This window comes from Carassius auratus, chromosome 12 (assembly GCF_003368295.1).
Source record: "Carassius auratus strain Wakin chromosome 12, ASM336829v1, whole genome shotgun sequence".
Taxonomy (NCBI): domain Eukaryota; kingdom Metazoa; phylum Chordata; class Actinopteri; order Cypriniformes; family Cyprinidae; genus Carassius; species Carassius auratus.
Genome location: NC_039254.1, coordinates 1,292,196 through 1,429,043, shown reverse-complemented (window position 1 = coordinate 1,429,043; position 136,848 = coordinate 1,292,196). Strand labels below are relative to the sequence as shown.

The 136,848-nt window shown below is 35.6% G+C and overlaps 2 protein-coding genes across 6 annotated transcripts; one reads left to right on the top strand and one right to left on the bottom strand.

The window, feature by feature from the left end:
- Positions 1-19,921: 19,921 nt before the first annotated feature.
- LOC113111403 (clarin-3-like) lies at positions 19,922-24,972 on the bottom strand. Its single transcript, XM_026276067.1, has 3 exons — positions 23,110-24,972; positions 21,892-22,077; positions 19,922-20,664 (listed from the first exon to the last, which is right to left on the bottom strand). Exons 1-3 carry the CDS (start codon positions 23,342-23,344, stop codon positions 20,393-20,395), a joined length of 693 nt encoding a protein of 230 aa, XP_026131852.1. The 5' UTR covers positions 23,345-24,972; the 3' UTR covers positions 19,922-20,392.
- Positions 24,973-25,192: 220 nt separating this feature from the next.
- On the top strand, positions 25,193-98,298 carry LOC113111386 (receptor-type tyrosine-protein phosphatase epsilon-like). 5 transcript variants are annotated; one of them, XM_026276040.1, is made up of 21 exons: positions 25,193-25,480; positions 68,859-69,065; positions 79,389-79,469; positions 80,699-80,795; positions 81,151-81,224; positions 83,969-84,105; positions 85,912-86,002; positions 87,232-87,308; positions 87,502-87,538; positions 87,645-87,742; positions 90,078-90,197; positions 90,372-90,535; positions 92,864-92,999; positions 93,120-93,269; positions 93,351-93,444; positions 93,671-93,747; positions 94,703-94,837; positions 94,953-95,078; positions 95,209-95,360; positions 96,812-96,947; positions 97,763-98,298. In XM_026276040.1, the coding sequence occupies exons 3-21, from the start codon at positions 79,394-79,396 to the stop codon at positions 97,835-97,837; spliced, it is 2,052 nt and encodes a 683-aa protein (XP_026131825.1). In that variant the 5' UTR covers positions 25,193-25,480; positions 68,859-69,065; positions 79,389-79,393; the 3' UTR covers positions 97,838-98,298. The 5 variants fall into 5 exon arrangements, with proteins under 5 accessions (XP_026131825.1, XP_026131828.1, XP_026131827.1 ...); XM_026276042.1 differs by lacking the exon at positions 25,193-25,480 and adding an exon at positions 28,982-29,115; XM_026276041.1 differs by lacking the exon at positions 25,193-25,480 and adding an exon at positions 51,621-51,751.
- Positions 98,299-136,848: the final 38,550 nt, after the last annotated feature.

Here is a 136,848-nt window from a genome sequence, read left to right as displayed (position 1 = left end):
GATATGTAATAATTGATAGCCTGATTGCACTGCAAGTCGCTTTGGATAAAAGCGTCTGCTAAATGCATACATTTAATTTTAATTTAATGGTCATGAAGATATTAAGAATGAACCAAAGTGTAGTTTTTGGTCATTTTACTGGTCATGTTCAGTTAAACCAGTATTTTTGACCTCATACATTTTTCCTCTTTTCCCCTCTCTCTAGGAACTGCTTGCACAAACAATGTTAGAGAGAATCCACACACGGCTCCAGCATATTGTCTGTCAGCAACCCCTTGATCTGGATTACCTTGAATTTGTGTGTTTTCAGGAGGCTGTTCTTTTTAGTACTGCCTCTAACCAGGTTCTCATCCCAAAAGGCATTTTAGATGCACTCACAGAGCTGCACAAGTTGGTTAAAGGCGCGGTCACACTAGACTTTAAACGTGCAAAATTATTTCGGACACCGCTGCGAATATGGGCGGGAGCAATAAAACGGTCTTTCCTCAATTATCAAAACATGGATTAATATGTGCTTGTACTGTGTCTTTTGCGACGGCGTCGAAAGCGTCTTATTATATTGTACTCTCTGTATCTCTCTCTATATAAATATATACACCCCAAGCAATAAAAATTATAAAACATCCACATTCAAATGTATCATCTGTTCCGGTTGACACTACAAACCATGCAGATACTTTATTTTATTTTTTATAATCTTTTAAATCTGTATTATATAAAATAGGACGCTGCGCTACAGCTAAAGTTATATAGCGCTTCCTTCATTTTTGAATTTCTGTACAGAGAGGTCACGCAGTGACGTAACGATCTTCTACTGGTCCCACATCTTCACGTGATGCGAATTCGCAGGTCAGAGTTAACCAAACTTGAACTTTGGAACTCAGCGAAATGCGAAATTTTTCGCATGAGCTAACGTTTCCGGTCTGACGCATTCGCATGCGTATGAATGGAAGTCAATGGAGAGAAAAGTGCAGTGTGACCGCCCCATAAGAAAGAGAAAACCAGGTCCCCATAGTAAAAAAAAAAAAAGAGAAAGATTGTATTTTTTTTTTTTTTTTTTGGTTGTTCCAACCCCCCAGATGTTTTAAGATTGTATTCACACTACAATAAAAAAATAATAGAATCTACATGTGTTTGGTTTGAACATTCATTACGAAATTAAGAGAGCTGAAAGTCTTTAAAGTCCGCTGCTAGCACTGCTTGAGGAAAGCTATTCTTCCTGCTGCCGCTGGCAGTCCTAACACGGGGCATGTCTGCTGGTCTGATTTGATTAAACAGAGAAAAATCAAACATTAGACCACCTCACTGATTCAGAAATATTTATTTGTGTTACTGTAACATCTTACAAACCAGTTATTAGCAGGGGCACTGTTCTGTAAATAAGTGTTCTTTTTGTATTTGTGCTGCATTATCATTGAATCAGGTCCTTTGCTAAGTACATTTTACTGTAAGCTTAGTAAGTGCTGGACATACTCCACAGTAAGTAGGTAGATGTCTGAGCCATGTGATTGGGAGTGTCCCAGGGGATTTATGGCTGCCCTTAGTGGTGCCATTTGTTCATCACTCAGTACATCGTCCATGTCAGGAACAGTGACACCATGGTGTGGCTCATCAGGCAGTCCACTGTCCTCCCAGTCCAAATGTGGTAGGTACAATACCTGCAAAGACATGTAAAGTGTTTATATATGGCAGTGGTTCTCAAACATTTTTGAATCAAGGACCCGGACCACATTTGATAACATTTTGTAACAAACTCCAGAAATACACAATATTAATTCTGAGACTGAATAACATTACTTTCTTTGTCAATGTATGTTCAATGTATGTTCATTGACAAAGAACCCCCCGAACCTTCCTCAAGGACCAGTGCCAAACCCATTGCCGAGTTTATTCTTACTGATTGAATATACTTTAATTAAAATAAAATCTTTGCACATACTTCATACATATAGTTTTTTTTAGCAAGGGTTAAGGGTTATTAACAAGCAGGTTATGTCCTAATTTTCAGCTTTAAAAAAATGCAGCACCCATGTATGCTGACAGCCTGCTGGTATGATATGGATGCAGAAAATGAGTTTATAATAGGGGTGTAACGGTTCACAAAATTCACGGTTCGGTTCGATACGATACACTGATGTCACGGTTCGGTTCGGTTCGGTACGTTTTAGATACAGCAAAATGCAAAAACATCTCAACTTTTCAGAATGCCGCAAGCGCACCGCGGGTCATGTGACAAGAACTAACCAATCAGCTTCATCCTTTCCCATAACAACGTTGAAAACTCAGCCAAGATGAAGGAACAGCTGATTATAGTTGTATATGGATTGCAATTTTGAAATAAATTTAGTAGCAGAGCTACTGCAAGCGATTTTTAGAGCTGCAAATCCATTTATCCTTCGCTGAAATTTCCGCGTCTCATGGAGAGAGCACGTCATTGTTGCTTAGCAAAGACAGACGCCTCAGGAGAAAGACGCGCTTAGCGTTTTCCACGCGTTTTTAGGAGCGATATGTGAACGGACCCTAAGGCGCTCGCTCACTCAGCACGCGCTGAAGGCTCATTGCAAAATGTCTAATGCATTTAACAGACCAGAAATATAAGATCCTAAAATATAAGATCCCATAGTTTGTTGCGTGCATGTTTCTCCTTTTTTTCGTCTTTTCCCAGATACTGACACAATAAGGTGATGGCGGCGTAAATGAGTTGACATGTTTCAAGTATTCACGCTGGTGTTTTTTTTTTTTTTTTAAAGCAATGAAGCAACCGCGCGAACTTACCACAGTGTGGATTTCAGAAAGTGTGCAAAGACTTCACGTGCACACTTACCATAACATGGATTTACAAATAATGTTCTAAGGAGGGGCTCTCATGTCACTCTGATCGAGCAGCTCATAGATGGAATCATGCATCTCAAACAATATGTTTGAGAGTCATCTTCTTTTTCTAGTCTGTTAAACGCATTGGCCATTTTGCAACGAGCCTTCAGCGCGTACTGAGTGAGCGAGCGCCTGACTGAGTCATAACATAACATAAACATAAGTTGGTGTTTTTTTCTTCTTCGGGAGTGTCAGGGGCGTTGCCTGTTACGTCGTTTGGGTTATTGGGCTACCTTGTTGAACGCATATCATTATATTTCTCTTTTTTTTCCAAATATAATTAATTAGTCCAACGAACCGTTCGGTATGCATAATGCGTACCGCGTACCGAACCGAAAGCGTCGTACCGAACGGTTCAATACGAATACGCGTATCGTTACACCCCTAGTTTATAATACCCTCAGTACCAGGGGTTTAGCTATTTACCCAAATCTAGGGCCTTGTAGAATCTCAATAGACATGCAGTACAAACTTTGGTTCAGTTATACTAAAAACATGTTTGTCTTCCGTCCTGCAAAGTTTGGTAAGGCTATGAATAACACTTTAAGATATTAATGCCCAAACATGGTTGTCTGATAGTGTTTTTGATGCTATAAAAATGACAATCTCAAGGACTGACAAGAAATATGAATATTTTTACAGGCCTTGGTTTTGGGACCCAAATATAATATAGAAAAACTCTTCATCTGAGATGTTGCTGCAACCACTTTCCTGGATTCTGACTGATTTGACATGGAATAAAGCCTCTATATTCTATTAGACACTAGCAGGAGAAGACCAGGGTTGATTTGGAGGTCTAAACACACCCTTGCCATGAAAAACAGACTCTTGATATGGACGCGGAACGGACTATTTTCTTTAGTGGAAGCAATACAATCGTTTTTAAAATCAATACATTTTGTCAAATTATTTATTTATTTTGTAGGTAGCAATGTAATAAGTGGGATCGTGTATAGCGAGGCGGTTGTTATAGCGAATAACAACCCCTTCAGGCTGATTTTTCACCAGCAATGACTGGAAACTCACCTGCTGGCCGCTCATCGTGTTCAAAACGTCCCTCCCTCACGCTAGCGTTTCTTCTTCTCTAGTGTTTCCATGTCGGTGGCGGCGCCAAGCAAGTCGCTAAGAGCGCCACCTGCTGTTGTGGAGTGCGAATTACATGACGGTTTACTAGCATGTGTGTGGATCTGAAGGCATTTGCGTGCGGATCAGCAAGGCGGAAAATTTGTCCCAAAAGTCACGTGACAGTTGTGAAGTGACATTCAGCCAAGTATGGTGACCCATACTCAGAATTTGTGCTCTGCATTTAACCCATCCGAAATGCACACACACAGAGCAGTGAACACACAAACACACACACTGTGAGCACACACCCGGAGCAGTGGGCAGCCATTTATGCTGCGGCGCCCGGGAGCAGTTGGGGGTTCGATGTCTTGCTCAAGGGCACCTAAGTCATGGTATTGAAGGTGGAGAGAGAACTGTACATGCACTAACCCCACCCACAATTCCGTCCGGCCCGAGACTAGAACTCACAACCCTTCGATTGGGAGTCCAACCCTCTAACCATTAGGCCACAACTTCCCCCCAGTTTTTCGTACTTGTAGGATTTTGTTTTGTACTTGAAGGATTTTGTTTTGTATTTGAAGGATTTTGTTTTGTGCTTGAAAGATTTAAGTTTGTACTTGGAAGATATTTTTGTCATTGAAGACATACGTTTCTTTGTATATGTAAAACGTACTGTATTTGTTTGATAGCTACGTTTTTTATTTGCAGAACAAAATGCATTAGTTTGTGAGTGATGTTTTGTATTTGCAAACCACACTGAGTTTGTTTGTGAATCGTTGGGTGTGAGTAAAACACATTTTGTGTGTGTGTGAGGTTTTGGCATAAATCTCACTCCATACATATTTCCTATATACTGTATTTTATTAATAATATAATGATTATATAATATTACTGTAACGCTAAGTTGGAGTTTGTCCATATACAACAGGAATAGATTTGCATGGATTTGACTCATTTTGGGACAGACTCTGCGTCTCTGGTGTTCGTGGGACAGTTGTGTTCATGTCAACAGCAGCAGAAGTGTGACTGTGATTAGCAAGCTCTTTCTGGAGTGTGCAATGCACTGTTGTTTAGCCACATTAGCTTTATCTAATGCCATCAAAAGGCACATTATCTTCATGTTGTCATTGTAGCGGAGTGAAGTACATGTAGATCAGAAAGCTTCATTGACTGAAGTGGATCTGCTTCACTTACTCCAGCAAACCATGAAACGTTGGGTTGTTGGATTATGTCAATTTATAAGTTAACCTGGTGGGTTATTTTACATTACGATGCAAGTTTTAATGTTTTAATATACATGGAGAAACATGAAAGATACTAGTGTTATACATGAGAGCATCAGTCAGCTGCCGTTTCATTAGGTGTAATTGCTCAGCGATCGCTCTGTTTATTAAAGGTGACTGCCATTCGCCGCTGCAGTCAGCAATATGTGACGGAGATGATTGCTGTGTGTGTGTTCGGGAACATGCAGCCCTCCAGCGCAGGTCTAATAAAAGAGTTGAAGAGATTGAGCCATTACCATGTCAGGCCTCCTCCTATTACGACCCATTAAAAGAGCTCAACCCCTGATTCAGAGCCATTATATTTATTGAATTTAGAAGCTGACTGATGTTGCGTTGGCCGAAAAGCTTCATACCATGAACACTTGCCCTGGCTGTGTATAATATTATCCAGGGATTTCAGCTGTTAGACTTGTTTTAAATTCACACAGGCCTCAATCTCTCTGAATCTGTCGAAGCACAGCTTTCTCAACAGCGGGTATTCAATAAACAAAACGATATGTCACAATGTTACATAACTGCAAAGTTGTCAGAATTACAGTAACGCAATTCTTCTCCGAGCTTTATGCATGCTTTGATAAAATAAAAAAAAATCGAGTAAAAAATAAATATGTGTGTGTGTGTGTGTGTGTGTGTTTCTACTGGAACCAGACACTTAAGATTTTTTTGACATTCAGTAAAAGTATAAAACATAGCTAAGATCATTTTCAAAGAATGTTGTGAGAAATATTTGAGATCATAGTGAGATTTCTTGACCTTTTAGTGGAGTCTTTTGGAATTTTTAGAAAATCTGAGAAAATTTGAGACATCGTTGAAATTTGTGTGAGATTACTTCGATTCTTAAATCTCCATTTGCACTTGATTTAATCTCAAGGAGATCTCATTTCAGATTTTTTTTTTCTATTGGAACTTAAAAAAATTTGAACAAACAAATGAATGTGTGCTTTACTTTCAGCTCAGAAACAATCAATCATGCATAAAGACTGCGAAAGGTGTAGTGTTTATTTTTCTCAAAAGTAGGAGGGAACCCCTAAAATAAAGCGCTGATTGTGCTTAGGTTACATCTACTCATAGTGGGACTCTTCTTTGTTGTTTTCGGACACTTTGCCAGGTTTACGCCTGCCGTGGTGCACAGAGCCCGGTGAGAGGTAAAGTAACCCGCTCACAAGACAATTCTTCATTTACCCCGACGCCTTTGCACAGAGCAGATCAAATAACTAGAAATTTGAGGGACAAAGCCATCGATAAGCTGAACCAAAGCAGAAGGGCCATTTAGCTGCTTGAGCGAGAGATGCCAGAGAAACCTGAAGCTGAGGTGCAGGACGCGTGTGAATCCTGACTGACAGCACACTCATGTTTAGGATCGGGGAAGCTTCAGTCACTGCTGAAACAAAGCTGCTTTATCAGAGAAGAACAGACACTGAAGAACATCTCAGAATTAGGACCAATGGCAGTGTTTTCCTTGTTTCTCCTGTTCATTCAGTGGGGTCCAAACATCAGAGATGGAGATGCCTCTGCTGACGTTGTTTTTGATGTAGTTTAATGTGGTCTTTAATTTGAAGTTATGTTAACAACAAAAAAAGTTGAGTAAAAAGTCGGGTTAGGATTAGTAATTTTTTTCATTCAAATGTACTCAAATTTGCTTATTGACATTGTAAAGGATCTTATATTTTTCTTATATATATATATATATATATATATATATATATATATATATATATATATATATATATATATATATATATATATATATATTTAAATGTAAATGTTTTTATTATAATATACATAGAATAAATATTGATTTATTATTTATATTATAATAATTTATTAAATAAATGAGAGCTTTATTAATATCCAGGTTTACATTTTTAATTATTTAATTATTTGGCATTTAATATTTATAATTATAAAGAGAGAGTTTAAGTGATAATAATATTTTAATAATATATAAGCAATATATATATATACTGTATTTTTTTATTTCTTTTTATTTTTTTTGCACCTGGGAATTAATAAAGTACAAAGTTCAGTTTTTACATCCCACTGAATTATTTATTATTTACATTATAACCTCAAATTATTATATTTATAACTTTGTAATTGTAAAAAAATATATAATAAATTATTATTTTATGTTTGTTTACATTTTGTAGATATTTTAGTTTTTTTTTTGTTTGTTTTTTTAATGATTTGCCCAGGTTGATTCATTGAGATTTGATTATTCATGAAGCTGATACAGTATATGTAAGAGAGACTGGTATTGTCTGCATACCTCAAGTTAATATGTAACCACTTTCGCAATACAAAAAGTGCCATATTTTTCATATTTATCCTCTTGAATTGATTTGGTAATGAAACGTGTCTATGTATGACTATGAGATTTGTGTTTGACAAATTTGTAGTTTGCTAAATCCTCTAATGTGAAATCTAGGTCTCGAGTCTAAAATTTGTTTCAGTAGGCCATACTGACACCCTGTAGAATCTACGGGAGAATGGAATCATTTCTAGAAAGCGCGGATGAAAATATTTAGTTCTTCTGAGTTGGATGTGGCTTGACAGCTGGAGCTGGTTCCCCGCAGCCGAGGATCCGTCAGTCTAACAGGATTAACCATTACAAGAACTAATGTTTGGAGTCACCTACTGAACTCACTTCATCTCAGCACTGAGAGACTCTCATCAAGCACAACAAATAAACATGCACAAGTCATATCTCCTGTGCACTGACAATATTACTTATTGTTGCTGCAGGCTGTAATCAAAATGTCCCATCCAAATATATATAAGTGCTATAACAAGTATATATTAAATAATATAATAAATAAATAGAAAACAGATATAATAGAAAAAGAATAGAGCAAGCTTGTGAATGAAAATGAAAAATGAAAAGAAAATTTAATACAAAAAGATTAGAAAGGTAGTTTGTATTTGTTTTTTATTTTTAATTTTTTTAATTTTTTTATAAAGATGGAAGAGATGGGTTTTAAGCCGATTCTTGAAGATGGCTAAGGACTCATCTGCTCGGACTGAGTTGGGGAGGTCAACATTTAATATAAAAGTCTAATTTATTTGTTGATTTTTACAATTTCAGATCTGGCAGGTGGTACAAGATTAAAATCCAGTTGAAACGTTGCAAAGGAAAGGAAAGTTGGAGTTGAGTTCTGGTGTTCGTCTGTCGAGATAAATCACCTGTAGGCTGTGAGAGATGATCGTTCCCATAGCTCTCCAGTTTTACAGTGTTTTGATTTTTTGCAGCCCTATACTGTAACAGTCATGCTGCATCACACACGCTGTGACCTGGAGCTCAGCAGGGCCCTCTGCTGGCCTTTTACACCACTGCTTCAACCAAAGCATGAGATGCAATGGTTCTTTAGTTCAGAGGTGCCTTATTATTATCATTTTAGATTTCTCTATTTTTATTACAGTTGGTGTAAATGCTAAACCACTGAAATTGAGAGGCTCACCATCTTCTCATGCCACAGCTGCCCGTCTCTCAGGAAAACATGAATGAACAGTGTTTACATCCTCAGGCATGACATTCTTATGTCTTACACTCCTTTTCATTATTTTCCTCTTCATTGTCTAGTCTTCTTATTTATTAGCATTCATTTTTTTTCATAAAAAAGAACAATATAGAGACAAAGCTATGCACTAGTAACTAAAATAATCAATAATCATAATTAAAAATCATCATGACATATGTTTCGTTGCATATGTTGTCATTTACTGATTAGGGGTTAAAAGGACTTTATAGGGTAAATTCTGGTAAATGGGGGCAGCATTTTGACAGTTATCTCATGTTAAGAAATGCCCAGTGAACCTTAATTCACCCTGTTCTGTTGTTAGATGCAAATTTTAAACAAAGATGAGGGAAGAATTTGCATCACTGTTTGTCTTGAATTACCACTCAATCATCACATTTTCATTTTCATATCATTTTTTTATAACTTGGTTGGTTTTGTAATTTTGCATATCCTTTGAATGACTGATTCCCATGCAGTTCAGAAATAATAAAATTAAATAAATAACGAAAATGATTCATTTAATAAACAAGGTATCACGTTAATTTCATAATGGACTCTTAAATAAAGAATCTCTGTGGTTCCATTAAAAACTTTTGACATTAATGGAACTGCACTAAAAATTCTTTATAGTGGAAAAAAAGTTTTTCATCTTAACTTATAACATGTCCTTTTAAGAACCAATGGCTGAAAGGATCTTTGGAGAACCCAAAATGATAGCTACTTCTTTGGCATCACTTAAAAAAAAAAATATATATATATTTTAATAGTGTGTAGTTCAATATAAAAATGTTAAATTAGAGTCTATCGGACATAAAAGAAAAAAAAACTTCATATAAAAAAATAAATAAAATGCAGTTGGTATCTCGTGTGATTAATCTCAGTTGGAGTGACTGACATGTTTGCAGTGAGCACCAGTGGCCCCTATAGAGCTCCGAGGGCCCGTGAGAGGCAGGAATGTCTCTGTATCCCTCCGTCGCTGCTGCAGCTCAGGTTACAGCGTTCATAGATCACACTGACACCGCAGGATGGATCCGCTGTACGCCGGTCACAGTTTACACCCACATCTCTGTGACGGACACATGGTGAAGATGCAGCATCTGCCTGGGCTATCTAAACACACGCAGCACATATCCATTCGTCCCAGCACCTGCCGTTTATTTGATGAGGAGCTTTCTGGTGTTTAATGTGAGATGAGCCCGTGTTCTCTTGAGAAACTTTTTCAGTTACACACAGTGGCGCTTGGTTTTATTTGATAAGATGAATTTACTAGATCAGAGCAGTGACAATCCTCTTGCTCAGTGATCTTGGTTATGCATTTTGATTTCTCCATAAGTATTTAAAGGAGTTCTTCAGATCAGCATCATAAATTCATTAGCAATTCATAAGCAAGCATTAATAATAATTTTAGAATTTCTATACATGCACATATTTTAATATGTAATATTATATGATAAAGCTATATAATTACATTTGCATGCATGCATGTGTGTGTGTGTGTGTGTGTGTATACATATATATATAATTCTAATTACATTTACATAGAGAAAGAAAAGAGAGATCTTCAGACTCATCTAGCAACTCAAGAACCTATTTTTTTTAAAAAAAAGTGTAAGAGTAATTTTTAATCTAACAGAAAATGATGTTATTAAACAGTTGACAGATCCTGAAGATGGATTGCTGTCCTTCCAGATGGGGGTCAGATCTGAAGAAATGGATCCTCAGGTGAGCTGTGGGTCCCTCTCCCCTCTCGCTGCTCCTCATGAGGGTCTTTTACCGGGCGCAGTCGAGTAGAGAGGAATGCTGAGGAAGTGAGTGTGCTCCAGGCGAATATCTGAGCATGAGCCTGAGAGACAGACAGATAGAAGGATAGAGGGATGACAAAAGACAAGAGCTGAGAGTGGCCCCGGGGCCGAGGCGACACGCCCACTTGTTGACTGCAGTCCTGCGTTAAGTGCATGGTGAATGGACGCTTACAATGGCCAGGGCAAGACGATCCGCTCTGTCTGCCTTTAGCAGCGCTCTCTGATCGCCTCTTCCTCTCGGTGTTGACACCGATCAGCGGGTGATAGATCGACACAAACCATGAGAAACTATCTGCTGCTCATTCTTACCATCTGCCTTAAATTCTTCCTCAAAACCTTCCAGCGGTGTTTTATCCTGGTGTATGTCCATGGATTTGTGCTCATGGCGTTGTGCTGCTGAGGTCTTGAGGTTAACTGCTTCACGCTAAAACAAACTGTCCGATCATCAGTCATCAGACTTCTGACAGCCTGACATTTTAATCAAAGAAAATTCACCCAGGAGACCTAATAGACATCTCAGTTATGTTTTATTGGAGTATCAGAGAAATTGATTGAAAAAATTTACAAAAACTGTCACCGGGGTGGTACCTTTTCAAAACACTGTACCCGGTTTGTACTTTTAAGGTAGTAATATGTACCCTTTAGAGGTTAATAAGGTACAAAGGTGCATCTTTTGAAAAGGTACCGTTCCAGTGACAGTTTTTCTACCTTTTCTTCTGACAGGAAAATGAAAATAAAACAAATATGGCCATTGTTGATTATAGACATTTAAAATTAGAAATGATTCAATTCATATTAAGATCTCTGACTTTTAATTTCACACTTTAGTATATTAAGAAAATCAGAGGGCAGTAGTCGGTATATATAAATATATATGTATATGTAATGTAAAAAGTGTTGATCTGTAAGATTCTTTTTCTTTTTGAAAGGAATTAATACTTTTATTCAGAAAAGATGCAAATATGTAACAGTAAATACATTTTTTATGATAATAAATAATTTCTCAAAGAACAAAATCTAACCTTTTTAGAAATTGATAATAATAATACATTTTACAGACACCAATCAGCATATAAGAATGATTTCTTAATGTGTACTTCTTTCAAAAACATTAAAAAATATATATTTAGTACAATATACAATGCAAATATATTTCAATGATATTAACATTTAAGAACAGAGAATAAAAAAGGATACAATATTTGAGCTCAAACTGATTGAATCAGTTTGATTGTGTAAATTGAATTTTGATTGCAGATTTCCTTATCAGAACACAGTTTGAGACATTATTTATATTTATTATATATATTTATATAAAATATATTTGTATTTTCTCCAGTCTTTGAGCAGGAGACTGCAGAGTTACAGTATCACTCGTCACATCATCTTTCCCAGGGTGCAATTTAGCCACAAAAGCCATTCAGAGCTTCCTCTGTTGACTAAGACACCTTTCTCAGCCACGGACATGATACAAACCTGCAATTATCCACAGACAACACGACAAATTACAGTGCCATCCAAAAACCACCTCACGAGGAACCTGATCCGGCTTTCCTCAGAAACCTCTGAACCTCTGTGTCCTGAGACGTCAATGCGTGAGGTCTGGCCAGATCAGCAGTGCTTTTTTATATGAAATTAAACTTTTTGTTTAACTATTTTTATAAAACATCTTGGAAGAAACCACCTGAAACATACTAGTAGCCAATGCAAAATTCATATGAAATTTGAACTTCCAGGAAGGTTCAATAAGTTGAAGTGAGATTAATGTTTACTGAATAGTAATTCCAGGAAGTTCAACAGCGGTATTTCATTCCGGAAAGCATCAGCACATTGCTCAGATGCTTCAAATTTAACTATATTGATTGCATAAAATATAACTTGCATATGACTTTTAATATGGTATATTTCATGATCATTGAAAATTCCTTTGCAATTTTAAGAGGACACGTAAGAAAACTGTGCTTATATTTACATTTGTACAATGCATAATTGTTTTTTCGTTCTGCATGGTCCCAAAAATGTATTAAATACAATTAATAATAAATGAACAAATAATAATACAAACTCAATAGTATATTAAATATACAGTACAAATATGTAAAATCTAAAATAAATATTCAATTACATTTTATTTGTGTAGCGCTTTTTATGAAACAAATCATTGTTTCTATAATATTTAGTGGTAGCGTACCAGTATAAATATAATTTAACACATTAAATATGACATATAAAAAGAAATAAATTTAAAATAAATGAAATAAATCATCAATATAATGTCAATTTACGATATTGAATATAAGTAGTTTTATTCAGTTGTTTATAATTATAGATAGATAGATAGATAGATAGATAGATAGATAGATAGATAGATAGATAGATAGATACATACATAGATAGATAGATAGATAGATAGATAGATAGATAGATAGATAGATAGATAGATAGATAGATAGATAGATAGATAGATAGATACATAGATAGATAGATAGATAGATAGATAGATAGATAGATATATAGATAGATAGATAGATAGATAGATAGATATATAGATAGATACATAGATAGATAGATAGATAGATAGATAGATACATAGATACATAGATACATAGATAGATAGATAGATAGATAGATAGATAGATAGATAGATAGATAGATAGATAGATAGATAGATAGATGGATATATATATATATATATATATATATATATATATATATATATTATAAACATATGTTATAAACATATGTTATAAACATCTTAAAATGAATTGAATAATTTCTAATAAATTTTTTGTAAGATAAACGTTCAAATTAATTTTAAATGTCTATAATCAACAATGGCCATATTTGCTTTATTTTTACTGTTCCTGTCAGAAGAAAAGGTATATATATAAATATGTGTGTGTGTGTGTTTACTTGTATCTAAAATCATTACTGAAGAGCTCTTTTGACCCAAGCTCTTTCAGGATGGAGAACACATCTTTTATTGATAATCCATCTGCTGCGAGTGAACCCTGAGAGCTGTCACAGTCCGTCAAGCCTGACATCACATTGAGATGTCAAACAGTGCTGATATGTTTTATGGATTTTATGGACCGGAGATGTAGCATGACGAACCGGAGCGTTCGGTGCACCAACAGTATTTCACCAACCTGACACCTGTGCTGAGTGTGAAGAGATGCCTGCTGCTGGAACTGTTGAAATGCATTTGAAATGGACCCCATGATATCGCTCTGATACTGTCGATGGGATCCACTCACCGTTTGAGATCTGGGAGAGAGAGAGCGAGAGTTCATGTGTGGAGGAGAGAAGAGAATCACCCTCTCAGTTCCTGTGATCTCTGAAAGAGCGTCTCGCTCCAGTGACGACCTCGGCTTTCATCTCAAACGCCAGACCATCACCTACGGCTTCGGTTACCTCTCAATGACAGCCGCAAATGAGTGAAGATGTGCTGCTCCACATACAACGATGGGTTTTGAGTGGGAATTGAGGGTAGTTTTCACAGTAAGCTGGAGGATCAATGTCAGTTTAAGTGTGAATATAATGTCTGAAAACGCAGCAGTTTAACTGTTGAAACCAAAGAAAACATTACATTCACACAAATAATTGGAATGCTAAAAAAAAAACTTTAATTTTTAAAAGAATATGAACAATTGAGTTAGCTTTTTTACAAATTTTACTAGAATTTGAATCAAAATCAAATGTTATTATAAAGAAAAGTCACTTACACAGACAGATAGATAGATAGAAGACAGATAGATTGATTTATTGATTTTAAACAGGCCAATTATATGTAATATATATATATATGTATAAATATATATATGCACACACAAATATAATAATATCAGCTATACTTTGTTTACTTGTGTCTAAAAACACTGTCCTTGTGCCAGGTATATGAAAGGGCCCATTAATTGCAAGATTTAACATTAGAATTCTGCAACAAATATATATATATATATATATATATATTTTCTCTCACTTTTTCCCCTGCAATTGTGAGCTAACATCTACAATTCTGAGAATTTGAATTTCTGAGAATTCCGAATTGTGAGGAAACTTTTTTTCTATCATTCGATCAGAGAATTCTTAGAATTGTAACATGTAAACTCAGAATTCTGAGAAATAAATCTCATAATTCTAACTTTTTTCTCAGAATTCAGAATGTATATATAAACGCTCTCTCTCTCTCTCTCTCTATCTACTGGTTGCATTGTTATGTGGTTACTAAGATGTTACTAGTATATAAGGCATTTCTGTCTGAAGCACAAACATTGCAGCACATACTCCAAATGTTACGTTATGATAGGGACTGTCCTACAGTATGGGAAATATTAAGCCCATACATTATTTACCCAGCCATTTTTTTAATGAATGTGATTTTACAAAACTGGGTCTTGTGTAGAGAAACAGAAGTGAAGTCTTCTCACATAATTGCCTGTGCTTATCCTCTTGACAGTTTTATCACTGTCTTGTTAGTGTTCATTTGTAGACCCAGCCTCTCATTAGCTGTCCCTCAGGCTGTGTGCAAATACAATATAAACCGTAAGAACTGCACCACTGGGTAGCAGTATAATATCCTCCTTCATGGAATTTTTTTGACTTGTGTAGTTTATATCCATCAAATGGTCAGTAAAGAGTTCAGCTCAGAGAAAGTGTCCTGGACTCTTCATCACTCACAGCAAGCATCAGTGTGGCCTGCCGAAGGGGACAACAGCTCTTAACTGGGACAGATTAACCTGTGATTGCACCAGTCAACCTGTGGCTCTGACATATTGTGCCTCGTGACGCTGATCTGGGGTCAGATGTGCACTTAATCATAGTGAATTGTAAGATAATCGCTGGGGAAGATAAGCTGAGATGTGCAGTGGAGATTGGTGAATAGGTGGAGTTTGACAAGTTAACTTCCAGCTCCTCAAGTCGTAAGCTCTTTTTCAGGTCTTCAGTGTGAGAAAAGGGGTTTGTTTCAAACCATAGTGAGCGGCCTACCTAGGGAGCATAAAGGCATTTTATGTGTATTCACAGTGTTGGTGCCATATGTTGTTTCATATCTATTTTTCACTGAAAAGACAATGTCAGGATGAATTGCAAAAAATATATATATATTTTTTAAGATTAGGAATAATTTTAGATTAGGATTTTTTCTTTACATTTAATTTTAAATAATTCACTGGTGCATTTTACACAAGTACATTTGAAACATATTTTGCCATTCGAAAGTTTTTCTTTTTTTCCCCAGATTAAATATAATAATAATAATCATAATAATAATAATAATAATAATAATAATAATAATAATTATTATTATTATTATTATAATTATTATAATAATTGTATTATTATATTTAGTTTCCAAAATAATAATAATACAAATTATATTATAATAATAAATATATAATTAATATTATAATTGTCATGTTCCTAAGCTAATGACACAATGCTTTTTAATTTATAATACTTATGTAATATATATATATATATATATATATATATATATATATATATATATATATATATATATAATATATATATATATATATATATATATATATATATATATATATATATATATATATATATATATATATATATATATATATATATATATATTACATAAGTATTATAAATTAAAAAGCATTGTGTCATTAGCTTAGGAACATGACAATTCTATTGACAAATCAATTGTGATCTAGTCCCTGAAGTGCCATTTTAATTAGGATGTTGCCTCAAGAGACAGTTGCCTGTGTAGACAGTAGAGAGCTGAATAGGAACACAGCCACTCTCTCTGTTCAGGTGTGTGAGAGAGAAAGAGCAGGGTAAAGGGGAGAGATAGCTCGAGGTGTGATCTTATCTGATGTTAGCTGAAGAATGACACCATAATGGAACAGCAAGGGTGTAATTATTCTCTTCTCCTCTTCTCTCCTCGCTCCCTCCTTCTCTCCACCCCTTCATGCTCTGCCCTCTCTGACAATTGAAGATTAATGGCAGAGATAAGCGCTGGTTCCTGCCTGTCTCCACCGCATCCAGTCGCAGGCCCGCTTGGTGAATGGGAATCCCTGTTTCAGATCACTTCTCACTCTCATGGTGTAAATCTTGCTCAGGAGTAAAGTTTAGTATGCTGGATTATGAATGTGTATATGATTGCCAAAAAATTCATATGGATTTGTCATCAGCATGTTCTTGTCATTATATTTTATGTTCAGAGGAACAGAACCCCTTAGCTAAGGTTTGAGCATCATAAATATAAATTAAGCCTAAACATTGGGTATTTATTTATTTATTTGCATTTTCATGCTTTTTTATGTTATTATTTGTTTATAATTTTTTTTTAGTTTTTATTTATTTATTTAAAAATAAAGTAAGTAAAGAAATAAAATAAAAAATAAATTAAGTATTTGACATTATATATGAACACATTGCAAATAATTAATAAAAATAAATAAAAATAAACATATCTGCTAGGCGCACTGGTTTGACCTCAACACATTGCAAAAACTTCTTTGAAATATTTAAAAATGCTAAAATAATAAATCTGATGTTGAAAATGAAGACCAAATTATTAGTACAATTATTTTGTCACTTAATGTTTGTGTAGCACTATGTTAATGCAATTCTATATGCCTGTTACTTTGAGACGCCTAGCCAAATTAAGGGACAAATGACTTTGCATCTAAAAATCACCAAAACACCATCCGATTAAATAACACAGAGCAAAAATTAAGTTGGTGCAGAGAAAAGGTCCTGCAGCATTTGAGTGCACTTAAATTTGAACTTTTATATTTAATGCAATAATGTTTTGGCATTTTAAGCATTCAGCAAAGGGCCACGTTATGTGTGATTTTGTGGTGTTATATAGTTTAATATAGTTGGTTAAAGTATGTGTTTGTGTGTATATACCCTGCAGACACAGGTGTGTGTTTGTGTGGTGGGTGTGTGTCTGTGTGTGTGTGTGTGTGCGCGTGTGTGTATCACCTCTGTGATACAGGTTTAGGGGGGAATTGTGTTTCAGCATTACAGAGGGTCTTTCCTTAATCCATTCACACCCTCCGAGTGACCCGAACTCAGGAGTCTGTCCGCTGACCAAGACTCAGAGAGAGCAAGAGAAAGGCCTGGAATAAAGGAGAAGAGATTATCCTCCATTCCTGATGTAATTCACTCTGTGTTTCCATACCAAACGCCTGAGAGATTCCCACTGAAGTCCAGCATTTGAGAAACGTCACACGTGACCGTCCACATAATCCCCACAAAGAGGGTAAACTGACACCCATCATGATCCATATCATTTGAATATTTCATTTGATTTACTTTGATACATTGAAAAGCCAAATATCAGACTAGAAAATTACTGAGCTTTTAATTTACTGATACTGTAACATTTATTTATAAATAGAATAATAGTCCTTTCAAAACCTACTGTATATTTTCCCTTCAGTTTTTTTAATATATATTTGTGGGAACACTGATGTTTATAAAATGATAAAATATCCAGTTAAATATCTTGTCATTATTATAACACAATTTAAACAGTAACCTACTAACTTTATTTTCAGCAAAAATTTTAAATTATTTGAACGTCAATTTGTAATATTCTAAGAATGTTCAATGTCATGTTTAGAATATTTAAAGTTTAAAATAAGTTTTTTTAGAATGTTAATCAAGATCAAAGACATTCAGAGAATGTTGATCTCAGTTTACTTCCAACGCTATGAGAAAGTATAGCAAATATGAATAAAGTTATCAGGACCTTCCATAAAAATCACATTTATATAACTTTTGAAAATGTTAAAGCTGATGAACATCCATCCCTGATGGACATCATTAAATCTGTAGCTCTTCGTTTACAGCACAAAATAGACATACAAACATAAAAATAATTATAGTTTTACTACAAAACCTACAGATGGTAACATCTCAAGTCATAAATATTTAACATTACTAAATCAACCTAAATACTGTAATTCATACAAACAAATTTTATTTTTATGCTATAAATCAGGTAAAAAATCTCTTTATATAGGCAACAATTGCAGGTTACTTATTTTTAACAGAGCAGGAAAAGTACAGTGCATATCAATTTGTTGCATTCATCACAGTTTATATTTGAATATGTTATATTAGGATCAGTTATTACATGTTTTTGAGCCATTACTTCGGTCATGGAGTCTCTCAGAGGTTCAGGGTTAGGAATAGAGCTGGTGTTGATGGTGGTGACAGCCGATAGCTTCGTATTAAAAGCTTTCTTTGAGATCATTTATGTCAAACCTGGAGCAGGTGAGTGCGTGTTGAATCAGGTTGAGTTCAGAGCGAGGCGTCAGCTTAAATTTCTGTTGATTTGGAGGAGGAGCGTATAGTCAGAATTTCCCTTCATATGAAATACACTTCATATCTGAGAATCAATAGCTGTACATGGGCGTATGATCGTTTATGCATATTTAGTTTATGTTCATTCATTTGGAAGAGGTGATTAATTCAATTGAGAAAATTGAATTTACATAGTGAGATTACATGCATATTTTTATTCTGTTTGTTTGAGTGTCCGTTTTATTTAATTATAATAATCCTGCATTAGATTGAAGGCAACCTTATACCTCACTGTGACTCTGAGTGAATATTGTGTCACACGGAGACTCCCTGAGTACATTGAAAATACAGTCTTTCAACATGAAGACTTTTCCTTTTTCTGAAGTCATGAGTTTGCTCCTTCGAGGATGACAGTAGAGAGCAGGATAAACACAGTCCTGCTGCCCCCTGCTGGAAGAATCCCCGATCACACTCCTGCACATCTTATCAGTGTGTATAATAGCAATATTCACAAGGTCCAAGGGCCAAAGGTTCATCTAATGCAGTGATTCTGGAAAATGACGTCATACGGTGACTCACCATGACCTGACAGTTCTATAATAGGATATAATCTCTATAATATCATAATCCGTCAGTGTGATTTATAGTGAGCAATTCAAAATGTTTTTTTTTCTTTTTAAGGTTAATATATATATATATATATATATATATATATATATATATATATATATATATATATATATATATATATATATATATATATATATATATACTGAACACAAAATCATCACTCTAAAAAGATTTATTATTGTAGTAAATAATTGCATCATTATTTACATGGGCCTAATATTTGAGGAATGTATGTATTGACAGTTTATGATAAAAAAAAAACAGCTAATGAGATTTCACTGGTGGTGATTTTTTTTCCTCCTCATATATAACATTTGATGCATAAGCAGATAAATAGTATAAGAGCTAAATACTTCACATCTCTGCAATAAAATATGCAAGCAAAAAAAAAAAAAAGTATTAAATTGGCTTAAAGTCTAGAGTAACTGAAAGAAGAAAATGTAAAAATAATTTTTTAACCAATAAAACGTCATCCACATGATTTTTAGGTTCTTAGAAGGAAAGCTAGAAAAAAATAAAAGACATTTATGAAATGTTTTTAAAAGCATTTTGATGTTGTTGTTCTTAAACATAAGTGCAATAAAATATTTTTAGTGGCCCATAAATATATTTGAACACTTGAAACATGCATTAGATAAAATATCAAAACAAATGGCATTCATTTTAAAGAAACAGCACAAGCAAAACATCTGAGACACTCTTATCTAATGCAATGACTTTTTTAAGATTAAAATACCCTTTAAGCCTTTGTATGAATAGCCTATGAGTCAATACAATTTTGCGGCAAACATAATTCAGCTAAGTTTAGTTTTTTCAATGCACTTCATAGTTAATGTGGCAGTTTCTAACTAATGGACTCAGTTCAGCTCCAGTCTGAAAATCATCGCCTGTTAAACAGATTTTTTGCTGTGTTTTCTCTTTAGTACATCATGATCTCTTTGGGTGCATCCTCAGTTGGTTTCTCCTGCTCTTTGCGGCGAGTGTACGCAGCGTGGACGTACAGATAGACCACGAGGATGGCCAGCGAGTTGAGGCCGATGTACGGTATCAGGAGGAAGAACCCTGCCTTTAGCGTAATTTTTGGATTCTTCAACTGCACGTTGATTTCATCTGCTTTCACCAGTGTCTGGAACATCTCGCCCAGGAAGATGTTCGACACGTATAGAATCAGTGCCAGGGTGGCCACGCTTACTGGACAAGAGATAAGACACATTAGTAAACTTTCCCACGCACAGAGTCAACAGAGTAGACGTGTGATGGACTGAATTCAGGGGATCAACTTGAACATGAGCGAAATCTGAACGGGGAACGCTTTCACTCTCATGAGAAACTTACAATCATATTGAAGCCTGTTTCTGCCAGGAGATAAAAACCTCTTTATCCTACAATTATTACTTTTTTTCTTGCAGTTTTGAGAAAAAAAGAAATATATATTTTCCTCAGAAATTTAAGATATTAATTCAGGATTGTTAGATATAAACTTGAAATTGAAAAGTCATCAGAATTCTGATCTTACAATTCTGAATTTATATCTCACCATCCTGACTTTTTTTTCTCGTAAATCTGAAGAATATATATATATATATATATATATATATATATATATATATATATATATATATATATATATATATATATATATATATATATATATACATAAATACATATATTTGCTGTCAGAATTGTAAGATATAAAGTTAGAATTACTAGATATATACTATAGAACACTAAAATATAAATTTGGAATTTTTATCTCACAATTCTGACTTTTCTCTTGACAATTCTCAGAATTGAAAGATACAGTATAAAGTCAATATTGTGAGATATAATCATGAGATAATAATAGACTTGTTTTTTTCAGTTTTGAGAAAAAAAGTCAAAATGCTCAGAATTGTGATTCAGAATTTATAATATGTGGATAAAGGTTAATTTGCAAAGTTTATATATCATAATTATGACTTATTTTTAGTATTGCACTTTATATAATTTTACATTTTAATCGCATAATTGTGAGTTTATGTATTGAAGTAAATTAAAGAGTTCTATAAAGAAACTATTCAGAGAAAAAAAAATATCTCACAGAATTGCGAGATATAGAAAGTAAATTTATGTCTTGAATTTTGAATTCACATTTGGAGAAATTTGGAGTTACCCTTTTTTTTTTTTTTTTTTTTTTTTTTCGTGATAGCAACAGGATTCTGTTTAATACTATTGGAATGACTGGATTCTGAACGTGAAATTTAGCTGACTAACTGTGAATGTGACCAAAAATTTACTCAAATGACTTGGAATGTCTTTTAAAATCATTTAAAAAGTTCTAACCTTTAAAAAGAGTGAAGAATTAAAATGAAGAGGTCAAATGCAAGCCAAATAGTGTTTGAGATTCAGATGTCTTGGTGTGAGGGAGTGTTTGCTCACCGCTGAGTCCACTGCATGTGTACAGTCCTATCGGTCCCATGTATGTCTGATATGGGTTACTGAAGCTGTTGTACAGTGTGACCAGAATACTGCCTGCAGACCCGAAAAGAGCCAGAGCCAACAGGATGACAACCAGAGCGTGCAGGATGATCGGAGCGCCTGCTACTTTCGCCAGACGGGCGAACACTGAGAGCCAGAGAGAAGGAGAAAATACACTATATCATGAGTTTAATCTCGTGAAACAGTGAGTTTTTACATGAAAGATGTGGTTTGATATAAAACGACATAACCTTTGATGTATTCCAGATATAAAACAAGTCATGTGGTTTTTATGAAACGGCGGTTCAAATTCCTGCAGATTCCAAAGGTCATCTTAGTTCTAGCTTTTTATTTATTATTTATTGTGCTTATTGGTATTAATATCACAAACAGTTGCTCAAAACTGTATTTGGACACATTTAAAATATAAGAATGTGTTTAGATATCAAAATATCAAAACAGATGGTATCTGCACTCAGATGCTGCCTTTTTTCATGATCCTTTTTGCTCAATGTCTGATAATTCAGCTGGAGTTCTGGTCATTTTTTTGTGGATGCATTAAGTCAGTTCACACAGATGTAGAGATTCACTTTCACCTCACATTTCCCAACCACAATGTGGCACAATACTGTTTGTAGTCAATTTGAACACTCTCAGAAAAAAAGGTACAAAAGCTGTCACAGATGCAGTGCTCTTTCAAAAGGTACATTTTCAGTAATGGTACAGTACATATACATGTACTGTATGTACCTAAAAGATTAATTTTAGCACTTAAAGTATACATATTAGTAGCTTAATGTGACATATTTCTACTTTTGGAAGAGGCATCATCCCAGTGACAGCTTTTGTACCTTTTTTTTTTTTATCCCGAGAGTGAACAGTATAGGATATAATTTGCTTTTTATAAGTTTTTGCATAATTTGATTAATTAAAATAAATGCTAATTGTTCGATATTTTGTATCTAATGTTAAGTTGTTCATACATTTTTGGGTCGACTAAATTTTTTTAGATAATTCAGCTTATTTATTTAATTAATTGTTATTTTATTTTATTTATTTAAATGATCCGATTTATTTTTAACATGTTTTAAAAGACAATAAAATACACAAACATATATAATGAAAAAATTGCATGATCTAGCATGTAGAAAATGAGTTGAAGTCTCATTTGAAGCTCACCGATCACTTGTTTTCCAGCTGAGTCAATCCTGGGACATCTGATTTTGGTTTCTGTGCCATTGAAAAGGCCAGTTTCGAGAGTGGAGGTTCCATTGAACTCTGTAGTTCCGGGCGGACCGCAGTCCAAGACGGCATCGGCCCAATCTGTCGACATCCCGAAAGCCAATAAAGCCACTCCAGCTGCACATAAACCAGCACTTGACAAGAAATGCGCTAGTTTCTCCGAAGACGGCATGGTTTCAGTGTAACTTCAGTGTCTGAAGTTTATCAGTTTGTCAAGCAGACCTGTATTCCCGTTGCTTTGTGGCTGGAAAATGGGAGATCTTGAGAGGAGGTGAGGTGTTGGTGGCTGCTGGGGTCATAAATGGTGCTGTATAGGTTGTACTTTGTCTCTGATCTAAAACCAGTACCTGCTGTTTCCCTGCAGTGGCAAAAGGTTTGGTCTTGGGTGAGGAAACAGATCTCAGATAAGCTCCTGATGAAACTCATCCCCAGGAGGGCAATAAAGTCATAAAGTAATCGTCTGTACAGTCACGGAGAGCAGCTCGTGTTGTCATGACATTTATATTGGAGCTCACAACATCATAAAGAGAGTGACGTGTGTTAGCTCAGAAAGAGAAGCTCAAGAAAAATCATCTTCTGAGGGGACAGAAGTCCTGCTTTACTGGTGAGGTGTAACCAGGGTCGGCGTTATAGGAGACGTTTCCCAGATCCTTCTAATTTTATTACTGGGCACGTGAATGATGGCCTTGGGCACAACATTTATTATACTTACAGTAATAAATTATATGACAATGTCAGTAAAATTCATAAATCTAAGATATTCTTCATTGCTTTTAATAAATACACCTTTTACATTTATTTCAAAATGTATTTAAAGATGATTTAGTAAGCTGTTAGTTAGTAGTAATGAAAATAAGTTTAAAAAGAATGCAAATGAAAAGGAAAAAATGCTGATTAAACAAAAATTTGTTGCATATTGCTCATTAGATAACTTTTAACATGTTAAAGAATGTTTATATTGGACATCAGAATCTCATCATAGGGCAGAAAGCATGTTTATATCACATAAATGTTGTGTATTTCCTGAATGCTATATTTATTTTTAGTGTGATGCTTTACAAGATCCAAAGTCCATTTACTGTGATACGGTATCACCGTGGTTATCACAACACACCCACGAATAAAAATGCTTACAAACGGAGATAATACGACCAGAGAGTGGATTACAGATACATAGCCTACCAGAACAATACAAAACTTTAAAGTAAAAATATTTTACAATTATTTAAAAATATATATTTCTACCAGCAGATGGCGTCTCTTCTATTTCATTCAATCTGAGAGAACAGCATTGTGATGTTACTGTTGTATAATGATGTGTAGACTAAAAATGAATCAGAGATTAGATTAGTCATTAAACTCATTTGAATCTTTAATCATTTTATTCTTTTTACTTAACTATTTCTACTTGGGCTACAATTTTACCTAAATATTTTTCAGAATTTTCAGTTTATAAAGATGATTTAATTGCGTTTAATACATTTTCAGGAAGTTATTTTTTATTTATTTTTATTAACTGCTGTGCTGAACAGTTGCTGTAAAACTAATACAAACTGAAAATGGGTTGAAGACACAGTTGAAGACACGCAGTCACGTGGTATGTGGTATTTCTCTTTGCGCTGACCAGGATGCACCAATCACAGGCGTTTGTGATGACTGGCTATTTTCACTTTATTATCAAATCCCTCAAAGCAATAGAAACAAAACAGCGACAGAACTAGACACAAACGAGCATGAATTCGTATCAAATTTAAAAGCTAGATGCAGAGCTAAAACGTGAATCCGACAGAATTAATACTGTAGCTAAAAACAGGGGATTCAGCAGACACAGGGAGAACTAAAAGAGAATCAGGGGTAAACGCTGAAAAAAAAAAAAAAAATATATATATATATACATATAAAGACCTAGAGACAGACATAACTATATATATATATTTTTTTTTTTTGTACTTATTTTTTTTTTTTACATGATTTCAAGGAAGTAATCCAGCATTTTGGGCCACTGCGCGCCCCCTGGAGGACGAACATAAGAAACATCATAAGGTTAAGCCGTGCTTTGGACACACAGTTCGTATAATTTCAGAAATGGTCGCCAGGCGGCTCTGAGCTCACGGAAAACGCCGGAGAAGCGGGCGAGCCCCTGACAGAGGAGTAAATCTGCAGATCAACACCAATCCTCCCGTTTCCTTCTCCTCCTCCAGCAGCAGTGGTCAGCTTTCAGCAGCCGCCCGGCGCGCTCTGCGCTCCCGACCTCCGGATCATAACCACCCGTGCGCTTCAAAAATCTGCGTTCGTGTTGGAGTTTACGGTAAGAGAATGATGTGGCTGTTTAATCTGAATCCAAACTGCAGTATTCAATGTGGCACATGTGTAAGAATGTTGTGTTTTTCAGTGCGCCGAGCGCGTAACGGAGCTGTGCGCTCCGGTGCGTTTGATACACCCATATACTCGCATGCAACCAACACTTGAGACTGGTTTATTTTCCCTGACGTGTTCTGATCCGCTTTATAGAAGCGTTTGCATGTAACGTTAACACACCTTGGATATCAGGTTTTGATGGAGCGCGTTGGCTGTGTTGGTATCTGTAGGTTAAGTGGGTTAGTGGAACGAACTGTAGCCATGGAAGGAGACGGGAGTTTGGGGAAAGGCTCATTGGGACTCGCTGTTCACTCTCATCCCTAAAGATATGCAAAGTGAACACGCGGAGTAGAGGAATGTCAGGAGCGTAGGTGTCTTTCACAGAAGAGACAGAATAAGAACCCGAGCTAGAACCAAGGTTAGACAGTAGCAGAACCCAGAACCCGTGGATCTCTGCAGCAGTGCGACTACGTCTGTTTTACAACTCTCTCGTTGTTGACGTTGAGATATGCACGGAGTTCATGTTTTCAATAAGTTGAGGGATTCACTGAGTCATTGAAAAACATACTGTCTGCTCTTTTAATGAATCACTTTAATTCATAATCAGTCTGTTAACTGCAACCATGTTAGTCATAAATGTGTGCATGCTTTCAATCAGGTTTTACATGAAGTTGTGTACTTGTGCATATAACACAGCCAAATATGCTGAATTGACAAAAATATTACCTGATTTGAAGATGCTGAGTTTAAAAATAGCAATATAAAACTTTATAACAAGAACAAGATTTTTTTTTCTTTTTCTGATTATATGTCAGTTTTAATGTACTTCTCAAAATAACGAAAACAGTCAAGTGTTAGAAAGGAAATAATTTATTTAGTATCATGCATGTGAAAACCGGCTGAGAATTAATCAACTAGTAGTAATCTGGCTCAGAGCATGCTACAAAGTGCATCATGTTTTATGAAAAAGTGGGATGTGCACTATTTTTGGATTCAGCATCTCGGAATTAGTAGGAAACATGTATTGGATTTTATTCAGCAAATATAATGCAATAGAAAACTGAATGTCAATCCTACTGGCAATTGTAGAATATTTTCCTTCATGAAAGCAATCATCTGATGATAAACGCATTTATTTACATTTAAGGATATGCATTTATAGATGCTTTTAAAGAGCAACGTATAACAGAGCCAACATTTGTTTGAAGTAAACCATGGCAGGTTTATTAGAAAACATTGGTTTAAGGTTATTCGACTCAAACCAACAGGGTCTGCTATGTAGAGTATTTTAAGGCAGCTTTTCTCTTTGAGAATTTGAAAGTACAACAGAGGTTTATGTGAAAGCATTTTTCAGAATCAAATCCCAGAATCATTGTATTTATTTATTTATTAATTTTCAGGGGAAGTGTGTGTTTGATTTAATAATGCTGGTGCATTGCCTGCTGTGTTGTGTGTTCTCTCCGGTGTTATTGTGTTTTACATTCTCTTTGAAGCAGCTGTAGTTTTTTGCTTGTGGGTAACAGTGGGAGCTAATTGGTCCATAGCCGTTGCAGTTTAGAGGGTGAAGCTGATTATTTATGTGGTGCTTGTTAGATCTGTCAGGGTCAGAAGAAAGGCCTGGTGCTTTGTGGAAAGTGTGCCAAGCAAAACGATCAGGAAGCCGAGAAAAAAGGCTCATTAGCAGGATTGAAGTTTGTTTGCCTCTGTAATCAAGTGAATTAAGCTGTCTAAATGAAGTAAACGGGAATCACGTTCTCCAGCAGGAGTTATGGCAGCTGCGTTTATGAAATACAGTGGGTATGTTCACTTTTCTTTGAAATTCAAGTGTAAAAGCGTGCCATTTCTTAAAGCATATGAGCAGCTATCTGAAATGCGTCCTGTGTCCTGACGCTCAGGAGAGAGCAGATGGAAGATCCAGGACGTTGTTTGGGCATGCATTCATTTACTGGAACTCTCGGCTATTCTCAAACGCAGGAAAGTAAAGACAGACAGACTTCCTGTGAGGAAAACCAGAATCTCTCCAATACTCTCTCTTTCCTCCCCTCTCTCTCTCTCTCTCTCTCATATGATCCCATCGTTTGGCTTAATTTATGTAAAATGATGCAAATTTCTGTTTCTGCCGCAGCAGTTCCTTGCAGAGCTGGAAAGTATTGACAGGATTTACAAGCATTTTTAACAACATTTTACTGTAGTTTAAGGTTTTAAGCCATTTAACCAAAAGCATTTTCTCTTTACAACCAAGTAAGTTATTGGGTTGCCACAATAGGTGAATAGATTACCCACAAGCCTCTGCTCTTGAGAAATTAGTTCTGTTAAAAGATTAATCCCGCATTCAATTGCATCCAAAATAAAAGTTTTTGTTTACATAATATATTTATTATGTATACACACACACATGCATGTATATATTTCAGAAAAATATGTTAAATATATTTATTTATAATATACATTTGATATTATATACATGTAAATATGTGCAAAATATATAGGTACTGTATATGTGTGCATATATATACGAAAATAAATATACACTGTACACTCATGTAAACAAAAACTTTTTTTGGATGCGATGAATTGTTTGACAGCACTAATTTATATATGTTTGAGCCAAGCATGGGGACTTTTTTTTTAAATTAATTGTTGTTTTGGTTTTGACTGTTCAGGTATATTACTATCATATAGGCTATTAGTATCACATACCTACAATGAGAAACTGAAACTTATATACCTGACGTATGATTATATAATAATAATAATAATAATAGTAATAATAATAATAATAATAATAATAATAATAATGAGGATATCATAAATCCAATATTTATTTTTCACTGTGATTATATTTTGTTTTATTTATAATACTTCCATGATTAATATAAATGATTTATTTATAGTAAATATTTATACATAAATGATTCGAGTAAATTCAAGATTTACTAATTATTATTCATACCAATTTGCAACTTTACAATGGTGTTATTTTAGTATTATATATATATATATATATATATATATATATATATATATATATATATATATATATATATATATATATATATAATATTATTTATTGATTTTTTAAATTAACTTTTATTTTTATAATTTTAATTGTAGTTTTAATTCAGGTTTTAGTGATTTTGTCATGTGGTGTTTTCATCACCATCATTATTTTTTATTATTTAACCTGAACCACAAACAATAGTAATATGACAACTAGTAACTGTGAAATGACAGTGGAGGATGAAGCACAAGAACAGTGATGCACACATCTGTGATGCACACATCTGGTGGCTGTGTGGAAGAGCTTGAGGAAGTGGTTAGAGTTGTAATGGCTTTATGGAGGAGGGTGAGGACTGTGTGTTTGACAGGGTGTGGCAGCATCTCGGCCACATTTAACACGTGCTCGTCTCTGAGATACCTCTTACTCAGCTGTGCAGACACCACCTCACACATCTACCTGCTGCTCGCTTGTGTTTCTCCATGCACGCGTCCCTCACACTGAGGCCTGCCGCGACACGCATGCTTCCCTGATGAACCTGAGGACACACACAGATTCTTGGAATATTTAAGTTGAATCATCGAGAGGTTAGTGGGTGACTATGTAAACTATGTAAATCTGTGTGCGGTTGTTTGTCTTTTGTACTGTTATGATGGGACGCTGCAACCTGAAGTCTGTCTGAAGTCTTTAATAATAACAGGAGCTTGGCTGTGAACACAAGTGGGATGTTTATCAGAGGCTAGGTTTATTGCCCAGAGGTTGCTTTCTCTGTTGAATATAATACATACTAAATAACCATGAAGTATTGATTCATCTCAGTTGATTATTATCTGATTTTGCATGGAATTTGATGAATGAGAAACCTAAAGATTCAATATAATGTTCAAAATGTTTGAATAACTATTATAATATTTAATCAAAATTCTATGCAAATAAGACCATTTTCGAAATATATTTGGCATATAAGTTTAGATATATAAAATTAACGTTTAGATCATTTCATTGTAAAAAAAAAAAGTCTGTGATCTTTGACTTGCACATTGATATTTTGCCTTTGTTTTCTGAGACAGATGTTTGAGACATTTCTGATCTCTTATTATCCTGTCTGGGAAATGCATGAGATTATAGTTGTCTTTTTCTTGATTTGCTATCCTTCATTATGAAGTCTCTCTTATGGCTGTGAAGACCAGCATTGTTTCCGAGTTGGACAGGAAGAGACGTGAGCGATTCTCTTGGGTTGTGTCTGATCATGATGGAATGGACAGGAAGGAGATCTGGATTGAATTTGAGCTGTCAGGGAAAGAGCCAATGATGTCATATCATTACTAGCTGCCCAGAAATATGAGGGGCAATAAGCATTTCCCAGCACATATCTTCACCCATTTACTGTTTTGTACTCCATTACCTTGTGCACCCCCCAGCTAAAAAAGCTTGAGTTAATTCATGGCTTTAACAGTTGAGCACAAACTAAAAATGTTTACAAATCACAAATCTTACAGCATTAAATTATTCATTTTAAGGTAGGACTGCACAATTAATTGAATTTCTAATCGTAATATCAGTGTCAATTATGCCACAATTACATAATCGTTCAAAGCGGCAATTGATCGTTCAAAGTCTACTTATGTTTTTCTGTTATTCCGATTAAGTTGAGTTTTTTTCTTTCTGCATGTTTACTTAAATGGGGTTTTCCATTATTTTAATTTTGGTATAACATTTAGTATAACGTGTTTTTAGCTCGTTTTATTAATATATAAAAATAGGGCATGCGGTTGCATCAAACAATGGTATAAACATCATTCAATGTAAATTGCAATAATTGCATAATTAATAATCGTAAACAGAATTTCAAGGGAATAATGGACAAGTATGATTTTTGTCATGATCGTGCAGCCCTATTTTAAAGAGTAATTTAAATAAATTATTTGTATTACAATTTTTTTTGTTAAGTTATTGAATTAAGTAATTATTCTCAATGGTGAAAATAGTTATCCTGCTTATTATTTTTGGGGAAACAGAATGATATGTGATATTCCAATAAATGCAAAGTTCAAAAGAACTGCATTAACTTGAAATAGAAATCTTCTGTAACATTATAAATATATTCACTGTCACTTTTTACTGTTTTATTGCATCCTTGATTAAAAAAAATAAAAAATAAAACACACACATTTTGACTTTCCTTACAAATATGTCCTTGGTTTGCCCCAAACATTTGTTTAAATTCTATGGCAAGATTTGCTCCATGTTTGTACCATTGCATGGCATACAGCATCACTGATATCTTGATGAATCCAAGCATTATCTCAGGCCTGGGACATGTAACGTGTGTTTGTGAGTAGACAGAGTCTTAATGTTAAAATTAAGCCATGATGAAATCTCTCTCTGAAGCCAAAGACAGAGACAGAGCTGCAGGCTAGTTCACCTTTGAAATGTGATCACAGGATGATCTCACAGCTTTGAAGAAGCTTCTGCTTCATTCGTTTGTGTCTGGCTCTACATATTTGCCCCAGTTCCTCTGTGAGAAGTATTTGGACGAAGAACCGTGTGTGTGTGTGTGTGTGCTTGTTCAGGGCGGAGTGCACTATGACATCTTCTCTCTGGTTATGTTTTTACATCCTGAGAACTGAAAGCCAATGTCACACACCCCTCCTAGTGAGAGTGTTGGCGCCCACCACAGTTCACACCAGCTCGTATGCACACACACACAGACAGACCATCAAGCTTCAAGTCTGTGTGAATATCCATGAGATTCCAGAGCAATAACACAATCTGGAGATGTTTAAACAGATTTTAAAGGAATGGTTTTGCTGCGAGTGAAAATTTGCATCTTTTACTCGCCTACATATCATTCCTAAGCCATGTTGCTTTTTTTGTTTTTCAGTGGAACGCAAATGGATCTGTTTTGAAGAATGTCCAAATTCTTTTCCACATAGCAGACACAGGCCAGGGACCGTTGAACTCTTAAAAAAGCACCATAAGATTATAATTAAAGTAGTCTGCATGACTTACATAATAGCTTTGTTTGCAAAACAGATACAAATGTGTGTTTTGTTCACTGGAAGTTATGATGCCCACCACAGCGCTTCAATCTTCTGCGTGTTCAGATTTAGTGCTCCAGGCATGACACATTTTAACATTTTTCTTTAAGAACTGCATCAGTCATACAGATTTGGAATGAGATGAGGGTGTGCAAGTTATCATTTTTGGATAAAACAAATGAATAAATGAATATTTGGTTTTATAATCTGAATAAATGAGCCACACATGAAGCTTATGTAAAATTTGCTACTCAAGAAACGTTTCTAATTATAATGTGTTGAGAGGAAGTTCAAAAGAACATAATAAACGTCTTAGCGCTCACTTTCCAAGTTGAAATCATCCTTGCTGAATAATAATAATAAGAAATAAAATACTCACCCCAAAGCCTAAAACCTATTAACTGACATAAATATGAGTTTATGAGCATTTACCATAATAATTATTCTGGCACGAAGAGTCTTTAAAAATATATCTTCACTTTTACATTTACATCTCTTTTAAATCCACTAGAAAAGCTTTCTTTGAAGGTGATCCGTTTCGAGGCAGTGCTTTTGATTTGCTGCTGTCAGTAAAGTCTGGATTAATCCGCTCGTACTGATATTGTAAGAGAAATCACCCGCCCCCTGTGCCTCCAAGCCATAAAGAGACAGTTCAGTTCTGCTAAACATAAAGATTTGATGTCTTATTATAAATCATTCACATGTGGAATATTTCTGTGCCATACTTTGATGCGATTTCATTGCACTTTAACATCTAGCCTCGTGCACTAATGCAGCATGTGCTGCTTAAATTAGAGCATTCTTTGTCTTTTTGCAGATTAGTCATGTACATCAAGGTGGAGAGCCACAGACAACGAGATGTTCAAAGTAAAGGCAGCTCTCCTGAGCGGTTTAATCCCAGCCTTCTGGGACTGAAATGATGGAACAAGCTTTTCTGCCCTCAGAGGCAGCAGGTTAGATGCACCGCTGCGGCTCTATGTCTTATCGCATGAGCGCTGAGCTTCTAAAGCACTGTAGTTTTCAGAGCAATACAAAGTGGTTTTGTTCTAGAGCATTGAGGGATGCACTCAACAAGGTCTTCACAGAGACTCCCGTTTTTGCATCTGACTGCATGTTCTGACTGTGTTCATTCAGATGTAGAAGGAGGGAGATCGAGAGCCGTGCATCCTAAATACTTGCAGATCAGCGCTGTTGCCCTGAGGCGGTTTTAATGTGATGCATTACACTGACTGTGTTCATATCTACTCTAATAACTCCTAGTTCAAAGAACAACTCTTCCAGTGTTTTGGCCTGTCAAAACCACTAAGAGTCAAAGCCCTCCTTACTGACCTCAAGGCAAGTAAAAGCGTCTCACTTTTAACTCCTTTTTGAAGTCAACATATATCAGAATCGACCATGTTGTTTTCTTTTCTAAATAAGTGTTTCTGGTCTGTTTGAGCATGGTTTTGTCCATGCATGTTTTCTCTAAAAAAGTAGTTTGACAAGTAATCCACACCACTCCAGTCCATCGATTAACATCTCGGGAAGACAAACACGGTATCTTTGTAACTTCCAACAACTTGAGTCCTGTATCTATAAATCGTCTAATCTGAATCAGGAGAGAAATATGCACAGATCAAGCACCACTGCAAGCCAAAAGAGTCTGAAATGTTCTAAACAAAATATGTGGGTGGATTTTGATGTGAGAGACAACAGGGGACTGACTTTTGTTGTTGTTGTTGTTGTTTTTTTTTTGCTGGAGTATAAAGTTAAACTGCTTTGATGAATTTCTTTCTTACAAACATGCAAGCTTTTCACTTTACAAGATGTTAACTGATGGACTGGAGTGGTGTGGATCACTTGTGGATTATTGTGATGTTTTTATCAGCTGTTTGGATTCTCATTCTGACGGCACCCATTCACTGCAGAGGATCATTTGGTGAGTAAGTGATATAATGCTACATTTCTCCAAACAAACTCCTCTACAGTTCGGATGTCATGAGGGTGCATACACTTTCAACAGATTTCCATTTTTTTGTGATAACTAATGACAGAAAGAGAAACATTGTCAACACACGCTCATGGCATTTCTTAACTATTTTTTACATTTTGAAAACTTGGTTGCTTATTCATATGAATTGGTGCAATCCATTTGTACGTTTTTGTGTAATATGCTTACACCCCACTGACATAATGTTAAGGGGTGGATCTTCACGCCAAATGCTTTTTCTAAAAATGATACATTTCCATATAGTAATGTTTTCTCATGAGCTCAGGTTGGATGTAACCCCCACTTTCAGTGCATAACTTGGCGATCTAATGGATAAATCTAGTCCTTCTCTTCATTTTGTTCTTGTTATATTCATTTTTAAGTGGAAAATAATTGTTATGAAAGTGAAATGGGTTGTGCATGCAATTTTTCATGTTTACTTCATGCACTTATATTCAGTAATACTATACAGTATTATATATTACCACATTACTATATTCTCAATAGAATGTCTTGGTGTTCACAAATATAGACACACCTACAAGACTAATGTTCTAAGACATAATGGATTGGCACTGACCTGAACAGCTTGCTTTCTCTGTCTGTCTGTGAAGTCAAGCTGTGTGTGCAGTCTGGCTTGCAATTTCAGCCTTTAAATGCTCACTCATTTACATAGTTGTATGATATTAACTACTCTGTGTGCCTGTGTCCTCCCTGAAGTGCTGTTTGTCTTCTCTATTGTGCTACGTATTATCATAATGGTTTCAGGCTTAGAAAACAACTTGTAAAACAGCAATTTGTTGAATTGGGCCGTTAAATTGTGATCAGAGCATTATGTTAATCAGTTTAGGTTGCGCAGAATAGTTTTGTAATTATTTTGGATGTAGTTATTGGCTTGTGTGTTTCTAGGTTCATGATACTGACATGATAACTGATTGTGCAGAGTGTATTCATGCCAATATGTTTGCCTGACAGGTGAAAAAATGGATGAAATATTTTTTCTAGACATATTTATAGTGATATCTAGTGACACACAGCATCTTAGAAATGGCCTTGAATCCACAAGACCTGCTTAGCTTTCTAACCATTTCCAAAACTCAGATGATTTACAGTGCCTTGAATAGCAGAAATCACCAGTGCACTTACATTTGGGTACTGATAAATAGCTTTTGTTTGCATTTATACCCTTAGAGATCAGGCTTCCTAAGAAGAGCCTCAAAAGAGGTCAAAATTTGTTGTGTATGTGTAAAATATATAGCATGATAACCAAAGACAATGAATGGTGCAATAAAGCACAAATCCCAAAGGCCCCAGGCTCAGTTCTTCTGATTATCTTAACACTTTTTATGCATGATGTTAGTCTCAGATAAGCGAATTGCTAAAACAAGCCCATCCTTCAGCTCCCCGTCCTGCAGGAGCCTCAGTGTGCCATGGGGAAATATAATCATAATACTGATAATGTATTCAGTCTGTCTGTAGGCTGGGAGACGAGGTCCAGTCATCTGAAAGAATGCTTTTCAGTCTAAATGAACTAGCATTTGTTCTAGACGTCTTCACTAAGGCCCCAGTACACAAGCATAAATGGAAACACTACCATTTAGAAGTTTGGGCTGGGTAAGAGTTTTAGTGTTTTATAAAGAAGTCTCTTATGTGCACTAAGAATCAATTGTTTGAACAAATTCGTCCAAAGGAAAAGTCAGTCTTAAGTGTCACATGATCCTACAGAAATCATTCTAAAATGTTTTTTTTTTTTTTTTTCATTCTGGATTCTTTGATGAATAAAACATTCTTTATTTGAAATAAAAACCCTCTGTTCTGAATAAAAATATTCATTTATTTTAAAACCTTACTGACCCCAATATGTATATCTGTAAATTTGCTTCCATATTTACATCTAACCTAACATAAAACATTGACAGCAGTTACTGAAACTGTAGCTAGTAAGTTTCTGAGCGTTGGTAGCCGTATCCTTCTGTTGCTCTGCTGATATCTGTGCACATCTAACTTTAAACATTTGTACAGTAAACATGAGTAAACCGTAAATTTCTGATGGAAAGTTTGGATGATTAATAATCTATCACTAGTGATGATCTTCAGTAGCTGGATTTACATCGCCATATTTTTATGCAACTTATAGGGTATTACATTAAAAATGAATGGATGCAGAATACTTTTCTAAAATACACATTATTGCACCAGTTTCCCTTGAAGCGACGACTTTGTGTTCTCTAACACACAAATGTTTTTTTTCTTTTTTTCTTCTAATTGCTACCACAATGCGTTCTAAGCCACTTTTTTCCCACTTCATGCATTCCTTGGGAATTGAACCCAGGATGTCGGTGCTGCTAACACCACACTTTACTACTACATTTATTTATTTATTGCATTTGGCATACACTTTTATCCAAAACTTCTTACATTGTATTAAAGGTATGTATTTTATTAGTTCAGGCATTCCCTGGGAATTGAACCCATGACCTTGTCATCCTTATCAACATGCTATAGCTGTTTGAGCTGCATTTTTCAGATATTCTCATACCTGGTAAATGCAGTGAAATCAGCTTTATTAAACTAATTCCAGACCATCTGAAAGAGTTCAGTCGTTCCTGAAGAGCATCTGACTCAAGCGTGTTAAACATGATCCTGTTGAAGTTGAGTCTAGATTCAGTGTGGGTCTAGACACAACACTGAGCTAGTCAGCAGTTTCATGTACCACCGCTGTCTGCCCCGACCACAGCTCTCAGGAGGGAGTGCAAGCTTTTAGGTCCATGAAACCACCACATTGTACAGATGTGGCTTAGCAGGGGGTCTTAGTCACATAGTCTTATGGGAAGAAGTTTATTATTGTCCTATTCCTGCTGTTTTCCTTGAGTCATTGTGTGGTTGTTCTGCTATCAATACAGGGGCTTTTCTGTTGTTTTTGGCAGGATCTGTTGTTAAACTTGACCCATGCCTGTCATATCCTGAAGCAAACTTCCTGGGAAAACTGTAGGGTGTGTTTCCTTGGGCCCACCGTTACTTTTAAAACGGCATGGTGCGTAATTCTCAGCTCACAATGAGCCAAACTAAATGAGCCCACACAAGCAGAGCTCTTGCTTGTTGTTCCTCGACTCAAGTGTTGAACTGGTTAAAGTGTTCATTTCAGCACAATCTTGTTCCCCAGCGATCCTCTGCGAGATGAAACGCCGGGACCCAGGGGTGTGGCTGGCAGATATTATTCCCATAGGATGAAGAGGAATTTTTAGACTGACTTTCATTTGCATGGGCGCAATACATCATTGTGTGTTGAAGACTCAGCCTAGGGTTTCAAGGTATAGGCCGACTAAGACACAAGTATAAACTTATTTCTGTCATTCTTATGGTCTTGGCTGCCATGGAAAGATGTGTTTTGAGTTTTTCACTGAGTTATCTAAGCTGAATTTAATTGAAACCTCATATCTGACAGAATAATTTAAATACCATCTGAATGAAGAGTAGGAATTAGTGCATAAATAAATAAAATGCAATTATAAAGACATTTCCCTGCTCCAAAAATTCAGGTTTTAATGGAACTTTTTTGAAATGTTGTAGACTTATGTATTAATTTCATAACATGTGAGTGTCACTTCTGTTTAGTTTGATGTATTGCACTTTTATAAAGGCTTTGTGCGGCTAAAACCAAAGTTGAATAAGTGACCAAACAACTAAAAACGGGCTGTTTTAATAACTAAAAAATGACTTTTTGCTTTCATGTTCTCACAAGACAAGACACGGTTGCTTGCTTTTGTTCAAACTTTGGTGATTCTGCTCCATTGTTGTTTTATCCGCAGCCATGCAGACAAGTTTGGTCAAGAAGTGGTTTATGAAGCAGGTATCATTCTGTTTTTTAAGCCCTTTTTGCGATCTTTCCTCTGTGCACCAGTGAGCCATACAAGTGTAAGATCAGCGATCCATTTAACTAGACTTTGCTCAGCCCCCTACATTATCACAAGTCAAAAGTTTTGTGCAGGAAGTTTCTAAAGTGTAATCGCTTTAGCAAGTTTCACAGAATCAGACAACGGCCTCTATAGATTTTTATCATGCCACACATCTTTTTGCGCTGAAAGTGAGAAGAATCGTGACATTGAAGACTGGGGAAATGGCAGACGAAAATTCAGCTTTGCATCACAAGAATAAATTATATTAAAACAGAAGTCCATTATTTTAAATTGCTATAATATTTCACAATATTGCTGTTTTTTTTTTTGTAATTGTTTTATTAAATAAAGACAGCTTTGATATGCATAAGAAGCTTCTTTAAAAACACATTAAGAATCCTTATCCCAAAGTTTTGAATAGTGTTTTTTTCATACAGTGTAGTGTATTATATAATAATAATAATAGTGTATATCTGACTGCGGTCCATTGCTATCACTTCCAAATGTCCAACCTTATAATAAACGCATATAAAACATACCGAATGATCAGAGAGTATGTTGATTTGATGATTCCATGGGAAGCTTTTGGTCTGGATAATTGATCTGTCATTAGAAGGTGATGAACTGTACTTGAGTGGGTCTTTTAACACCTCAGCGAAAGCATTGACCTAATGATGCATTTCATCACCTTGTCTTTCCGTCTCCTGCACTGTGAAATCAAATTAGGTTTGAAGGTGACTTTTGACCTTGATTTGCATTATTTTTCATTACGTTTCCAATATTTCTGATCCAGGTTGTGATGGATTCTTCTTTAAAAATGTTAATTTAATGATGATGTGGGAATTTTTTTTTAATGTTAAATAAGTTTTCCTATTTTAACCCTTGGAGTCGATTAACGCGTATACGCGGTAATTTCACTGGTTTATCTGAAAGTTCTGACTTTTTTCACATTTCTTTGTTTATATTTTAAAATTCAGATTATTCAATTATTATTATTATTATTATTATTATTATTACAGCATGAAAAAAGTCAGAATTTTTAAATGAAAATTATATAAACCTCCCAGAGGCAAAAAGCTGGATTTGCGAGATGTAAATTCAGAATTTCTGAAATATATACATTTATGTTAATATATAATTTTATGTTCTTCCTCACAATTCTGTGACAAACTCAGAATTGTAAGAAAATGTGTATATATATACTGTGTGTAATCTGATATCCCACATGCATATATTATATATATATATATATATATATATATATATATATATATATATATATATATATAGTAAATTCAAAATGATTTGGAAAAAAATCGTAATAGTTGCAAATTCAGAATTGCAAGATGTACAGGGAGTTGAGATTAATTATACTGTACATACAGTTTCTAAAGGAAAAAAATAATAATTGTGAAATGTAATCTCACAAATATATATATAAACTGCAATTCTGAGGGGAAGAAAATCAGAATCGCAAGAGACAAGCTCAGAACTATGACATTTAAATATACAATTATTTATAGTTTGCAATAGGGCTGCACGATATTGGGAAAAAATGACATTGCGATATTTTATTTTCTGCGATATAGATCGCTCGTGTTGTTTGAAGACGATCTCTCTCTCTCTCTCTCTCTCTCTCTCCCTCTGTCTCTCTCTCTCTCTCACGCGCTCTCTCTCTATCTCACTCTCTCTCTCTCTCTTTCTGCCCTGTCAAAACTTTCACTCTATGATATTCAAGCTGTGCAATTAATCCGCGAATCACATTCGTCAAGGGCCGGGGAGCAGCTGGCCTGTACAGTTAATGAATAACAGAACAACTACGACAACCTACATCGCACATCCTGCGATGTGACTATCGTGGATTCGTACATCGCGATATCGATGCTTAAACGACACATCGTGCAGCCCTAGTTTGCAATGCAGAACAATTATTGGTAAGGGAAAAATCACAATAAATTTTTTTTTATTCCATGACAGCAACAATAGCTTTCATAAAAAGTGCATACATCACTTTAAAAAAAAAAATGTATGTGTCCTTTTATATTTTATTTATAGTGTAATCAATATTCAAGAAATCCGAACAAACCATTCCCCAATCAATGCTGTATCAGCGAACGGCTGTGAAACTATATGTGGCTGGATGATTATCAACATTTATCGACTCAGAAGTTGATCCTTCGGCAGCGGAAGTGATATAGTATCTGTGTTTTATTCCATTGACCCTGTAGATCTGAAATCTATCACACACTCTAGATAGAGAGACGATTTTCCTGCTTCTCCTCTGTGAAGAATTCAGTTACAGCAACATTCAACTTCTGACCTTTTGAAGCTTGATGGTTTGAAATGATTTTGTGTCATTTTGGCACAGGCCGCTAGATCAGTCGGCCCTGGGGAGCCATGAAGGGCCCCGTCTTAAACATATACACACACATAATAACAGCTCTGCAGTGTGTGTCACTATTTGTTTACATCCGGACTATGAAGCAGAAAAAGAGTGTGGTCCAAAAAGGGTGTATCCATGCTTACTATCACATTACATCAGAGTCTGTTTCTCATAATGAACGGCCTAAAGGGCAAGAACTCCGATAAGAGCGCCATCCGCCTCCTGCCTGGGTCACTGGAAGATAACTGCTCTCAAACGTGATTGCTTGCTGTGTTATTTTGTGCAACATGTCTGTATTTCATACTGCAGGAGTCCCGTCAAGCCCCTTCCTTGGTTAATGACTTACAGATATTACAGTTAACTTGACTGTTGTGTGCTAAATGGATTGCTTTTAACAGATCTTACATTTTATTTTTAAGACTCTGATGTAAAACCACATATAAACTTCGTTTATAAATTAATCATGACATTACTTTATTTGAATGGCGAAACAAATTTTATGTTTGTAGGGTACAGTGGAATTGATTGCAAAAAGATTTGGTGCATGACTATAAAAATGTGTTTGCTCTGTTTTGAAACCTATAGCTTACATAGGGAGCTGAAGATTTTCCTGCTTCTGCTCTTAGAAGAATTCACGAAAAGCAACATTCAACTTGCTAGGGTCAATGCTGTAAAGACACATTTGGACACATTTTTGTAGATTCAATGCCGTAATTATTTAAAAATACGATTAAAAAATCGATTTATTTAAATAAAGTGATGGATTGACGGACGGATGGATGCTTTTGGAGTTATTGTGTTTGTCTTCAGGTCAGTGTAGTAAGAGGCAAATTGCTTCACTTCCTTTGTTGACATTTCTAGTTTTACAAAACAAGGAGAAACAGATTAAAGCAAGGTTTGGATTGAGAAAAGACTCCTAGTAGTAAGAAAAAAACATTTGGATTTGCCTTTTGTAGTGCATTATATACTTGTGGGAACTGAGGAAATGCATAAGAACTAAAACTCTATTACTACAATTTATCTGAACTGAGTTGCTCTATTCTGATTAACAAATAATGATCCATTGGCAGAGAGGAGAAGTTATGGTTATGAAATCAGTGTTGAGTTAATTGCATCTTGTGTTTCAGGGTGTAAGAACAGAAAGGCGGTGTGTCCTATATAATGATCTGTTTCCCGCTCTGAGATTAATGCTGGGAGGAGAAAATGCAATTAAAATTCCCTACTAATGAAACCTGTTCTTGCAGCATTCAACGGATCTTAATTGGCTGTGCTCATGCAGTGCTGATAAGAAAGGTAGATTTTTCTCTCTCAAAATTAGCTTGAAATGAAGGCTGCACATGTTATGGTTGTTAGATGATTCAGTGGATGGACAAGCAGAGAGACAGAATGATAAACGGGAATATACAGGAATATAGCAATAGGAAAAAAGTCAAAGTGCTTACATTAAAATAACATTTGTTTTTGTTTCTGAATGGGATATTGCTTGTATTTACATTATTCTGTCTCAGAGGAATATTTCTGATGATGCAACACATACTGTAATGGTTTAGTCAGCCGTAATAAGACTGAAGCTGTGGTTTGTAAGGAAGAGAAATAGCATTAGACTGACTTTACCTGCTCCAAGCCCAGACGATGTGAGGTGTGTCACTGATTTACAGTTATGCAGTTAGGATTTATTGCTATATAATTTTCCTTTTAAACATTGTATTCATTTCTAGCTCTGAACCAGACATTATTGTTCTCTTTATTCTAGCTAAGCTATTACTTTACAGAAGAAACCCTTACAATTTCTTAATTAATTTTATTTAATTTAATTTTGTTTTGTTTTGTTTATTTTGTTTTGAGAGGCTTATTAAAAATGTGTACACTTTGTTTGTAAAACTATGCTTGTGAAATAATCAGCATTAATTCAGTTTATTATTGTTTTATTATATATCTTATCTAAATGAGAATTTATTTGTTCACTCTGTAGCATAAGGAGACTATTTTATTTTATGTCAGTAATATTTGTAAAAAAAAAAAAAAGAATAATAAAAAGAAGAAAAGTAATATGTGTATAAAGACCATTGGAATATAAATTCAAATTGCTACACTTCCTTTGTTAACATTTTCAGCCAACAGAGCATCTCCTGATTGGCTAATTGCTGATGTCATAATCTGCAGAATTGCATGTGATTTGCTGTGATTGGATGGATAAATGAGGTCTCTGTTTTGCGTCCGCGTCGCCTCTAATCTCTGTTGACCCTGTCAGGAATGAGAGCTCTATTGTTTCTGTCTGCTCCAGTCAGTACAAAGCAACAAAAATCATCATTGTTTTTGCCACTTTCCCGTAGCTGTTGTCAGAGCCGGCTCAGGATTTCCATAATCCCACTGCTGAATTAATGAATGCCTAATCCACTTCTGACCCTCACAGAAGAGCAAAGCAGACCACTGCATTTTTCTTATCATGCTTGATGTAGGAGAGCCGACAGTTCATTGGGAGTCAGTGACTGGGAATATAATGTGGTCTGACTTCTTCCATCAGGATTCAGGCTTCCAGTCTTTCTTTTCAGTTTCTGTGATGTTTATCCGTAAGTTCCACATGTATCAGAAACGTCTCTGTTTGCAGTTAGAGCACAGCTGTTGTCTGGGGCAACAAGGGTGAGACTGAAGTGTAGGGGTGTTGCACATTTTCATAGAATGATAAACCCTGATCTCTCTCGCTCTCTCACCCAAACACACACCCAAACAACACACACACACACACACACAGAGATAAAGATGCACAGTGGCATGTAGGCCTGCTTTTTATGTACCAGCACTAAATGTACAGTATATGGCCTACATTATATTTTCATGTTGTTTGTCATAGCTGTTTAATATGCATATGATAAGGTGGATTTATAAAATATAATAAACCCTCAGACTCGCTTGAGAACCTGCTCAAGAAATCACAATTAAATCAGCCGAATACGTTGAGCATATAACAAACATGCAGACGAGCTGGTGAAGAATGCAATCACCTCATGTTTCGATTCACTGCGTGCATTTGCATTGCAGTGACTGCTTCACTGCACACGGGCCAGATCTCACACCGCCGAAGCGTTTCTGCAGAGGAGCTGAATGGTGCTTTATCAACAACATCAGATAAAGTTCTTGGAAGGAAGTGTATTTCCAGGATGAAGGAAATATGAGCAAAACAAAAACAATCTAGTCAACTGAAGAAAAACAGTCACCCACTTTAAGGAATAGTTCACCAAAAAGTTTATCATTTATTCTCCCTCAGGCCAACCGAGATGGTAATGAGTTTGTTTAATCATCAGAACAAATTTGGAGAAATGTAGCTTTTTGTCACTTGCTCACCAACGAATACTCTGCAGTGAATGGGTCCAAATAGCTGATAAAAACATCATAATAATCCACAGCACTCCAGTCCATCAGTTAACATCTTGTAAAGAAAAATGTGTTTGTAGAAAAAAAAAAAAAAAAAAAAAAAAAAAAAATTAATTAAGGTGTTAACATTAAACTGTTGCTTCCAGCTAAATATCAATATGTCCTCCGTTAGTAATATTGCTTTCTCCAGTGAAAAAGTCATCTCATCTGATTCAGGAGAGAAATATGCACAGATCAAGCACTGTTTACAAGTCAAAACAGCTCTAAACAAATATATGGGTGGATTTTGATGTGAGAGGACAACAGAGGATCTACTTTTTCACCGGAGGGGAAGCAATATTATGGATTATGGATTTATATTTTGGCCAGAAGTAATGGTTTAATGTAAAAACACCTGAATTATGTTTAAAATAAAGCATCAAACACACAGTTTTTCACTTTAGAAGATGTTACTTGATGCACTGGAGTGGATTACTTGATGATTATTGTGAAGGCTATTATTATTATTTTTTTTTTTATCAGCTGTTTGGACTCTCATTCTGACGGCACCCATTCACTGCAGAGAATATTTCAAGTAATGAAATGCTACATTTCTCCAAATGTTGAGAAGAATGATAAAACAAGCAAAAAAATAAATAAATAAAACCCCTTAGACTTGCTTCAAGCACTGACATTGTTATAAATAAGATATTAGAGGGCAGTAATTTTGCAGCATTGCGGGATGACTTTGTGTTGCTGTGCTGCGAGTGACCGCGACTGGGTCTGGACCCGTGTCAGGAAGAGCACACAGGTCTGTTCCCAGACCTGCCAACCAGCTGACCACGAGATTACCTCTGAATAATCATAGACCCCAGAACAGACGAGGTGATAAAGAATATGTGGGTAAATCATTAGCTAAACCCGGGAGGTTGTTGATCTCAATGTGAGCACTTGTCATATTAATATTTGTATTTGTAAGTTGGAATTTACACTCACAGCTCGATGTGAAAAGCTGAATCTTTCTATTTGCACACACAGACAATAATCAAAACACCTTTGTTTTGAATTGGAAGTTGCACATTAATTGCTAAAAATGTGTAAAATTACATTCACACAAAGAAAATGACAGACACAAATGTTTACAATATATTTACTTTTGCACAATGTTAACTTGGCACTGGATCTGGCAGTACAAGTTCAAATCCTAGCACTCTAACATTTGCTCCTGTTGCAAACTATTTTCGCTGAATATCCTTAGCTTTGAAAGGATTTTAAGAAATTCGGGTATTATATGGTAGACAAATAATGCAATGTCTTTCATGTTTATATCCCACTGCATATCGCTGTACCAGAGTTGCAACATAACTCTTGTTGTTTTTATTATTTTTATGTTTTGAAAAATAATTTTAAATTCTTTATTGGGTTAAATTCCTAATTTGCTTGTCAGTAATGAACCTTTTTAAATGCAACATAAAAAAAAAAACATCTTATAAAAATCGAGTGTTTGATAATGTCTAAATGTACATTTAAAAGCAAAACCTAAAAAAATAAGCAGTTATGACTAGCAACTAGTTTTGAGCAACTAGAGCTAAATACATGTATTTATTAAACATGCATAAGGTTATCTAGTGGTTAAACAATGGCATTACAAATGAATATTATCTTCCTGGCCACCAAATGCCTCTAATTTGCCTCTTTGCACTGGAATTTAAAAACAGCGTAGTTATCCATGCACAATCCATGCTAATACTTATTAAAAGTAGTTTGCAGTGTTTTACAAATAACTGATACATATGCATAAAATACAAATTTCTTTCTTGGCAAGTCGCAATGGCTGCCGCTGTTCGTTGGTCAGCCATCGACCAATAAAATTACTTCATTCGCACTACAGCTCCTCCCCCGGCTGTGTGCTCTCAAATCTGCATATACAAGTGCACAAGTGAGTTTTCCAACAGGAATACCGCAAAAGGAGAATGAAAAGTTGCTAGGATTTGAACTTGTACTGCCAGATCTGAGAGGTTGCAAGTGCCAATTTGACATTGTGCAAAAGTAAATATGTCATAAACGTCTGTTTTTGTCATTTTCTTTATGTGAATGCTATTCTACATATTTGTAACTATTAATCTGCAAGTGTGCAAATTGAAAGATTCAGCTTTTTAATCTGCAACTTAGCATTGTCAGTGTGTGCAAATTGAAAGATTCAGCTTTTCACATCAGAGCTGTGAGTAAAAGTTGCAACTTACAAATACGAATGTTAATATGACAAGTTCTCACATTCAGATCAACAAGCTCTCAAGTTACTGCTACTGCTACTGTTTTACTGTGCTACTGTTTTACATTCATATAGAGAGGTGTGACCGTGCAGAGAGACAGAGAAGTGAAAAGATGCTACCACGCACAGAGAGCTTGTGTGAATGGTTGTGACGGGGCGTGTTTGTAGAGGCATGTGTGCACAGGCATGTTTTGCGTCCTAACGTACACCCCTGAGGGACACCTTTTTAAGAACAAATGCCAAAGGAAAATTTGGGAACTCCTACAATTAAAGCAACAGCTCATTGACAAATGAAACTGGTCATTATTTCCTGATCCTCATGTTTTTACGAATCCTTTTTTTAAATTTTTCTGTTAATATAGTATTTATTAATATTATGAATTCACTAAAAAAAAAAAAAAAAAAAAAAAAAAAAAAAAAAAAAAATATATATATATATATATATATATACACTTTTGTCATTATTTTATTAATTAAAATGATTAAAATATTTGTATTTTTAAATATGATTTTTATTTGATTCTATATATATCTAAAATTGTATTATATATATATATATATATATGTATGTTTGTAATCCTAATGCTTTTTTATTTTTATTAGAATGCTATTTATACATTGCTTCAAAAATATTTTTTATTTCGGTTTTATTGCTTTATCACTTCAACTTATTTATAGCAGTTAGTTGCCAGGGCAACTTTTAGTTTAAAAAGTTTATTTTAAAGTTCAGATTTTATTTAATAAAGTTTTTAACAGGTTTATATTTAATACATATTTAATAGTATTATTTATTCATATTACTTGTTTATAATTATTTAATGCTATCTTATATAGCTTTGTAATAAAAAATGCATTTTTGTAACTTTATTACTTGAGTGTAAATTATTTCACATTTCTTTTTTCATTAGCTTTTAAAATTTAATCATTTACATTTTTATCATCTAATATTTCAATTTCACAATTTTTTTTTGAGACCTGCTTAGAAAAAGCTTTTCAGAAATTAACAAGCAATAATAAAGATGAGAGCAAGTCAGTTGTTTATTTTTCATTATTTGCGCAGAATTATCATTTTGTGAACTATTGCTGAAGTAGAAACTGCTCTCAGTTCTTGTAGCTGATCTTTGTACTTTTGTTGAGCTTCAAGGCTGCATTGTGTCTTGTTTTGGCAGGTCCGATTCACTCCAGCTGCACCGGCAAAGACTGTTTTTAGCAGTTTTAGCAGAAATAAAATGCAGTTTATCTCAGCATCTTCACACGTACAGTATCACACTACTGGTGTGACGGTGTTGTGTATAACTAGTGGAAATATATGCAAAAATATATGTAAAAAACTGATCTTGTTCATCTTCTTGTATTTTTTCATGTACTGTATGTGAACCCCAACGAAACTAAAAACTACTAAAATAATAAACATGAGCATTAAATGTAACTATTCCGATTCAATTCAGTTCTTTTCAGTATTTTTTGCGCTTAAAGCGTTTCCTTGGTTTCTGCTGTAAACAAAGCAGCGCGACACTTATGAACTTATGAAATATGCATTATACAGAAGCCAGATTAAAATAAAAGATACCATCTTAACTTTTCAAAAGACAGTAAGTTCCCCTCAGACATACTTTCATGTAAACTCCATAACTGAATCGCGATTTGTTTGACATCTCAACCGATTTGAATCATCACATATTTGAACCGATTTTCAACCGGCCCACGGTTAATCGTTACATCCCTAATTAAATGTAATGCTGCAGTAAAGGCAATGCATGCAATGCAATTACTTCAGACTGTATATAGATTTTTTAAATTTTTTTTTTTGCATGCTTTACCTTTACTGTAACATTACATTTGATGTTCTTCTGTTTTACAATCCAACATTATGTACTTACTACTTTTGCCAAACTTTTTTTGGTTGAACTATTGAGCAAAACACTATGCATTTACAGTTTGTTCACTCGTTGTAGCTGTGGGTGTTTACACTCTTTGTGTAATAAACATGCCTTGCAGTAAATCATCACAGGGTCCAGTGTCTTTGACTTGTGATTATGTGTAACACACGGCTGCTGGAGATGACACACTCTCATTCAAGGGAGCAGATATTTGGAGCAGGAAACAGTCCCAAGTTTAAAATCTAATCCACTTTTCTTCAGGTTTTGCTGTTTGAATGTTTAATGTCTTGATCATCAGAGAAGCATTTTTCCACTGCAACTAGGTTTATATTCTCTACCGTTTGACCACAAATTCTCACTTGCTCACAGGAAGTGATGTCACAAGGCTTGTTTCCTTCTGTTTTCGAGCTCGGTGCATTCTGAGTCAGCTTTAAACAATGACTCGGTGTGAAAGACTGGGAACGAGAGGAAGTTCCTCCGACCCGCTGATCTGAGGAAAGGCTTTCGCTCTCTCCTGTAATGATCACAGATGAAGGTTGTAGTGATAGAACTGTTCTCTAGTCAGTGAGTGTTGGCTGTTTTTGGACAGACGTTCTGGGCCTGTCTCATTGTCTACATAGACAGCCGCTTCGTAAGGGAGCAGTCATGGAACCACGAGTGAATGATTTGAAACGCTCTACAAGAAGTTAAGACATTAAGACAAAAACACTCAAAGTGGTTGACATTAGCACATGTTGCTAAGCTGTTGTGATACTATGTCATTGTTTTTAATTTTTAGTATTTTTTTTTTTTGAGTGAGGGTCATTTAGAGTCCTATTAAACTCTAGATGGGGAGTTTGCAAAGGTTAAAAATGTTTAAATTATTAATATTATATAAATATGAATATTAAATATGAATTGTTTATTTTATGTGAAAATGAATAAATTAATAACATTCATTTATTTTATGTAAATAAATGTATTTAATACTGTATATAATTAGTATATATATTACAGTTATTTTATTAATAATGTCATGCATACATAATGAACATTGATATGGTACGACAATACTCATTTATGTATTTGTTGTATGTATTTATCAATATGCAATTTATTTACTTTTATTTTTAACTCATTAATTCTGAAAACTTTATAACATTTTTATTTAATCATTTATGCATTTGTTTTACGTTAATTATATTTTTATCTGCACATTTATTTTTATTTATTAAATTACATATTTGATTTATGTATTTAATGAAGCTATTTATTTATTAATTATACGCATGTTGGTTTATGTATTTGTATTAACTCATTTGTAAACCAGTTTAAACATTAATTTATTGTATTTTTGTTATATTTTAAATGAAATATAAATATTATTATTCATATTTCTTTCAGTCATTTTCATTCATCCTTTTCCTTTATGGTAATATCACACATGCAATGATTCTCTATTTTAGCCTAATGTACTTCCTCCTCTTCACACCACACTTCGAAGTGCAAGTGTGCATCTTAAACCTTAACATGCTGTTTAAGTATAGCTCACTAGATTTTAACCTCTGGTGTAAAAACAGCCAACGTTTCTGATGAGGTTTCTGAAAGGCAGCTGTGGGTTCCTGTTTTTATCAAGCGTTGTGTCTTGTTGGACCGATTTTTAGAGCACGTTCCTGTCTACAAACAGTTATTCGTTATCAATATGCTATCTACAGCTTCTGCCATTTATTTGTTTCCCTGCACACTTACTTAAAACAATATCATAAATGCATAAAATGTATAAATGCATAAAATCAGCGGCGGTTTTTAACACTTCTGCAAAACATGCAAAGTTTATTTCTAAATGAAGCATACAGTATGACTCAACATTTGTCAGAGGGACGCTGACTTTGCAGTGTGTGTTTGTAATCAAACAGTCCTGCATGGGAACAGGCTGCACATTAAAGATCAGGCCTTTGAAAGTGTGTCGCGTTTGAGGTGCCTTTGTGTCTCAGCCACCTGTACTCCCTGCTTTCTTTTCAGTCCATCTCTCAGTTTTTTCCTTTCAGAGACTGACTTAGTTTCCTTGATGCTGTTCTTTCTATTCATCATTGTTTTCATGGCTGTCAAAACAAGATCAGATCATCAGACTGTGTGACTCTGACTCTTGAAGAAATGCAGGGATGAGAGAAATAAATGCATATCCTGCTTATGATGGCCATATGCCAGTAATAGTAAGTGGTTTTTGTGAGAGAACAGAAAGTGAAAGATTTATAGATAGACAGAGAGAGAGAGAGAGAGAGAGAGAGACTGTATGTCACAGTCTCTGTTATAATGAGGCGTATTATGTGCTTCACAAAAATCTACTACAGCCAACTAGTCAGTCAGCAATCACATTATTCATTCATTTTCTTTGTTTTTATTTATGTATTATTTTTATGTATTGCATATGTTATGCTATTTTAAGTTTAATTCTATTTGTTTAATTTTTCACATGATCCCATTTAATAGCTTTTTCTGTTCTTGTAATCATGGAAAACCTTGGCATGTCATAAAGTTAATATACATGAATACTTTTAATAATTAATTTTAGTAATTTAAAACAACATAGAGTGAAAATACATTTTTCTATGTATTCTCTAAATTTAATTAAAGATAATTTAATTTATGTTTTAATAACGGTTTGATTTAATTATTATTTTACTTTTTTATGATAATGCAAAATGTAAAAACTTGATATATCAGGAAATTATACAGTTTTGCACATCAATACATTTAATAATTAATTAAATATTTGTTCATTTGTATGCTATTTAAATTATTTTATTTTATTTTATTTTTGGAAGGAATATTCAGACGGAAATATATATTCATTATTGTCTGAGCTCATTTAAAGCTGTTTTATTTTATTTATTTTATTTTATTTTATTTATTTTATTTATTATCACCTGTGCTGTCCTCCATCAGACAGACTGTTTCTGTTTTTGCTCAGCCTGGTTTCCACTTCTCTAAAATCATCCCGCCGAGGTTTAGCTTCCCAGTAACAATCATTATTCAAAATAAAACCTCTCACACTTTTCTTTTTTTTTTTCTCACATCCACCTCCCTTTTTTTTTATCTGTTTGCACTTCTATCATGTAGCAAGGTGAAAACAATCCCCTTAAATGTTTTTTTAGCTTCTGCTAACCACATTAAAGTTCGGTGTAGTTAGTCTTAACACAAGGATATCAGATATTTTACTAATACTGTAAACGTGTGTCACATTTGTCATTACAAACTAATGAAAAAAATGAATTGCTATGTGTTGTAAAAGCTCAGAGAATATGTCACGAAGCGGCAGCACAGTTTGTTACTGTAAAGGCTTGTTACTTGCAATGAGCATTGAAGTATATATTTTGTTTGAATTTCATAGAGTAGGCTTATGTTTCTGACCTGAGTGTTAAATGTATGCAGTGCTTGTGCAAGGACTGTGCCAGCATCATTTGCATGGAGAAGAACCATGTGTTTTTGTTTTGTTTTGCAACTCTAAGATATATTTAAGTAATATCACAAAACCAACCAGTGTCTGCCGTTTTCCTGGATATTAGTGCATGAGCGCAATCACAAATCTGATATACGGCAGTTCAAAAAACATGACGGTAATATCGAGTGAGACACTGTAGATGCAATATTGTCTTTTTTTTGTTGTTGTTGTTGTTGTTGTTTCACCAACTAAAATAGTTCCAAACAAAACAGAGTAGTCCATTTGTGCGTTTCAAAGCAACAGTGTTTTGTGCTTGAATGAATCTGTTTTGGAATGAATCATTTGAGTCAATGATTCAATTATCCATTCATTAAGTCTTTTCTAAATGAATCAGCCATTTCAAATGAATCGTTTCAATGAATGATTCAATGAATCACTCTTTAAGGCAGGGACTTGCTGCCATATATTGGTGGTTTTAGTGTCATATTTATTTATCAATGACACCAGCCAAGCTACCAGCATAAAAAAAACAAAAAAAACATACTAAGCAAAATATTGTTAAACCCTCTGAGGGGGTTTTGGGTCGTTATCAAAAAAATTATAAAAATATCGAGCTGATAATATCATCTCTTCCTCACTTGATAACGGTAGATGCCAGTGAAACCCAGCTAGCAAGTGTGTTTGTGTGTGTGTGTGTGTGTGTGTGTGTGTGTGTGTGTGTGTGGCTGCTGATAAAAGCCTTCAGCCAGAGCATGTTTGACACGACTGCGCAAGGTTGACTGATAAAGAACGGAGAGGAGAGGAGGATATACTGTGAGGAAAACCAGAGCTTTCTGTTCTCAGGTGGTTTTGTGTGTTTTCCTGTTCTGTGGTTTATGACATGCACACCAATGCTGCGCAGCTTCATTTCGGCGACCGTATTAACAGGCTACAGTGTTCACCCGTGTGAGCAGAGCAGAAACAGCTTTCACTAATGGACTGAACTGAAAGTGGACTGAAAATACTGTCTGGTGAGTGAATGTGTGACGCTGTGCAGTTGATTTAAGCTTCAGTGTGGGCTGACGTAAAGTTCATTGTAATTCCTAACTGTTATTAAAGGATTTGCTCAGTGTAGTAATCCAGATATAACTTGATACACACACACACACACACACACACACACACACACACACACACATTAGTACTTTAATATACTACTGTAACTGTTGTATTTATTAATTTTTTTAATGAACTTTTTTGGATTTATATATTTTATAGGCTATTTATACTAATATTTTCATTTGAAGTTTTAGTTATTTTATGTTTTTTTTGTACACACACACACACACACACACACATATATATATATATATATATATATATATTAGGGCTGTCAAATGATTAAAAATTTTAATCAAATTAATCAGAATTTTCAGTGGATTAATCATGATTAATCACTATTTGAAATTACACCTGAATCCTAACCATTGTTTTTTTTTTTTCTGAAATGCGTACCAAAAGATAAATAACAGGACACAGATACATTATATTCATGTATTGATTCATCAATATGTGGTTCTTTTTTTCTGAATTTCAAAAGTTTAACATTTACTTAATCAAATTAACCTGAGCACTATATCAAACCATGCCATTTAACTACAGATAGTGTAAGAGTTTTAGGTGAACCAGTGGTTAAATATAGCCACATATCTATGAAATTATGCATAGAGAAACTCAAAAGAATGAACTCAGAAACACAAACATGCTCCCTCTGCACTCTGGGCACACTTTTGGGAGGTGTTCATTTGCTCTGCCACAATACTTTAGGATCGATATTTTCACGTTCTGAAGGCTTCAAGTGCCAGTAAAACCAAGTAAAAATGCATATGCTTTCCCAAACAGCTGTAATTTTCGCTGCATTGCATGTAGGCGTTCTGCGCATGGGCAGTGTGAAACACAGGACGCTATAACAGGAAGAAGAAGCTCCAGCGTATCAACTACCAAAGTCGTCTCTGTTTATAGAGCTTGGCATGAATGTATTTGAGAGTAACTGGGGTAAAACCTTAAGCTTCTTCTGTGTTTTCGTCGCAGCTGTTTTTTACTATCTTGAGAATTCAGAGATCGACGAGACTTTCCTGACCTAAATAATTTGTCACACTGCACATGCGTGAAATGCGTAAAAAATTTGACGTAATTAACGACAAACAACTAATTAACGTCGTTAACGCGCTATTTTTGACAGCCCTAATATACATATATATTTATATATATATATATATATATATATATATATATATATATATGTGTGTGTGTGTGTGTGTGTGTGTGTGTGACATTTTGGATTTAGTTTTCTGTTTTCATTTTATTTCAGGTTTTCGTAATTTTGTTGTGCATTTTTGTCATTAGTCATTATTAGTTTTTAATATCTAAATTATATCTCAGTTTCAGTTACAGTTATACATGAAGATAGACTAAATGAAAATGCGAAATGTTTGGCTGTTAACTGAAAATAATTTTCAGTTTTTTATATTTAATTTATTTATTCATTTACATTTATTTTATTTCAACTAACAATTTGTTTTGTGGTTTTAATTTGAGTTGACTAATAACCTTGTTTGTGTCTAATTTTCATTTGTCTAATTTCTCTGTCTAATATGTTTTTATTTTGTTTTATTTCAGTGAACAAAGCTATTTGTAATCTTTTGGTTTTAGCTCATAATAGCACTAATATGTTTATATGTTGTTAGTTTATGTATCAGTAATATCATCAGCCGGCTCTGAGCTTGTTTTTTTGTTGTTGTTGTTGATCTGTTGATTTTTCTCACATTGCTGAAGTTGGAGGAAGAAAATAAAAACAGCCAGGGTCAGACTGTTGTTCTTATATTGCGATTTAAACCATGTGTTATTTTCTAATCGTAAAAAAAAAAGGTTCTGGCCAGCTGTTTTCATTTACTCACCAAAGCCAATTTTTATTTACATTTGCTGTTTGGCGAAGGTCCATTTTTGCCTTGTATGTTAATGAGAAGCTGTGTGTGTGTTTGTTTGTGTTCATACCTTCGTAAATGAATCACAGGTGACAGGTGTGTGTGTGTGTGTGTGTGTGTGTGTGTGTGTTAAGGATATCTATTATTAGCGTCACCTAAAATACGAACCTGTGCTCGGCAGAAGGGAAGGCAGGCAGCAGAGCGCAGGTGATTAATGAGAGCCTGTGGTTTTACCTCTCTCACCTCGGTTACACTCTCACACTGCAGCACAGCTACAAGAAATCTTACACACACTTCTCTCCGTTAAAGGGACAGCTCACTCAAAAACGAGAATGGTCATCATTTATTCACCCTCATGTTGTTACCTGTATGACTTTCTTTCAGCCTGATTTGACTTGAGTGAAAGGCAGACCAAGAAATGGTCAGACTAATGTGAATATATTATGCCTGAGGTTCTTTACTATCTTGTAGTGTCTCACTGTTTTTTTATTTATTTATTTTTTATTTAATTTTTAATTTTATTTTACATTTTATTTGAATGGAATGCAGACCAAGAAATGCTCATGACTAATGTTATTCATTATTATATATTCATTTTGCCTAAAGTAGTTCATTATCTCCTAGTGTCTTACTGTTTATTTTATTTTCATTTAGTTTTATTATTTTATTTTATTTGAGTGGAATGCAGACCAAGAAACTCTAATATTATTATGTTTTCACTTTGCCTTTAAAAGTTAATTTAAAAGTTAGTTTTTTACTAACTCATAGTTTCTCACTTTATTTTATTTTATTTTATTTTATGCTCATATTAGATTAAACGAAATAAAATAAAATAAGTGTTAATTAATACTAATTAAGCATGACAAAGGCACATAGCAAAATTAATAATAAAAAATATATATATATATATATATATATATATATATATATATATATATATATATATGATATGAAATTAAATATATACACATTAAATAATATAAAATAGATATTAGATTAATATAATAGTTCATAAATAATTGTAAATTGTGAACATCTCAATTGGTTTAGGCACACCGAGTGTTTTCTACAGAGGGAATAAAGTCATACAGGTTTGGAATGACATGAAACTGAGTAAATGATAACTGAACATCCATATTTTTGGCTAAGCCATTCCTCTAATCAGAAAACATCCTGGCATTCAGCACAGATGTGGGATGCTCTCTCAAAGAGAACTGGCTCTGACTCAGAGATTGAGTCCAGAACCCGACTCGGGCCACACCAGTCCAGGTGCAGTGTCACAATGCAGGCCTTTCTTCCACTGGAGCTGTTTATGTGCAGCACGAGCAGCCAGCATCTGAGAGGAAGAGCGCAGAGGAAGAGACGGATCGCTGCTAAATCAGGGACAGGAAGTGTTCAGGGACTCTGGAGTCCACTGCAGTATTGACCAGCTATAGATGTGTGTCTGAAGAGTTTAGTTCATCAGTGGTTTACTAACACAGAGACTTGTCTTTGACTGCAGCCAAGTGAGGGCACACCTGCCCATGCATGGGTGAAGTCAGACAATATACCAGATATTGTACTGTATTTTGATTTATAAAAAAAATAAATAAAAAAAAAATATTAAAATCTTAAAGGATAAATATATTAAGTGATATTTTAATGTTAAATAATAATTGTATAAAATTATATTTAGATATTTATTAAAATTGCGTACATATTTTATTTTTCATAATATAACTTAATTTATTAAATATACAAATATAATACTTCATATTGTCAGGATTCCACCACCATCATCATCACTCCCTCCACCCACTCGCTCGTCATCCCCTGAATATTAATTGTCATCACCTGCATCTCTTCATCCTCATCACCGTCACCTGCTATCCTTCATCACTGCTCGCCCTTATATACCCACTCTCAACCTTCAGTCTCCGTCTGATCTCGTCATTACATGGCTTACAGACTCTATCTCAACACTCACCTGAGAATCCGCGAATCTTCTGAGAACCCTCAAAGATCGGCCAATCTTCTTCTGCCTTCAGTCCTCCCTCGGTGATTCCACTTCCACTTACTGTGATCAGAGATCGTTCCGTTGTATTGATATTGGTCCATACTCGCTCTCACTCTGATATTCCCGTCTGGTTCGGAGCATTCTGCTAATAAAACTCACATACGGTCCATCCTGTCTGCCTCCTGTCTCGTTTGTGACAGAAGATCAGACCAAAGATGCAGAATCCTACGGAGCCTGGGGGAAATCCATCTCAAGACCCGTTTGCCGAACTAGTGCGAGCAGTGCGCCAGTCAATCTTCTCTTCTTTACCGGACAACCCTTCCGCCATCCCTGAAGCAATCCTTCACTCTGCACGCCAACATCAACTTCCGCAAACACCCGCTACTTCGCCGGCTGCCTCTGCGAGTCCCATGGCCCGACCAGCGCCGTTCAGTGGTGAGGAGGAGGATTGCAGCGGTTTTTTGCTTCAGGTTTCACTATATTTCCAAATGCAAGCGCATCAGTTTACCGATGATTCCGCCCGGGTGGCCTTTATTATTTCTCTACTCTCTGGCAGAGCTCTCCAGTGGGCACAATCTCTTTGGAATTCAGACTCCCCAGTGTTAAAGTCTCTGTCAGGTTTCATGTCTCATTTTAAGGAAGTCTTTGGCCAGGCTGTTTCAGATCTCTCAGTTCACGATCAGCTTTACAATCTCCGTCAAGGAAACTCCTCGGTCAGTACGTATGCCCTCCAGTTTCGCACCCTGGCGGCATCCTGTGGCTGGAACGAGTCGGCCCTGATTACCGCTTTCCGCCACGGCCTGAATCCGAACATCCGTCAGCTATTGGTTGTTTATGATGACTCCATGGGAATTGAGAACCTCATTCAGAAGACCATTCGAGTTTCACAACGATTATCTGCCTGTGACAATCCGTCTACCGCTGTCAGTCCTCCGTCCTCGATTCCCATTGCTTCTCCTCCAGCACCTGAGCCCATGCAAGTGGACTCCACCCATCTCACTCCTTCTGAGCGCCAGCGTCGTATCCAGCTTCACCTCTGTCTGTACTGCGGGAGCGACAATCACCTCATCTGCTCCTGTCCTGTTCGACCTCAACGTTCTGCGGTAAGCTCCATTCAGATCCCTCCTAAAGTGGAATCTTTAAATCGTACCATGGTTCATCTACTAACCCCGCATATCTGTGTCTCAGCGCAAGCCCTTCTCGACTCCGGTTCAGCGGGGAACTTCATTTCAACCCAGCTCCTCCAAAAACTGAACGTCCGCAAGCACCGCAGCCTTCAAGAGCTCAGAGTTCAAACCATCCAAGGAAAGCCGCTGGGTCGAGGTCGAATCAGTCATGTCTCTCCCACATTAACGCTCCGCATGGGCTGTTTACACACAGAAGAGATCTCATTCCTGGTGCTGGAGGAGTCTACTGCTGAGCTCATCCTGGGACGCCCCTGGTTGATCCAACATCAACCCACCATTGACTGGAAATCCGGGGAGGTTCTTCGTTGGGGAGAAAACTGTACACATACCTGTCTAGCTCCAGTCAAGAAGAAAGCCCTATCTTCTCCCTCTTCTTCGTCCTCCGTGCTCAAACCCAAACTCCCAGTCTGTTCGACTTCAGTTGAGAGTCCAGAAGTCCAGCATCAAGTGGAGATTCCTGCTGAGTACAGGGGGTTCCAGGATGTGTTCAGCAAGCAGTTGGCGACCAAGTTACCACCCCATCGGCCATGGGACTGCGCCATCGACCTGCTACCTGGAGCCACTCTACCTAAAGGCCGTATCTACCCTCTCTCCATCCCGGAACAGAAGGCCATGGAGGAGTATGTGAAAGAAGCCCTTCAGCAGCAGTTCATCCGACCATCGGTTTCACCTGCCGCTTCCAGCTTCTTTTTCGTGGCTAAGAAGGATGGAGGCTTGCGACCGTGTATTGATTACCGCCATCTCAACTCCCAAACGGTCAAATTTCGCTACCCCCTTCCTCTGGTCCCAGCAGCCCTGGAACAACTACGTGGGGCCCGTATATTCTCCAAGTTGGATCTGCGCAGTGCATACAACTTGATCCGTATCCGTCGGGGTGACGAGTGGAAGACTGCTTTCGTCACCCCTTCCGGCCACTATGAGTACAGGGTAATGCCGTTCGGCCTATCCAACGCCCCTGCAGTCTTTCAGAATTATATGAATGAAGTGTTCCGAGAGTACCTCAATAGATTTGTTGTAGTCTACTTGGATGATATCCTCATCTATTCATCATCACTTCCTGAACACAGACGCCATGTCACTCTGGTCCTGCAGAAATTGAGAGCCCATCACTTATTCCTGAAATTGGAGAAATGTGAATTTCACACCACGTCGGTACAGTTTTTGGGCTATATCATAAATCAGCATGGTGTGCAAATGGACCAGAGGAAGGTGGATACCATCCGGAACTGGCCGCAGCCCACTACAGTGAAAGAGCTTCAAAGATTCCTCGGATTTGCCAACTTTTACAGGAGATTCATCCATAACTACAGCATTATCAGTGCTCCTCTGACCTCCTCTTTGAAGGGCCAGACCAAGTCTCTATCCTTCTCCCCCGAAGCCATCCAAGCCTTCCAACAATTAAAAGACGCCTTTTCAACCGCTCCCGTCCTCGCCCATCCTGATCCAGATCTGCCATTTGTCGTCGAGGTTGATGCGTCTTCTACTGGAGTAGGAGCAGTCCTCTCCCAGCGGCAGGGTGAACCTTCCAGACTCCATCCATGTGCCTTCTTCTCCAAGAAGCTGTCCCCGGCGGAGCGAAACTATGACATCGGAAATCGGGAACTGCTTGCAATCAAGCTTGCCTTGGAAGAGTGGAGGCATTGGCTGGAGGGAGCCAATCACCAATTTCAAGTAATCACCGATCATCGTAATCTGGAATACCTCAAAGAAGCCAAGCGGCTCAATCCTCGTCAGGCCCGCTGGGCTCTCTTCTTCACCCGTTTTGATTTCGTTGTTACCTACCGACCCGGCTGTAAGAATGGAAAAGCTGACGCTCTCTCTCGCCTCCATCATTCCTCGTCTGAGGAGTACCGCCCTGAACCCATTCTCCCTCCAGCCGTGTTCGCCTGTCCAATCCTCTGGGACATAGACGATCAGATATCCCAGGAAAACCGTCTCCATCCCGCTCCGCCGGGAGGTCCAGAGGGGCTCACCTTTGTACCTCAACAATTCCGCACCGCCCTTCTGGACTCTGCTCATACAGCTCCGGGCTCTGGTCATCCAGGTAGCAGGCGTACCCTCTCGCTCCTCAGTCAACGGTACTGGTGGCCATCTATCTCCCAAGATGTCTCCCGGTTTGTCCAAGGGTGCTCAGTCTGCGCCATCTCTAATACTCCCAGAAAACTCCCGGAGGGTAAACTCGTACCTCTTCCTATACCCCGTCGTCCATGGTCTCATCTAGGTGTAGACTTCATGACTGACCTTCCTAAATCTAACAACTTCACCTGTATTCTAGTAGCAGTGGATCGGTTCTCGAAGGCTTGCAAGCTGATCCCCTTACCTGGACTCCCTACCGCCTTTGAGACCGCGGAGGCTTTGTTCCACCATGTTTTCAGAAATTTTGGAATTCCCGAAGATATAGTATCGGATAGAGGTCCCGCAGTTCATATCTCGGGTATGGCTAGCCTTCTTCCGACTACTTGGGGTAACTGTTAGTCTATCCTCAGGATACCACCCTCAGACGAACGGCCAGACTGAGCGGAAGATCCAGGAGATAGGACGGTACCTCAGGTCATATTGCCACCAGTACCAGGACAGCTGGAGCCGCTACCTCCCCTGGGCTGAATACGCCCAGAATTCTCTCAGGCAATCCACCACCGGGCTCACTCCCTTTCAATGTATCCTGGGTTTTCAACCTCCTCTATTCCCTTGGTCTGGGGAGCCCTCGGAGGTCCCAGCCGTTGACTATTGGTTCCATCAGAGCGAGAGGGTATGGGACTCAGCTCACGTTCACCTCCAACAGGCAGTGCGAAGGCACAAGACCCAAGCCGATCGTCGACGGACAGACCCTCCCCAGTACCAACCGGGTCAGAAGGTGTGGCTTTCTACCCGAGACATCCGCCTTCGCCTGCCCTGCCGTAAGCTGAGTCCCCGATACATCGGACCATTTACCGTGCAGAGGCAGCTGAATGAAGTCACTTACAGGCTCAACCTCCCACCTCATTACAAGTTTTCACCCTCATTTCACGTCTCCTTGTTAAAACCCTTCATTGATCCTGTCACTTCTCCTCCCTCAGATCCAGGACCTAGGGACTTACCTCCTCCTCCCGTTCCAGTAGAAGAGGAGCCTATCTACCGTGTCCGCAGCATCATGGATTCGCGGCGACGAGGCCCCCGGCTGGAATATCTAGTCGACTGGGAGGATTATGGCCCCGAGGAACGCTCATGGGTACCCCGCGAAGACATTCTGGACCCAACCCTCCTCACCCAGTTTCATGCAGACCATCCTGATCGTCCTGCCCCCAGAGGTCGTGGTAGGCCTCGCCGTCGCCAATGCCCCTCTTCTCAAGCGTCAAGAGCCGCCTCGGGAGGAGGGGGTACTGTCAGGATTCCACCACCATCATCATCACTCCCTCCACCCACTCGCTCGTCATCCCCTGAATATTAATTGTCATCACCTGCATCTCTTCATCCTCATCACCGTCACCTGCTATCCTTCATCACTGCTCGCCCTTATATACCCACTCTCAACCTTCAGTCTCCGTCTGATCTCGTCATTACATGGCTTACAGACTCTATCTCAACACTCACCTGAGAATCCGCGAATCTTCTGAGAACCCTCAAAGATCGGCCAATCTTCTTCTGCCTTCAGTCCTCCCTCGGTGATTCCACTTCCACTTACTGTGATCAGAGATCGTTCCGTTGTATTGATATTGGTCCATACTCGCTCTCACTCTGATATTCCCGTCTGGTTCGGAGCATTCTGCTAATAAAACTCACATACGGTCCATCCTGTCTGCCTCCTGTCTCGTTTGTGACACATATGTTTTAAGTCATTCATAAATATTTTTTTAGATATTACTGCATTCTGCATCATAGATGATCATAGAAACAATTGCATTAATATATGTTTTTTTTCTTTAACATGTTTATGAATAGTTGATATTAATAAACTACTAAAATTTATATGAATTCATATAGTACTTAAATATGTTTATATATATATATATATATATATATATATATATATATATACACACACACACACACACACACATTTTTTTCTAGGCTTCAGTTTTATGAAGATATTATTTTATTTTGCTTTATTTAAATATTTATTATTATTAATATCTATATAACAAATACTCAATCTTTAAAAAAAATGTATGTTTTTTCAGTCGTACTTTCATTAAGATATTTCACTGTATTTTGTACTGCATTATATTAATATACATAACAATTAATTGATATATATTACAATGTGATAGGTTGATAGATAAATTATATGTATATTTATGTGCTATTATATGTGTTTCATATATAAATTAATATATAAGTATTCCATAAATGACACACATTTAAACACATTTCATATACATTTCCTCAGTCTTTAATAATGATTGCAGTTATTTCTTGATTGTTTATTTGAGGTTTGAAGGCTCATCTCACATCAGATCCCTGTCTCTTTCCCAGCCGTCCTGATTCTGTGTTGCCAAAAATCGTTTCGCTGTCACATAATATTCACTAATACCCGCATCTGCCTCCTAACGACAGACGCTGAATCACGGCTTTGTGTGTCCTGCTGTCGTCCATCTATGATGCATGATCACAACAACACGCTGCTGTCCAGAGATATGCTTTCATAACCTGATATTCACTGACAGGAAACAGATGCCACTAGTGAAAGAAAATACGGTCAAATGGAAAGAAAACAATGAATGGCGGTGCACAGAGATGGAGAAGATAACTCTATTATTTGTGTGTGTGTGTGTGTGTGTGAGAGAGAGAGAGCTTGTTCATTCTGCTTGCTTTGTGTTGATTTGGTAAGCAGATACGAATGTTATTCAAAGTTGAGGCTGTTAGTATGAATGACTGAAGTTTTGCCCTGGTTTATGACAGTTGAAATCAGGGCGCTGAATCCAGGTCATCTTTAGTTTCTTTGGGTCTGGAAATGACACACGATTAAAAACAATATTTCGAGCCTCCCAACAGGGATCTGATACGCCTCGTGTTGGCAGCTTTCTGTCTGCTGCTTTGAATCGCCACATTTCCCTTCAGTGAAGCTGTTTCATGTGCTGTCCACTACTACTGACAATCAATCTGACTCAACGCTCAGTATTTTTAGGTTTTACAGTAATGCACTGACCAAAGTCTATGGAGGCAAGTACTCGGGAGGCCTTAGAAGCAGAAACACACTTCAGATCTGTTTGAATTTAATTTAATTTAATTTAATTTAATTTAATTTAATTTAATTTAATTTAATTTAATTTAATACTTTTTTAATTATTATGTTTAATAATATTTCATATAATTTCTATTTTCTTAATACATTTTATCTTATTTTGTCTTTTAGTTAACGTATTGTTACCGTATTGTTTTTTGTTGTCTTTTTTAATATTGTAATATTTTCAGTTTATTTTTATTGCTTATATTTGCTTTTTATTTAGTTTTTTTATATATATATATATTATTGTTCATAAAAACACTTAATTTTTTTAAAGCTTGTCAGCTGTATGCCTTCGTTTTAAAGAGAACAGCATCTAAAATAATATCTCTTTGAAATTGAATGCAGAAATTCAGTGCACTTACGTTCATTTTGAGCTGTAAATTCATCCTTTTAATGAGTTTCTACCTTCTGGTCATGCATTTTAACAATGTAATTGCTGTATGATATGCCTGGATTTTTTCGCATTTATCTGTAATGCAAAGTGGAAGTTCAATTAACATTATTATTATGCATTATATTAAACATATATATTGTGAAATGTGTATTTTCATGAAGTAATTGGCTATACTTAGGCCTTTTTTTGTTTTTGTTAGTTACATTTACATTTATTCATTTAGCAGACGCTTTTATCCAAAACGACTTATAAATGAGAACAGTGGAATCAATCAAAAACAGCAAAGAGAGCTGTTAGTTTGTGAGTGTAAACAAGTGAACTTTATTTGTTGGCATAGAGCAAAAGCTAAATTATGTGGTAAATTGTTGCATTTATCATCCATTTAGTTGATTCAATAGTTCTAATAATCAAGTTAATTATTAAAGGAACCGTATGAGTGGGAATAGCCAACCAGTAGATCTTCTGCAGTGAATGGGTGCCGTCAGAATGAGAGTCCAAACAGATGATAAAACCATCATAGTCATCCACACCACTCCAGTCCATCAATTATAAAACATCTTGTGAAGTGAAAAGCTGGATCATTAATACATTTTATACTTCAAACCTTTGCTTCTGAAAAAAAAGAGAAAAAAAAGAGTATATAATCCATAATAACGCTTCATACAGTGAAGAATTTGTCTCATCTAAACCAGGATAGAAATATGCACAGATCAAGCACCGTTTATAAGCCAAAACAGTTCAATAATAGATTACTTGTGGATTATTTTGATGTTTTTATCAGCTGTTGGACTATATCATTCTGACGGCACCCATTCACTGCAGAGGATCCATTGATGAGCAAGTGATGGAATACATTTCTCCAAATCTGATGAAGAAACAAAACCTAATTTACTGTACATCTTGGATGGCCCGAGAGTGAGTAAATTGTCATCTTATTTTATTTTTTGGGTGAACTATTGCTTTTAAGAAAGAAAAAAAAAATAGTTGCATCTCTGAAATACTTGAGTTGATATTGTATATAGGTTTTTCTTGGATATAGTTTTGCACAGGCAAGTTTAGAGTGATTTTATCCTTCCAGTCTTAACATGCAAGGCCTATTTCAAGGGAGAAGAACCTTGAATGGTTTAATTCAAAACCATTATAAAGAGTTTTTAGCTCTTGTGTATGTGGGTGAGTCTCATAAGGAGCGGCTATTGATAAATCCATCGTGAATCACCGTGTCAAACACAAATGTGCGCATTACACGACTCTACTTTCACTCAAAGAGTCTTTGTAGAGTATTTACAGGACCGTTGCTGTAATCCTGGTCAATTCGAACTGTTTTTGGCTCATATATTGCGTGCTAATGGAGGTTTTAAATATAAACCCTGATCTAGTGCTATGTCTACTGGCAGAAAAAACGCTGCCAATTAGTGAGATCTGCTCAAGGACACACACACACACACATCCCGATTCTGAGCTGGTTCGTGTTTTTACCTGCTCTTTCTGAAAAACAGCAGTTGTTGGTCTTTGATTCAGGGATGTTTAGCGTCTCAGGAGAGGTTGAAGGTGATTGGATGAGATAGGACACGTAGAGCACTGTGGGTCTCGGTAGTATTATGCATTCATGAACACTCAAAAAAATGACTCTTTGGCTGAACATGATTCTATCATGGACAGTGGTTCCACATGTTTGTACCATGTTATTTGGACATGAATAAATCAAGTTATAAGGACTTGTCTACCTTTAGTTGAGTTTACTCAGTTTGCTTTAGTTATATCTGAGATATGATAATATATATAATCTGAAATATCTGAGTAGAGATAATATGTTTACATCATGTAGAACCACTGTCCATGCAAGTTTAGCCAAAGTGTTATAAAACATTAGCAAGTAAGATATAACTTTTCTTTACACATGATGATAATTGTTTGCAGTTTAAGGATGTTACTATGTGTACATCATACACTAGCACTCTCATTAAAGTTGCTTTTTTTTAAATTAAGTATTTTAGACGTTCTTTCAACCAGGTCCTCAACCCAACCACAAGCTCCACACTTCACCACAATGGTAACTCGCACAAAATACACCAATATAAAGTCTTTTAAAATGCCCACATAATAGAGCATTATACATGAAAAAGTCTCCTTATTATCACATTTTATTAAAAACTGCATAAAATAACACTTTATTTCAACATTTTCTCTCCCCATATCCAGTCCTGTGCAAAGCATGATGGGAAGTGTAAAACTTATTTTAAGGGACTTGATTGAAACATGTTCTTTCAAAATGAAAACTTTATGTTAAACCAAGGAGAGACAGGTTTAAGTCAGTTTAACATGACACAATCATGTTGAAATGAAAAATAGCCAAAATGGCATTAATTCAACATGAATTGTTCAGGTAAAGTGAACAAAACTAAAAATTCATTTTTTTGAGTGAAGTAGAAATGGAAATGGCCTTTGCACATTTAATAGCACTGTTCAAATCTTTCTGACTGTATAATTTATTAGTAGTGCCTGCTGAGGAAGGAATCACTAGTATTATTGCTCATACTTTGGATTGGGGATTTAAAGAGCCCCTGACCCATAAACTCGGTGCAGCGCACATGAATGATTCTTTATATCATGTGTTTTGTAAAGTTGTGACATGCTGTTGCTGTTCAAAGCTACCAAATTGTATTTTCTAAAATTAATGATAATAATAATTATAAAATTGCACAACCTAAAGGTGTGCTCTATACACTTGTATTATTCTTATTATTTCACTTTTTTATTTAATAGTTCTTTTTTTAATTAAATAAATTCTTTTTTTATTTATTATTTGATTTTTATATTACATTTTATTTAAACTTTTTTATTTGTTATAATAAAAAATGTTTTTTTTTTTTAGTTTGTATACATTTATTTCTGAGGAATATAAACATTTATTTAAATACTTTTTCTTATTTGAAAAAAAAAAAAAACACTTTTGTCACTTGGCTTTTTTTTTTTTTTTTGTAATTATAAAATTTACTGGCAATTTCTGAAAATAGTTTTTTACCAGTTCTCTCTGTGTATTTACTTTATTTGTAAAATGAATGTATTTTTTATGAACGCTGACTATATTCCAATAAATGGACGCGAATGAAGCTGACAACTTGCATCTGCTTCTATACTTAAAAAAAAAATGGTATAGAAACAGTTTTCACTGAGAAATTGTTAGTAAATTTCACAAATAATGATAAAGTACTCTTCAGTTTTATTTACAGCTTGGAAAAATAATACATTTTTATAATTTGTATTAATTTGTATAATTTATTCAGCTCTGTTCATTCAGGATGCTTCTGTGCTGCGCTCAGTTTATTAGATCTATTTTGCTGCCATATCAGAGAACGAAAGGCTTTTATCATGCGATCGAAGCTGAAAACATTTGCGCAGATGCTCAGCGTGAGAGACTCTGACTGTGGAGCATGAGAGGAGATCAGGGATTATTCAATCCTCATCAAGAGCCACATCCAGAGTTCACGGGCAGGCCATCATCCGTCCGAGATCTGCTGCTTTTATCTGCTCTCTAAAGGTTACACAGAAATCTTCCTGCTCACCCGAGATGACACAAACACAGAGAGAGGCTCAGAGACCAACGTTTATTGATGTTAGACCTCATACATTTCCATGGAGAATTGTTGTTAGCATTATATTAGTATTGCCTTTGTTCAATCATGATATGAAAGATGTATTTCTTTTTGCTTAGTGGAAGGATAAACTTGCATGTTACCAAAGCCGGACATTGAGAGAGCTGCATTGATTAAGTTAAAATATTAATATTATTTATTTTATTCTGTATAGGTCTGATATCTTTTTTTTTTAAATGACAGTTAGTCAAAAAACAAATGTTTTCTTTTGTTGCTATATATATAAAAAATCTAGATTATTCCACCAAATGTATATTTCTTAAAATTTAAAACATTGATATCGTGTTGGAAAATGGAATATAAAAATATGCATCTTTTTTGTTATTTTAACCATCTGTCATTTAATCCAAAAAATTAAAATAAAATAAATAAAAAACCTTTTTAAATGGCAACATTTAAATTTAATATTTGTAGTACAGAATAAAACATTTTAAAGTTGGACAATCATTTGTAATATACAACTCCCCCTCCCCCAAAAAACAAAACAAAAGAAATGGTCAAATTTACAGACATTGTAATGAGGTGTGGCCACTTTACCCTCTTTCCTAAAAGCATGGTAACCCGCATGTTAACCCCACTCAGTTTGGGTGCTAGACTTTGGATGCCCACCATAGCACCAGCTTGAAATGCACAAGCGTGTAGATTCTGTACCCTTGCAGCTTTTCCCAGGTAGATAAATTTTACTGTCACCTCTGTCTGTCCTCCTCCTCCTCCTCGTGTCTATCAAGTGTGTTTTCTTTTCTCAGTCTTTATCCAAATCCTCCTCCCACTCCGTTCCATCTCTGGGACTCATCTAAATTCATGCACGGCGTCCCCTGGAGGAGCTGCCGGGATTATAACACACACAGAAGGCATCTCTGCCATGTGTGGCCATGCCGAGAGCTCTTTAAATTTTAAAACGGCTTCTGAATCTGATGGATGGACGGATGGAGATTGTGAAGCGAATGCTGGATGGTGGCTGTTAAATATATTCAGTCTCATTACAAAACGGCAACAGTGAGCTCAATAGAAATGAGGCATGAAGTCGATTTCCTGTGTGATTTGTGTTTGAAGCGGTTGTGTTTAACAGGACTTGGCCATTAAGAGGGAATGTCATTTGTTAATTGAACAAACCTGTAACCCTGTGTACTTCAGCGCATGACTGTCCTGCATTGTTTGTGTTATGGACATGATTTATACCTCGAATCTTGCTTTATTTTGACCTGTCAGACGATAAAATGGACAAAATGTAGACTAACATTGACGCTACAAATGAATAGAAACTTGCTGTTGGATCTTTCTAAATTTGTTTGAACTTCCAAGTTAATGGGATATAATAACAAAATCTGGCGTTTTAGAAAAATACAGCATGACTGCAATCAGATTAGTAAATGACAAAAGTTGTATGTGTCAATAACCGGCCCGCTGAATTTTGTATATATTGTAATTTTCTGATTGATTTATTTGGGAGACCAAGATAGAGCACATTGTAGTAATCAAGCATCGATGTAATAAAGGCATTTATAAGCCTTTCTGCATCTGACAACGATTGAAATGGTCGCAGTCTAGCGACATTTCTAAGATGGAAAAATGCAATCTTTGATACCTTTTGTATATGTGCATCAAACATAAGCTCAGAGTCGTACATAACGCCAAGATTACGCACTTAAAGGGAGGGAGTAACCAAGGGTTTGACAGTTGTCAACTCTGAAATATTAAGTTTGAGTAAAGATGTTGATGTACCGACAAAAAGAAGTTCTGTTTTTTCTTGGTTAAGCTTAAGAAAAGGATCATGCATCCAGGCTTTTATCGCATCGAAGCAGGTGCTAAGGGTGCCAAGAATTGGGATCAGGATGCATGCTGATACAGATCTGCAATGCACAATGAAATTTTTTTTTTTTTTTGTAATTAATTTATTTATTTTTAAATAAATCCTTCATATTGATGCCATAGCTTGTTCAGTAAACTGACACATTAATATGAAGCATTTATTCACAGAGGAATGAATGAATGAATGAATGAATGAATGAATGAATCAATCAATCAATCAATCAATCAATCAATCAATCAATCAATCAATGAAATGTAATTAAGTTTATGATTGAACACTATATTACCATGTGCAGTTCTGTGTTTTTTCCCACTTGCATGTGAGTGGAAATCTGTAAAATTGGATTGGATCTTAAGACTCCGTTCATTGTCCTCATTCTCGTTGTTTGAAGATCATTATTGCATTGCTCTCTGGAATGCTTGATTCTGATTGGTCAGTTGTGCCATTCTGCAGTCAAATATTTGTATATAATAACGCTAAACTATGTAATTGACCATTGTCCCTAGTAACCAATTTCCTTTCTAACTGTGCTAGTTTAATGCTTGTTCTTAACTCACTTTGTAGTCTCTTTCTTAACGGCAAATCTATTCGTTATTGATTGATTGATTGATAGTGCATTTATTTATCTGTGCATTTAGTTATGCATTTATTTAATTTAGGCATTTAATTATGTATTTATGCATTCATTTATTTGTGCATGTAATTATGCATTTATGTATGCATTTAATTATTCTTTTAATTGTGCATTTATTTACTGATGTATTTTATTATGTAGTCATTTAATTAAAGCTTCATATCGGGGCCTGATCGCCCTGTCATGGTTTTTATTTTGTGATAATGGCTGGCTTAAATAATTACCTTAATAAACATCTAACCTATAGCTCTCTGTTTGTCTTGTTCCTCTCCAGATCTCATTGTGCTGCTGCATTGAGCTCCTGGATTTCTTCTGCACCTCTTCATTCTGTGGATCAGATAGATAGATAGATAGATAGATAGAGCAGGAGAGTGTGAGACAGAAGGTGTTTAGGCTGAAGGAGTGATGTGATGGTTGGATTCCTCCTACATTTCACTGGCTACAATGGACCAAATCATACACTGAAACATCACTGCTCAAGGTATGATCAACATTTCCTCAGTCAATGTAGCTGAAAAAAAGTTTTTGATTTTTTTTTTTTTTTTAAGGAGTAATATAGTTTAAATTAAAAAAAAAAAATCCGACCTCCCCCTCAAAAAAGTCAGAAAGGGACAACCAGCGGTTTTTGCTACTGTACCTTTAAGACTTCATCTGTAAATGAGCTTTGTTATGATTGCCTACAGTTTGTGTAGTTGGTGAATAGAGTAGATGTTGATACATAAATGTGATCGATCATATGTTTGATGATTTCTGAGCAAGCTGTTTCTGACAGTTTCTGAATGGAGGGATTTTTGAGTATGTTAAAAGTTCGTCAAACTCTTTAGTTCAAAAGAACAAGGAAAATGCTGTTATGTCCTGCATGGATATAAAAAGTATAATCACCCTCAGGCGATCCAAGATGTAGATTAATTTGAATAAATGTAGCATTGCATCATTTGCTCACCAATTGATCTTCTGCAGTGAATGGGTGCCGTCAGAATGAGAGTCCAAACAGCTGATAAAAACATCCTGATAATTCACAAGTAATCCACTTCACTCCAGTCCATCAGTTAACATCTTGTGAAGTAAAAAGCTGTATTTATTTGAAACAAATGCATCATTAAGGCCTTTTAACTTTTAAACGGATGCTTTTAGCCAAAATCCATAATCCATAATAACGCTTCCTCCAGTGATAAAATCCATCTCCTGTCGTCTCTCACATCAAAATCCACCCACATATTTGTTTAGAACTGTTTTTGAATGTTTTCACTTGTAAACAGTGCTTGATCTGTGCAGATTTCTCTGTTGATTCAGGCGAGATGACTTCTTCACTGGAGAAAGCAATATTTAGAAACTGAAATAATATTTTATCAAGAAGCAATGGTTTGACATTAACATTTCTTACAAACATGCAGCTTTTCAATTCACAAGATGTTAACTGATGGACTGGAGTGATGTGTGGATTATTATGATGTTTTTATCAGCTGTTTGTACTCTCAATCTGACGGCACCCATTCACTGCAGAGGATTTGTTGGTGATCAAGTGATGTGATGCTACATTTCTCCAAATCTGATGAAGAAACAAACTCTTCTACATCTTGGATGACCTGAGGATGAGGACATCATCAGCAAATTTCCATTTTTGGATGAACTATTGCCTTAAATATACTTGCCTCTGAAATGTAAAATGATACACAGACAGACAAATGGTCTAATTTATGTTTTAAGAGCCAATTTCATTCAAACTATCCAGACATCACATTAATTTCACATGTTTCTTTATTGTTCATCATACTGCGTGTGGTTATGAAAGCTGTGTGTTCAGCACAGTCACACTCTCTGATGCTCTCAGCATCTGCAGGAATATTCAAAGGATTTTTCTGGTTCATTTTGTTTTCTCATTGTTCCTCTTTTTCTGCTTCGCTGGCACAGCGTCTCATATCATTAGCGAATGCTCCACAGAGGCCTGAAAGCATGGAGATATTCCAGCGGGTTTCATGCATAAATGTCTGATGATAGACAGTGTGTGTGTGTGTGTGTGTGTGACATCCAGCACCTTTTTAAGCATTGTGTGTGGGTGTATGTATCTTGTCCAAAGGTTAAGAAGTGTGTTTTAAACTCAAGCAGGAAACCTGGCTGCACAGGAAAGGAAATAACTTATCAGCCGGCAGATGGGGGACAGCATGTGCTAACACTGTGCGTGCACACACACACACACACACACACACACACACACACTGTCTCTCGTCCACTCTAGGCATGGGTGATGTTTTTTGGCCTTTACTTATAGACCAGTTCATCTCAAACTATAAGCTCCTCTTACCCCAGACTGATTGGTTTAGAAGAATGTCAGTCTCCATTCAGGACTGTGTGCAGGACATGACAGTCACAGAGCCGTGACATTGACACTCACTGTTAAATCAGATGCCCATTGTGAGAGAAAGAGTGTGGTGTGTGTGTGCTGACATTTTATTAATGAGACATGAAATCCATGCAGGAAACCAGGGGAGGCAATCCTAGCTTTGATTGGTCCTGAGCTGAGACACCGCAGGAAATGAAAAGACTGAAATGATCGCAGAGACATTGAGGGGAGTGAGAGGGAGACGTCTTGTGTGTTTTACCATCATTAAAGATGCTGAAACACCGTCTGCCTGTAACCAACAGCTTAATAGAAAAGTTCAGTCATGTTCCAAACCCATATTACATGCTTCCTTTTGTGGGTTGTTTCATTCAGATATATATCAGATTTTAGAAGTAAAATGGGTTGCAGCTTTAACTTGAATTTAATTTGAGTTAGTTTAGATAATTTACATTTGAAACTTTCAAGTAATAGTTACATTTTAGTTTATTTCAACTTTATTTAATCAGTATAAATGATTTTCAATAGTTTTGGTTTAACCTCACTGTTGCATTAAAATCAAGTCCTTGTTTACATTTGTCATTGTAGTTTCATATCCGGTTTCATTCAGAAATGCGTCAGTTTTAAAAGTAAAAATCGATTGCACCTGCAGCATAATGTTGGCTTTAAACTGTCAAAGATTTGCATTAGTCAGGTTGTTATAGCTGTGTGCAGGTGACGGGTGCACCGGAATGTTTACCTCCTGCTTATGCTCCCTGATTGGTCAGCCTGCAGACTGTGGCCACACCCCTCTGTATGATGCCACTCCTCATGTGACCCTGGAAAAGAGACACACACTCAGCCTGAAGGGCTCAGATCAGTGGCCTCTTGTTGTGAGAAAGGGGGTTTGTTTATGTGTTTGTGTGTGTGAACAGGACAATAGTGCACAGTGTAAATCCAGTGAGGCCCAGATTTTTATAGTTCTTTCTCACAAACCAATCCGAGCGAGAAACAGCCTTATGCAACCTTAATCAACAACATGGCACTGGCAATCTGCTCTCACACGGCACGGCAGGCTGCTAGACTGTCAGGTTGAGAGCTGGGCATCTGGAAAGCATCTCTGAGGAATTCTGCTCACACGCTGTGATGTTGCAGGGTGAAAATGATCTGATTCATCCTGCTGTGTTATGTCAAAATAAAAGCTTTAGCGTGCTCGGAAAAGTAGTTGGGGATTATTCACAGAATAAACGGTTCAGAATAAGAATTATATCAAATATTGAAGGTCAAAAAGCATTTAAAAAGAACATAGCAGAAAGTTGTTGAGAAGTCTTTTCAAGCAATGCAAAGGGTTTGTGGGTGGGTTTTTAAACCTGGTTCATGAATATTAATTAGCTTGCACTGTTGTTGTTCTGTATTCTATGACATTGCCTAATTAATATTCATGAGGGAAACATTCATCTTGGTGCTATTTGCAAATTGATTGTCTGTGTAAATATGCATTGTACATGGTTTAAAGTACCGGTTTAATGACAGTTTTATTTTTGTAGTAGTGTCTAGCGTCTAGCAAACCACTAGCTTGCTTCAAGCAGTTCCTTATTTACTTCTTCTTGCACGTTTTATGGTGTATTGTGTTACTTATTTATGGAACATAATTACCGTTTATCGTCTGCCGCTGGTTCTGTTGACAAGGACCGCTCCCGTAAATGTAAGTGTACGGGCCAACCAAACGAACCAAGAAGAGTTTGGGACAAAAGGAGAGAAAGAGCGATTAATATCCTCGCTTTGATTGCATTTTCTAGTTTGAGAGAGCTTCGTGACAAACTTCAGCTAGAAAGAGATGCAGATCTTGCTTGTGTTCGACAGGTGAGTTGTTTTCTTTGATTAATGTCTTTACAGAAAACGTATGCTATTATATCGATCAACAAGATTAGTATTATGGGGCATACACGCCAAATGCAGGGCATCGCGTCTCTAGACTTGCGCGAGGACGCGTCTTTGCATTGACTTTGTATGTAATCTACTCGCGCAAATTGTAAATGATACAAATAAATGATTTATCTTTCTGTTTGATTGATGGCCGTCAGCGGTTGGGTAGAAGACAACAAATCCCATAATTCCGTGCTCCTTCTTAGCATCATCAAACCACGCGTTTGTTATTGTTTTGGAAGTGCGCCCTCTCGTGGCAGGTCCTACAACCTGTACCTTTAAGTTAACGTTTACAGCATTGGTACATGTAATTTAAGCTTATTTACATTAGTTGTCAAGGCAAGTTGTCAACATTTAAAACAAAACAAAGCAGCAATACAATTTTTATTGATTTATTTGTCATTTATTTTTTTAATTAATGAAACAACATTGGTTTGTATAATGTATAATGATTAATGGAGATTTTGTAAGAAATTGAATAAATAGTAATAAAGTTTAGAAAGTTTATAAATTGTTTAATTGATCTTTTTTAGACTGCTGTGCTTAAAGAGTCTTTCCCAAATGTTTAAATTTTTTATATTGATATATAATTTTTAAGATATAGAAAAACAACAACAATAATAATAATAATAATAATAATCTATATAATAATAATAGACTGTAAATTGTTCATGTTCTGGAACAAGGTGACACTTTTGTCCGACCCACAAAACCAATTTGGCTTCAGCAGTACTTAGATAAAACCAGATTGATTTATTTAGTCAAGATCTGGCAGCCAAACTTATTAGTTGTGTGAAATGTGTCTATGACAGATCCAATATACTTGTTTAAAGCCATAACCCACATTAGCTTATCATTCAATCTGCAGAAGGCTGGAGCAGAATTGATTTGTGTGTCAGTCTCTGCTTCTCCAGGAAAGATTTCAGCAAGCTCCAGACTGAAATGGCCAATTTCTGAACTAAAAATACCCTTTGTAAATGAATTTTGAGGTCAATATGTTCGACTGGGTGATAAAATATAGCTCCAAAACAGTTTTGCTTGCAAAAAAGAGATTAGGTATTTCCTCATTTGTAGAGGTCTAGTGTATTTTTTTCTGATTGCATGTACGTGTGCGGACATGTCACGCAGAGCCCAAGCCCGCAATCTTAGTTTATCAAACCACACTGGTTGTCATGTTTCCATGGGAACCCCCAGGAAGATGATGAGACGGCTGTCTGGCATCATTCTGGCCGCTGCGTCTCTGATGTGACCTCTGGGTCATGGCCTGCATTAATGCAAGGATGCATTGCGCCGAAGGCAGACATGGCGTTATTGGAAGTCTGTTGGACGGTTAGCTTGCCGGTCCAGACTCTTTGAGCGGTTAATGCACTGCTGTTGTTGTTTGGTGGTCGCTGTGGGCTTGTGAAAATGTGATCGGGTGAGTCAACGAGGTCTCTTTCTCTTAAATGGGTCACTGTATTAAACCACATGGTAGATGGATCAGAGAGCATAAAGAACGGCCGAGTAATGAAACGGAAGGATGAGGCGAGATATTAATGAAAACACAGAGAAGGAACAAGCAACTTAAATGTAATCTAGAAGAATCAAATGAAAGGCTCTTGTTCTCTGTTGGTTTAACTCCGGGGGCCGTTTTAATGCGTCCTCCAGGGTTGACTTTGCTTGAGATTTGTCTGAATTAGACGATCAGCTCCCGCCAGGACAAATATCCCTCTTAACTTAGTTTTCTAGAGACCCGTTGGTCTGATTCACAGAGACAGCGGTGTTGTAGAAAGTCCACTGAAGTTCCCAGTCAGTTTAGTAGATGATTTGGCTGATATGTCGGAGTCATATTTAATACAGATAACAAAAGAAATGAGAAAGAAATAATATTTTGGTTGAAGAAACTGTCTGTTTAACTTTACAGTAAGGTTAGTTGTCCTATTATCTTAATTTATACAGATCAAAAGTTGTATGCTAACGTTAGTTATTGCACTGTGAACTAACACAAACATGAAGAATTAACTAAAGTTTTTGTTCATTTGCATTTTTCAATTTAACAGTTTCACCAAAATATTCCTAGAAATGGAATTTCCATTTCCACTCCAAAATGTACTTTATGTGAGAAAATAAAATGAGTTCATTTTAAATTTAACATTATAAGGAATTTCAGACTTCAGCTTTAAATGTGTTTTTTATTTTAGCTCTAGTGTGTGTGTTTATCTGATTTGGTGCACACATGTGCTGGCATGTTGAGGTGCACTGTATGTGGGCATTTTGTGTTTAAATCCAGACGTTTCGCAATCCTTCCCCCGCAATCATTTGTGTCGTATCTCTACTGTAAACAGAAACAGCTAACTGTTATCAAGCTGACTTGCAGTTCAGGAGTGTTTTTCAGCTAGCTGAAGACAGACACGCGTCACCTGATGGTAAGTGTGATTGAGTGTGTCATGGGATGCTAATAGTGTTTATTCTGTAGCAAGCAGCTCCTGGAAACTGTGAAATCACTGTGTAGTCAGCAGTCTGCATGGAGAGAGAGAGAGAGAATGAGAGAGAGAGAGAGAGAGAGAGGGAGAGAGAATGCTATATTTTAAAACATCATTTTAAGACTTGTACTAAAGCTGTGAAATTATTTTTATTTATTATATATTTTTATTTATTATACATTTTGGCTTTATTGTGTTTAAACATTGCTGAAGTAAAAAAAAGCATAAGTTAATAAGAATAAAATACACAGCTATTGGGTAAGAAATATATATATATACATATATATATATATATATATATATATACATATATATATATATATATATATATATATATATATATACATATATATATATATATATATATATATATACATATATATATATATATATATATATATATATATATATACATATATATATATATATATATATATATATATATACATATATATATATATATATATATATATATATATATATATATATATATATATACATACATACATACATACATACATACATATACATACATACATACATACATACATACATACATACATACATACATATATATATATATATATATATATATATATATATATATATATATATATATATATATATATATATATATATATATATATATATATATATATATATATACATATATATATATATATACATATATATATATATATATACATATATATATATATATATATATATATATATATATTATATATATATATACACACACACACACACACACACACACACACACACACACACACACACACATAGGGTCAAATTACGCATATTAAGTAAAAAAAAAGAAAAAGAACAAATATATATATAAAAAATGCTGAACAAATAACAACAAAACAATTTATTATTAGTATTATTATTATTATTTTAAATATAATATTTAATATGATTTTGTGAATAATGTATAATTATAACATCCACACATACATATTTTTAGTAATGTTTAATAATTATTTAATAGCATTTTTTTTTTACTTAGTATGCACTGTTACACCCAGTTTATTTGTGTGTTTCTATTTAAATGCTTATCAACATAATGTTTTGTATTTTTGCTAAATTCAGTTGGAATCGAGTTGTCTCCTGTAAGTTTTCCATTCATTTCCATTTCAGTTTTTAAAGGTTTTGGAGCAGAGAAACACTGAATGTATAATAGATTTAGGTGTGCTGAGAATTTAGTCTGATGCAATCAACTCACACAATAACATATTTGCACACTTCATAAACCAAAATACATATACTTCTGTTCTTGCTTTCTCTGATTGCATAAGGAAATGATGAGGAGCGTTCCTCATTTAAAGAGCGAGCGGTCGCTGGGAGTTTTCGTGTGGGCTGAAAAACCTCACAGCAGAGTGTCATTAATTCATGGTTAGCTGCTTACACTAACACACACACACACACACACACACAACAGAGATAATCTCACTTACCATTAAATACAGCAAGTGCAAGTGTGTTTCCGGCATCACCGCCTCACCCAAGGCTGTCTGCAAATGTCCTGTCTGCTAGCTTTACCTCATGACCTGTTTACAATAATGAGTCTCAGAAGTGCCCGGTCCACTGGGGTCAGAGACAGCAGGCCAGTCCTGAGCACAGCCAGAACAAAAACATTACATGCTCGCTGACGGAGAGATGTGTGGGATGCGGATGAAGGATGGAGACTGTAATTCTAAAGTGTGGCTACAAGGTTTATGCGTTTTACTGATTTGCCCCACTTAATTTAACAGTTCCCCACTGTGTCCCAGCAAAAACATGCCAATGTACAGGTGCATCTGACCCCAGGAGTCTCCACAGGCATTCAGAAAACCCTTTGGACAGAAAGCACATGCTAAATTGCAAGATAGTGTTCATTTATTTGCATGCACTCGGATGCAATCGATGCACGTGTTAAATATATTCCTGCTCACCTGTGCACTTGTTTTCTCAGGCTCTGCCGTCGGCCTCAAACCACGTGATACGGGGAGGGTCATTTCTTCTCATTAAAATCCTGCCATGAGTCTTTGTGCTGCTGCAGGCAGCTCTCAGGTCTTTATTAATTGCTGGGGGATACTGTATCGACTCAAATTCTCTGCCGCTGTCCAGACTCCAGCGTGCTCTGGGATACTATCGACAGAATGCGGCATTTGATCATGCTTTATCTCAGCAGCTAATGCAGAAAGCACTTTATTCACACTCTGCCTGATGAATGATGCAGCCTGAGAGGTTACCAGGCAGACACACTCATAATGCAACGAACGTGGTTGTTTTTTTAGCATCACGGATTTGGGTTAAAATGTATATATATGCATAAAGGAGAGTGTATTTTGGGTGCTGTTGTTCTTAAATTTATAAGAAGCTTTTAGCTTTTTTGCAGTTGTATGATGAACAATTGTTTTTTGTGCTTAGTTTTATGGTCTTGGCTTTTTTAAGTTTAAAAAGTGTTCAAATTGGGGTCAGTAAGATTGTTTTTCATAAAAAGAAAATTATACTTTGTCAGGAAGGTTGCATTCTGTTCCACATAAATACTGTTATTTTAAACTTTCTTTTAATCAAAAGATCCAGAAAAAAAAATATGAACGGCACAACTGCTTTCAACGTTGAAAATAATAAATATTTGTTGAGCAGCAAATCAGCATTTTAAAATGATTTCTGAAGGAACATGTGACACTGGAGACGAGTAAAATTCAGCTTTGTATCACATAAATAAATACAAATTATATATATATATATATATATATATATATATATATATATATATATATATATATATATATATATACACCGTATATTCAAGTAGAGTTATTTTAAATAAAAAAATAATTCACAATATTACAATTTTTATTGTATTTTTGCTCAAATGCAGCGTTGAGAGACTGTTTTAAAAAAATCTTACAGACCTCAAATGATTGTATATTCTTGGAATAACCTGCACTAACAAATTATGCATATTGTTTCACTTTAAAATATGTTAAACTATAGAAATAAAAATGTTTATGGATGTAGTTTCTTGATGACTTCTTATTGAGAACCTACGTAAATAGGTTTAAGTTGTGATTTCATGCTGCAGACACTATATGCAGTTCACATTCAGCTCAAATTTAAAATTGTATGCATACTTATGCAGAAGACCCTGAAATAGTTTTAGATTCAACTTCATTTGACCTACCATATTTATTCCTGATATTTGGGCATGTGTTGGTGTTTGAACACCTACAGGATTCTCTCTAGCGTGGAGTGGTGTGTGCGTTGCAGAAAGTGCGGTCTGTTATTTATGTGTTGTATTGCTTTAGTGAATATGCAGCAGCTCCCACTTGATTTTCTCAATGAAGAGCATCAGCGGCTGTGTGTGGGTGTTTTGTGGAGTATCTTATCTCACTGAAGCAGCGCTGAGACTGAACAAATCCTCGTGGCTTTTCCTGTCCAGTAGCCCACGACATCTGCCCTCCAGATAGAGAAGATACGCTCAGAAGCTTGCTCTGAATATCTGATGCTTTACTATCAAGAATCACTTTCAGTATTAGTTTGGGTTGAAAGCATGATGCAGAATGTTTTTAGGTAATAAAAAGCATGAGATCTTGTCTTGTCCTCTGCTAAATGTATCAGTCACATAATAAATAATCAGCTTTTCCCAAAAAATACCTATTCAGGTTTAATCATGCACGTTATATGTTTGAACACAGATTAATTCAGATGTGAGGATGTTTTATCTCAGTTTAACCCACTTGATACTTTGTGTAACACTTAAAATCCCCAAACTAAATAAGATTAAAGTATACAATCATGTCTAATCTGTGTGAAAGTGAGGTTTATGAGATCTCGCTCTGTTTTCAATATCAGAACAGAGATGCTCTCCGCTTTCAAGCGTTTGGACTGGAACTGTATTTGAAAGGTTTTGGTGACATCTATTGGAGGAGTAATGCAACATTTTTCCATGTTGTAATATTTAAATCGATCCTGATCTGTTGTGTTTTTTTAGTAGAGTGACATGTAGAGTCACATTTAATTAAATAAATGATATTAAATGATGTCAATATGTTTAAATGACATGCTTATATGTTCTCTTCTTCTCTTGCAGACACAATGGTCCTTGTTTTTTTTCTGACAGTAACAACTCTACAACCAAACACATCAATTTCAACAGACGGAAAAAGCAATGGTAAGTGCTCATTATTCATAATAATAGTGTTAATAATATGATGAGCATTGTTGTTTTGTTTTCTAAATCCTTTGTTAAATACAGGGTGACAAATCTGTCATATACGAGAAATAGTTTATTAAGCAATTTAAGAATACTTGATTCTGATTGGTCAGTCATGTCATTTTGCAGTCAAATAGTGCTATATTGTGTTTAAAGTAATTCCAGTTCATTTTTTGATTCATTAATTGATCCATTCATTCATTCATTTCCTCCCTTCCTTTAATTTAATTAATGAATCAGTTAATTAGGGGTTAAATCTCCTACTTGACTATACTCTTTTTTTTTGCTACTGCCAGTTTCCCATTAATTTTGATATTTTGATATAACTTCGCTTGTTTGAAAACCAGCATATGTGAAAAAACAGGTGGTGCCAGATTTCATACTTAAAAACATTTTAAATATATATTTACATTTATGTTACTATTATATATTTGTATCATTATACTATATTATAACATATTTTATTTCTTTTGGCTACAGATCGATATAAAATTTGTTACTTTGACATAAGAAATTTGGTATGATGATTATTTATTCAGACCTTATTTATTATTTTTCAGACCATTGTTTGTTTTCAGAAATAGTCATTTCAAATATATATATATATATAGAGAGAGAGAGAGAGAGAGAGAGAGAGAGAGAGAGAGAGAGAGAGAGAGAGAGACATTTGCCATTTTTCACTTTATTTTTGTCATTTTATTTTAAGTGATTGCGACCTCAAAAAAAAATATATTTCACAATGTAGGCATTACTCACAAACGACTGAAATAGTCATGGAAACTCAGTGGCCAAAACCAACTTTTTGTAGTTGTGTAACTTTTCTCAGCTCAGAGATGATTTTTGCTCATGTCTAGCGTTTCTGCAACACATAAGCATCAGTGTGAGCGTGTGGATTTGTGTTAAATCTGCCGTGGATCACGCAGGCTGTGATTTTGGGCTCCAGTAAAGTGCTGATCTCAGGGTTAAGCGGGTGATTCGTGTCAAACCTGTTGTTAAATGTATGAGCTCAGTCCAAACAGCACCGGGCTCTCTATTAAATCACTAATAATGGCTTGGCATACCTCACTGAGACGCTCAGCGCCGGAGCAGCTAAGTGTGGCCATTCCGGCTCCAGCGGCTCTGTTCGCGGGCCAGTTTCCTGTTCTTTTGTTCACTGTGGGTTTAACTGCCTCTCCTTCTTCCTTTAGACGGCCTGGTGGAGCCCAACGCACTCATCCTGCCCATACTGCTGAGTCTGTCCGTCTTGGTGCTTTTTCTGGGGTTGCTGACCTGGTATTTCCTCAGGTATGACACATACACACACACTCACACACTGTAAAAAAAAAAAAAAAAAAAAAAAAAAAAAACTGTCTGTCAAGCTTACAAGCTCCGCCTCTTTCTGATTAAGGGTGGGTCCAGGAACTGCTGTCACACACAGACACACACACACACACACATATTTATTCACACACGGTGTCACCGAGGTAAACCCTCATATTTTTATATGGTAGAGAGCGTGTCATATATTGTGCGTTTGTGGAGAAACAGCACCTCTGATGAAAAAGAGCTCGAGTTTTCGTTGGTGAGACTGATGTGACGTTAGGATATTGTCTCACATGTTGTCCTCACGTTCAAACCTTATGTTCTTCGTTTCTTTAAGGTTGAAAAACCAGAGGAAAGCTGTCATCACAGCTGTCGACAAGAAAATACCAAATGGCATACTGGAAGAGCAAGGTAATAAGTCGCTTTATCTGCTTTCGAACCAGTTTAGTTCTTTAAGATAAGACAAAAGCAACTTGTGGTTTTGAGAGCTCTGTTGTAAGTAAGAGGTCTTGGCAAGTTTCACTTTATCAAATGCGCTATATTCGGTTTCCTGTCGCCTCAAGATGTTTTGAGAGCAGGACGTGAGCTTTTTTTGTGAACTACATGTGCTATTCTGTATCAAATGACTCTATAAGTACACCAAAAATTCACTTTGGCTGAAGTTTATGGGTCATACTATGGTTTTTATGCGGATTTTATGGTGATTATTATGCTCATCTGCATTCCCAGTGTTTGAATGAATGACCAAACCTTTTTTTTTTTTAAATGGATGGTTGTGTTTGATTTGCAGATGACAGTTTTTATGGTATAATATTTATTTAACCCTTAATCAACCATAAATTACAGTAAATTCAGGTGCAGGCACTTTCTGCCATTGAGATGACTGAGTAAAAATGGCCCACTTATCAAAACAAACAAACAACAAAAGAAGACTAACAATAAGGTTTTGTTTGTTAGCGTAGTTAACTGCATTAATTAACACGAATTACTGCAACAATTATTATTTTCTTTTTTTGTATTTGCTAATGTTACCTATTGGACTTAAGCTAACAATGAACAGTTTTATTTTTATTAACTAGCATCAACAAAGATGAAGAAATACTGCAACAAATGTGTTAGTTAATGCATTTAACTAATGAGACCTTTTTCTAAAGCGTCCCCTTTTAAACTCTACCTTTTGACAAGGCCTTTCTAGTTTAATGATGGGAAGAAAACATCAGTATTACTAATAACTAAACTGATTTGTTTATTCCTTTGTTTCATAGATACAGCGGTGTAAAACATGTTGTAATACTATTTGTGGTTTCATGATCAATATTTCCTCAAAAATATTTAAATCTGACTAAAACCATGTGAAAGAGGAAGAAGGTTCATTTTTAAACAGTTGTTCCTGATTGCTTTTATTAGAGTTTGCTTGTTTGACACAAAAACTGTGGATCATGGTTAGCCAGAAATCAGAGAAGAGCTGTGTTTAAGACTAGAATTGGGTTTGTTAGACCGCAGTGAGATTAAACGGAGAATCTCAGAGTGTTCTCCTGAGAGACGGACCCTCACAATGTCCTTCTAGATGCCCAGATCTCAAATGTTGCTCAGATTGTATGCTTATCTAGAGTCTGGTTGTCGCCGCAGATTGTGTGTCTTGTCGAAGGTCTAGCAGATTTATGTAATGGACTTCCTCTGCACTCTCTCTCCTACTATCCTGACGGAAATCTCTCTCAAGGAATATTTAGTGAGCCGAGATGAAAAACGACACACTATTAACACGCAGGAAACGCTAGAGTTAAATGTTGAACGTCACACCTGTGTAAAGGAAGTGGTTTACCGACGTTCTCCAGCTTTCTTTGCCAACTTTTGTTTGGCTCTTGATTTACAGTTACATTCAAAAAATAAAGTTATGTTGTGAAATATTATTTGTTTTCAATTTGGAATCAGAGATGCAAAGCTGAATTTTCAGCATCATTACAGTCATGCAGTTATTATTATTAATGTTGAAAACGCCTCTTTGGATTTTTGTGGAAACAGGTTTATTTGATTGATTAAATAACAGCATTTATTGGATAGAGAATATTTTTCTAGCATCATGAATGTATTTACTGTCACTTTTGATCAATAAAATGAATCCTTGTTCAATTAAAGTATTCTTTAATAAAGTTAAAGTCTGCAAACATTCTCTTTTTATGCAGGAGAACAAATGGTTTTATTTCTTTAAGTCTAAGCGCTGGTGTAACACTGTGTGTTTGTGTGTGCTGTATGTTGTGTAGAGGAATATATAGATGTGGATAAAGATGAGGATGAGGATGAGGATGAGGATGAGGATGGTCTTGGCTGGCCGTCAGAAGGTCAGGTATATGTGGTTTCTCATGAACAGGCATGAAGTTTATCGTCAAAACTCTGTAATGTCTATCATCTCACCCGCTCTAACCTCTAACCTAATGGTTGTGGGTTTCTCTCGGTGCTATGAGGGTCACTGGTGGTTTTTGATTCATGCATATGCTGCATGAATTAAATATGCCTATAGTACTTTTACAAAGGCATGCGATTCTAAGATAAGATAAAAAGGTGGTCTGCGCATGTTTGTGTATTTACTTGTTTCCTGGGTGACAAAACCATTACTGTATATATGTATATATATATATATATATATATATATATATATATATATATATATATATATATATATTTATATATATATATTTAACAGTCTGCTGTTAGAAATGAGAACAATTTCTAAATTATGCAATTTAACATTCTGAATTTAATTCTAGAGTTTTTTATTTATCATATTGATTGATAAAAGGGATCAAATGTATGTACACACCTCACCTGTACGTGTATAACACACACACACACACACACACACACACACACACTATATGAAATAAGGAAAGGGAATGCGGTGTTCTCAAATAATAATCAGAACATTTCTGCTTAAACAGTGGTTCTACAAAAAAAAAGTCTGTTTCAGATGTAATGCAGTTAGATGTTTATTTTTCACTACTTGTCAATCAAACTGGTAAAATGTGTGAGTGAGTGTGTGTTTGTTTCGCAGCTCAGAGTTGATTGTAGAAACCGTAAAGTAAATATGTATTTCAGCCATGCAATCTCCTGTAAATAAGTGTTTGTTTATAACACTGATGTACTGTATTCTTCCACAGAACAACAGACGGTGGTCTTACTGCCCAGATCCCCTTCCACATGCAAAACATACCTCCCCATTCCTGTAGACCACTTAGAAGAAGAGTATCGGATACGCTCGGCCGATGATGGGAAACTCTTCCGGCAAGAGTACAGTGTAAGTGTGTTTTGAAAGAATACTGATTATGGATAGACATATCAAAAAAAACAAAAAACAAACAAACCGGAAACCAACTTAGAATCAAATATGAAATATGATGTATAGGTATATTAAAAACAGCTAATTTTACAGGGCTGCACCATCAAATCACTTTTAATATATTATTTATTAATAATGATTAATAGAGGAATTGAATTCCAAATGCTTTAAACATATTAGTTTTGCTGTGGTATTGAAAATGGTACAAAATGTAGGCAAAAATAACTGATTTTAATGCAACTTAACAGCATCAGATTAGATTTAATATTGAAATCATTGAAGGCTAAAAACCATAAATTAATTTAAAAAATTTAAAAAACATTTTGGTACACAAATGCATGCAGTTGAGGCAAAAACAGCACATTTGATTGATCTGAATCTCAACAGAATAAATACAAATTAAATAGTTTAAATATGTTATTTAATACTGATGCACTGAAGACTTTGCTATTTTTTTTTATAGTGAAATCACTGGAGTCTAAACGCCAATAATTTAATATTCTGCTTAATATATTTATCTATTATTTGCATGTGTGTAGCATTAGTTTTGCTGTAGTATAAAAATTGATGATCACTTTATTTTGAGGGCCAGTTTTTACTATTATTAACTGTTACTATTGCAAACTCTAAGTTTGTTGCTTATATATATATATATATTTTTTTTTTTGCATGGGGTTAAATTAATGCATATCTAAAGTCTGCTCATGCAGAATAAGTCATGATTACTAATAAACAGCCAGCATGCTTGTAATATGCATGCTTGATAATAGCGATAATAGCTCCTTTAAATAAAGTGTTACCAAATTGATATTAAGAGTCATGAAATTACGCAGCTATTAGCTATCAATTAATAGAGTTTTCAAGAAAACACCAATCACGATGATCATTATTGTAGTTTAGGCTGATTACATCACTCATGTTACTGAAAGTTCAGCACTTTGTCCGTGTTTTTGTGTGTTTTGTGAGAGACTGATATTTTGTTTGCGGCTCGTAAAGAAGCTGATGGTGCATTATGGTGCCATTATTAACTGGCAGAAGCATGCATTCATATGGATCAGCAGATATCCTTCCACATTTGCTGACAGCTCAACTGCTCTCATTTCCCACTTAGAATTACTGGAATTGAGATGTCGAGGAGTCATCAGGCATTGAGTCATTTGAGAAAGCCCCTCGCTCCTGCTTTTAGATGCATGATTCAAGATTCGCTCCTCTCACAGGCCTGTGATTCAGGAACATACTAAATGAACCATGTGCATTTTCTGTCCCATGGAAACTATGTTTATGCTCAACAATCTTAATGACCACTTAAACAATTTAAGTCAGAATTGAAGTGGATCTGCTGGTTAAACAATGGCCTGTACATACAGGAACAAAGCGCCAGTAATATCATCCATTTAGGCTATGATAAAATGACAGGTTTGGTGGGAATTTGAAATAGCATGATCAGGTTTGCTAAAAAACACAGTTCTGTAAGAATTAATGTGCAATAAAATTATGTGAAATCAAATAATGTCTCCACAGCAATGCATTTGTGTTGAGGCGAGGGAGTTCAGTAGAACACATTAAACACAAAATGCTCAGTTTGCAATGAGTTTCAGTTGAATTAAATGGATGAAATGCTTTTTTTTTTTTTTTTTTTTGTAAAGCAGAAAGTGTACAGCATCTGTTATTCCCTAACAGTCTGAAATATTTGACTTGGCATATAAGATTATAGAGGTATGGCATTGGATTAGTGTTAACATGTGTATTCTGTATTGTTGACAGTCATTACCAGGGGGTTCGACACAAGGAACATGTGAACAGGCCAATAAAGAAGAAAACAAGGAGAAGAACAGATATCCCAACATCTTACCTTGTAAGAATCTCTGAGACCATCTCTCTGTCTCTCTTTCATATACTGTGTGTGTGTGTGTATATATATATATATATATATATAAGATTCATTAACATTACAGAAAATTGTGGATTAAAAAAAGGGTAGTGTAATTAAAATTATAATTTTTCTCTTTGTCTTGGATTGTAGACATAGTTATTTTTAACTTTTGTGAGATGTTCAAGGTATATCGGGACACCAAATGATTTTTGCTTAAAAAAATACCCTTCATCTAAATGGCATAACTCTTTTCACATGTGCTATATCAACTCACAAACATGAGAATGAGTCACACCTAGGATGTCCGGGGTCCTTGATAGGAAATAAATGGGTGGGGAAGGTTTATTTCTTTATTTTTTGTCAAATAAAACCACAAAATCACCCACAATGCACAGAAATTAAGTTGCAATAAAAGAATCACACACACCCCAAATAGAGGCAAATAAATGTGTAAAAAAAAACTGTACACCTGTAGAGTAAATAAAAATACATTATGTAAAAAATTTAATTAAAAAAAAAAAAAAAAAAAAAAAACCTCAAACCAACAAATTACAGGATTTTTGTACAAAATCTGAATCAGAAAGCGCTTCACTGTCAAGTGTTTTTACACACACCAGGAATTCGTCTCGAGTGTCAGGAGCTTCCAGCACAGAAAATACACACGTAGTGCAGACATACATATTATTTAAGGCAATAAAACACTAATAATAAAGAGAATAGACAATAAATAATAATTAAAAGAAAATATGGTGAAAAAGAAAATATCAACAGACAGATTAGATTATTTACAGATGAAAAGGTTTTCTAAGTCACATTTTACTGTCTGGCGGACCCCAAACAGCCTCAGTGTTCACCCTTAGGTTCACCCTTGTATATACATACAGTATATGATCTGAATGATTTTGGGATGTGAATGATGCTCTGCTGCTATGCTGTTGTTGCCCACATGTTGATTTGGGTGACATCAGACTGAGTGCTGCCGCCCTCGCTCATCTCACACAACTTCTCCAAATAAAACCTTCATCACTTTCAGTTCCTTAAGCCCACATCCATGGCATTTACATTTTTCCCTTTTATTTTTCATTTTCAAAAGCTTTTGTCATTTAAAACTTTTTCCATGAGGGGCCTGAGAAGGAGCAAAAAAAAAAAAAAAAAAAAAAATTGATTATGTGTAGAAATAAACATGATTTTTGGTCTTTCCTGTTATCCAGATGACCATTCCAGAGTGATTTTAACACAGATGGATGGAGTCCCGTGTTCAGATTATATCAATGCATCATATATCGATGTAAGTGATTTGCAAAACTGTAGAAATGCATCAGTGCACTGTAAAGATTCAATGCATTCATACTGTGTGTACTTGAGCATGTGAATGTAAAACCTTTTTTGTTGTAATGCATTGCATCATTTAGTGAAACAAAATATATGCACCTGTTTGCATTTAAATATAAATTGCACAATCTAGTTCTTCTTGTTCCCAGGGTTATACGGATAAGAATAAGTTCATTGCAGCACAAGGTGAGTGCATTTAAATGTAAAAATAAGATTTTGGTGAGCATTACCATGACGGACAAGAGTTTCAGTAGCTATAATAAGACTCGATGTGATGACCTCGGTGTTTCAGGTCCGAAACAAGACACGACGGCAGACTTCTGGAGAATGATATGGGAACAGAAATCAGCTACTATTGTAATGCTAACTAATCTGAAAGAGAGAAAAGAGGTAAGGGTAATTTTTGGGGGGTTTCTGGTCCGTTTCCTTTTGCCATGACTACTTGAAGTGACTGTCTGCACACTGAGTTTCAATTAACTACGAGTAGAAATAGTATCTTTCATTATCTGTACCTTGTGTGTTTGGTAGTATAGTATTTATTGCTGTTTGTACTTCTCCCTCTTTATGACTGGTTCACAAACGCTTCAAGGGTAAAATAGGTTTCTCACATTTCTTTTTCAGTGCTAAAACAGTCTAATAATGGAAATTCAGAAACAGCAACCAAAAACACCCTCAGATAAAGAAACAGACTCTTCTGAGATTCTTAGTTCATTTTAGTATTCCATATGTTAGTGTTTGACAACCTACAGTAAATATGTTTATTTATTTAATTATTTTACTTGACTCTAGTGTTTTTAAAAGTGTAAATTTTTTCGGCAACCAATGGAAACAGAAAATAAATTTTATTTGTCAATAAAACAGAAAAATCTGTACAACTTTTCATAAAGCCTTTCCAAAACACATCCACGTGTGGAAACTTTGCACGCACATTCATGGCCCAAAATGAGAAATATTCACCAAATTTCAAGAAGAAATACACTGGACCAGTTTGAAAGTTTTATTGACCCAAAACACAACAGGAGGATTAAATAAATCAGATTTCTAAATCTGCATAAAAAAAAAAAAAAAAAAAAAAAAAAAAAAAAAATATATATATATATATATATATATATATATATATATATATATATATATATATATATATATATATATATATATATATATATATATATATATATATATATATATATGTTAATATCAAATATATATATGTCGTTTTTTCTTTCTTTTTGTAATGAAAAAATTACAATTTTTATTTAAATTAGCATTTTAAAATATTACATTTATGCACAGCATTCATACTTATTCCATATAGTTAAAAAAAGCATCAGTATGCAAACACAATGACTACAGAGCCAGTAAATTGTATTTGATTTCACTTTCTATAAAGCCGATTTGTTGATCATCTTCAGTAATAAGTCACAAGTGTCTCTGTTTGGATGGTGTCTGATGTTCATATGTCACAGGTCTTTCTCTCTTCTCCATCAGCCGCGAGCGTCTCTAGAAAGACGAATCAATGAGACGGAGAGGAGATTAAAATAAGCTTTGGGTCGGGCTTGGAATCAATGATTTTAATAATGGCTGATGAAGCTCTCTCTGGCTTTAACCTAATTAGTCGGCAAACTCTCATTAAGAGAGATTTATCCTGCGCTCTTGGGCTGGATAATGCTGATTGACAGACAGACTGTTTTAAGAGCTCAGATTAGCATCGTGGTGTCTTAGAAGTCACCTTTACTCCTCTAATGCACTCACAGCTGTTCAGTGCCAGTGTTGGACTGATTTCTCGACAGGATTGATATGTAATGCGCTTATGTTTATCTACAGAGTGAAATGTTTTGACCTTGTGTCATGTTCTCTGTTTTATGATGATTAGCAGACGATGTTCATGTCACTGTTTTCTTGTCTTTTGTTTGCATTTTGGGTGACACTATATGACTTTTATTAACAGCATTAACAGATATTACTATATAGTACACTCGATAGTTTATTATTTATTGTCTTTTCAGATATTTTCATGTTTGAATGCTAACTGCTATATAATTTGTTATATTTTACTCATTAATAAAATTACAAAAGAAGTAAAGAAAGAAACTAATATACTGGTAATTATACTAGCAGCTATAGTTTTGCTACTAAAGCAATGCAGGTTGGCTGGATTTGTATTAGCTTAATTTTATGTATTTATTTGTTTATGAAAACTAAAACAAGAATTTTTTTTTATATTTCAAAAATCTATAATTATTAATAATTCATTATTTATAATTACATGTATTCGATACATGTAAAACAAATATTTATTTTAATATTAATACAATATTAATTAATATTAATTAAAAAAGTAAGAAATATATATATATATATATATATATATATATATATATATATATATATATATATATATATATATATATATATATATATATATATAATTTTTTTATTTTTTTTTTTTATTTAAGGAAATTATTTTACCAATATCCAGAATAATATGTAAATATAATACAAAAAAAATAAATAAATAAATATGTAGGAAATAAAAGTATAACAGTTGATCATTATAAGATTTCAGGACTAGGAATTTTTTTGTGTGTCCTTTTTAACCCTTCGGGTTATTTTTGACCCATGGAAGACACTTTTGTTATAGGTTCAGGAGGGACAGATGAGGGTTAAAAAAAAAAAAAACCTAGTGTTAACTAGTGGTATAAATGTGCTGTGCTTTTGTCTGTAGGATAAGTGTTATCAGTATTGGCCTGATCAGGGATGCTGGACGTACGGTAACGTCCGTGTTGCTGTGGAAGACATTACAGTACTGGTGGACTACACCATACGCAAGTTCTGTGTGCAATATGTAAGTCTGAACATGAGCTAGAGATATAAAGTCTGCTGCTGTTATATGTGCATGATTCTGTAGGGGATTTTCTCTGTTAATTCTGTGTTTGTGGCTTATCATAAGTGTGTGTATATGTGTGTTGTTTCCTGTGTCACCATGCACACTTCTCACCCGTCTCTGTGTCCACCGCAGCAGGCCAGCGACGGCACCAAAACACCCCGTCTGGTCACGCAGCTCCACTTCACCAGCTGGCCTGACTTCGGCGTTCCCTTCTCGCCCATCGGCATGCTGAAGTTCCTGAAGAAGGTGAAGCAGGTGAACCCGGTGTTGGTCGGGCCCATCGTGGTGCACTGCAGGTGGGTAGTGCTTCGTGTGACCGCTGTACAGATATACAAGACTGTGACCAGAACATCAGGCGAGAACTGGAGCTGTGGAGAGCGACACGTCTGGTGTGAAGTTTGATCTTTTAAATGTGAAGTGTGACGTGTTTTGGTCTGTGAGAGCTTCATGCGAGGATGCACGTTATGTGTCTTGTGCTCGGTTAGTCTTGTGCTCTAGATGAACTCAAAACTGTAGTTCAAAACTCAAAAGTGGTTCATCTACACACACATATACACATATATATATATATATGTGCATGTTTTTGTGACATATCAGGACACAACTCTGTATAATGACATGGGTATGACACAGGTATGACAAGGAGAGGGTGACTTATGAGGACATAACCCATGTCCCCATTTTTCAAAACTCTTATAAATCATACAGAATGAGTTTTTTTGAGAAAGTAAAAATGCACTGTGTTTCCTGTGAGGGTTAGGGTTAGGGGTAGGGTTGGTGAAGGGCCATAGAATATACAATTTGTACAGTATAGAACCATTACGCCAATGGGATGAACCCACTTTTCACAAAAAACAAACGTGTGTGTGTGTGTGTGTGTGTGTGTGTATATATGCACACATGTTAATTGAATTAAATGTTAACATAATTAGGAAGCAATGTTATTGTAATGTATTTATACTATATTTAAGCAATTAGCTGCAGAAATTGATTATAGAAATATATAATTATTGAGAAATTTATATTATTTTAATTATAAATTTAAAACAAAACCATCACAATAAGTATTAAATGTCAGTGCATAACTGGACGCAGATTTTTGGCAGTATCTCAAAAGCTTTAAAAAAAAAAATTCTTAAAATTTGCCATTGAAGCTTTATCAAGAGCCCAAACTTCCCGATCAAACGTCTTACTTTCAAAAAGTAACAGTAACTTGCAGAATGTTTGAATTTAAACTTTTACATAATTTTACATAACTTCCATCCACAGTAATTATTTTTGAGACCTCGCAGACCCTTTTGCGTCAGTCGGTCACGCACGCATAATTTATTTGATCAGACAATGATATACATTATTCAGAACGATTAGCATGTGATTTGAATTAGGTGAATGAAGGTCTTTTCTCGCTGCTGATTGTTCACATATAGAAAGTGAACTGATGTAGGTCAGTGGCTGTGTTGGTGACACAATGGCCGGTCTGTCCTCTGTCATCAGTGTCTGTGTCCTGAACAACCAAACACAGCGTCAGCAGCAATACCACACACTTCACTTCCTCTCAAAGGCCCTATTGAGGGGTTATTCATTCACACAGTTGATCACTCCTGCCCTCTAGTGGTCAAAGGGAAGATGTTTGCGAGTGTTTGTTATTGTTTGTCTGAAGATATATTTTTTATATTCCTCATTTGCAATTATTGTGAATTTATTTGAAGTAAAAACATTGTTTTAGTTTTTTTGTCATACTGTGTTAATGTCACAAAAAAGGACAACTTACAAAAAAGGTGTCTAAATTTGTGTCTCGCAGGATTTCAACAAAAAATTTGAGTTTCAGTTGTTACAGTGACAGAAACAGTTAAAGATTAATTTTAGCTTGAATTCAGTTATAACACAAGTTATTTGTGCGTGTTTAATAATTTAATTAATGGAGCAAAAATGGCTATAATAATTTTCAACATAAAATGCTAAATAAATACATGCTCTACATATAGAATAATAGTTTTATTTTTATGTATAATATAAAACCAAATTAGAAAAAAAAACAATTATATTAGATAAATTATTGATTTTTATCCATCAATATAATTGATTTATATTGTGAAACATGGTATAATATAATATAATATAATATAATATAATATAAATATAAAATATATTATCAAATATAAATAAATCAAAATATTCTACTAGATTTTTTTTCTTATTAATTAAGGTCATTGATTTATATTGTGAAAAGGTGGTAAATAAATACATTTTTTTACATTAATATTAATTTTAATTTATTTTATTATTTTAATGTGAATTTTAATTATAGTTTTACAGTGAACAAGAAAGAAAGAAAGATGGTTGTCTTAATAAAATATAAAATGTATTTTTTAAATAATATAAAATAAAGATTATACTAGAAAAAATGTATGCACTTTTATGATTTTTATAAATCAAGATCATTGACTTATTTTGTGAAAGAGTGGTTTCTGTATGATAATTGTTTCCAAAAGAAGGGTTGAAAAAATAATATTTTTGGAAAAAACAATAATAATAAATTGCATTGACGAATCATTCACGGCAAGTAAATATAATCATGTTGACGTATTGTTCATGTTGTGAGTAATTCTGTCTGTGTGTGTCAGTGCCGGCGTGGGCAGGACAGGAACGTTCATCGTCATCGATGCCATGATTGACATGATGTACGCAGAAAAGAAGGTGGACGTCTTCGGCTTCGTCTCAAGAATACGTGAGCAGAGATCGCAGCTCATTCAGACGGATGTGAGTAGAGCATCTCATTGGCTTTTGCATGATGTCATTATAAAATGAACAAGTGACAGAAGTCGTTCCTAGAAGTAACGCATGTTTAACGCTGAACTGAACATCTGATTTGTGTTGTAGTTGCAGTACTCCTTCGTCTATCAGGCTCTGCTGGAGTACTTCCTGTACGGAGACACGGAGCTGGACGTTTCTTCTCTGGAGGGTCACCTGGATAAACTTCACAACACCAGCGCGCCGATGGACCGTGTGGGCCTGGAGGAAGAGTTTAAGGTGAGGAAATTAGAGGGGTGTAATTGTTTACTGATCTGGTTTTGACAGATTATTAAAGCATTTTTAACTTTGGCTTTGCAGAAACTGACAAACATGCGCATAATGAAGGAAAACATGAGGATAGGCAACCTGCCTGCCAACATGAAGAAGAACAGAGTCCTTCAGATCATTCCATGTGAGTTTAAGATCATCTGTGCTTGTGAAGAACTACGAGCAAACCTAAAAGTGGCTGTAAAACATATTTAATCTCTTCCTGTCATCTGAAATGCTGCTGGGTTTGTTTACGAGGAAGTTGCTCAGAAATCTCTCTTCCCTTTCCTGTTCTGCTTGTGACAGGCAGGTCAAAGCACCAGAGCTTTTACTAGAGGTCAATTTTTGTCTTTTCTCATTCATTCGTTCAGATGATTTTAACCGAGTCATCCTTTCGATGAAGAGAGGGCAGGAGTTCACCGATTATATCAACGCTTCTTTCATTGATGTGAGTTTTTCATTACTCTTTTCAAGTTACAGGCGCAGGTTGCAATAGAAATGTTATGCACATTGTTTTTTTGTTTTGTTTTAAAAAAGACCAGGGATGTTTTAAGTTAATGTTTGTTTTGTTTTATCATTTAAAAAATTCTGAAAGTTTTTTGAGTGTGGTTGGGTTAGTCCATGACTGGGTCCCAAATTAACTTTTTGCCAGTTTTCACCAACCATAAATATCTCTTACAAACCATGAACCTGTATTTACATAATTTTATAATTTAAAAATGTATTATTTGTGTCCTTATGACAGATGGAATTATTTAGCATTTTTTCCATGCATAATAGTGACAATCTGTTATATAAAAAAAATAGATTAATAAAATTAAAAGATAAATAAATAAAAAGGGCCCTGTCAATTTTTCATTTCCATTGAAGTATGGTTTATTAGAATCGAACAAAAATGTTTGGCGGAGTTACAACTATTTGAAAATCTGGAATCTGAATGTGCAAAAAAAAAAACTAAATATTATAAAAAATCACCTTTAAAGTTGTCCAAATAAATTCTTAGCAATGAATATTACGAAGTAAGAAAATTACAAATTATGATCTTTATAAAACGCCAATTTTCTCTGTCTATATATTTTACAATCTTATTTATTCCTGTTATCAAAGCTGAATTCATCATTCTAATATTAGCTGCTCAAGATCTAATTAGTATGATACAAATATTTATGCGGCCGAACATTTTAGTGGAAACTAAAATACATTTCAGGATTCTTTGAAGTATAGAAAGTTCAAAAGAACAGCATTTATCTTTTGTAATATAAATGTGTTTACCATCACTTTTGATCAATCTGTTATGTTGCAGTTCCTGATAAACTGGCACCTTACTGTTTTATTTGTACTCTGAAGCCAGTTTGTGTTGGTCTGCAGGGCTCTTATTATCGTCGTGTGCTCGTGTTTTGCAGGGGTACCGGCAGAAGGACTATTTCATCGCCACACAGGGTCCTCTAGCGCACACGGTGGATGATTTCTGGAGGATGGTTTGGGAATGGAAGTGTCACTCGATCGTGATGCTGACAGAACTGCAGGAGCGAGATCAGGTACACACACACACACACACACACACACACACTTTACAAGTCCACTCTCACACGACTTCCCAAAGCAAATCCTGTCAGCTTTGTCATTTGAAATGTGTGTGTGTGTGTGTTGCAGGACAAGTGTTTTCAGTACTGGCCTACTGAGAATTCGGTCACTTATGGAGACTTCACAGTGGAGATGAAGGGAGACACGCTGTGTGACACGTTCAGTCTCCGAGATCTGCTGCTCACATTCGGCCCGGTGAGTGCACATTATGAGCTGATTTGCATTGCCATTTTTAAAAAATGTTTGCATTCTGCGTCCAAACTCCATTTTTGGAGTTAGTGGCTGAATTGTAATGCATGCATGTGTGTGTGTGTGTTCCTGACAGGAGAAGCAGACACGTTTGGTTCGGCACTTTCATTTCCATGGCTGGCCAGAGATCGGGATCCCAGCCGAGGGTAAAGGGATGATCGACATCATCGCAGCGGTGCAGAAACAGCAGCAGCAGTCGGGTAACCACCCCATCGTCGTGCACTGCAGGTAACACACACTTACTGCAGGTAACACACACTCACTGCAGGTAACACACACTTACTGCAGGTAACACACTTAACTAGCTGTCTGAATCAAGTCCCACTATAGACCTCAGATTCCCAAAACATTTAGCAGCTGAAGCTCTTTGACCTTGAGATTTTTAAATTCTGAATATTTTTAACAACACGTTTGCATGTTCTTGGTTCTTTGGTCAGGATTAATTTTTTTTTTTTTTTTAAATTTGTATTTGCTTTTATATTAAAATAATTAGTTGCATTATGTTTACTGTTCAAATTACTGTTCAAATTTCTTGCTTTTTTTTCTTCGGACTTTAAGTCGCACCTGAGTATAAGTCGCATCAGTCCAAAAATACGTCATGATGAGGAAAAAAACATATATAAGTCGAATTTATTTAGACCCAGGAGAAAACATTACCGTCTACAGCCACAAGAGGGCGCTCTATGCTGCTCAGTGTAGACTACAGGAGAACTGAGCATCATAGAGCGCCCTCTCGTGGCTGGACATGGTAATGTTTTCTCTTGGTTCATTTCTCTGGGTTCATGTCAAATTAATTTTGATAAATAAGTTGCACCTGACTATAATTGCAGAATCAGCCAAACTATGAAAAAAAGTGCGATTTATAGTCCGGAAAATACGGTAAGTAGAACTGTACTGATTATAATTAATAAAGATGAATCGAAACCTAAAAAAAAAAAAAAAAAAAAAAAAAAAAAAACTTTTTCAGAATGAAATGTACTTTATTAATCACTTTTAGCAATTAAGAAATCAATGCCAAAAACTTTTTCCCTTTTTACCCCCAAGAGTATTTTAAATAAGTGTATTTCAGTGTCAATATAGTTTTACTGTCATCGTTTTCAGTAATATTTTGATGACTTGTTTTTCAGTATATTCCATTTTCGTTGTAATTTTAAATTTGAGAATTTTTTTTTTATCTGTCGTGTATTTGCAATCTTTAGTAAATTTTTATTAGTGCTGCCAAACGATTAATCACCATTATTCGCATCCAAAAATAAAGTTTTTGTTTACATTATATATGTATGTGTGCTGTCTATATTTATTATGTATATATACATGCATGTATATATTTCAGAAATAAATTAGGTTTTTATATTAAATATTTATTTACAATATAAATTGTATGCATTTAAATATAGACATGTATTATATAATATAATATCAGTAAATATTTTCAAAATATGTACTGTATGTGTGTGTATTTATATATACATAAATAAACACAGTACCCACAAATATATTATGCAAACAAAAACTTTTATTTTGGATGCGAATGATCCCGATTAATTGTTTGACAGCACACATTTTTATATAAATTTTTCTTTTAGTTTTTTTTTTTTCATTTGCGTTTAATTGGAAACCTTCGTGAAGCTGATGTTCTTGTGTTGTGTCTCTGTGGGATGTGTGTGTGTGCTCTGCAGCGCTGGAGCGGGTCGGACCGGTACGTTTATCGCTCTCAGTAATATTCTGGAGCGAGTGAAAGCCGAGGGTTTGCTGGATGTGTTTCAGACTGTGAAGAGTTTACGAATGCAGCGGCCACACATGGTGCAGACAGTGGTCAGTGCAAACCTTCATACACTCCATATCCATTACACATATCAAAAATCAATCTCGCTAATCAGTAGTTTCTGCTGGAATACGGCAATAAAGCTGGTAAACTGACCTCTTTCATCACAAGGGTTTTGAGAGCAACTTAGTCTTAATAGGCATCTTAATTTATTGATTCATTATTAACAAATCAATTTATCATGTAGGTAACTTAAGTAGTATCAAGTATAATAGACATTCTTTAAATAACAATAATCTAAATGATTAGTACAAATTCATTCATAAATTCAATTATTTAATTGGATTATTTTATTCCTATTGTAAAACTAGTAATATTAATTAAATAATAATATAAATGATTGGTATAAATTAATTAGTAACACATTAAATTAATATGATTATTATTATAACCCTTTTTAATGTCAGTTTCATAAATAATTAAATTTGAATTAAGTTTAATATGATTTAATACAGGTAATATAAAATTATTTAAATAGTAATAATAATACACATTATTTGTATACATTGATTTTTAATATTGTTTTATATTATTAATATATCAACAATGATTAAAATACAAATTTTTATGTAAATTGTAACTTTTTTTTTTTTACACTTTATTGTGAACTAATTATGAACCAAGCGATATAAATTGAATAACAATATAAGTTACTAATTGATAATATTATGCATATTAAAAATATTTAAATTTACAACAATAATCATAAATTTAATATAAAGTGGTAATAAATCATTCTAAATATTTCAGAGGAACTTCTTCTGAAGTGATTTGTATTAATATTGTTCTTTCTCTCCGTCTGCAGGAACAGTATGATTTCTGCTACAGAGTGGTACAGGACTTTGTCGACATTTTCTCAGACTATGCCAATTTCAAATGATCTAATCTGCCTTAAATGTTTGAGTTTGATGCTTTTTTTACACGTCAGTCGGTCAGGATTTTGCACCGCGACTGGAAGATAATTGCGCTCTATTTTGCTATGCACTTCTCCTCGATGTTACTAAAAGACCACATCTGTCTGTAATATACTAAGGCTTCTAAAGTTTTCAAAGTTTAAATTGTTTTGACTCCTTTATAACATATTTAAATGGGTTATTTTATTTTGGTCTTTCTCACATCGGATCATGTTGTTATTGTAAAATAGCGTTTTGTCTGTTTATTTGGTCAACTAAGTATTTTTATTTTTTATTAAGCGATGCGTGTAGAATTTGTAAAGCTGTAGGTGGTTTGTATTTATGCACAGACAGGACGTCCTGCCAGATAATACATGTATGTGAATGTTCCATGCCATTTTATTTATTCAGAGTAATTGTCTTACAATTTATGAAAGATATCATTGTGTCAAAAAGTTGTTTTGTTCCTGTCTTTAACATTGTGCAAATCAGCCATTGCAAAGTGAACATTTTGGACTTTTTTTTTTTTTATTCAAAGCAGCAAATATACATAAAGCGAGTGAGATTATTTAGGTTTGACAGGATACGGCTAAAGTATTGTTCGTAAGAAAGGCATAAACAAACACATTCACATGCTGTAACATCAGCAAGAATTTCAATTAGAAGTGATCTTGCACAGAAACAGCAACTGTATGAGACTCGTGACCTTTGACCTTAAACGACCTGCATCTGTTTCCCTGAGAATGATGCTGAGGAAAACTGCACAAGTTTTTAAAGCACACACACACACCACTGATTGTTGCCTTGCAGATGACCAAGGATTTACAAATAAATGAACAAATGCATTATGAAATTACATTGTTGTCTTGTTTGTTATTTTTAGTCTGATTTATTGGATACATAAAGGTTTAATCAGGTTTACAAAAGGCTCATAAATGTGGATAATGTTTAATAATAAAGTAAAATGCATGCAAATGAAGTAAAAAGGGATAATATGCTTTTAACCGCCTATTTATCACAATATGAAAATGAAATGGGTTTGTTAAAAACTATTGTTTTTATTTAAATAAAAAATAAAATATATATTTTAAATGTATATTATATATATATATATATATATATATATATATATATATATATATATATATATATATATATTTAAAATATTTTAAAAATGGCTAAATCAACTATTTAAAATAAATAAAATATTGAAAATACACTTGTAATGTCAATGGCTAAATAAAGGTTTAATTAGGTTTTTAAAAACTCTAATAATAAAAAAGTTAAGCTATAAAATGTACAAACACATGAATAAATAAAAAAAATGATTGAATAAAGGTTATGAGTCAGTAAGCCAATAATATTTTCAAATAAGTGTATAATTAAAATTACAATGACGTTATGCTTTTAACTATGCTTTTACTAATGTTTTTAAGTAGTAATAATATAAGTAAAATATTTTATAATGACAAACAATAATATATTAAATCAAAAATAAAGTTATTTAAAATATAAAAATGTATTTATATTTTATATTAATATATGTCATCAATAAAAATTTGAAAACACCCTTTTAATGTTCAATAAAGTTTTAAGCAGTTTTTTATGATTATATATATATATATATATATATATATATATATATATATATATATATATATATATATATATTACAAACTTTTCATCAATAAAACAACAGCTGCAGCCATGGACATATTTGATAGTTTTTTGACATGAAAACGGGGTCTACTGAAGCCTATGCGAGTTGTGCATATCTTGCTTCTTTATTGTTAATCTTATAAATATAGATATATTTTTATTTTTCTATTAATTTTAATTATTTATCCTAATTATAACTTAAATATAAATTAAAAATACCTTATATGTACAGCCCTTTAATTAATTAATTTAATTAATTAAAAAAAGAAATGATATTCAGTACAAGCCAAGTATATGGACTCTGTACTAAGACTCTGCATTTCTGTACTTCAGTCAGTAGATGTCACTGTTGTGTTTACTAATATGCTCGAAATGGTTTCTCTCAATGTTAAACTGGAATAGTTTATCAGAGTTTTATTGTATAGAAATCTTGTACAGCAACTTCACATGCAACAGAATGCCACGAAGCTGCCATCTTCAGGCATTTCTGGTGAGTTCAAGTCACGCTTTATGTTTGTTTTGAGGATGTAGGGTAAAAGTGTAGGCCTATATGTCAATTTAGTTTATTCTCCTGCTGTTTTCTGTCCACTGCTTGTGCAAGGCATCGTCATAAGCATAGAGTTTAGAGATTGTTATGCAGTGAAAACCTCAAAGTGGCTGTTAAAAGTAAGACTATAGCGAATCAGAATCACTCCTAAGCGCTTGGGTCCCTCCAGGGCCGTGTGCTCTTCACTTCCAGTCCGGCTAAAGTTACACCAACTTTGGCTCTTTACTTTTCTCAGCATGCCTTTGTTCAAAGTGCTTTAATGCATTTTAATTTCATACAAAAGAATAAGAAACTACAGGAGGTTAGAATGAAAACGTGGATTTGTTTCCACCAAAAGCCCAGCAGAGAGCCTGTGCCCTAATAGAGCTGGGCATTAGGGGCCGATCTCTGCCAGCACGCCTCACGTATGGGACCGTGCTTCACACTCACTGTGTTCAAATGCAGTTAAAAACAAATGAAGCCGTCTCTTAAGATGAGAGCCGATTTAATTTGCTTACAGAGCCAGGTAGTCGGAGTTTACGCCTGGAATGAACAAAATGAATTCTCGGGAAGGATTCATTGTTCATGTGTGTGTGATTTTGCATATATATTGTGTCTAAGTGCATGCAGTGATGGTTTTCTGACAAGCTTGTTATAATTTGTACTCTCAAAAATGTTAGGATATTGAACTAGTTGGCTCATGCAAAACCCTTTATTCCCATTTGAGGCAAAACAATCAACAAACACAACTTTAAATCAATACAATGCATGCAATTTGTGTTTTAGACTGCTTTGCATGACTTTGTTGTAAGAAAGGAAAAGTGAACAAATGTAATCATTCTGTTTTTATTCATACAATGCAAATTACAGATGCATGTAAAAACCTAGGGTTATTATTATAGTTAATTGAAATCATAAAAACAATAAATGTTAACCAAAATAAAACAGGTAGTTTTCCAAGGCAACATTTCTCGTTTTCATTTAATTGAATTTGATGTACTAAAACAACTAATACATAAATAAAAAATACACTCATGATAAATAAAAATTATAAAAACACAAAACAAAAATTACTAAAATTAATTAAAATTAAAATGGAAAAAACACATATAAAAATGAATGCTTCCTGCAATACTGTTTGTCATATGACTAATCAATTTCAATATGACTTTAAGACCATACTGCGCAGACCACCATTTTTTTATGTTGTTCCAAACCCTTTTATTTTCTTGAAAACATTTTATTGAGCACATAAGGAGTTACTTTGCTATTATTTTCCAAATGTGAAAGAGAAGTAGGGCCGTTGAGCTCCAAAAAAGGACAAACAGAACCATAAAATATAGTTCATATGATTTGTGTGCTACATTCTTCATCCTCTCTGAAGCCTGGTTTTTGGCTTTTGAGGGCAAAAGCAAAAACTGATCAAATGTGTACCTAATGCAGTGGATAAAAGCATTTGGCAAATGACCAAGGGTTTTCATTTTAGATAAAACTTTTCAGTTTGAAGGGCCAAAAATCAAACTCGATTGAGAGCTGTGATTCACAAGCATTATGTTGGGCCAAATCGGTCATCAAGGGCGGACTTTGGACCACGGGAATCTCTGTTTTAGAGAAGTAACTTGTGTAAGTTTGGTAACTGGACAGTGTTTTGCTTCAGCATGTAACTTATTGTTAGATTGTGTGCTATTATTGAAATACAAATCGCACACTTTGTGTTTACGTGCATGATCGGTGTCAGGTACAATGCCCTAAACGTGCATAATTATACAGGTAACTAGTCATTCAGTTGGTTTTTAACATCTGCAGATCCTAGCATCCATGCATGCGTGCATTTGCGTCTTTTCCTCATCTCTGTGTGAAGTTCTGGCTCTAATGTGCTCCTCAGAAGTGTGCGACTGGTTGTGGGTCGTCTGAAGTCTGAACGGCTCCCTCGACGCCAGACCTTGCTTCATTAAACCGCTTCTATAATTGCTCAACTCCAACACAAAACGCCTTGTATCTGTACATTTGCAAATTTCATTTAACCTTAGCCTCTCCTTCCATACCCCTGGTGGATAATCACTTTGTTTACCACAAATTAAACTCGGCCTGATTGTTTACCAGCCGCAAAGTCCCACCACATTTCTAGAAGCCTCGTTTATTTATTTCAACAATCGCAGAGCAGGGAGTCATGTGTATATGCCACACTTATCTACATGAAAATTGTACAATTAACTTTTCATTAACCAGCTTGTTGGTTTTTTTCCCGCGCTTTCTCCCCGCGCTCTGCCGTGTAATGGCTAGTCTGAATTTTAATAAACGCCTTTAAATTGGGAGCGGCCTTTCCTTTGAGTCGCTTGAATGCGAGCGAGCGTTGAATAAACGCTGGCTAGAACAATAGCGCAGGCTGCCAGTTTGTGGTGTCATCTTTAAGTATGCAAGGATGAAAGCCTCGCGATTTGTCCATCAAAATAAATAAGAAAAGAAGCCGCTAATTCAGATGGCAGGAAGTCAAGTGCTTTTGAGTGGCCGCGCCACGCGCTCCCCATGCACGCGCACATCGCTAATGACTGCGCCACCGAGGGAGGTGGGGGTCCTCACTGAAATTCTCCGTCACGTAATGTACTTATCTCAAGTCTTGAGAACAATTAGGGCGGACAATAACTATAGAATGACTTTTTGTTGTGCGCCGGCTGCCTGTAGCAGCAGCAGAGCGCGATAACGCCGTCAGGAGACGCCGGAGAGTCTCTCCAGACTGCAACCGGAGCTGCAGACCCTCGATTTCGCTCTCCGCGGCCTCCGGTGCAGCGCGCGCAGAAAGGTTGCACTTTTATCCTGCTGAATGAACGGCATCTTGACACGTTTCTTCTGGGAAGCCGTGAAATCCCTTTGAGGAGATGCACAATAGCAGTTGATTTGAAATACTTTTGTAAACAGGGTGGTAAACAGCTGATGCAAAATCGCGTTTTCTTTATCAGGCTTTTAAAGAAAATCTAAAGGTCACAGATTACAAATGCTATACAGTAAACAGTTGCGCCAATGCCGTTTATCTACTTAATGAACTTTTGGGTTTCATTGTCTTGTTGCGAATGTCAACAGTAATTCTGATGAATCGCTTTTATTTGCATTTTTAATCATTTAAAATGTTACAATTACCAGCACATTGCATTGTAGGATACAGTAATTAATTTAGCGTGCACTCTGATGAAAATCTCGTGTCAGCGGGGTATTACCTGTATGTTCATACTGTATACTGTATACTGCACAATGGTAGTATGCTATTCCTGATTTGGCCAGTGTTTCCTAGTGCAGTACTACCAAACTGTGCATATTGTGCAGTATTCAATACCTAAGCTATACTACATTTTAAAGATTATTTTAAAACAATAATATTGCAATGAAACAGTTTTTATGTGCATTCCAAACAGTAGTAGGCCTACACTATTGGTCTCCCATGATAATGGCATTTATATTGAATATTTAATAACCATCATTTACTACATTCAAAATTTCAACTGTTCACTGGAATTTTTCATCAAGGTTGATGTTACTTTTGGTTTATTCATCTTGTTGGAAATGGAAGGTCAGGATGAATGCATTGCATTGTGAGATGCATTGTTCGCTGCAGTATGTTTTGTAAAGCCTAAGCGTTGCATGTTTTGTCAATTTTTGAAAGTTTTCTGGATATTCTAGTATGCATCAGAACATTTGCGTATGACCTATACTTAGATCAAAATTACAGTAGTATACATATTACGAAAACATTTTAGGCCAGTTGATCAAATGTTTTTTTTTTTTTTTTTTTTTTGATGGCAAGTGCATGTGCTTAAATGCCTTGCAAACTGGATTTTGTACATATATTGTTGATATGTTGCTGATTTAAATTTGTCATCAAGATCTGTCTGGATAATGGAGATTTATGAAATGACTTGATTGTATTGGTTGCATCAGTTGAAATGTGTTGAAAATATAAACAAAACAGTATGTGCCACACAGTATGTATCGATAGAAATAGATGTTTTTCTAACACGTGTAAAATATGGTGCTAAAAACAATTATTTATGATGATTGTACCACGATCTGTGAAAATGTTGGGCAGACAATTAACAACCCAACAGTAAAAACCCAACAGAACTGAAAAAAGTTATTTTTTAACCCCTGATGGCATGCGATCATTGCATGTTTTGGTGTTTTTGTACGAAAGTCATGTCATGTTGCTTGCTTGCAGCATACGTTAAATAAAGAGTCCGAATATATTAGTTTAAACAGTCAGTATTCAGATTCTTTATTTCACATACACCACAATCGAGCGATGTGACACAATGCAACACTATGTAGACAGTTTTGCTGGAGTATAATGGGAGCGATGTGATTCCGGCGTGTCGGTCGCTTTCAGTGTAGTCTTTGTGTGTCTCCAACATAGCTGTTTTTGTACAGCTTCATGCAGTGTTTTCATTCGAGAGGAAAAGAAGGCAAAAAACCCCTCAATAAAAACGAGAAGAACTGCGAGTTCTTAAGACATCGGCCCCGCTCCGTAGGGGAAAAGCACAGAAAGAGAGCAAGTGGCGGAGAGAGGAAAACAGAGCTGTGAAAGGCAGCCGAGGCGAGATAAAACGAGCTTTGTGTCTTTTTTTTTTTTACTTACTGATGGCTGGCAACAAGGCCGGAGTGCCTGCAGAAGCAGGAATATCTGATAGGTTGTGTGTTGTATAATGAAAGAAGCCGAGACAGGGGACATGTTAGAAAGCAAGGTGATTCGTGTCCTCCCGGGATGATATTTCAGGATCAAGACAGAATCTATAGAGGATCCACCGAGACGTTTAGGGTTGATCTATAGTTTATAAACTGACCAAAATAATTAGCATTCAAATGAGATTTGAGGAGCTCTTCTGACAGAGGAGGTGACGGCGCCGAATTCCCCCGACTGTCCCTCTGCATCACAGACGCCACTCTCATGCCCCGTTTGTCTTCTCTTACCTCTCTTTTACAACTCAGAAAGAGAGAAAAAAGCGCTCGGCTGACAACAGAGAGCCACAGTTGGGCGCAGCAGAGTTGAAGAGGTGCAAGTTTTTAGTCGCATGAATAATTCGATATCTGAGCTGGTAGTTGCGCTATTGGATGCATTTTTCAGAAATCTTAACAGCGCACCAGCTCTCTGTGTTTTAGAGACTCCGTCTCACTCTCTTTTGCAGCTCTGCGTCTTGTGTTCTCGACCCACTTTGTTCTATCAAAATACGCATTCAAGACGCAAATTAGGAGCCCACCAAGAAGTGGCGCACACACGCTGCCACAAAGGGAAAAAGAATCCGAGAAAGAGACAGTCGGGCATCAGTCCAAGGCCTGCTAAGAGGCCATTGTTGGAACACAAGAGCCGCGGGCCTGGGAGGGAGATATGGGGGATTTAGCGACATGACTTGAAGCAGGGCCGCGGGAACGAGAGGATTGGGGGATGACCAGATTAACGTGTCGGCCTGGAAGCCTCGCGTCAACTTTATCTCCTTCCGCATGGCAGTGGCAACAAAGAGAACAACCTCAGTGCTTAAGGCCATGAAGCAAAACCTGTAGAGTCCTCAGCCTGAAGCAGCCACTTCTCTCTCTTTAGCACACACGCGCGCGCCCTGTCGCATGTAAGGCGTAGCGGCTGTCAGCGCAGACAGCTCCGCTGGGATCCGGCAGGGCAGGGATGCCGGGGGTAGAGAGGAACTTTGATGTAAGCTTGTAATCGTGGCGCTACAGACTCAAATGCAGAGTCGACAAACAGCAAACAAAGCTTGTCAGTCAGAGCGCCAAACAAACAAAATAAAAACGTCTGCGGGGCGACTTCAAAAAGAATGCTGGAAAAGTTGAGGCCGGCTCTACAAGAACAAAATAATTGTCTCTTTGTTCCGTGCTTTTGGAGGAGAATTCAAACAAAGGGAAATTTAGTCGCTGGGATGCATTTGAATAAGTGGAACATGAGAGCGCAGAGACGGCGCTGTGGTTATATAAGAGTCTTTGAGACATGGAAGAAGGAATGAATGTGAAGGTTCGGGTTCCCCAAAAAAGGACTGACACTTAAGTCAGATGGCATCTCAATGGCATTGTATTAGATATTGATCCGATATATTTTACCATTCAAAAAATTGGGGACATGTAAGATATTTAAGAATGCATTAAACTGATCAAAAGTGATGGGAAAGGCTTTTATAATCTTACAAATAAATGCTGGTCTTTTAGTTTTGTATTCATCAGAGAATCCTGAAAAAACATGATTTCAATAAAAATTATTACGTTAAGTTACATAAGAAGCACAGATGTTTTTAACATTGATAATAATGTTTCTTGAGCAGCAAATCAACATATTAGGATGATTTCTGAAGACTGGAGTAATGATGCTGAAAATACAGCTCTGCATCACAGAGATGAATTAGAGTTTAAAATCTATTCAAGTAGTTATTTTCAATTTAAGTGATATTACTGTTCCTTGGTGTGCATTAGATACTTTAAAAGCAATCTTTTGAACTGTAATGTGTATAGACACAAGTTAACATTATTTTTATCAAATGTTTTGCTTGCACTTGGTATTTACTCCGGAGTTTATGTGAAATGTATCGCATTGTGAAAAGTTTCTGTATATGACAAGTTGAAATAAGATGCTTGGCAATGTCCCTGAGAAAGCCATTTGTTTCAGAGATGCAGTAGGTTATTTTATTTTTAATGAAAGATCACAAAACACAAAAAAAACTTTATTTTAAAATGCTGTGAACTGAATAATTCACAATTAATCCTGGAACATGTTTTTAGAAAGTAAAGGGCCAGTTATGTTCACTTGAGCATGAGTTGAACATGAGTTAATGTTCACTTAAAAGCGTCTGATTTGTGTGCCAACCGTAGTGATATTGTGTTATCATTTAGAGGCATTTAGACATTTTATGTGTTCTTTACAGTAGATGTCTGAAAGATGGTGAAAAAATAAAATAAAATACTGCAGACATATTAATATTAGGTTATTTGGAGAACACCCAGTTTTTGTAATCCAACTTCTATCATTTTAATAATATTGTCTCCTTTTATGTCCTCCGAGCATCTAAAAATTCATCCCACTGAAATAAATGATTCCACCACTTCTTGATTTATTTAAAAAGTAGATGAATGAAGTCTCAATCTGAAACTTCTGACCGTTTGTTTGCAAAGAGAGGTGAGATAAACAGCTCCTGAAGTGGAAACCGTTCCAATAAAAGAGACGAGATTTTATCTGAACTCTCTGGTGGGTTTTGTTCAAATCGCTTTTCAAATCTAATTCAGAAACTCGAATAAACTGACCAGTCAATCTGAATGAGATGTTTGCGGTCTCTCAATAAATCTGGCCGAGTTTTTCTCTCTCTGTGTGAGAGTTCAGCTCTTTACTTGAGTTGTGAGGCCATGGCTGTGTTTGACCCCCGTGAGACTGAAGTCCACCTGCTTGAACTGACGAAACTGCTTCAGTCTGTTGAACTTGCTTGCTCTGAATCATTTCGACAGTCTTCAAAAGCGGCTCAGGTGGGCTTCAGTTATCCGAGGTGAGGCCGGTGTCTTCTTCTCCTCGTTTCATCTTTAATTAGAGTCAGAATGTGAAATGGCCCCGTCGCTCTGAACTCCAGACTGATTTGTGATTATTCTCAGAGCTGACAGTCATCGGGTCCCAGACACCGCTTCAGCCCTATGAATTAAAAATGAATGTGTAATGATTCATTATTGGCATGAAATAACTTTTAGTTAACTAATTGTCCAATAAAGCGTGAAAGCAGTCATGTAGAAGTTTAAATTAATTTTGTCCAAACAAATTCTGGAGGAGAAATAAGTCTGTATGAAACACGAAAGTCAACTGTGGAATATTGAACGAAATAATTATGGAGTAACTTGATTTTTTTTCGGATTGGATTTATAAAAAAGTTTTGATTAGCAGAGTCGTCTGATGAGAATTCACTTCAATGATGAGAAATCACAAACTTTTTTCTTTTAAAGGCTGTGAACTGATGCATCATTCACAATCAATGTGAAAAAAAAATAAATAGTGTTCATTTTGACTTCGTTGAACTAAAAAAAAAAATCTCTTGAATTTTTCTTTCTTATTTTTTTTTATTTTTTATTTTTTTATGTGGTACTACGCTGTAAAAATATGAATTTTTGAAGTTGTACACTGAGTGATTAGTTAACTAAAACTAAAACCATAAAACATTTTTTTTTTACTTTAAATAAAATATTTTTGCTTCAGCTATTTGCCAAGGGAATGTTTTTCATTTCTTGAGCCAAAATAATAATAATAATAATAATAATAATAATAATAATAATAATAATAATAATAATAATATAAAATACAAAATTATAAAAACAGACAACAAAATTCCTAGAACTTTAACAAATTAAAATGAAAACAAAATATAAAGATACAAAACTATGCAAAACACTAATAAATACTATAATAGTATCTTAATGATACTAAAATAATAAAGACATATTAAATTAAACATATTATTGAAGTGCGTACTATATACTATTTCCATCTTTTACATTTAATTGCTGTTTATTTTCCCAATTATTTGTGAAATTTATTAGCGATATCTGAGTGAATGTTTTTTTTTTTTTTTTTTTTTTTTTTTTTTTTACAAAGACACTGTTTTCAGTGCAGTTTGTCCAAACAGAATTGCAAAAATAGTGACTGAAACAATCTTGAGATCACAGCTCATGTCCGTCCAGGTCTTTACTATCTCCTATCAACCTTTTGTTCACCAATCAATAGGCTTCCACTGCCTTGACGAGATCTGCGCTAAACGAAGATGCTGCGAGAGAGACAGTAGTGTGTGTGTGTGTGTGTGTGTGTGTGTGTGTGTGTGTGGGTATGTGTGTGTGTGTGTGTGTGTGTCCATCTAGGGATGGAGGACACTCGGAGCGAGAGAACGCAGGTGATGAAGATATATTTCTATTTCTATCTGTCCCTGTGTCATTTGCATCAGGCATTAGCCTAAATGTATCAGAGGCGCAGAACATCGGTGAGGAATTGCATTACCTCGGTATGAGTGATGGTAAAGCAGCATGCTAGCTGGGTCCATGTCAAGCCCTTAAATGGCTCGCTGTTTCGACCTTCTTAAGTAGCCAAATCTTTATTGAGTGTTGGACCGCTGGGACATTTTAGCCTTTGAGAAGGTTGTTCTTGTTACTATTGCTTTAGTGGATAAAACCCACAAGGACGTTCTTTTAACTTGTTTGGACTCCAACTGTTGTGTTTTATTTGATTTGAGGCCACGAGGGGGAAAGGCTAATTTAAACAGGTCGGCTGTTGCTTTCATTTTGGACTTTTTAACTTGAGAAAGGCAGACAGGTGATCTTTAGGTGCGGCGTGTTTCGTTCAGACACTTTAGATTTGACCCAAACAAGCTTTTGCTCAAGCCAGCGTGTGACTTCAGACACTGGGCTTCTCAAACCGGTCGTCCCGAGGGCCACGGCGAGGAGAAAAACACTGAACCAATCTGGAGAGAAAACTATTGAAAAATGTGCTACGGTGCACATATAAACTTAAAACAAAAGCACATATGAATAAAATCAGTTCAGTAATAAAAAAAATAAATAAAAAAAATAAGAAGAATATCATCTAGTATTTATTATTAGCTATCAGTGCATGCCTCACTTATTATCTTGTTTCCGTGTATTGTTATTATTAGTTCTAAACAAACTCTTTAGAGTTATATTATTTTATAAAATGTATTATTATGAATAATTCAGTTCCTTTTTATTTTGATATGCCATATAATAATTTCTGTAGTGCAGAGTAGTAGTAGTAGTAGTAGTAGTAGTAGTAGTAATAATAATAATAATAATAATAATAATAATAATAATAATACTAATAATAATAATAATAATAATAATAATGCATCAGTTGACAAACTAGACAGAAAAATTTGAAGTTTATGAAAATGTATAATTCCCTTGTTTATAGTTATAAAATACTTAAAATCCTTTACTTGATATACCATCATAATTGATATAGTTAATAATAATAATAATAATAATGATACCATCAAAAAATACTATAATAATATAACCTTGATAATAACTACATTTAACAAGAATAAAGACATCATTATTAAACTTGTTCCTTTTTCCTTTTCCATTTTTTTAAAGGAACAATTAAACAATTTTCAGCATCTGAATATTGTTTTGCAGACAGGCTAATGGCTGATGAAACTCTGATAACACTCAGTCCATGTGCTAATCTTTCATAATTTTAAGTGTTCATTAAGGGAGGATTGATAAGCAGAAACAATACAAACAAAGAAAAGGAATAAAAATGCATCTGATTCATTTAAAACAAACAGAGGATGTCAGCAGCGCCGTCCACAGGGTGGCACTCTCAAGCTGTGAATCTCTCTCTCTCTCTCTCTCTCTCTCTCTCTCTCTCTCTCTCTCTCTCTCTCATTTCAGAAAGCCAACACACAGGATTTGTTGAACAGCTTCACAATGATTATTGCCCTGGAAGTGGCCAAGAATAAATCTGGCACGTGTTAATACATAAATGCCATATGTTTATATGAATTCCTGATAATGCTTTGACAGTGTGACAGAGTGACAGGACGGGTGTAGGGCGATCTCTCATCCACCTTTCTGCTCTCATTAAGATCTGAAGCTCAGAAAAACCAACTTTGAAACCTTCAAGTGTTTCTCCCGCTGAAATGTGAGAAAGCGGCTGGATTTGCTCTGGGAGGAGCAGCAAAAGATGCCGACCTTAAACTAAACCTGATCTAAAGTATTGGAAGAGGCACTAACGGGGTAAAAGCAGGTCTCGGGGTGTCGAGTGCTGCTGGATGGGGAAAATGGGAGTCAATAACATGTAGCAGATCTTCCAAACAGACAGAAGGTCAAGTACACTCACTTAAACACTGACAAAAACCATAAACTTCTCTTTCTCTTGTTACTTTCCTCTATTCTCCTTTTGGTTGAATCACATGGGTTTTGTCAGTATATCTTTATGTCATGCTTGCATCCTGTCACTTCTGTGTTTTTAGATATATAACAGCTTATGTTACTTATAATAAGACAATTTAGCAATCTTGGCACGTACAAGTTAAAGTTTGCATTTATGCATATGGACACTATATTTTGTCATGTTTTGCTTTCTGTTGTTAGTTCAGGACTACATGCACACTGTCATTACAAGTTTACAAACAATTACCATAATTAGTTTTACAGTACATGATATATTCTGCATATTTTATGTAATCTTAATGGAGTACATTTTAAAATATATTCAAATAGAAAATAGCTCTTTTAAATTGTAATCATTCACAATAGTTCTATTTTAACAGCAATTTTATAACTAATATATAAGCATAAAAGAAGACCATAAATTATTGTGATGGTGTTCTAGTCCTACATAACCTTGAAACCTTATAACACAAGGTTGTGTGTGAGATGGACGTGCAGTTTAATCAAGACAAGACTTTAATTTTGAGGTTGGATTTTTTTCTCCGAGCGCACCTTAAACTGCTCGCATGGATATGATGACTTTTGTCTTTAGTGATCAAAGGGTTGTGCAAAAGTACTTGAAAGTACAAGTAAACGTGAAATATGGATGAGGCCGGCCGGTTTGATGATGGCTGTGCTAAGTGTGTGAGTCCGAGGTGTTTTAGCAGAAAAGAAATGTGATTTGTTGAGGCTCTCGTTGGTTTTCTGACTCTGCCCTCGTATTGTTTCTGCTGGGGAGGTTTTGCATATCTACATTGTTGTATGTTATATAACCATGTTTGAGGAGCAATTATATAACCTCATATTTAGAAATTGGGTTTACGGAGGGTGAAAAGTAGCGCAGAGGTCTCGGACGAATTGTCTTTACTCGGAAAAGGAGGACGAATTGTGAAAACCAGGCCAGCGATCAGAACACAACAAGACTGCTGTAAAGCTGCTGAAACGCTAAAAGAGCCAAAATTGTGCGTCTCTCAGGTGGTGGGCCGCAGGACTCTGGGGGGTCAGGTCTGATCTGCAGCGGGGCGTCTGGGGCCGCTCTGATCGCCCCGACCGGGTGGCTTAGGAACCCGATTAAACGCATTACAGCTGCTGAGGGGACCACAAAGGCCATGTACCTGGAGCCCGAGCGGCGTCCCAGGATCACGGTGGTCTCGGAGGAGTCATCGCCCTGGATCATCCTCCTCATCCTCGCACTGTGGCCTCACCTACAGCTGCAGTCCATCTCGACTCGCTCTCAAATACTGGACAACTTACTGTAAAGTCTGTCGAACGTTTTGCATTTGGATTATTCTGTTTAGTACAACATTGGAATCACTCTCTACTACTTTAAGAGCTTTTAGTTAAAACTTGATGGTTTCTGTTTAATACATTTTTGTCCTGATTACTTTTTTGTGTGTGTGTGTGTGTGTGTACAATGTGTCAGTGTGGCCTATATTCCTACTTCTAAATGTTTAAATGCTTGTTATTCACTAAACTGCACTTTCAAAATGTTTAATTTTCCAAGTTACCTATGCCACAATGGTGCCTATTTTTAGATCTTTTTTCATGTGAATATGATTTATATATATGTGTGTGTGTATGTATGTATGTATGAATATAAGTGTCTGCAAAATTCTAAAATCAAATGAAATCACGTATAATAAAAGTTTATGTATTTTTAATAATTTTTCAAATGTAACAAATATTTAGCAAAACTAGTACTTCCTTTCAACTTTTCATCTCTTGTGTTTTATAGACATTCTTCATAAATATAGACTATCATTGAAATGTGAAAGAAGTCTCTCCTGCTCACTAGTCCTGCAATTATTGCAAAATAATTTAAAGTAATAAAGAATTATTTTTTTATAACTTTATTTATATTTGTTCAAATGTAATGCATTCCTGTGATGCAAAGCTGAATTTACAGCAGCTATTATTACAGTTCTTCGTTTTATTTTTATTTTTATTTTTTTTCAGATTCTTTGATCAAGAAAAATAACATTTGTGATTCATTCAATTATTTTTTTTTTCCAGTTACTTTTGATCCATTCAATGCATCCTTTAATGAAAGTATTCATTTCTTTCAAAAGAACAAACTTTTGAACAATAATGTATTGCTGTAAGTTTTCAATTAGTTTTTATGATTTTAAGATTATTTTCTCATGTAATTTCCAGCATGCTGTCCATAAAATGTAAATTTAGTCATCATTTAAGTATAGTATTCTGCTTAATGAAGAATGCAAGTCACACCAGTTTGCAACATAATGACAGAACTTCCAGTTTTGTGTGAACTGTCCCTAAGTTTTCATGACCTCACTTCCTGTCGTAACTCTCGTCACATGTCGGCTCACTGTCCTCTGTGAGTTTGTTCCCTCCTCTCTCATCAGTGTAATCACATTGCTGCTTGTTATTCAGGCCTCTCTCAGCAGGGCCGTCTCGTTCTTTGATGAAGGCTGCGGATATGGAGCTGGAGCCCGTGGTTTCGGTCACCCCTACCGACAGCCCTGACTGCGACCATCAGAGACCGACCGCGGTCAGGAACCATGGGGCGTCAGCGCTCTCCCGCCCGGCCTGTTATCCCCCGCGCCTGCCCCCTCCCGGGCATGGCTCTGCCCTCGCCAAACACCCTCTCGCCCGCTTTTGATCAGCCCCGACTCCGGCTGCTCCTGCGAAGCGGCCTGGGTAATGTGTTGCTGTGGAGGGGGTGGCATGGACTACATTTGGTCATTTGGACTTCAAGGCTGGACGTACCACTGATTCTACGCTTTAATTGAAGGCTGGAATAATAATTGTTTGCTCAAGACTGTAAAAGAGCCTGTTGAGAGGTGGGCCAGAGCTGGCTGTGTGCGTCCTGCTTAAAATGCCTTGTGTATAGAGCTGGTAGCGGTCAGGGAGGTCTCTAACTGCTTTATGTTTATTCAAATTCAGAATGATCTAAGCGATAAGAGATAATGTAAAGTCAGATGGTCATTATTGCGAAATAAACCCCGCCACGGTGATCAGGATCCAAACCTGAAGGAGATTTTGCCATAATGACTAACTGGTGGATTGTACATTTTCTGGATTATTATGATACTGTTTAGCAACAAAATAATAATTGGACATGAAATATTGATTTCAGTTGAAATTCTTTTGTTATGTGAGAAGAGAGAAAGGTTTCTCAAACACTCTCCTATTGTTTATTAGAAAAATCACATACTGTACTTGTGTGCATGTGATTTCCTCTTTAAACTTTTTTTTCTTATTCAGTAAGAATTTGTATTGCTTTGTCACAACAAGAAGAGCATGATATAGAACCAACATCGTATTTGTGTCTCTCACTCCGTCTCTCTTGACCCTGGAGCAAGTGTTGGATGGTTCAGAGGAGGTCAGGCTAATATCTGTGCGGTATAATGAAATATTGATAATCAATGATGTGGCTGACAAATGGAAGGTCACTGGGACGGCCGTGCGATGACACCAGCCCCTTGGTCTGGTGAAGACGAGCTCGGTTTAATCTGGATACAGCCAATGAAAATGGTGTGAAATGCTCTTAAAGGTGGCCCCCTTAATGTGGGATTATCCCATCACAGAAGTGACAGAGATTAGAATTAATTCCATTACAGACATAATCCTAACAGCTCTGCTTTCTGAGAGCGAGAGAGAGTGTGCGAGAGAGAGAGAGGGAACCGGATAGGCACATGTATTTATACAGATCTGGAATAGGTCAAGGATCGTAACTCACCAGAAGCCCAAACACGGGCCGCTTGACCCTGCATTGAAAGCGCAGCGATGACCCAGGCCTCATGAAACACGGGAGCGGAGTGGAGAGGAGCGCAGGCGCTGCTCGAGCCACTGAAGGTGATTGAAGATGAGTGTGACACAGATAAGGAGTTAAACGCTCGGTGTGTGTGAGTGTGTCCTCAGTAATAGTCCTGATAAGTGGATGTGTACTGTGTCGGCTCTCCAGGGAGTAAACTCACTCAGATATACATCCATTAAAGAAACCACAGCGAGAGGAGGCCGAGGCTATTCCTGCAAACTGAAGATCCATAAACAACCTAACGTGTCTTAACACTGCTAATGGGATTTACAGCTTTATCTACCTATCTATGCTATTATCGATGATGATCACCATCTACTAAATAAATTGTCCCCCTTCTTTCTCAATTTGACATACAATAATATTTCATCTATTTTTCACAGAAGTTGACACTATGTTACATTCAGACTAATCCTTTTTTTTTTTTTGATTCAAGATTTTTTACATTTACCGTATAAGTCGCATCAGTCCAAAAATATGTCATGACAAGGAAAAAAACATTTAAGTCGCACTGGACTATAAGCCGCATTTATTTAGAACCAAGGGAAAACATTACCGTCTACAGCCACGAGAGGGCACTCTGTGTATTCAGTGTAGACTACAGGAGAACTGAGCAGCATAGAGCGCCCTCTCCTGGCTCTAGACGGTAATGTTTTCTCGGTTCATTTCTCTTGGTTAATTTCTCTTGGTTCATGCAGGCGGCAAGGAAGCCTACCAGAAGTTGAGGTCGGCCGGGTGCTGCCATCTTGTAGCAGAACTTCACTTGCGTTAGCATTCCCATTGACTCCCATTCTGTTTGGCGTCACTTTGACAGCAAATAACTATACATCTGAAGCAGTTAAAGACTCCGTTTGTCCATTATTTCTTTCTAAAGATACACGACAATGTATAAAGGGCTCCATTACCTTCTATGTTACATTATGGCCCTGTGGAAACAGTTTTTGTAAAAATAGGCTAACGATTGCATCATAACCACCCGACTCTCTGTCGCATTACCGTACAGACAGGAGGAGAAGCTCGCAGGCAATTAACTTAATATGGCGTACTGGAGTTACATTTTAAAATACTATACAAAATAATTAATCAGAATACTTACTCCTGCTCACTCACAACAAAGAACTCCCCGCTCGAGCTCGCCGTCTCTGCAAGATTAACGATGGCAGTTTGCACGCACAGCTACTAGAAGATTTACATCTGTCAGACAGGTTGCTGACGTCATCAAGCTTCGTTTGAGTCTGCGCGCCAGAAACGGAAGTGCTAAAAAACGCTAAAAATGGGCTTCACTTGTCTCAATTGAGTTCCAATGGGGTCGCTGTGTCCATTTATTTTACTGTCTATGGGTTCATGTCAAATTAATTTTGATAAATAAGTCACACCTGACTATAAGTCGCAGGACCAGCCAAACTATGAAAAAAAGTGTGACTTATAGTACGGTAAGTGAAAAATACAACAAATATGATTGTTATTCATTTGTCATAGATTCATCTAGAATTGAATACATACTTTTCTGAGATTAAGGAGGTATCTACACTTAATACCGTTAAAAGTTCCCAATTACCAAGCATTTTTTCTCCTTTGTTGAGGCGTCTTTAAAGTTCTGCCTCCAGTATCTGACTGATAAAGCTCTGCTGCGTTTATTCTTAATGGAGACCAATTCCCTAAAGTTAGACCATGAAACTCATGTCAGATCCACAGTAGGCCTTCTAATCTGCGGCTATCACAATAAACAGTTTGCTTTCCTCATGTTCGACTCCTCCCAAAACATCTCATCAAATAGATTTATTCCACGCATATATAAAAGTATTTCCTCAGAAGTGCCAGACTTAAAGATTGAAGTAAAAAAGTGGATTTATTGGGCATTTTGAAGTTCCTCTTAACAAGTTTCACACGCTGTTCTCTCCCGAGGACCATCTTCCATGTCTGTAACCCTGCAAAATACCCCAATTTGATGCCGTTAAGCACTATTTCCTCCATGTATCAGAACTTTTAAATACGAGATGTTGCTTTTTTTTTTTCTATGTGAAAGTGTATCTGGTCAGTAAAGTGCTAAATGCTGTTTCCGAGTCTCCTGACGTTCCCAGGGCTCCTGTGCCAATGGGACGTCTTTCCCGTGTCCCGGCCCCCTCCTGTTCTGATGCGACGAGGCGAACTTGACTACTTTTAAGAGTTGTTTCAGAGGGGCTTGAGCAAGGCTGTTAGCCTTCTGAATATATACACGTCTGGAAAAGTGAGAGCACATTTCTCTGCTCTTTCTCCTGGAGAACAGGAATGTCCGATATTTGATCAAGAGGCCGTCCCACTCAAACGCTAAACGTTGTCAAATGAGGCTGAGCGGAAAATCTGCATCCCAGAGGTCCTCCCTGCTCGATGTTACATCTCAGAGCAAACCAAATCAGAGTCCAGTAATGCTGAACATACCTACATTTAAGTGATGTATTGCAGCGTTTTGCCATTTTGAGGGCTTTACTGGAAATCACCAGGAGAATACTCACTTTTCTTTTCTCCTGACTGCTTTTTGCCCTCATCACCTCTTTTCTCTTTTTGCACAAATGCAGGAGTTTAGCAGCCATTAAAATGAGACAATGGAAACTTCAGTTAATGCAGAACTATGTTTTTTCATTCAAGTTGCTAATTTTATCCCTTTAAACTAATCTTTGATCATCTGAATTTTATTTTTAACCTTTTTGAATATCCTCAGCTCAGACTTCTTGCTTCACTCAGGAGAAAAGCTCAACTATGGTGAATATGCACATGGTTTATTTGTCTTTAAAAAGTTATTTCTTCTGAAATTTATAAAAAAGATAAATTTAAGACTATAAAGTTTGCCATATTTACTGTTTAAAGAAAAATTGTAAGCGACATTTAATGTTTTATGGATTAAGCGCAAATTTACATTAAGAAGCGTATTTCATAAATGATATGTTGTGCACAAATGCAAAACACCATCATGCTAACACATGACACCAAAATTATACAATAAACAAGATGGATGTTTCGTGCTGCAGATTAAAAATAAATAAATAAATGGGTAGTTATGACAATTAATCTCACATTTTTCTCGCAATGCCGAGGAAAAAAAGTTACAATTGTGATGTTAACATGTTTAAATGGAAAAAAAATGTCAGTTGTGAGAAATGATGTGAGAGTCCTTATAGGAAATGGTTAAAAAATTAACACAGAATTCAGGTAATATCAATTTCAGTACTTTTTTGCTCCCAAAATTTCACTTGACTGTTGAATTACATGAAATATCCAACGCTATCTCACGACTAATTTGTACGTATTTTACGAGGTGTCTTATTCGTACAAATTTGTACGACCTCACTCGAACGATTTTATACGATTTGTCTAAACCCCAGTGACGGTTAGGTTTAGGGGCGGGGTTAGGTGTAGGTCATTCGTACAAATTGATACGAATTGTGCAACTCGTAAAATACGTACGAGTGTGGTTGTACGAATTCGTACGAATAAGCCACCCTGTGAAAAATGTACGAATTGCTGTGAGATCGGGTTGGAAATATCCCATTTAATTTATTACAGTTTTTCACTGTACATAGTAAAGGAGTTAACAAATTAACAGGTTTTACAGTAGTACTTTTTTTTTTACCAGCTTTTTACAATCCAAATTAAGCATTTTTAAATTTTTGTGGTTGTTAATTTTATATAAACTTCTAAATGTTGAGTTTGCAACAACACCAATGACTTGTGCTTCATCAGTATTGCTGCGCTTCATTGCAGTTCTGTGTTCTGACAAAACGACTGTCTTCTAACACACTTTTGTCATGTTTCTGTAGACTGATTTGATTTTAGAAATTGCAGTTCTCCTGATGCTCAATTGTCTCAGTGTCTGTGACAGTATGTACATTGTTTCTATCGCGGCGCTAATCTTACCAGCTGTAATCTGGTTTCCAGTGTGAAGATTTGTGTTCACTTTGATGTGCTCAGTCCTCTTTGCTATTGCCTTCAGCATTCACACACACTTCTCTGTGTGGTCTATGAGTCTTTGAACTCAATATTTCATTAAAAAAGATCTCCTGAGACGGGAAACCACTGTGCTTAGAAATCTATAGATCTAAATAAAACAATTAAAGTCTGAATGAGGCCCACGTGGCTCGTGTTTGATTTCTGTGAATTTCACGGAGTCTTTCATCAAGTGCCAGTCAACCAGAAGCATTCATTCGATCTTTAAGTGGGTTTCAGCTATGAAGTCACGACCCTGTGAACCTGTGGAGATAACCTTCACAAGGATGTTTATGAGTGTACTTTGGCTTTGCTGAATGCTAATTTTTTAAAATTTTACTAAACTTTCTGTGCCACTCTTCAGAAATGGGGACAAAATAGAGCCAGAAACCTTTTTTTTTTTTTTTTTTCAGCAAATGCTCAATGTAGGGAGGTCCTTAACCCTCAGAAAAATGTTGATTGTCAATTTCTGGAGGTCAAACTAACCATAAAATGAGATATGTTATATTGCATGCATTTTTCATGAGGTTTGTTATAAGTATATAGGATATTTTAAAATATATTCTGGGGAGAATATGAAATTGTTAGTAAATTTTACTAATAATTATGAAGAAATGGCAAATGACAAAAAAAAAAAAAAAAAAAAAAAACTATGAAACTATTACCTAGAAAGACTGAAATATTATTTTATTTTAAAACGTACTCCAGCAATCTTTATTTACAACACTGACAAATATTTTTTTATAGTGTAGTTTTTATGATTCTGCCATCGAAACATGAAAATTAAATAAAATGTTACATTTTTTTTTATAATGGTATATATACAAATGTGTGCGTAACATATATTTTGTACAGGGTTGTTAGAATGATTTGTTTTTTGTTTTTGTTTTGTTAATAAAACATCAAAATGATATAAAATGTTTATAAGTTCTAACTTATAAATGTTTGTTAAAATAACATTTTTAATTGTTTAGTGTGTGTTTGTTGAACATTTGTATTTTGTTTTATTTTATGTGTGTGTGTACATATCTGCTTCAATGTTTTAATGTTATTTAATCTAATTACTTTTAATGACACACATGGTGTGTCTTCATAAATATGTGTATTATTAGAAATGTATATTTTATGTATATATTTATATATATATTTTTTCACATGCACAGAGATTAAAATACATGCACAAATTAAACAAATATGTACATATACAGTTCTTTGTACAAAAAAAGTAACCAACAGGACAACAAACTGTTACCTCTTGACCCTTGTGAGGACAAAAACAATGAGACACACAAACTTTGTGAGTTATAGCTATTCGTGCACTGTGAAACGGAAGTTTTCACCCCAGTAATTCCCGAATGGAGGGGGAAAAGGAAAAAGTGTAAGTGTAATTTTTCTTCTTTATGAGTTACAAAGTCATACCCACATGCATCAAATGAAATAGCTTTTCACGGGCACTCAATAATGGACACAAAATCCTTCTTGCAGCTGCTGTGGGATTGATGTTAAACTCGCACTGGGACGGATGTCTTTGTCTGGCTTTGGGTGAATATATCTATTGTTTGCCATGCTGTCACATTTCTGCTTTTCCCGCTTTCAATTCCCCCTCTCTCTCTCTTTTTTTTTTCTTTTTGGTAAGTGTTTACTTATGTTTTGAAGTTGTTTTGATTTAATTTTTCCTCAGTCTCTGGGTGCTTTCTGATTGGTTTGGGACTTAGAGTCGGTTCCACCTAATCTGTGTTTCTGCTCAAACCCGAACGCTTGATTAGTGCCGTTCAGCTCTGCGTGGCCCTGTGGTGTTCGCCTAATTTATGGAAAGTGGAATCCTGCCCTCAAATCCACCATTTCAAACATTGTATTGCGAATCGGCACGGCTGATAGTATGCTTTTAGCCGGCCACGGGATGAGCGTTTGATTAAATGAGGGTAACTAGGAAGGTCACTTACAGATGCATGGCTCTTATGTGTGTTTGTAGGGAAAGTGAATGTGTTGCAGCTGCTTTGTACCTGACACTAATTATCACTTCAGAGCAGGTGTTTGACTGTTATTGAAATATTTAAAGGGACAGTATGTCTTGTAAATTGAGTGTGACTGGTGCAACACACACCCCAATGCTGTTTTAATGGCATCTTGAGACGTAAACTGCAAAAAAATAAATAAAAAAAAATAAAAAAAAAATAAATAAATAATGGATGTATGTCTGAACATATTGAGAATACAGGGCTTTTTGAGTCTGAGATAGGAAGCATTGTGAATTGCATTGAATCTTTTAAACAACATTTGGGGTAATATCATTGATCTAACTTACTAGAATGATTTTATTGAACAAAATTGCTAACTTGCTAAGGGGTTTAGAGTTCCCAGCATGCATTGCAATATATACAACTTATTCTTTAAATTTTTGTTGACTTTATTTTTGTCATCTTTAGTTAGTCATCATTTAAATGCACATTTTACTTTGTTTGTTGATTGTAGCTGTCATTGTGGTTTGTTTTAAATACTGAGGTTCACATGAATGTTATTAAAACTGTTCATTTACAGTATGGTCTCACTTTTAGAAGTGACTAGAAGTTCACTTAATATACATTGTTTGAAAGGTTGGTGTTGCTGAGATTGTTTTTTTTTTTTTTTTTTAAAGAAGTCTCATATGTTCACTAAGACTGTAATTATTCATATATATATATATATATATATACAGTAATATTTTAAAATATTTTATATAACATTATAATACAATTTAAAATAACTATTATACCTTTTTATTTTAATATAATATAAAATAATACTTATTTCTGTAATGGTAAAGCAGAATTTTCAGATTCAGTTTTTCAGAATGATCCTTCAAAAATCATTGTAATATGCTGATTTGCTGCTCAAGAATCATTTGTTCATATTATTATTATTATTATTATTATTATTATTATTATTATTATTATTATTATTATTATTATTATTATTATTAATGTTGAAAAATGTTGCTTAATATATTTTTTTCCAACCAGGATTTTTTTTTTTTTTTTTTTTTTCAGGGATCTTTTCTTTCTATAGAAAGTTCAAAAGAAATGCATTTTTTTTCTTTTGTCACATTATAAATGTATTTAATGTCACTCTTGATCAATTTAATGTGTGCTTGTTGAATAAAATTGAATTTCTTAAAAAAAAAATACATCTGATTGACCTCGCAATTAGTAAATTAGTATTTTTTTTTAATGTATTCACAAATATATTCTTTTTCAGCATTTAGTCATTGAATGAAGACAATTAATAAAGACAATTGTGACAACTCAAAAATGTTACTGCATCAGTTCCCACCCTCCCACATTTTTATCAGTTTCTTCATTACAGTGAAGATGACAACATAACCCATGATGCTTTTCACCATGCCATATATTTTTAATTGTACAATTAACAGCAAGTCTTTCATGCCAAACCTCACTTTAGGTAGCAAAGCATGTTTAAGGACTGATAGAGAAAAATCCAGTCAAGCTTAAGCTGTGAAACATGGAAATTCCCCCTTCCTCTCACATGATAATGCTCCCTCTTCCCTGAAACAAAAAGGCGGTAGAATGAGAAAAAAAGCAGGGTTGTAGCATACATTATATGGGCTATATAATTTTTTACCCACCAACCACCCCTTCTGCAAGCCCCTCTTTTCACATTGCATTCCTGAAACATAACTTGCAGAAACTTTCTGCTTGCGTGGTGGATTTTCATTTTAGATGTTGCCAACTCAAGGGCATTTGGACCAATCGATATCTGTCTGTCTTCTGGCACACACAAAGTTGGCCATTAGAAGTGAGCTTCTTATAGCAGGCTCAGCCAATACCATTAGCCCTAGCCTCAGGGCAGTTCTATCCAAGAGACAGGCAAGGCACCTGCCCCCCCTCCCCTCCCCCACCATTAAGCGTCTCCCATGGGACGTCATTTGGACATATCGGGCAAAGAGCAGTTCTTTATTCTTTCCCTCTTCAACACCCAGACTCTACCAAAAATCAATAAATCTGTTCTTTGCTTATTTTCAGAACTTTGCTTCAATATAAGCAGGACTTACCTTCCAGCAACAAACTCACACGCCAGCAGGTCATTTTTTCCACCCTCTCTCTCTCTCTCTCTCTCTTTCTTTCTCTCTCTCTCTCTTGTTCTCCCTTTCTCTTTTTTTGTTTTCTGTGATTCCCTCAAAGCCCCAATTTAAAAGCAAATAAACGGAGAAGCGCTTTACCATTCGTTTTGTTCTGCTGAGATTAAAAGGCTCCCCCAATAAGAATGGGATGCTCTCATCATTGACGTCAGTTCCCGCTCGCATACCAATCTGCGCATTTAACTTGTGGGATTTTAACGATTTGCCTTCCCCGGTATGTGAGTGCGGGATCGGTCAGAATTCAGCTCTCGATAGGTCAGTGGGGTGAGAAAACGAGGGGCTGATTTGAAATGAATTCAGCTCTCAAAACTCATCACTGATTGAACCGGTCATGAGGCTCAAATTGTACATTTTGACCTCAACAACCTGAATATGTTTGAGTTCAGTACTGTGACTGACAAACCATTCATACATTTCTAAGAATCCCATTTTAGTGTGCATTGCTCTATAACTACATTAATCTTTCTGTCTATATTTATATTGTTCTGTTTGACTTTGTTATTCAATCATTTTCCATTGTTCAACTGAATTTTGTCTTTTGTATCTGTCTGTCTATTTATCTCTGTCTGCCTGGTGTTTTCTGTCATTCATTCATTCTCTGTCGTTCTGTCTGTCGCTCAATTGCTCTGTCTGTTGTTCAATCGTTCTGTCCATCAGTAGTTTTCTGTTGTTCAGTCACTCTGTCTGTTGTTAATTCATTCTGCTAAATTACTAAATGTACATGTAAATCATTCTGTCAGTCGTTCAATTACTCTTTCATTCAGTTGTCCTGTCTGTTTAATTATTCTGTCTGTCATTCAATCATTGTATCCATCAGTGGTTCATTCCTTCTCTGTTGTTCAATCATTCTGTATGTCTGTTGTTCAATCATTCTGTCTGTCTGTTGTTCAATCATTCTGTCTGTCTGTTGTTCAATCATTCTGTCTGTTGTTCAATCATGTTGTCTGTCTGTTGTTCAATCATTGTCCATCAGTTGTTCAGTCCTTCTCTGTTGTTCAGTCATTCTGTCTGTCTGTTGTTCAATCATTTTGTCCATCACTTGTTCACTGATCATCTGTTGTTTTATCATTCAGTCATTCTGTCAGTCATTTATTCACTCACTGTCATAGAGTTGTTGTGTTTGTTTAATCATTCTGTCTGTCAGTTCTGTCCATCAGTTGTTCAGTCATTCTGTCTGTCATTCAATCATTCTGTCCATCGGTTTTTCACTCATTCGGTTGTTCAATCGTTCTGTCTGCCAATCAGTCATTCAGTCAGTCATTCAGTTTTTGTGTTTGTTTAATCATTCTGTCCATCAGTTGTTCACGCGTTCTCTGTTGTTCAATCATTCTATCTGTCTATCTTTTTGTCTGTAATTCAGTTTGTCTGTCATTTATTCGTTCACTCCCTCTCTGTCATTCAGTTGTATGTTTAATCATTCTGTCTGTCGTTAAATCATTCTGTCCATCAGTTGTTCACTCAGTCTCTGTTGTTCAATCATTCTGTCTGTTATTCAATCACTCTCTGTTATTCAGTTGTTTGTTTAATCATTCTGTTTGTCAGTTCTATGAATCAGTTGTTAATTTGTTCTCTGTTGTTCAATCATTCTGTCTGTCTGTATTTTTGTCTGTCTGTCATTCAATCCATCAGTAGTCCACGTGTTCTCTGTTGTTCAATTGTTCTGTCGATAATTCATTATTTCTGTTTGTCTGTGGTCTGTCATTCTGTCAAGCCTTCACTGTCTGCCATTCAATTGTCGTCTGTCATTCAATCAATTTATCCAAGAGTTGTTCACTTTTTCTGTGTTGTTCAATCATTCTGTCTGCCGTTTAATCATTCTATCAGTCATTCACTCACTCTGTCATTCAGTAGTTCTTTCTATCATTCTCTTGTTCTGTCTCATTCAGTTGTTCTGTCTGACTTTAGTTCAATCATTCTGTCTGTTGTTCAGTCATTCTATCTGTCTGTCTGTCTCTTTCTGCTGTTCAATTAGTCTGTGTCTGCTGTTCAGTCTGTCTAGATCTATCTATCTATCTATCTATCTATCTATCTATCTATCTATCTATCTATCTATCTATCTATCTATCTATCTATCTATCTATCTATCTATCTATCTATCTATCCATCCATCCATCCATCCATCCATCCATCCATCCATCCATCCATCCACCCTCTAACTGTTGTTCAATCATTCTGTCTTATTCAATTTATGAGCGTGTGTAACAGTCTATAGGGACAACATAATAACACTGGTCTCATACAGCATAAGCTCAGATCAGCAAATATTTCTGTGTGATATGAGGGTGCACTCTATCAGCGTTTGTAATCAAATTTCTCTGCAACTCATTGAAAGTGACAGGAGCTTTTATTTACTGCTGCTCCATTATTTACAGGCAAGCATACTTAATATCTAATTATTAAATCCACATCATTATGCTTTAAAGAGGAAGAAATATCACTCAGATTGATTATATTATCCAGAGTGACAAATGGACATTTTGAATTCTGTCCACATCATGCTTATCTTTATAATGTAATCTCTCTTTCTCTCTAGAGATAGTTTAATACATGGAGAGAGAGAGAGAGAGAGAGAGAGACAGACAGAGACAGAGAGAGAGAGAGAATGTATTCAAAGCCACTGAGTTTCCATTCATCAGGTTTTTTTTTTCCAGTCTTGAATTTTCCTGTCACTGCAATAAGAGCAGAACAGCACTGAAAAAGAGGATGAATTGAGAATCTATCTATCTATCTATCTATCTATCTATCTATCTATCTATCTATCTATCTATCTATCTATCTATCTATCTATCTATCTATCTATCTATCTATCTATCTATCTATCTATCTATCTATACATCTATCGATTGTTCTGTCTGTCTGTGTGTCTTTGTATCTTCTTTCTGTCTGTCTTCCAGTCTATCTGTGAGAGAAAGAAGAAGTGAAATTCCTCTGAATGGAGAAAAGGTTTGTTTTTAGAATCAGGCAGGAACCGGAAGAGAATGTGAGCAACAGTGTGAGCTGGGAAAGACAAATAAAGACGGATAGTGGATGTGCCTTGTTTTGGAATGGTGCAGGGAAGAAAAAGCTGCAAGAAAGAGAGAATTTCTGCTGGCTAGAGGACGGGCAGGAGGCTGAGCATAAGCGCAGTGGCCTGTATTGATCAGTTGTAATGAGCTCCAGAGGAGGAGAGGCTAATGGTGCAGCAGCTGTTGTGGACAGTGCAGGAGGGAGATCCGAGATCAGCCTCTGGGGTTCAGCTCCACTCGTCCTGGTCCCAGCCCTAAGGGCACACATGCACTTGAGACTGCATCACTGCATCAAATGAACTGGACTGACGCTTCCCTCTTTCTCGCTCCCCCCTAACTTTTTTTCCTCTTTTGTCTTGTTTTTTATTCTTGAAGATGGAGCAAAAGGGTTTTTCATGTTACTGGTCAGGCTGTGAGCTGCTGTGCACCATAATTGCATTTCTTTTCTCTTGCATTTGGGAACAATGGAGAATTTTGAATTAAATTGAATATTCATACAATTGTATAGGGTTATTAAATTCATAAAGCATTGCAATTAATTGTAAACACATTAAACTCTATAACACCCAATTTTATTATAATATGACATATTTTACGTTGAAAGGAATATTCCACGGAAAAAATAAAATAAAATAATGAAAGGACCTATTTACACATGATTTAACATGTACTCCATAAGACCATAAATGTGTTTGAAGAAAAATTATTAAAAGGGGTCAAATGTGAGTTCATGCAATTGTTAATGAAAAGTAAAAAGAAAAACATGCAATATGTAAAAAAAAGCTATTTTAAAAAATGCATTTGAATGCAAGCGTCATGTGACTCTAAAGACTGTAGACATTTGAATGCAAAAGTTTTGAATGAGGTTGTGCATTGTAATTTCACATGCAAAATCGAATCCCTGAATTGTGTTTTCTCATAACCTATATGCAATGCTTGAGCTGTTGACCAATGCAATCCTGCCAACATTAAAACACTCCCAGTCCAGATTTTTTTGCATTTTCAAAAACTGGTTTCGGGTGGTGATATCATAATACAGGCTCCGCCTCCTCACTGCCACAATTACAAAATGTTTCCCATTCACCTTGCAGTGCTATATTATCCCTGTCTCTCGTTCCTGAGGAAACTGTGTCCTTTAGTCGCTGTGGGGCGGATGTGTCTGACGGGACTCTGTCCAGGACAGCTGGTTCAAAACCTCTGCTCCTCCTCAACAAGTGTCTGGGGATCTGTCAGACCCTGAGAGAGGGACGGGCTCACTGTGATGTGCCCTGTGAGAGCTGGCCCTGAGTCCACCTTAATTAATGCAAGTAGCAATTATGCACTACATACTGTACGTGTTAGAGGGGAAGTGACCCGTGTCAAACAACACCGATTACTTTGGGAACCGTGGAGACAGATGCAGAGGGCTCTATATGTCCTGTGTACGATGACAAATCCTACAGTATATACTATAGCAATCAGTGCAGTGTCCTGTGCTGGAGGAACATGTATCTGTCCTGGGACCTGCTTTATGTTTTGTCATCTTTAAGTATGCACTATGTAAGGTACATCAACAGGGCCTTAAGGAAAATACTTTTTTTGTAGACTATGTAGATGTGTATGAGTTATTTTATTGAATAATGATGTGGAACTAAACAGGTATTGATTGGGTCTTTATATACAGTAGATATTGAGATAAAAGTGAAAGATTTGTCACTACCACTCAAAGGTTTGGGGGTCCATACGAAATTAATACATTTATTTAGCAAGACATTTATATAATGTTTCAAAAGATTTTTATTGAAAGTAAATTATGTTTTTTTGAACTTATATTCATCAAAGAATCCTAAAAAACAGTACGGTACTCCCCCTATGATAAACAGGATATTATTTTTTTTTTAAATAACACAAAACTCTGACAGCGGTGTCTGAAGATGTTTTTTTTTATATTTTTGTGTCATTATTTTATATGCTCTTTTTTTACCTCATATAATTTGGGAGTCTAAAATATATGAATGCATTTTTTATCACTGTCACACTGCTGAACTAATAAGTAAATTATGATAAGCTAAAAACTTAAGTAAAACACTGAAAAACCTAATGCATACATTCAATAATTTTTAAATGATGATTGGGATTAATTTACTGAGGCACCATATTTGTGGTTTATATTAATAGAAATATAATGAACACATAACTTGTCTCAGGACATGTTGCTGAGCACTGCATAGTTTTACTCTAGCTACAAATTTAGCAGCAAGGTAAAAATAAGTGTGTGTGGCGGAGAGAAGCTGAGTGTAAAGCTACACGAGCAGTTTTTGTTTCTCTCTGGCGTGCGTTCGCTCTGCTTTTCCTCTTCACTGGCCTGTGTGGAGGACTCCGTGTATAAGGCCTTGCTTGTTACTTCTAATTGATTTCTTTTCATGTGCTTGTCTTTCTCACCAAGGCAGTGGAGTGTTAAACGGCCCCGGCAAGAGTGGCTCCCCCCACACGCGCTCACTGCCAGCCAGACCAAATTCTACTTTAACTCCAGGAAAGATGAAATGCTGCCTCTCATGAGGGTTGCTGTCTATCCGGCATCTCGCCGACATTTATGGAAGAAGAGCTTGCTGTTGCGCGGTTTCCGCACGACTGACAAGCTCTGAAAAACGCAACGGTGAGTCTGTGTTTGGTTAACCTCAGAAAACGCATCTGTGCGCCCCGATGCCGTTCAGAAAGAGAGATATTTCACTCCTAACCTCACTGAGGTGATGCTGCCGACTGGACAACCATCTCAGGTTATGTCTCAGCGTTGAGGTCTGTTTTAAATTCGCTGCCTAAGGTACACGTCTGACCCTAGAGGTCACTTTCTTGCGATTTTTCACACTTGACCCTAAACTGCTTTTGGGGTCACTGGGTCCCTCTGGAGCCACTCAGTTCAACAACCCCAGACACACCGTACCACAATTGTTTCCTTTATTTTTTCTTAAAAGCTTCTTTTGTCCACCTTTTTTGACTACAATCTGATGTTATCTGTTATATCTTTCTTATCTCTAGATGGGCCGTGTCACCTGATCTGTGGTAAAAAGTGTCCATTCTCTCCGATTTGGCCGTGGGAATGTATACCGTGTTAAAAACTGTCAGCGTCAATCTGATTTAACCTCTGAAACCCCAAAGCCCAACGGAGACGCACTTTCAGACACCTCCCGGATGTTGATGTGGTTCTGATGTGCAGCCACATATTTTTCCCAGGTACATAACAAGCAAAGATTTACATGAGTTGAATGGTTTTCTTAAAACAATTACAGTATATTACTACATATATTTATTGTAAGCTATGGTCATTTAGTATTAAACAATGATTAAATTAATAAAATAAATAAACAATGAAAGCTACTTATATAGTGTGATACTGATTCCTTTTTATGTTACTGTTTTTTAAAAAAAAATACTTTTTTTTTTTTTTTTTTTTTTACATTTATCATAAACATAAGTATAACATACACAGGCTACACATGTTTTTTTGTTTTTGTTTTATTATTGTTATTATTTTTTTACCAGTATGTGTGTTCACTGGGAATTGAACCCACAAGATTTTGTGCTGCTAACGCAATGCTCTACCACTGAGCCACACAATTATTATTTTTTTTTTTTTTGTAAATATGCAAATGTTTTAAACCATAATTAAATGATAATAATACTACTACTACTACTACTACTAATAATAATAATAATAATAATAATAATAATAATAATAATAATAATAAAGAAAATTACTATAATAATACATAATAAATATTTGTTGTAAATTGTAGCAATTATGTATTATTCACTGATAATAAATAACTAAAATAAATAAATAAACAAAAATTATATAAGCTTCTAAAAGATGCTGCATTACATTCCTATGTATTAACATGTTTTCACTGTTTTTGAAAATTATTATCCATTTTTGTATGAGTAACTGTGACAGTGAACAGTGAAATAGAATAGTATAACACAATACCATACTACTATTTATTGTAAACTGTGGAAATTTAGTAAATGAATTAATCAAAATACAATTAAATAAATAAATACAGAATAACAACGTTTTTACTTTTTTTGTGTAAATAATTAGACGTTTTTATAAGGGTAAAACCACAGTTAAATGGTATATGCAAAAAAATGTATATTCAATTTTGAAAATTTAGAATTTATTGAGGTCATATAATGTATACAAATACATAAAAAAATATATTGCATAGGTCTAAATTTATTGTGGTCTACATTTGGGGAAATTTGCCCCCCCCCCCCAAAAATAAAAAATAAAATAAAAAAATAAAATAAATAATAATAAAAAAAATCCCAGTAAGAATAGTGTCTGAATCCATGTGCTCCCCTCAGTTAATTCTCCAGACTGTCACATCTTCCCATCAGAATCCCAGCGGATGCTCCGGCACGAACAACACAATTCCTCTTCCTCTTGTTCTCTTTTGTTGTTTGTATGTAAGTCTATTTCAGGAGTGGCTGCCGGTTGTCGATCAGTTGAAGCGTTGAGCAGCTTGAGTTCATCGTGATTCCCACAGAAGATTGTGGACTGAGAGCAGCACCCTGTGAGCTAGACCCAGATTAACTTATCACCCAGCTAAATAGGCTGTCAGGGGGAGACGGCAGGGCTTGGCAGTGCAAATTCAAATGCATGTAAATTTCCCTGGTGGCTCGCTGCAGACTATGGCGGCACTGTCAGCGGGTGACAAGCCAAAAATGCATTAACACAGTTAAAAATATATCAGGACAGAGAATCTCATGTTTTAATAACATTTGAAAGGAGAAATGATACAAGAGGCTTCCACAAATGTGGCCTTATTATGGTCGTGCTATCTTAGAGGAAGTATGAAAGAGGCAGCAAAACTCGCCAGATAGAACGTCAGAGGGGTCGTGTGCGGAGCTGTAACTGTGCCAGGTTGCACCTCTAACAATTAGCAATTATCTGTCAGTGCCACGACGAGGTCCCGTGGGGGACCCACAGCCGAACTGCAACGTAGAGAGGCAATGTTCCGATAGCCTGGTCTGCCAAATTCACTTCATCTCAAAAACAAAGAGATTAAAAACATCTCGGAGACATGATGCACCCTTCACTGCTGTAACTTTAGGAGACGTTCAGAAGGGTGGCCCTCTAATGAAGCGTCTGTGCCGTTCGACTCGGTGCCATTATGGTGTGTGAACACATCAAGGCCTCGCTGTCATACGCGGCCATGCTTATGTAGCTCCTTCAATCAAAACACTTGTTTCATTGCTTTTGAATGTTCGAGAGCGACTGTGTCTAATTGCTTTTTCGTTGTCCTTTACTTTCCCTTTGCATTACTAATTAATGTCAACTTTGTGACGTGAGGAAGAAGAAAAAAAATTTGTGCGTGCAACAATCGCAGCATGCAGTTCTTCATAAACTGCAGTTAATGAAACAGTGCATGCACCGTATGTTAAAGTATGTTAAAATCAAATAGCAAAAGTGATGTAATACTTTGATGTAACAGAACATTTAAAAAAATAAATTAATTGACACCAATTACCACACAAATTTCAAATCTCAGCATGCAGTTCTACGTAAACCTTCAGGTAATTTAACAGTGCATGTACAGTACGTTAAAGACTTAAAGGAAATGTCAAATAAATAAATACATACAAAAATTCATTTATGAGTAAAACCACAATTAAATGGTATATATATATATATTACTTCAAACCTTTCAATCCCGTGCACCAATGCAGTTTTATGTAAGCTTTAGTTAATGAAAACTGCATGTGTTGTATGCTGAAGATGCAGAGAGATTGTCAGCAAAATATAATAAATCAGCTTGAATAAACAAACAAATAAATAATACATTCATTTAATGTAATATTTTCACAGATTACCTCAAACTGAATGTGAATGAACCCCCACCCATCAAAATAATTACTTTAAAGGATCTTAAATAAAAGTATAGATTTTAATTACATCAAACTTATAAAATGCTTTTTGAAACATTAAGCACAGTCAAATGTACCAGTTTAGATTTATTTTTTTGAGGGATGCTATATGAACTTGAAAAAATTACGAGAAAAAAAAAAAGGTAAAATAATTTTGAATGACTTAAGAGTGAGTAAATTACTAAATCTGAATATGATTTATTTTTGTTATATGAAGATGACTTTAGAAGCATTTAGAAAAAATTTGGAATAATTTGACTAAATAATGATGCCAAACCTATAATATACTATAACTTAAGACGTGGTCAGAAAAGTTGAATAAACTAGTTTAAAGTATTTATTTATTTATTTATTTATTTTATTTTATTTTTTTTGTGGATTGTGACACCAAATAGAAAACAGCTGCAGTAAAACCCTTTATAATTTCTCCTTATCTCTCTTATGAAAAAAAACTTTGAATGACATGAGTAAATAATGACTGTTCACTTTTTGGATGAACTACTCCTTTTTATAATATCCTAATCTGACCCGTGTCACACCTAAAATGGCATGTTCCTCTGTCACGACTTTGTCTGCTGGGTCTTCAGACATGAGAGATGTAGTTTTGAGAAGCAAACGACATTTGCTTTCAATGATTTATCTTTAAACTGTCACACAGCTGTGGAAAAAAAAAGAAAAGAGGGAGAAAGAGACAGAGGGAGAGAGAGAGAAAGATAGCTGGGCCGATTCTCCTCCCTGTGGCATCGATGTCAAAAGTTACAATGTGAAAGCTCAGCCCATGATGTGCCTATAAAACAGATCTGTCATCTATTAATCATTCATAAACAGGAGAATGCAGACGAGTCAGACAGCTTCAGTGGGGGGAGGGGGAAGACAGAGCGAGCCGCAGGCGTGCATGTGGGGTACGGCTTTGATGCTAAAATGAACACGACGAAGGGCAACACGTCACAGAGAGAGAGCGAGAGAGAGAGAGAGAGAGAGAGAGAGAGAGAGAGAGAGCCTCAGTGGCAGTTCAAGTCTTAAACTGTAAAGTTGTTTTTCACGCCCTTATACCTTGACCTGATAACAAACGTTACCTTTAACCATATGATACAGAAACTGGTTGGAGGGTTTATTACCTTGCAGGTGTGATATTACTTCTGTTGACCTACAGTAGTTCATTTTTGTAGTTAAATGTAACTGGTTTTGTGTCATGACTCTTTTCCCAGAGCTTTTTTTCTTTTATGTGTATTTTTAAAGGGTCGTGTTTTTTTTTTTTTTTTATAATTATTTTTTTTTTTTAATTATAATTTTTTTTTTTATAATAATACTTTTATTCAGCAAGGGTGCCTTAAATTGAGAAGTGCCATTAGAGACTTCTATTTCAAATAAATGCTTCTATTAAGAATATTAAGAAAAAGTCACGTTTTCCATAAAAAATATTAAGCAGCAACTTAATGAGTTGACTGTTGGTAAAAGCTTGATTGACAGGTGATCTGACCAATCATTACACTGAGTCTGCTATTTTGTCCAGCAAACATTAGATTAACTTCGGAGGACTTAAACTTAAAATGTTGTAATTTGATGTCTTTTGGCAGTGGAAATAAAATACGTTTTGATGTTATTTTCATGCTTTAAGTAAATATGAAAAGACGATCGGTTCACGTGTGCAACTTGGCGCGTCACGACACATTAATTAAAGAGCCAACAAATAGTATCTATTGTTGGAATTTCTTAAAAATGACAAAATGTAAAAGCTGAGACCATCTTTCATACTTGAAGTAACCTGCTCTGTCTTGTCTGTTGACGTGTTGTCAGTTCATTATTTGCTGTACAATGTATTTTTCTCAAACTCTCTCAAACTCAGCTTTTTTGCATCCCAGGAATAAATTACACTTTAAAATAAACAGAAAAAATTTCAACATTGTTGTGTTTCTAAAGCCTTTTTAATCAAATAAATGTAGCCTGGATGAGCAAAATGTTTTGTTTCTCTTGTACGTTACAAGAACAATGTCACGATTGGGTGCCATAATTCTTTCATACATTATATGTTTAATAAACAAGAAGTTAATAGTGAGAAACTTACTTTTTTTTTCAATATTTGCAGTTAATTTATCCATGTGTTGTTGGATTCTCAAAGAGGCAGCGGCAGAATAATCCTTGTGTGCCTCATAGCAACATTCAGTAAGTGGGTGTGGCCTCCCTGAATGAATCATCAGTGTTTTTGAATGAATCATTTGAGTGAATGATTCAATGACTCGCTCAAACTTTGTTAGTTCCTGAATGAACCAGTGTTTGAATGAACCTGTAATTGAATAACTTAATTTCAAACTATCTATAAAGACAGTCATTTGTCTCTGGCTTAACAAAACTTTCTAAATAATTACGTTTTTTTTTTTTTTGCATTTATTATTATTATTCTCACATTTATCTTCATATTACAATTGTGACATTCTTATATATATCATCCTTTGCACTTGTGGAGTGTGAGGCATACATCTGTTTCCAGTTATTTTTAGCTTTACAAAACAGCTCCTTATGCTCTGTGATATTGCAAACAGGTATTTATTATTATATTATAATATATTGCCGTAATTATAAACACACTTGTTTGAAGCGCAAACAGTTTGAGCATTTACTGCACTTTGTTATTCTTATAGTTATTTACTTCTAGCTGCTTATTAGAAGTCTTACACAATAACAGAAGGAAAAGAAAAAAAACACTTTTGCATAGCAGAATAATGTGGATGGATGGTTTGAGGTTTGAACTTGGCTTTTGCTTAGGAAAAGTATTATTACGTTTCTAACTAGACTTTGATAAAATAATGCTGTTTCTTTACTGATTTCATTCATTTTTATGCACGGCTCTCCGTAGTAATCAAAAAGTTTCAGTCAGACCCTTTGCACGACACTTTTGAGATCTACCTGTCACTCATGACCTAGATCCACAGTTTGCAAGGACTTAAAATAAAGCTTAAATAATAACTTCAAGCGCTGACGTCGAGGGCCGTCTCTATCTTCCAGCACACCGGCGACGGCCTCCCAAATTACATTATGCATGGCAGCGGAAAGTTAATTTCCACCTCATTCCCATCAACCTGTCAGAGGCCTGACAATTAAAAGAGGCTCTGCTTTAAACATTAATGAGACACGCCAATGACAATGTGCTAGAGGGGGAACCCAAAAGAACAGAGTCTCAGGCCCAGACGCCACCGTGAATCGGAGACCCGCTTGTCATTTGTACCCAAATATCAATGCTAATCATATCGTGGCATATTTTTAAATACACAGAAGTAGTATACATAATTTACAGTTTCTTATGCCCTCAGAATGAATATTTGATGTCGCTACCTCTCTTTTTTTTCCCCGGAATGAAGGAGAAATCTCTGAATTCATTGTCTGGGGGAGGAACTCAGGTGTCTTTGAGTGTGTTTGTGCTTCCTTTGTCAAACTGCCTTTGAAGAGAGTTTGTAGAGTTGGCAAAACTTTCCTTACAGAAGCCAAGACCAGACAACATTGCAAATGTGTGTTTTCAACCTGTGTGTAAGGAAAAGGCCTTTTCACAGCATCTGTGCCGACGTAGATTGTTGAGTACAGCTCTGAACACACTTCAAAGAGTCTGTTCTGAAGCGCTTCGACTCTGACCTGGTGTCAGCTGATGCACTAATGGGATGTATGGAGATTTCATCACAGGAGGTGTATCAAATCTCCGTTTAAAACAAACACATGCACCAATGCATCTTTGCCATATTGGTGAACTTTTTACTTGACCCCTAGATTTCTACATTCTATGAAAAAAAAATGTTTTTATTTTTTATTTATAGCATTTAGAGCCCTAAATCAAATCAATTAATTGCAATTGATAGTATCCAAAAATAAAAGTTTATCATCTAAAATAAGTTTTTGTTTACATAATACAGTATGTGTGTTAACAGTTAATATTTATTATGTATATATAAAGACACACACATACAGCTTATTGATTTGACTGCCCTAGTATTTATTAGTATTTTTAATTAGCTTTTACTTTTCTATTTTTTTCTGTTTATATATATATATATATATATATATATATATATATATATATATATATATATATATATATATATATATATGTGTGTGTGTGTGTGTGTGTGTGTGTGTGTGTGTAGTTTCTGTTTTAATGAATTAATTCTGTGCTTTTTAGAATTAGATTTACATATTTTTTCCATTAATTTTATTTCCGTTTTAGTTTAGTATTTTATTTAATTTAGTTGCCAAGGCAACATTTATAATTTTATTTGAAGTTTTTTAGTTTTTTGTATTTTAACTAATATTTCTATATTTTTTTTGTTAATAAATATAGAAACAACAACCTTTAATAGTTTTAGTTAACAATAACAGCACTGGTTACAAGGCGGTTTCTATTCTGCATTGTTCCTGGGAACCGAATGTGCCCACAAGTATAGTAATTTTTATATGGTGCAAATTTTGACTTTGTGGGGACATCATGAGGAAACAAGCTTATAAATAATACATCGTTGAGCTTTTTTGAAGATCTAAAAATGCAGACGGGGGGTAGGTTTAAGGCAAATGGATAGAAAATATAAAAATCATTATCCATACACAATATCCTCATAAAACATGGAAACCTGTGTGTGTGTGTGTGTGTGTGTGTGTGGTCTGGTGGTTCTGGATAAATGGCAGGCCGTGAGGATGGAGGCAGAGCAGAAAACTTGATCTGGCCTGGTAAATGGAGGTTGATTGAAGAGGTGCTTCATTGCCTGCCTGACTGATGGACTTCAGGCCTGGACGCCCTGTCTTTCTCTCTCTCTCTCAGCTGCAGGAGAGGGTCTTTGTCAAGGCTTTGCCAGTCAAACTGATTGAGCTCTTGATCTCTGTCCTCCATGAGCACTGCAGTCTGTCTGTCAGAGCTTTACACTGACCAGAGATTCACAGAAGCAGCCAAATCCTGGATAAATTATGGCCTTCACTGACATGGATCAACTTTATTGAATTCACTAAAACCGATTAACACACTGAACCTCTGAACGTCTTGTATATTGATGTTGATCTGTATTAGCAAACATATGTTTAATGCGATTAAACTA

Excerpts from the sequence above, each read along its gene's own strand:
- LOC113111403 (XM_026276067.1), bottom strand. The coding sequence starts at position 23,344 with ATGCCGTCTTCGGAGAAACTAGCGCATTTCTTGTCAAGTGCTGGTTTA. Across the intron at positions 22,078-23,109 it reads AGCTGGAAAACAAGTGATCG|TGTTCGCCCGTCTGGCGAAA; the intron begins GTGAGCTTCAAA and ends TCTGGCTCTCAG. Across the intron at positions 20,665-21,891 it reads CACATGCAGTGGACTCAGCG|TAAGCGTGGCCACCCTGGCA; the intron begins GTGAGCAAACAC and ends TCTCTTGTCCAG.
- LOC113111386 (XM_026276043.1), top strand. The coding sequence starts at position 79,394 with ATGGTCCTTGTTTTTTTTCTGACAGTAACAACTCTACAACCAAACACA. Across the intron at positions 84,106-85,911 it reads TCTTCCGGCAAGAGTACAGT|TCATTACCAGGGGGTTCGAC; the intron begins GTAAGTGTGTTT and ends TATTGTTGACAG. Across the intron at positions 95,079-95,208 it reads TGCTGCTCACATTCGGCCCG|GAGAAGCAGACACGTTTGGT; the intron begins GTGAGTGCACAT and ends TGTTCCTGACAG.